The following is a 144179-nucleotide window of genomic DNA, read 5'->3' on the forward strand; positions in this document are numbered from 1 at the left end:
TTCCTCTATAATTAGAAGCATTGTGTAGCTCCTCAAATTGCATTTTAGTTGATATTCATGATTTAGAGCAGTGAGAACGCGTCAGAAACATACTGCAGCTCCTCACATTGCACCTATTTTATTAGATAGAGGCTCCTCTATAACCAGAAATATTGTGCAGCTCCTTAACGTGCGCCTATTGTATTTATCTAATACAATAGGCGCACGTTAAGGTTAAGATGTTCCTCTATAATTAGAAGCATTGTGTAGCTCCTCAAATTGCATTTCAGTTGATATTCATGATTTAGAGCAGTGAGAACGCGTCAGAAACATTCTGCAGCTCCTCACATTGCACCTATTGTATTAGATAGAGGCTCCTCTATAAGCAGAAATATTGTGCAGCTCCTTAACGTGCGCCTATTGTATTCGATAGACGTTCCTCTATAATTAAAAGCATTGTGTAGCTCCTCAAATTGCATTTCAATTGATATTCATGATTTAGAGCCGTGAGAACGCGTCAGAAACATTCTGCAACTCCTCACATTGCACCTATTGTATTAGATAGAAGCTCCACTATAACCAGAAATATTGTGCAGCTCCTTAACGTGCGCCTATTGTATTAGATAGACGTTCCTCTATAATTAGAAGCATTGTGTAGCTCCTCAAATTACATTTCAGTTGATATTCATGATTTAGAGCAGTGAGAACGCGTCAGAAACATACTGCAGCTCCTCACATTGCACCTATTGTATTAGATAGAAGCTCCACTATAACCAGAAATATTGTGCAGCTCCTTAACGTGCGCCTATTGTATTAGATAGACGTTCCTCTATAATTAGAAGCATTGTGTAGCTCCTCAAATTGCATTTCAGTTGATATTCATGATTTAGAGCCGTGAGAACGCGTCAGAAACATTCTGCAGCTCCTCACATTGCAACTATTGTATTAGATAGAGGCTCCTCTATAACCAGAAATATTGTGCAGCTCCTTAACGTGCGCCTATTGTATTAGATAGACGTTCCTCTATAATTAGAAGCATTGTGTAGCTCCTCAAATTGCATTTCAGTTGATATTCATGATTTAGAGCCGTGAGAACGCGTCAGAAACGTTCTGCAACTCCTCACATTGCACCTATTGTATTAGATAGAAGCTCCACTATAACCAGAAATATTGTGCAGCTCCTTAACGTGCGCCTATTGTATTAGATAGACGTTCCTCTATAATTAGAAGCATTGTGTAGCACCTCAAATTGCATTTCAGTTGATATTCATGATTTAGAGTAGTGAGAACGCGTCAGAAACATTCTGCAACTCCTCACATTGCACCTATTGTATTAGATAGAGGCTCCTCTATAACCAGAAATATTGTGCAGCGCCTTAACGTGCGCCTATTGTATTAGATAGACGTTCCTCTATAATTAGAAGCATTGTGTAGCTCCTCAAATTGCATTTCAGTTGATATTCATGATTTAGAGCAGTGAGAACGCGTCAGAAATATTCTGCAGCTCCTCACATTGCACCTATTGTATTAGATAGAGGCTCCTCTATAACCAGAAATATTGTGCATGTCCTTAACGTGCGCCTATTGTATTAGATAGACTTTCCTCTATAATTAGAAGCATTATGTAGCTCCTCAAATTGCATTTCAGTTGACATTCATGATTTAGAGCAGGGAGAACGCGTCAGAAATATTCTGCAGCTCCTCACATTGCACTTATTGTATTAGATAGAGGCTCCTCTATAACCAGAAATAATTTGCAGCTCCTTTACGTGCGCCTATTGTATTAGATAGACGTTCCACTATAATTAGAAGCATTGTGTAGCTCCTCAAATTGCATTTCAGTTGATATTCATGATTTAGAGCAGTGAGAACGCGTCAGAAATATTCTGCAGCTCCTCACATTGCACCTATTGTATTAGATAGAGGCTCCTCTATAACCAGAAATATTGTGCAGCTCCTTTACGTGCGCCTATTGTATTAGATAGATGTTCCTCTATAATTAGAAGCATTGTGTAGCTCCTCAAATTGCATTTCAGTTGATATTCATGATTTAGAGCAGTGAGAACGCGTCAGAAACATACTGCAGCTCCTCACATTGCACCTATTTTATTAGATAGAGGCTCCTCTATAACCAGAAATATTGTGCAGCTCCTTAACGTGCGCCTATTGTATTTATCTAATACAATAGGCGCACGTTAAGGTTAAGATGTTCCTCTATAATTAGAAGCATTGTGTAGCTCCTCAAATTGCATTTCAGTTGATATTCATGATTTAGAGCAGTGAGAACGCGTCAGAAACATTCTGCAGCTCCTCACATTGCACCTATTGTATTAGATAGAGGCTCCTCTATAAGCAGAAATATTGTGCAGCTCCTTAACGTGCGCCTATTGTATTCGATAGACGTTCCTCTATAATTAAAAGCATTGTGTAGCTCCTCAAATTGCATTTCAATTGATATTCATGATTTAGAGCCGCGAGAACGCGTCAGAAACATTCTGCAACTCCTCACATTGCACCTATTGTATTAGATAGAAGCTCCACTATAACCAGAAATATTGTGCAGCTCCTTAACGTGCGCCTATTGTATTAGATAGACGTTCCTCTATAATTAGAAGCATTGTGTAGCTCCTCAAATTGCATTTCAGTTGATATTCATGATTTAGAGCAGTGAGAACGCGTCAGAAACATACTGCAGCTCCTCACATTGCACCTATTGTATTAGATAGAAGCTCCACTATAACCAGAAATATTGTGCAGCTCCTTAACGTGCGCCTATTGTATTAGATAGACGTTCCTCTATAATTAGAAGCATTGTGTAGCTCCTCAAATTGCATTTCAGTTGATATTCATGATTTAGAGCCGTGAGAACGCGTCAGAAACATTCTGCAGCTCCTCACATTGCACCTATTGTATTAGATAGAGGCTCCTCTATAACCAGAAATATTGTGCAGCTCCTTAACGTGCGCCTATTGTATTAGATAGACGTTCCTCTATAATTAGAAGCATTGTGTAGCTCCTCAAATTGCATTTCAGTTGATATTCATGATTTAGAGCAGTGAGAACGCGTCAGAAATATTCTGCAGCTCCTCACATTGCACCTATTGTATTAGATAGAGGCTCCTCTATAACCAGAAATATTGTGCAGCTCCTTAACGTGCGCCTATTGTATTAGATAGACGTTCCTCTATAATTAGAAGCATTGTGTAGCTCCTCAAATTGCATTTCAGTTGATATTCATGATTTAGAGCAGTGAGAACGCGTCAGAAATATTCTGCAGCTCCTCACATTGCACCTATTGTATGAGATAGAGGCTCCTGTATAACCAGAAATAATTTGCAGCTCCTTTACGTGCGCCTATTGTATTAGATAGACGTTCCACTATAATTAGAAGCATTGTGTAGCTTCTCAAATTGCATTTCAGTTGATATTCATGATTTAGAGCAGTGAGAACGCGTCAGAAATATTCTGCAGCTCCTCACATTGCACCTATTGTATTAGATAGAGGCTCCTCTATAACCAGAAATAATTTGCAGCTCCTTAACGTGCGCCTATTGTATTAGATAGACGTTCCTCTATAATTAGAAGCATTGTGTAGCTCCTCAAATTGCATTTCAGTTGATATTCATGATTTAGAGCAGTGAGAACGCGTCAGAAACATTCTGCAGCTCCTCACATTGCACCTATTGTATTAGATAGAGGCTCCTCTATAAGCAGAAATATTGTGCAGCTCCTTAACGTGCGCCTATTGTATTCGATAGACGTTCCTCTATAATTAAAAGCATTGTGTAGCTCCTCAAATTGCATTTCAATTGATATTCATGATTTAGAGCCGTGAGAACGCGTCAGAAACATTCTGCAACTCCTCACATTGCACCTATTGTATTAGATAGAAGCTCCACTATAACCAGAAATATTGTGCAGCTCCTTAACGTGCGCCTATTGTATTAGATAGACGTTCCTCTATAATTAGAAGCATTGTGTAGCTCCTCAAATTGCATTTCAGTTGATATTCATGATTTAGAGCAGTGAGAACGCGTCAGAAACATACTGCAGCTCCTCACATTGCACCTATTGTATTAGATAGAAGCTCCACTATAACCAGAAATATTGTGCAGCTCCTTAACGTGCGCCTATTGTATTAGATAGACGTTCCTCTATAATTAGAAGCATTGTGTAGCTCCTCAAATTGCATTTCAGTTGATATTCATGATTTAGAGCCGTGAGAACGCGTCAGAAACATTCTGCAGCTCCTCACATTGCACCTATTGTATTAGTTAGAGGCTCCTCTATAACCAGAAATATTGTGCAGCTCCTTAACGTGCGCCTATTGTATTAGATAGACGTTCCTCTATAATTAGAAGCATTGTGTAGCTCCTCAAATTTCTTTTCAGTTGATATTCATGATTTAGAGCCGTGAGAACGCGTCAGAAACATTCTGCAACTCCTCACATTGCACCTATTGTATTAGATAGAGGCTCCTCTATAACCAGAAATAATTTGCAGCTCCTTAACGTGCGCCTATTGTATTAGATAGACGTTCCTCTATAATTAGAAGCATTGTGTAGCTCCTCAAATTTCATTTCAGTTGATATTCATGATTTAGAGCCGTGAGAACGCGTCAGAAACATTCTGCAACTCCTCACATTGCACCTATTGTATTAGATAGAGGCTCCTCTATAACCAGAAATATTGTGCAGCTCCTTAACGTGCGTCTATTGTATTAGATAGACGTTCCTCTATAATTAGAAGCATTGTGTAGCTCCTCAAATTGCATTTCAGTTGATATTCATGATTTAGAGTAGTGAGAACGCGTCAGAAACATTCTGCAGCTCCTCACATTGCACTTATTGTATTAGAGAGAGGCTCCTCTATAACCAGAAATAATTTGCAGCTCCTTTACGTGCGCCTATTGTATTAGATAGACGTTCCACTATAATTAGAAGCATTGTGTAGCTCCTCAAATTGCATTTCAGTTGATATTCATGATTTAGATCAGTGAGAACGCGTCAGAAATATTCTGCAGCTCCTCACATTGCACCTATTGTATTAGATAGAGGCTCCTCTATAACCAGAAATAATTTGCAGCTCCTTAACGTGCGCCTATTGTATTAGATAGACGTTCCTCTATAATTAGAAGCATTGTGTAGCTCCTCAAATTGCATTTCAGTTGATATTCATGATTAGAGCCGTGAGAACGCGTCAGAAACATTCTGCAACTCCTCACATTGCACCTATTGTATTAGATAGAGGCTCCTCTATAACCAGAAATATTGTGCAGCTCCTTAACGTGCGTCTATTGTATTAGATAGACGTTCCACTATAATTAGAAGCATTGTGTAGCTCCTCAAATTGCATTTCAGTTGATATTCATGATTTAGAGCCGTGAGAACGCGTCAGAAACATTCTGCAACTCCTCACATTGCACCTATTGTATTAGATAGAGGCTCCTCTATAACCAGAAATATTGTGCAGCTCCTTAACGTGCGTCTATTGTACTAGATAGAAGTTCCTCTAAAATTAGAAGCATTGTGTAGCTCCTCAAATTGCATTTCAATTGATATTCATGATTTAGAGCCGTGAGAACGCGTCAGAAACATTCTGCAGCTCCTCACATTGCACCTATTGTATTAGATAGAGGCCCCTCTATAACCAGAAATATTGTGCAGCTCCTTAACGTGCGCCTATTGTATTAGATAGACGTTCCTCTATAATTAGAAGCATTGTGTAGCTCCTCAAATTGCATTTCAGTTGATATTCATGATTTAGAGCAGGGAGAACGCGTCAGAAATATTCTGCAGCTCCTCACATTGCACTTATTGTATTAGATAGAGGCTCCTCTATAACCAGAAATAATTTGCAGCTCCTTTACGTGCGCCTATTGTATTAGATAGATGTTCCTCTATAATTAGAAGCATTGTGTAGCTCCTCAAATTGCATTTCAGTTGATATTCATGATTTAGAGCAGTGAGAACGCGTCAGAAACATACTGCAGCTCCTCACATTGCACCTATTGTATTAGATAGAGGCTCCTCTATAACCAGAAATATTGTGCAGCTCCTTAACGTGCGCCTACTGTATTAGATAGACGTTCCTCTATAATTAGAAGCATTGTGTAGCTCCTCAAATTGCATTTCAGTTGATATTCATGATTTAGAGCAGTGAGAACGCGTCAGAAATATTCTGCAGCTCCTCACATTGCACCTATTGTATTAGATAGAGGCTCCTCTATAACCAGAAATATTGTGCAGCTCCTTAACGTGCGTCTATTGTACTAGATAGAAGTTCCTCTAAAATTAGAAGCATTGTGTAGCTCCTCAAATTGCATTTCAATTGATATTCATGATTTAGAGCCGTGAGAACGCGTCAGAAACATTCTGCAGCTCCTCACATTGCACCTATTGTATTAGATAGAGGCCCCTCTATAACCAGAAATATTGTGCAGCTCCTTAACGTGCGCCTATTGTATTAGATAGACGTTCCTCTATAATTAGAAGCATTGTGTAGCTCCTCAAATTGCATTTCAGTTGATATTCATGATTTAGAGCAGGGAGAACGCGTCAGAAATATTCTGCAGCTCCTCACATTGCACTTATTGTATTAGATAGAGGCTCCTCTATAACCAGAAATAATTTGCAGCTCCTTTACGTGCGCCTATTGTATTAGATAGATGTTCCTCTATAATTAGAAGCATTGTGTAGCTCCTCAAATTGCATTTCAGTTGATATTCATGATTTAGAGCAGTGAGAACGCGTCAGAAACATACTGCAGCTCCTCACATTGCACCTATTGTATTAGATAGAGGCTCCTCTATAACCAGAAATATTGTGCAGCTCCTTAACGTGCGCCTACTGTATTAGATAGACGTTCCTCTATAATTAGAAGCATTGTGTAGCTCCTCAAATTGCATTTCAGTTGATATTCATGATTTAGAGCAGTGAGAACGCGTCAGAAATATTCTGCAGCTCCTCACATTGCACCTATTGTATTAGATAGAGGCTCCTCTATAACCAGAAATATTGTGCAGCTCCTTAACGTGCGCCTATTGTATTAGATAGACGTTCCTCTATAATTAGAAGCATTGTGTAGTTCCTCAAATTGCATTTCAGTTGATATTCATGATTTAGAGCAGTGAGAACGCGTCAGAAACATTCTGCAGCTCCTCACATTGCACTTATTGTATTAGAGAGAGGCTCCTCTATAACCAGAAATAATTTGCAGCTCCTTTACGTGCGCCTATTGTATTAGATAGACGTTCCACTATAATTAGAAGCATTGTGTAGCTCCTCAAATTGCATTTCAGTTGATATTCATGATTTAGATCAGTGAGAACGCGTCAGAAATATTCTGCAGCTCCTCACATTGCACCTATTGTATTAGATAGAGGCTCCTCTATAACCAGAAATAATTTGCAGCTCCTTAACGTGCGCCTATTGTATTAGATAGACGTTCCTCTATAATTAGAAGCATTGTGTAGCTCCTCAAATTGCATTTCAGTTGATATTCATGATTAGAGCCGTGAGAACGCGTCAGAAACATTCTGCAACTCCTCACATTGCACCTATTGTATTAGATAGAGGCTCCTCTATAACCAGAAATATTGTGCAGCTCCTTAACGTGCGTCTATTGTATTAGATAGACGTTCCACTATAATTAGAAGCATTGTGTAGCTCCTCAAATTGCATTTCAGTTGATATTCATGATTTAGAGCCGTGAGAACGCGTCAGAAACATTCTGCAACTCCTCACATTGCACCTATTGTATTAGATAGAGGCTCCTCTATAACCAGAAATATTGTGCAGCTCCTTAACGTGCGTCTATTGTACTAGATAGAAGTTCCTCTAAAATTAGAAGCATTGTGTAGCTCCTCAAATTGCATTTCAATTGATATTCATGATTTAGAGCCGTGAGAACGCGTCAGAAACATTCTGCAGCTCCTCACATTGCACCTATTGTATTAGATAGAGGCCCCTCTATAACCAGAAATATTGTGCAGCTCCTTAACGTGCGCCTATTGTATTAGATAGACGTTCCTCTATAATTAGAAGCATTGTGTAGCTCCTCAAATTGCATTTCAGTTGATATTCATGATTTAGAGCAGGGAGAACGCGTCAGAAATATTCTGCAGCTCCTCACATTGCACTTATTGTATTAGATAGAGGCTCCTCTATAACCAGAAATAATTTGCAGCTCCTTTACGTGCGCCTATTGTATTAGATAGATGTTCCTCTATAATTAGAAGCATTGTGTAGCTCCTCAAATTGCATTTCAGTTGATATTCATGATTTAGAGCAGTGAGAACGCGTCAGAAACATACTGCAGCTCCTCACATTGCACCTATTGTATTAGATAGAGGCTCCTCTATAACCAGAAATATTGTGCAGCTCCTTAACGTGCGCCTACTGTATTAGATAGACGTTCCTCTATAATTAGAAGCATTGTGTAGCTCCTCAAATTGCATTTCAGTTGATATTCATGATTTAGAGCAGTGAGAACGCGTCAGAAATATTCTGCAGCTCCTCACATTGCACCTATTGTATTAGATAGAGGCTCTTCTATAACCAGAAATAATTTGCAGCTCCTTAACGTGCGCCTATTGTATTAGATAGACGTTCCTCTATAATTAGAAGCATTGTGTAGTTCCTCAAATTGCATTTCAGTTGATATTCATGATTTAGAGCAGTGAGAACGCGTCAGAAACATTCTGCAGCTCCTCACATTGCACCTATTGTATTAGATAGAGGCTCCTCTATAACCAGAAATATTGTGCAGCTCCTTTACGTGCGCCTATTGTATTAGATAGACGTTCCTCTATAATTAAAAGCATTGTGTAGATCCTCAAATTGCATTTCAATTGATATTCATGATTTAGAGCCGTGAGAACGCGTCAGAAACATTCTGCAACTCCTCACATTGCACCTATTGTATTACATAGAAGCTCCACTATAACCAGAAATATTGTGCAGCTCCTTAACGTGCGCCTATTGTATTAGATAGACGTTCCTCTATAATTAGAAGCATTGTGTAGCTCCTCAAATTGCATTTCAGTTGATATTCATGATTTAGAGTAGTGAGAACGCGTCAGAAACATTCTGCAACTCCTCACATTGCACCTATTGTATTAGATAGAGGCTCCTCTATAACCAGAAATATTGTGCAGCTCCTTAACCTGCGCCTATTGTATTAGATAGACGTTCCTCTATAATTAGAAGCATTGTGTAGCTCCTCAACTTGCATTTCAGTTGATATTCATGATTTAGAGCAGTGAGAACGCGTCAGAAATATTCTGCAGCTCCTCACATTGCACCTATTGTATTAGATAGAGGCTCCTCTATAACCAGAAATATTGTGCATGTCCTTAACGTGCGCCTATTGTATTAGATAGACGTTCCTCTATAATTAGAAGCATTATGTAGCTCCTCAAATTGCATTTCAGTTGACATTCATGATTTAGAGCAGGGAGAACGCGTCAGAAATATTCTGCAGCTCCTCACATTGCACTTATTGTATTAGATAGAGGCTCCTCTATAACCAGAAATAATTTGCAGCTCCTTTACGTGCGCCTATTGTATTAGATAGACGTTCCACTATAATTAGAAGCATTGTGTAGCTCCTCAAATTGCATTTCAGTTGATATTCATGATTTAGAGCAGTGAGAACGCGTCAGAAATATTCTGCAGCTCCTCACATTGCACCTATTGTATTAGATAGAGGCTCCTCTATAACCAGAAATAATTTGCAGCTCCTTAACGTGCGCCTATTGTATTAGATAGACGTTCCTCTATAATTAGAAGCATTGTGTAGCTCCTCAAATTGCATTTCAGTTGATATTCATGATTTAGAGCAGTGAGAACGCGTCAGAAATATTCTGCAGCTCCTCACATTGCACCTATTGTATTAGATAGAGGCTCCTCTATAACCAGAAATAATTTGCAGCTCCTTAACGTGCGCCTATTGTATTAGATAGACGTTCCTCTATAATTAGAAGCATTGTGTAGCTCCTCAAATTGCATTTCAGTTGATATTCATGATTTAGAGCAGTGAGAACGCGTCAGAAACATTCTGCAGCTCCTCACATTGCACCTATTGTATTAGATAGAGGCTCCTCTATAACCAGAAATATTGTGCAGCTCCTTTACGTGCGCCTATTGTATTAGATAGACGTTCCTCTATAATTAAAAGCATTGTGTAGCTCCTCAAATTGCATTTCAATTGATATTCATGATTTAGAGCCGTGAGAACGCGTCAGAAACATTCTGCAACTCCTCACATTGCACCTATTGTATTAGATAGAAGCTCCACTATAACCAGAAATATTGTGCAGCTCCTTAACGTGCGCCTATTGTATTAGATAGACGTTCCTCTATAATTAGAAGCATTGTGTAGCTCCTCAAATTGCATTTCAGTTGATATTCATGATTTAGAGTAGTGAGAACGCGTCAGAAACATTCTGCAACTCCTCACATTGCACCTATTGTATTAGATAGAGGCTCCTCTATAACCAGAAATATTGTGCAGCGCCTTAACGTGCGCCTATTGTATTAGATAGACGTTCCTCTATAATTAGAAGCATTGTGTAGCTCCTCAAATTGCATTTCAGTTGATATTCATGATTTAGAGCAGTGAGAACGCGTCAGAAATATTCTGCAGCTCCTCACATTGCACCTATTGTATTAGATAGAGGCTCCTCTATAACCAGAAATATTGTGCATGTCCTTAACGTGCGCCTATTGTATTAGATAGACGTTCCTCTATAATTAGAAGCATTATGTAGCTCCTCAAATTGCATTTCAGTTGACATTCATGATTTAGAGCAGGGAGAACGCGTCAGAAATATTCTGCAGCTCCTCACATTGCACTTATTGTATTAGATAGAGGCTCCTCTATAACCAGAAATAATTTGCAGCTCCTTTACGTGCGCCTATTGTATTAGATAGACGTTCCACTATAATTAGAAGCATTGTGTAGCTCCTCAAATTGCATTTCAGTTGATATTCATGATTTAGAGCAGTGAGAACGCGTCAGAAACATTCTGCAGCTCCTCACATTGCACCTATCGTATTAGATAGAGGCTCCTCTATAAGCAGAAATATTGTGCAGCTCCTTAAAGTTCGCCTATTGTATTAGATAGACGTTCCTCTATAATTAGAAGCATTGTGTAGCTCCTCAAATTGCATTTCAGTTGATATTCATGATTTAGAGTAGTGAGAACGCGTCAGAAACATTCTGCAGCTCCTCACATTGCACCTATTGTATTAGATAGAGGCTCCTCTATAACCAGAAATATTGTGCAGCTCCTTAACGTGCGCCTATTGTATTAGATAGACGTTCCTCTATAATTAGAAGCATTGTGTAGCTCCTCAAATTGCATTTCAGTTGATATTCATGATTTAGAGAAGTGAGAACGCGTCAGAAATATTCTGCAGCTCCTCACATTGCACCTATTGTATTAGATAGAGGCTCCTCTATAACCAGAAATATTGTGCAGCTCCTTAACGTGCGCCTATTGTATTAGATAGACGTTCCTCTATAATTAGAAGCATTGTGTAGCTCCTCAAATTGCATTTCAGTTGATATTCATGATTTAGAGCAGTGAGAACGCGTCAGAAATATTCTGCAGCTCCTCACATTGCACCTATTGTATTAGATAGAGGCTCCTCTATAACCAGAAATAATTTGCAGCTCCTTAACGTACGCCTATTGTATTAGATAGACGTTCCTCTATAATTAGAAGCATTGTGTAGCTCCTCAAATTGCATTTCAGTTGATATTCATGATTTAGAGCAGTGAGAACGCGTCAGAAACATTCTGCAGCTCCTCACATTGCACCTATTGTATTAGATAGAGGCTCCTCTATAACCAGAAATAATTTGCAGCTCCTTAACGTGCGCCTATTGTATTAGATAGACGTTCCTCTATAATTAAAAGCATTGTGTAGCTCCTCAAATTGCATTTCAATTGATATTCATGATTTAGAGCCGTGAGAACGCGTCAGAAACATTCTGCAACTCCTCACATTGCACCTATTGTATTAGATAGAGGCTCCTCTATAACCAGAAATATTGTGCAGCTCCTTTACGTGCGCCTATTGTATTAGATAGACGTTCCTCTATAATTAAAAGCATTGTGTAGCTCCTCAAATTGCATTTCAATTGATATTCATGATTTAGAGCCGTGAGAACGCGTCAGAAACATTCTGCAACTCCTCACATTGCACCTATTGTATTAGATAGAAGCTCCACTATAACCAGAAATATTGTGCAGCTCCTTAACGTGCGCCTATTGTATTAGATAGACGTTCCTCTATAATTAGAAGCATTGTGTAGCACCTCAAATTGCATTTCAGTTGATATTCATGATTTAGAGTAGTGAGAACGCGTCAGAAACATTCTGCAACTCCTCACATTGCACCTATTGTATTAGATAGAGGCTCCTCTATAACCAGAAATATTGTGCAGCGCCTTAACGTGCGCCTATTGTATTAGATAGACGTTCCTCTATAATTAGAAGCATTGTGTAGCTCCTCAAATTGCATTTCAGTTGATATTCATGATTTAGAGCAGTGAGAACGCGTCAGAAATATTCTGCAGCTCCTCACATTGCACCTATTGTATTAGATAGAGGCTCCTCTATAACCAGAAATATTGTGCATGTCCTTAACGTGCGCCTATTGTATTAGATAGACTTTCCTCTATAATTAGAAGCATTATGTAGCTCCTCAAATTGCATTTCAGTTGACATTCATGATTTAGAGCAGGGAGAACGCGTCAGAAATATTCTGCAGCTCCTCACATTGCACTTATTGTATTAGATAGAGGCTCCTCTATAACCAGAAATAATTTGCAGCTCCTTTACGTGCGCCTATTGTATTAGATAGACGTTCCACTATAATTAGAAGCATTGTGTAGCTCCTCAAATTGCATTTCAGTTGATATTCATGATTTAGAGCAGTGAGAACGCGTCAGAAATATTCTGCAGCTCCTCACATTGCACCTATTGTATTAGATAGAGGCTCCTCTATAACCAGAAATATTGTGCAGCTCCTTTACGTGCGCCTATTGTATTAGATAGATGTTCCTCTATAATTAGAAGCATTGTGTAGCTCCTCAAATTGCATTTCAGTTGATATTCATGATTTAGAGCAGTGAGAACGCGTCAGAAACATACTGCAGCTCCTCACATTGCACCTATTTTATTAGATAGAGGCTCCTCTATAACCAGAAATATTGTGCAGCTCCTTAACGTGCGCCTATTGTATTTATCTAATACAATAGGCGCACGTTAAGGTTAAGATGTTCCTCTATAATTAGAAGCATTGTGTAGCTCCTCAAATTGCATTTCAGTTGATATTCATGATTTAGAGCAGTGAGAACGCGTCAGAAACATTCTGCAGCTCCTCACATTGCACCTATTGTATTAGATAGAGGCTCCTCTATAAGCAGAAATATTGTGCAGCTCCTTAACGTGCGCCTATTGTATTCGATAGACGTTCCTCTATAATTAAAAGCATTGTGTAGCTCCTCAAATTGCATTTCAATTGATATTCATGATTTAGAGCCGTGAGAACGCGTCAGAAACATTCTGCAACTCCTCACATTGCACCTATTGTATTAGATAGAAGCTCCACTATAACCAGAAATATTGTGCAGCTCCTTAACGTGCGCCTATTGTATTAGATAGACGTTCCTCTATAATTAGAAGCATTGTGTAGCTCCTCAAATTGCATTTCAGTTGATATTCATGATTTAGAGCAGTGAGAACGCGTCAGAAACATACTGCAGCTCCTCACATTGCACCTATTGTATTAGATAGAAGCTCCACTATAACCAGAAATATTGTGCAGCTCCTTAACGTGCGCCTATTGTATTAGATAGACGTTCCTCTATAATTAGAAGCATTGTGTAGCTCCTCAAATTGCATTTCAGTTGATATTCATGATTTAGAGCCGTGAGAACGCGTCAGAAACATTCTGCAGCTCCTCACATTGCACCTATTGTATTAGATAGAGGCTCCTCTATAACCAGAAATATTGTGCAGCTCCTTAACGTGCGCCTATTGTATTAGATAGACGTTCCTCTATAATTAGAAGCATTGTGTAGCTCCTCAAATTGCATTTCAGTTGATATTCATGATTTAGAGCAGTGAGAACGCGTCAGAAATATTCTGCAGCTCCTCACATTGCACCTATTGTATTAGATAGAGGCTCCTCTATAACCAGAAATATTGTGCAGCTCCTTAACGTGCGCCTATTGTATTAGATAGACGTTCCTCTATAATTAGAAGCATTGTGTAGCTCCTCAAATTGCATTTCAGTTGATATTCATGATTTAGAGCAGTGAGAACGCGTCAGAAATATTCTGCAGCTCCTCACATTGCACCTATTGTATGAGATAGAGGCTCCTGTATAACCAGAAATAATTTGCAGCTCCTTTACGTGCGCCTATTGTATTAGATAGACGTTCCACTATAATTAGAAGCATTGTGTAGCTTCTCAAATTGCATTTCAGTTGATATTCATGATTTAGAGCAGTGAGAACGCGTCAGAAATATTCTGCAGCTCCTCACATTGCACCTATTGTATTAGATAGAGGCTCCTCTATAACCAGAAATAATTTGCAGCTCCTTAACGTGCGCCTATTGTATTAGATAGACGTTCCTCTATAATTAGAAGCATTGTGTAGCTCCTCAAATTGCATTTCAGTTGATATTCATGATTTAGAGCAGTGAGAACGCGTCAGAAACATTCTGCAGCTCCTCACATTGCACCTATTGTATTAGATAGAGGCTCCTCTATAAGCAGAAATATTGTGCAGCTCCTTAACGTGCGCCTATTGTATTCGATAGACGTTCCTCTATAATTAAAAGCATTGTGTAGCTCCTCAAATTGCATTTCAATTGATATTCATGATTTAGAGCCGTGAGAACGCGTCAGAAACATTCTGCAACTCCTCACATTGCACCTATTGTATTAGATAGAAGCTCCACTATAACCAGAAATATTGTGCAGCTCCTTAACGTGCGCCTATTGTATTAGATAGACGTTCCTCTATAATTAGAAGCATTGTGTAGCTCCTCAAATTGCATTTCAGTTGATATTCATGATTTAGAGCAGTGAGAACGCGTCAGAAACATACTGCAGCTCCTCACATTGCACCTATTGTATTAGATAGAAGCTCCACTATAACCAGAAATATTGTGCAGCTCCTTAACGTGCGCCTATTGTATTAGATAGACGTTCCTCTATAATTAGAAGCATTGTGTAGCTCCTCAAATTGCATTTCAGTTGATATTCATGATTTAGAGCCGTGAGAACGCGTCAGAAACATTCTGCAGCTCCTCACATTGCACCTATTGTATTAGATAGAGGCTCCTCTATAACCAGAAATATTGTGCAGCTCCTTAACGTGCGCCTATTGTATTAGATAGACGTTCCTCTATAATTAGAAGCATTGTGTAGCTCCTCAAATTTCATTTCAGTTGATATTCATGATTTAGAGCCGTGAGAACGCGTCAGAAACATTCTGCAACTCCTCACATTGCACCTATTGTATTAGATAGAGGCTCCTCTATAACCAGAAATATTGTGCAGCTCCTTAACGTGCGTCTATTGTATTAGATAGACGTTCCTCTATAATTAGAAGCATTGTGTAGCTCCTCAAATTGCATTTCAGTTGATATTCATGATTTAGAGTAGTGAGAACGCGTCAGAAACATTCTGCAGCTCCTCACATTGCACCTATTGTATTAGATAGAGGCTCCTCTATAACCAGAAATATTGTGCAGCTCCTTAACGTGCGCCTATTGTATTAGATAGACGTTCCACTATAATTAGAAGCATTGTGTAGCTCCTCAAATTGCATTTCAGTTGATATTCATGATTTAGAGCCGTGAGAACGCGTCAGAAATATTCTGCAGCTCCTCACATTGCACCTATTGTATTAGATAGAGGCTCCTCTATAACCAGAAATAATTTGCAGCTCCTTAACGTGCGCCTATTGTATTAGATAGACGTTCCTCTATAATTAGAAGCATTGTGTAGCTCCTCAAATTTCATTTCAGTTGATATTCATGATTTAGAGCCGTGAGAACGCGTCAGAAACATTCTGCAACTCCTCACATTGCACCTATTGTATTAGATAGAGGCTCCTCTATAACCAGAAATATTGTGCAGCTCCTTAACGTGCGTCTATTGTATTAGATAGACGTTCCTCTATAATTAGAAGCATTGTGTAGCTCCTCAAATTGCATTTCAGTTGATATTCATGATTTAGAGTAGTGAGAACGCGTCAGAAACATTCTGCAGCTCCTCACATTGCACTTATTGTATTAGAGAGAGGCTCCTCTATAACCAGAAATAATTTGCAGCTCCTTTACGTGCGCCTATTGTATTAGATAGACGTTCCACTATAATTAGAAGCATTGTGTAGCTCCTCAAATTGCATTTCAGTTGATATTCATGATTTAGATCAGTGAGAACGCGTCAGAAATATTCTGCAGCTCCTCACATTGCATCTATTGTATTAGATAGAGGCTCCTCTATAACCAGAAATAATTTGCAGCTCCTTAACGTGCGCCTATTGTATTAGATAGACGTTCCTCTATAATTAGAAGCATTGTGTAGCTCCTCAAATTGCATTTCAGTTGATATTCATGATTAGAGCCGTGAGAACGCGTCAGAAACATTCTGCAACTCCTCACATTGCACCTATTGTATTAGATAGAGGCTCCTCTATAACCAGAAATATTGTGCAGCTCCTTTACGTGCGTCTATTGTATTAGATAGACGTTCCTCTATAATTAGAAGCATTGTGTAGCTCCTCAAATTGCATTTCAATTGATATTCATGATTTAGAGCCGTGAGAACGCGTCAGAAACATTCTGCAGCTCCTCACATTGCACCTATTGTATTAGATAGAGGCCCCTCTATAACCAGAAATATTGTGCAGCTCCTTAACGTGCGCCTATTGTATTAGATAGACGTTCCTCTATAATTAGAAGCATTGTGTAGCTCCTCAAATTGCATTTCAGTTGATATTCATGATTTAGAGCAGGGAGAACGCGTCAGAAATATTCTGCAGCTCCTCACATTGCACTTATTGTATTAGATAGAGGCTCCTCTATAACCAGAAATAATTTGCAGCTCCTTTACGTGCGCCTATTGTATTAGATAGATGTTCCTCTATAATTAGAAGCATTGTGTAGCTCCTCAAATTGCATTTCAGTTGATATTCATGATTTAGAGCAGTGAGAACGCGTCAGAAACATACTGCAGCTCCTCACATTGCACCTATTGTATTAGATAGAGGCTCCTCTATAACCAGAAATATTGTGCAGCTCCTTAACGTGCGCCTATTGTATTAGATAGACGTTCCTCTATAATTAGAAGCATTGTGTAGCTCCTCAAATTGCATTTCAGTTGATATTCATGATTTAGAGCAGTGAGAACGCGTCAGAAATATTCTGCAGCTCCTCACATTGCACCTATTGTATTAGATAGAGGCTCCTCTATAACCAGAAATATTGTGCAGCTCCTTAACGTGCGCCTATTGTATTAGATAGACGTTCCTCTATAATTAGAAGCATTGTGTAGCTCCTCAAATTGCATTTCAGTTGATATTCATGATTTAGAGCAGTGAGAACGCGTCAGAAATATTCTGCAGCTCCTCACATTGCACTTATTGTATTAGATAGAGGCTCCTCTATAACCAGAAATAATTTGCAGCTCCTTTACGTGCGCCTATTGTATTAGATAGACGTTCCACTATAATTAGAAGCATTGTGTAGCTCCTCAAATTGCATTTCAGTTGATATTCATGATTTAGAGCCGTGAGAACGCGTCAGAAATATTCTGCAGCTCCTCACATTGCACCTATTGTATTAGATAGAGGCTCCTCTATAACCAGAAATAATTTGCAGCTCCTTAACGTGCGCCTATTGTATTAGATAGACGTTCCTCTATAATTAGAAGCATTGTGTAGCTCCTCAAATTTCATTTCAGTTGATATTCATGATTTAGAGCCGTGAGAACGCGTCAGAAACATTCTGCAACTCCTCACATTGCACCTATTGTATTAGATAGAGGCTCCTCTATAACCAGAAATATTGTGCAGCTCCTTAACGTGCGTCTATTGTATTAGATAGACGTTCCTCTATAATTAGAAGCATTGTGTAGCTCCTCAAATTGCATTTCAGTTGATATTCATGATTTAGAGTAGTGAGAACGCGTCAGAAACATTCTGCAGCTCCTCACATTGCACTTATTGTATAAGAGAGAGGCTCCTCTATAACCAGAAATAATTTGCAGCTCCTTTACGTGCGCCTATTGTATTAGATAGACGTTCCACTATAATTAGAAGCATTGTGTAGCTCCTCAAATTGCATTTCAGTTGATATTCATGATTTAGAGCAGTGAGAACGCGTCAGAAATATTCTGCAGCTCCTCACATTGCACCTATTGTATTAGATAGAGGCTCCTCTATAACCAGAAATAATTTGCAGCTCCTTAACGTGCGCCTATTGTATTAGATAGACGTTCCTCTATAATTTGAAGCATTGTGTAGCTCCTCAAATTGCATTTCAGTTGATATTCATGATTTAGAGCCGTGAGAACGCGTCAGAAACATTCTGCAACTCCTCACATTGCACCTATTGTATTAGATAGAGGATCCTCTATAACCAGAAATATTGTGCAGCTCCTTAACGTGCGTCTATTGTATTAGATAGACGTTCCTCTAAAATTAGAAGCATTGTGTAGCTCCTCAAATTGCATTTCAATTGATATTCATGATTTAGAGCCGTGAGAACGCGTCAGAAACATTCTGCAGCTCCTCACATTGCACCTATTGTATTAGATAGAGGCCCCTCTATAACCAGAAATATTGTGCAGCTCCTTAACGTGCGCCTATTGTATTAGATAGACGTTCCTCTATAATTAGAAGCATTGTGTAGCTCCTCAAATTGCATTTCAGTTGATATTCATGATTTAGAGCAGGGAGAACGCGTCAGAAATATTCTGCAGCTCCTCACATTGCACTTATTGTATTAGATAGAGGCTCCTCTATAACCAGAAATAATTTGCAGCTCCTTTACGTGCGCCTATTGTATTAGATAGATGTTCCTCTATAATTAGAAGCATTGTGTAGCTCCTCAAATTGCATTTCAGTTGATATTCATGATTTAGAGCAGTGAGAACGCGTCAGAAACATACTGCAGCTCCTCACATTGCACCTATTGTATTAGATAGAGGCTCCTCTATAACCAGAAATATTGTGCAGCTCCTTAACGTGCGCCTACTGTATTAGATAGACGTTCCTCTATAATTAGAAGCATTGTGTAGCTCCTCAAATTGCATTTCAGTTGATATTCATGATTTAGAGCAGTGAGAACGCGTCAGAAATATTCTGCAGCTCCTCACATTGCACCTATTGTATTAGATAGAGGCTCCTCTATAACCAGAAATATTGTGCAGCTCCTTAACGTGCGCCTATTGTATTAGATAAACGTTCCTCTATAATTAGAAGCATTGTGTAGCTCCTCAAATTGCATTTCAGTTGATATTCATGATTTAGAGCAGTGAGAACGCGTCAGAAATATTCTGCAGCTCCTCACATTGCACCTATTGTATTAGATAGAGGCTCTTCTATAACCAGAAATAATTTGCAGCTCCTTAACGTGCGCCTATTGTATTAGATAGACGTTCCTCTATAATTAGAAGCATTGTGTAGTTCCTCAAATTGCATTTCAGTTGATATTCATGATTTAGAGCAGTGAGAACGCGTCAGAAACATTCTGCAGCTCCTCACATTGCACCTACTGTATTAGATAGAGGCTCCTCTATAACCAGAAATATTGTGCAGCTCCTTTACGTGCGCCTATTGTATTAGATAGACGTTCCTCTATAATTAAAAGCATTGTGTAGATCCTCAAATTGCATTTCAATTGATATTCATGATTTAGAGCCGTGAGAACGCGTCAGAAACATTCTGCAACTCCTCACATTGCACCTATTGTATTAGATAGAAGCTCCACTATAACCAGAAATATTGTGCAGCTCCTTAACGTGCGCCTATTGTATTAGATAGACGTTCCTCTATAATTAGAAGCATTGTGTAGCTCCTCAAATTGCATTTCAGTTGATATTCATGATTTAGAGTAGTGAGAACGCGTCAGAAACATTCTGCAACTCCTCACATTGCACCTATTGTATTAGATAGAGGCTCCTCTATAACCAGAAATATTGTGCAGCTCCTTAACCTGCGCCTATTGTATTAGATAGACGTTCCTCTATAATTAGAAGCATTGTGTAGCTCCTCAACTTGCATTTCAGTTGATATTCATGATTTAGAGCAGTGAGAACGCGTCAGAAATATTCTGCAGCTCCTCACATTGCACCTATTGTATTAGATAGAGGCTCCTCTATAACCAGAAATATTGTGCATGTCCTTAACGTGCGCCTATTGTATTAGATAGACGTTCCTCTATAATTAGAAGCATTATGTAGCTCCTCAAATTGCATTTCAGTTGACATTCATGATTTAGAGCAGGGAGAACGCGTCAGAAATATTCTGCAGCTCCTCACATTGCACTTATTGTATTAGATAGAGGCTCCTCTATAACCAGAAATAATTTGCAGCTCCTTTACGTGCGCCTATTGTATTAGATAGACGTTCCACTATAATTAGAAGCATTGTGTAGCTCCTCAAATTGCATTTCAGTTGATATTCATGATTTAGAGCAGTGAGAACGCGTCAGAAATATTCTGCAGCTCCTCACATTGCACCTATTGTATTAGATAGAGGCTCCTCTATAACCAGAAATAATTTGCAGCTCCTTAACGTGCGCCTATTGTATTAGATAGACGTTCCTCTATAATTAGAAGCATTGTGTAGCTCCTCAAATTGCATTTCAGTTGATATTCATGATTTAGAGCAGTGAGAACGCGTCAGAAATATTGTGCAGCTCCTCACATTGCACCTATTGTATTAGATAGAGGCTCCTCTATAACCAGAAATAATTTGCAGCTCCTTAACGTGCGCCTATTGTATTAGATAGACGTTCCTCTATAATTAGAAGCATTGTGTAGCTCCTCAAATTGCATTTCAGTTGATATTCATGATTTAGAGCAGTGAGAACGCGTCAGAAACATTCTGCAGCTCCTCACATTGCACCTATTGTATTAGATAGAGGCTCCTCTATAACCAGAAATATTGTGCAGCTCCTTTACGTGCGCCTATTGTATTAGATAGACGTTCCTCTATAATTAAAAGCATTGTGTAGCTCCTCAAATTGCATTTCAATTGATATTCATGATTTAGAGCCGTGAGAACGCGTCAGAAACATTCTGCAACTCCTCACATTGCACCTATTGTATTAGATAGAAGCTCCACTATAACCAGAAATATTGTGCAGCTCCTTAACGTGCGCCTATTGTATTAGATAGACGTTCCTCTATAATTAGAAGCATTGTGTAGCTCCTCAAATTGCATTTCAGTTGATATTCATGATTTAGAGTAGTGAGAACGCGTCAGAAACATTCTGCAACTCCTCACATTGCACCTATTGTATTAGATAGAGGCTCCTCTATAACCAGAAATATTGTGCAGCGCCTTAACGTGCGCCTATTGTATTAGATAGACGTTCCTCTATAATTAGAAGCATTGTGTAGCTCCTCAAATTGCATTTCAGTTGATATTCATGATTTAGAGCAGTGAGAACGCGTCAGAAATATTCTGCAGCTCCTCACATTGCACCTATTGTATTAGATAGAGGCTCCTCTATAACCAGAAATATTGTGCATGTCCTTAACGTGCGCCTATTGTATTAGATAGACGTTCCTCTATAATTAGAAGCATTATGTAGCTCCTCAAATTGCATTTCAGTTGACATTCATGATTTAGAGCAGGGAGAACGCGTCAGAAATATTCTGCAGCTCCTCACATTGCACTTATTGTATTAGATAGAGGCTCCTCTATAACCAGAAATAATTTCCAGCTCCTTTACGTGCGCCTATTGTATTAGATAGACGTTCCACTATAATTAGAAGCATTGTGTAGCTCCTCAAATTGCATTTCAGTTGATATTCATGATTTAGAGCAGTGAGAACGCGTCAGAAACATTCTGCAGCTCCTCACATTGCACCTATCGTATTAGATAGAGGCTCCTCTATAAGCAGAAATATTGTGCAGCTCCTTAAAGTTCGCCTATTGTATTAGATAGACGTTCCTCTATAATTAGAAGCATTGTGTAGCTCCTCAAATTGCATTTCAGTTGATATTCATGATTTAGAGTAGTGAGAACGCGTCAGAAACATTCTGCAGCTCCTCACATTGCACCTATTGTATTAGATAGAGGCTCCTCTATAACCAGAAATATTGTGCAGCTCCTTAACGTGCGCCTATTGTATTAGATAGACGTTCCTCTATAATTAGAAGCATTGTGTAGCTCCTCAAATTGCATTTCAGTTGATATTCATGATTTAGAGAAGTGAGAACGCGTCAGAAATATTCTGCAGCTCCTCACATTGCACCTATTGTATTAGATAGAGGCTCCTCTATAACCAGAAATATTGTGCAGCTCCTTAACGTGCGCCTATTGTATTAGATAGACGTTCCTCTATAATTAGAAGCATTGTGTAGCTCCTCAAATTGCATTTCAGTTGATATTCATGATTTAGAGCAGTGAGAACGCGTCAGAAATATTCTGCAGCTCCTCACATTGCACCTATTGTATTAGATAGAGGCTCCTCTATAACCAGAAATAATTTGCAGCTCCTTAACGTACGCCTATTTTATTAGATAGACGTTCCTCTATAATTAGAAGCATTGTGTAGCTCCTCAAATTGCATTTCAGTTGATATTCATGATTTAGAGCAGTGAGAACGCGTCAGAAACATTCTGCAGCTCCTCACATTGCACCTATTGTATTAGATAGAGGCTCCTCTATAACCAGAAATAATTTGCAGCTCCTTAACGTGCGCCTATTGTATTAGATAGACGTTCCTCTATAATTAAAAGCATTGTGTAGCTCCTCAAATTGCATTTCAATTGATATTCATGATTTAGAGCCGTGAGAACGCGTCAGAAACATTCTGCAACTCCTCACATTGCACCTATTGTATTAGATAGAGGCTCCTCTATAACCAGAAATATTGTGCAGCTCCTTTACGTGCGCCTATTGTATTAGATAGACGTTCCTCTATAATTAAAAGCATTGTGTAGCTCCTCAAATTGCATTTCAATTGATATTCATGATTTAGAGCCGTGAGAACGCGTCAGAAACATTCTGCAACTCCTCACATTGCACCTATTGTATTAGATAGAAGCTCCACTATAACCAGAAATATTGTGCAGCTCCTTAACGTGCGCCTATTGTATTAGATAGACGTTCCTCTATAATTAGAAGCATTGTGTAGCTCCTCAAATTGCATTTCAGTTGATATTCATGATTTAGAGTAGTGAGAACGCGTCAGAAACATTCTGCAACTCCTCACATTGCACCTATTGTATTAAATAGAGGCTCCTCTATAACCAGAAATATTGTGCAGCGCCTTAACGTGCGCCTATTGTATTAGATAGACGTTCCTCTATAATTAGAAGCATTGTGTAGCTCCTCAAATTGCATTTCAGTTGATATTCATGATTTAGCGCAGTGAGAACGCGTCAGAAATATTCTGCAGCTCCTCACATTGCACCTATTGTATTAGATAGAGGCTCCTCTATAACCAGAAATATTGTGCATGTCCTTAACGTGCGCCTATTGTATTAGATAGACATTCCTCTATAATTAGAAGCATTATGTAGCTCCTCAAATTGCATTTCAGTTGACATTCATGATTTAGAGCAGGGAGAACGCGTCAGAAATATTCTGCAGCTCCTCACATTGCACTTATTGTATTAGATAGAGGCTCCTCTATAACCAGAAATAATTTGCAGCTCCTTTACGTGCGCCTATTGTATTAGATAGACGTTCCACTATAACTAGAAGCATTGTGTAGCTCCTCAAATTGCATTTCAGTTGATATTCATGATTTAGAGCAGAGAGAACGCGTCAGAAATATTCTGCAGCTCCTCACATTGCACCTATTGTATTAGATAGAGGCTCCTCTATAACCAGAAATATTGTGCAGCTCCTTAACGTGCGCCTATTGTATTAGATAGACGTTCCTCTATAATTAGAAGCATTGTGTAGCTCCTCAAATTGCATTTCAGTTGATATTCATGATTTAGAGCAGGGAGAACGCGTCAGAAATATTCTGCAGCTCCTCACATTGCACTTATTGTATTAGATAGAGGCTCCTCTATAACCAGAAATATTGTGCAGCTCCTTAACGTGCGCCTATTGTATTTATCTAATACAATAGGCGCACGTTAAGGTTAAGATGTTCCTCTATAATTAGAAGCATTGTGTAGCTCCTCAAATTGCATTTCAGTTGATATTCATGATTTAGAGCAGTGAGAACGCGTCAGAAACATTCTGCAGCTCCTCACATTGCACCTATCGTATTAGATAGAGGCTCCTCTATAAGCAGAAATATTGTGCAGCTCCTTAACGTGCGCCTATTGTATTAGATAGACGTTCCTCTATAATTAGAAGCATTGTGTAGCTCCTCAAATTGCATTTCAGTTGATATTCATGATTTAGGGTAGTGAGAACGCGTCAGAAACATTCTGCAGCTCCTCACATTGCACCTATTGTATTAGATAGAGGCTCCTCTATAACCAGAAATATTGTGCAGCTCTTTAACGTGCGCCTATTGTATTAGATAGACGTTCCACTATAATTAGAAGCATTGTGTAGCTCCTCAAATTGCATTTCAGTTGATATTCATGATTTAGAGCAGTGAGAACGCGTCAGAAATATTCTGCAGCTCCTCACATTGCACCTATTGTATTAGATAGAGGCTCCTCTATAACCAGAAATCATTTGCAGCTCCTTAACGTGCGCCTATTGTATTAGATAGACGTTCCTCTATAATTAGAAGCATTATGTAGCTCCTCAAATTGCATTTCAGTTGACATTCATGATTTAGAGCAGGGAGAACGCGTCAGAAATATTCTGCAGCTCCTCACATTGCACTTATTGTATTAGATAGAGGCTCCTCTATAACCAGAAATAATTTCCAGCTCCTTTACGTGCGCCTATTGTATTAGATAGACGTTCCACTATAATTAGAAGCATTGTGTAGCTCCTCAAATTGCATTTCAGTTGATATTCATGATTTAGAGCAGTGAGAACGCGTCAGAAACATTCTGCAGCTCCTCACATTGCACCTATCGTATTAGATAGAGGCTCCTCTATAAGCAGAAATATTGTGCAGCTCCTTAAAGTTCGCCTATTGTATTAGATAGACGTTCCTCTATAATTAGAAGCATTGTGTAGCTCCTCAAATTGCATTTCAGTTGATATTCATGATTTAGAGCAGTGAGAACGCGTCAGAAATATTCTGCAGCTCCTCACATTGCACCTATTGTATTAGATAGAGGCTCCTCTATAACCAGAAATATTGTGCATGTCCTTAACGTGCGCCTATTGTATTAGATAGACGTTCCTCTATAATTAGAAGCATTATGTAGCTCCTCAAATTGCATTTCAGTTGACATTCATGATTTAGAGCAGGGAGAACGCGTCAGAAATATTCTGCAGCTCCTCACATTGCACTTATTGTATTAGATAGAGGCTCCTCTATAACCAGAAATAATTTCCAGCTCCTTTACGTGCGCCTATTGTATTAGATAGACGTTCCACTATAATTAGAAGCATTTTGTAGCTCCTCAAATTGCATTTCAGTTGATATTCATGATTTAGAGCAGTGAGAACGCGTCAGAAACATTCTGCAGCTCCTCACATTGCACCTATCGTATTAGATAGAGGCTCCTCTATAAGCAGAAATATTGTGCAGCTCCTTAAAGTTCGCCTATTGTATTAGATAGACGTTCCTCTATAATTAGAAGCATTGTGTAGCTCCTCAAATTGCATTTCAGTTGATATTCATGATTTAGAGTAGTGAGAACGCGTCAGAAACATTCTGCAGCTCCTCACATTGCACCTATTGTATTAGATAGAGGCTCCTCTATAACCAGAAATATTGTGCAGCTCCTTAACGTGCGCCTATTGTATTAGATAGACGTTCCTCTATAATTAGAAGCATTGTGTAGCTCCTCAAATTGCATTTCAGTTGATATTCATGATTTAGAGAAGTCAGAACGCGTCAGAAATATTCTGCAGCTCCTCACATTGCACCTATTGTATTAGATAGAGGCTCCTCTATAACCAGAAATATTGTGCAGCTCCTTAACGTGCGCCTATTGTATTAGATAGACGTTCCTCTATAATTAGAAGCATTGTGTAGCTCCTCAAATTGCATTTCAGTTGATATTCATGATTTAGAGCAGTGAGAACGCGTCAGAAATATTCTGCAGCTCCTCACATTGCACCTATTGTATTAGATAGAGGCTCCTCTATAACCAGAAATAATTTGCAGCTCCTTAACGTACGCCTATTGTATTAGATAGACGTTCCTCTATAATTAGAAGCATTGTGTAGCTCCTCAAATTGCATTTCAGTTGATATTCATGATTTAGAGCAGTGAGAACGCGTCAGAAACATTCTGCAGCTCCTCACATTGCACCTATTGTATTAGATAGAGGCTCCTCTATAACCAGAAATAATTTGCAGCTCTTTAACGTGCGCCTATTGTATTAGATAGACGTTCCTCTATAATTAAAAGCATTGTGTAGCTCCTCAAATTGCATTTCAATTGATATTCATGATTTAGAGCCGTGAGAACGCGTCAGAAACATTCTGCAACTCCTCACATTGCACCTATTGTATTAGATAGAGGCTCCTCTATAACCAGAAATATTGTGCAGCTCCTTTACGTGCGCCTATTGTATTAGATAGACGTTCCTATATAATTAAAAGCATTGTGTAGCTCCTCAAATTGCATTTCAATTGATATTCATGATTTAGAGCCGTGACAACGCGTCAGAAACATTCTGCAACTCCTCACATTGCACCTATTGTATTAGATAGAAGCTCCACTATAACCAGAAATATTGTGCAGCTCCTTAACGTGCGCCTATTGTATTAGATAGACGTTCCTCTATAATTAGAAGCATTGTGTAGCTCCTCAAATTGCATTTCAGTTGATATTCATGATTTAGAGTAGTGAGAACGCGTCAGAAACATTCTGCAACTCCTCACATTGCACCTATTGTATTAGATAGAGGCTCCTCTATAACCAGAAATATTGTGCAGCGCCTTAACGTGCGCCTATTGTATTAGATAGACGTTCCTCTATAATTAGAAGCATTGTGTAGCTCCTCAAATTGCATTTCAGTTGATATTCATGATTTAGCGCAGTGAGAACGCGTCAGAAATATTCTGCAGCTCCTCACATTGCACCTATTGTATTAGATAGAGGCTCCTCTATAACCAGAAATATTGTGCATGTCCTTAACGTGCGCCTATTGTATTAGATAGACATTCCTCTATAATTAGAAGCATTATGTAGCTCCTCAAATTGCATTTCAGTTGACATTCATGATTTAGAGCAGGGAGAACGCGTCAGAAATATTCTGCAGCTCCTCACATTGCACTTATTGTATTAGATAGAGGCTCCTCTATAACCAGAAATAATTTGCAGCTCCTTTACGTGCGCCTATTGTATTAGATAGACGTTCCACTATAATTAGAAGCATTGTGTAGCTCCTCAAATTGCATTTCAGTTGATATTCATGATTTAGAGCAGTGAGAACGCGTCAGAAATATTCTGCAGCTCCTCACATTGCACCTATTGTATTAGATAGAGGCTCCTCTATAACCAGAAATATTGTGCAGCTCCTTAACGTGCGCCTATTGTATTAGATAGACGTTCCTCTATAATTAGAAGCATTGTGTAGCTCCTCAAATTGCATTTCAGTTGATATTCATGATTTAGAGCAGGGAGAACGCGTCAGAAATATTCTGCAGCTCCTCACATTGCACTTATTGTATTAGATAGAGGCTCCTCTATAACCAGAAATATTGTGCAGCTCCTTAACGTGCGCCTATTGTATTTATCTAATACAATAGGCGCACGTTAAGGTTAAGATGTTCCTCTATAATTAGAAGCATTGTGTAGCTCCTCAAATTGCATTTCAGTTGATATTCATGATTTAGAGCAGTGAGAACGCGTCAGAAACATTCTGCAGCTCCTCACATTGCACCTATCGTATTAGATAGAGGCTCCTCTATAAGCAGAAATATTGTGCAGCTCCTTAACGTGCGCCTATTGTATTAGATAGACGTTCCTCTATAATTAGAAGCATTGTGTAGCTCCTCAAATTGCATTTCAGTTGATATTCATGATTTAGGGTAGTGAGAACGCGTCAGAAACATTCTGCAGCTCCTCACATTGCACCTATTGTATTAGATAGAGGCTCCTCTATAACCAGAAATATTGTGCAGCTCTTTAACGTGCGCCTATTGTATTAGATAGACGTTCCACTATAATTAGAAGCATTGTGTAGCTCCTCAAATTGCATTTCAGTTGATATTCATGATTTAGAGCAGTGAGAACGCGTCAGAAATATTCTGCAGCTCCTCACATTGCACCTATTGTATTAGATAGAGGCTCCTCTATAACCAGAAATCATTTGCAGCTCCTTAACGTGCGCCTATTGTATTAGATAGACGTTCCTCTATAATTAGAAGCATTGTGTAGCTCCTCAAATTGCATTTCAGTTGATATTCATGATTTAGAGCAGTGAGAACGCGTCAGAAACATTCTGCAGCTCCTCACATTGCACCTATCGTATTAGATAGAGGCTCCTCTATAAGCAGAAATATTGTGCAGCTCCTTAACGTTCGCCTATTGTATTAGATAGACGTTCCTCTATAATTAGAAGCATTGTGTAGCTCCTCAAATTGCATTTCAGTTGATATTCATGATTTAGAGTAGTGAGAACGCGTCAGAAACATTCTGCAGCTCCTCACATTGCACCTATTGTATTAGATAGAGGCTCCTCTATAACCAGAAATATTGTGCAGCTCCTTAACGTGCGCCTATTGTATTAGATAGACGTTCCTCTATAATTAGAAGCATTGTGTAGCTCCTCAAATTGCATTTCAGTTGATATTCATGATTTAGAGAAGTGAGAACGCGTCAGAAATATTCTGCAGCTCCTCACATTGCACCTATTGTATTAGATAGAGGCTCCTCTATAACCAGAAATATTGTGCAGCTCCTTAACGTGCGCCTATTGTATTAGATAGACGTTCCTCTATAATTAGAAGCATTGTGTAGCTCCTCAAATTGCATTTCAGTTGATATTCATGATTTAGAGCAGTGAGAACGCGTCAGAAATATTCTGCAGCTCCTCACATTGCACCTATTGTATTAGATAGAGGCTCCTCTATAACCAGAAATAATTTGCAGCTCCTTAACGTACGCCTATTGTATTAGATAGACGTTCCTCTATAATTAGAAGCATTGTGTAGCTCCTCAAATTGCATTTCAGTTGATATTCATGATTTAGAGCAGTGAGAACGCGTCAGAAACATTCTGCAGCTCCTCACATTGCACCTATTGTATTAGATAGAGGCTCCTCTATAACCAGAAATAATTTGCAGCTCTTTAACGTGCGCCTATTGTATTAGATAGACGTTCCTCTATAATTAAAAGCATTGTGTAGCTCCTCAAATTGCATTTCAATTGATATTCATGATTTAGAGCCGTGAGAACGCGTCAGAAACATTCTGCAACTCCTCACATTGCACCTATTGTATTAGATAGAGGCTCCTCTATAACCAGAAATATTGTGCAGCTCCTTTACGTGCGCCTATTGTATTAGATAGACGTTCCTATATAATTAAAAGCATTGTGTAGCTCCTCAAATTGCATTTCAATTGATATTCATGATTTAGAGCCGTGACAACGCGTCAGAAACATTCTGCAACTCCTCACATTGCACCTATTGTATTAGATAGAAGCTCCACTATAACCAGAAATATTGTGCAGCTCCTTAACGTGCGCCTATTGTATTAGATAGACGTTCCTCTATAATTAGAAGCATTGTGTAGCTCCTCAAATTGCATTTCAGTTGATATTCATGATTTAGAGTAGTGAGAACGCGTCAGAAACATTCTGCAACTCCTCACATTGCACCTATTGTATTAGATAGAGGCTCCTCTATAACCAGAAATATTGTGCAGCGCCTTAACGTGCGCCTATTGTATTAGATAGACGTTCCTCTATAATTAGAAGCATTGTGTAGCTCCTCAAATTGCATTTCAGTTGATATTCATGATTTAGCGCAGTGAGAACGCGTCAGAAATATTCTGCAGCTCCTCACATTGCACCTATTGTATTAGATAGAGGCTCCTCTATAACCAGAAATATTGTGCATGTCCTTAACGTGCGCCTATTGTATTAGATAGACATTCCTCTATAATTAGAAGCATTATGTAGCTCCTCAAATTGCATTTCAGTTGACATTCATGATTTAGAGCAGGGAGAACGCGTCAGAAATATTCTGCAGCTCCTCACATTGCACTTATTGTATTAGATAGAGGCTCCTCTATAACCAGAAATAATTTGCAGCTCCTTTACGTGCGCCTATTGTATTAGATAGACGTTCCACTATAATTAGAAGCATTGTGTAGCTCCTCAAATTGCATTTCAGTTGATATTCATGATTTAGAGCAGTGAGAACGCGTCAGAAATATTCTGCAGCTCCTCACATTGCACCTATTGTATTAGATAGAGGCTCCTCTATAACCAGAAATATTGTGCAGCTCCTTAACGTGCGCCTATTGTATTAGATAGACGTTCCTCTATAATTAGAAGCATTGTGTAGCTCCTCAAATTGCATTTCAGTTGATATTCATGATTTAGAGCAGGGAGAACGCGTCAGAAATATTCTGCAGCTCCTCACATTGCACTTATTGTATTAGATAGAGGCTCCTCTATAACCAGAAATATTGTGCAGCTCCTTAACGTGCGCCTATTGTATTTATCTAATACAATAGGCGCACGTTAAGGTTAAGATGTTCCTCTATAATTAGAAGCATTGTGTAGCTCCTCAAATTGCATTTCAGTTGATATTCATGATTTAGAGCAGTGAGAACGCGTCAGAAACATTCTGCAGCTCCTCACATTGCACCTATCGTATTAGATAGAGGCTCCTCTATAAGCAGAAATATTGTGCAGCTCCTTAACGTGCGCCTATTGTATTAGATAGACGTTCCTCTATAATTAGAAGCATTGTGTAGCTCCTCAAATTGCATTTCAGTTGATATTCATGATTTAGGGTAGTGAGAACGCGTCAGAAACATTCTGCAGCTCCTCACATTGCACCTATTGTATTAGATAGAGGCTCCTCTATAACCAGAAATATTGTGCAGCTCTTTAACGTGCGCCTATTGTATTAGATAGACGTTCCACTATAATTAGAAGCATTGTGTAGCTCCTCAAATTGCATTTCAGTTGATATTCATGATTTAGAGCAGTGAGAACGCGTCAGAAATATTCTGCAGCTCCTCACATTGCACCTATTGTATTAGATAGAGGCTCCTCTATAACCAGAAATCATTTGCAGCTCCTTAACGTGCGCCTATTGTATTAGATAGACGTTCCTCTATAATTAGAAGCATTGTGTAGCTCCTCAAATTGCATTTCAGTTGATATTCATGATTTAGAGCAGTGAGAACGCGTCAGAAACATTCTGCAGCTCCTCACATTGCACCTATCGTATTAGATAGAGGCTCCTCTATAAGCAGAAATATTGTGCAGCTCCTTAACGTTCGCCTATTGTATTAGATAGACGTTCCTCTATAATTAGAAGCATTGTGTAGCTCCTCAAATTGCATTTCAGTTGATATTCATGATTTAGAGTAGTGAGAACGCGTCAGAAACATTCTGCAGCTCCTCACATTGCACCTATTGTATTAGATAGAGGCTCCTCTATAACCAGAAATATTGTGCAGCTCCTTAACGTGCGCCTATTGTATTAGATAGACGTTCCTCTATAATTAGAAGCATTGTGTAGCTCCTCAAATTGCATTTCAGTTGATATTCATGATTTAGAGAAGTGAGAACGCGTCAGAAATATTCTGCAGCTCCTCACATTGCACCTATTGTATTAGATAGAGGCTCCTCTATAACCAGAAATATTGTGCAGCTCCTTAACGTGCGCCTATTGTATTAGATAGACGTTCCTCTATAATTAGAAGCATTGTGTAGCTCCTCAAATTGCATTTCAGTTGATATTCATGATTTAGAGCAGTGAGAACGCGTCAGAAATATTCTGCAGCTCCTCACATTGCACCTATTGTATTAGATAGAGGCTCCTCTATAACCAGAAATAATTTGCAGCTCCTTAACGTACGCCTATTGTATTAGATAGACGTTCCTCTATAATTAGAAGCATTGTGTAGCTCCTCAAATTGCATTTCAGTTGATATTCATGATTTAGAGCAGTGAGAACGCGTCAGAAACATTCTGCAGCTCCTCACATTGCACCTATTGTATTAGATAGAGGCTCCTCTATAACCAGAAATAATTTGCAGCTCCTTAACGTGCGCCTATTGTATTAGATAGACGTTCCTCTATAATTAAAAGCATTGTGTAGCTCCTCAAATTGCATTTCAATTGATATTCATGATTTAGAGCCGTGAGAACGCGTCAGAAACATTCTGCAACTCCTCACATTGCACCTATTGTATTAGATAGAGGCTCCTCTATAACCAGAAATATTGTGCAGCTCCTTTACGTGCGCCTATTGTATTAGATAGACGTTCCTCTATAATTAAAAGCATTGTGTAGCTCCTCAAATTGCATTTCAATTGATATTCATGATTTAGAGCCGTGAGAACGCGTCAGAAACATTCTGCAACTCCTCACATTGCACCTATTGTATTAGATAGAAGCTCCACTATAACCAGAAATATTGTGCAGCTCCTTAACGTGCGCCTATTGTATTAGATAGACGTTCCTCTATAATTAGAAGCATTGTGTAGCTCCTCAAATTGCATTTCAGTTGATATTCATGATTTAGAGTAGTGAGAACGCGTCAGAAACATTCTGCAACTCCTCACATTGCACCTATTGTATTAGATAGAGGCTCCTCTATAACCAGAAATATTGTGCAGCGCCTTAACGTGCGCCTATTGTATTAGATAGACGTTCCTCTATAATTAGAAGCATTGTGTAGCTCCTCAAATTGCATTTCAGTTGATATTCATGATTTAGAGCAGTGAGAACGCGTCAGAAATATTCTGCAGCTCCTCACATTGCACCTATTGTATTAGATAGAGGCTCCTCTATAACCAGAAATATTGTGCATGTCCTTAACGTGCGCCTATTGTATTAGATAGACATTCCTCTATAATTAGAAGCATTATGTAGCTCCTCAAATTGCATTTCAGTTGACATTCATGATTTAGAGCAGGGAGAACGCGTCAGAAATATTCTGCAGCTCCTCACATTGCACCTATTGTATTAGATAGAGGCTCCTCTATAACCAGAAATCTTGTGCAGCTCCTTAACGTGCGCCTATTGTATTAGATAGACGTTCCTGTATAATTAGAAGCATTGTGTAGCTCCTCAAATTGCATTTCAGTTGATATTCATGATTTAGAGCAGGGAGAACGCGTCAGAAATATTCTGCAGCTCCTCACATTGCACCTATTGTATTAGATAGAGGCTCCTCTATAACCAGAAATATTGTGCAGCTCCGTAACGTGCGCCTGTTGTATTAGATAGACGTTTCTCTATAATTAGAAGCATTGTGTAGCTCCTCAAATTGCATTTCAGTTGATATTCATGATTTAGAGTAGTGAGAACGCGTCAGAAACATTCTGCAGCTCCTCACATTGCACCTATTTTATTAGATAGAGGCTCCTCTATAACCAGAAATATTGTGCAGCTCCTTAACGTGCGCCTATTGTATTTATCTAATACAATAGGCGCACGTTAAAGTTAAGATGTTCCTCTATAATTAGAAGCATTGTGTAGCTTCTCAAATTGCATTTCAGTTGATATTCATGATTTAGAGCAGTGAGAACGCGTCAGAAACATTCTGCAGCTCCTCACATTGCACCTATTGTATTAGATAGAGGCTCCTCTATAACCAGAAATATAGTGCAGCTCCTTAACGTGCGCCTACTGTATTAGATAGACGTTCCTCTATAATTAGAAGCACTGTGTAGCTCCTCAAATTGCATTTCAGTTGATATTCATGATTTAGAGTAGTGAGAACGCGTCAGAAACATTCTGCAGCTCCTCACATTGCACCTATTGTATTAGATAGAGGCTCCTCTATAACCAGAAATATTGTGCAGCTCCTTAACTTGCGCCTATTGTATTAGATAGACGTTCCTCTATAGTTAGAAGCATTCTGTAGCTCCTCAAATTGCATTTCAGTTGATATTCATGATTTAGAGCAGTGAGAACGCGTCAGAAACATTCTGCAGCTCCTCACATTGCACCTATTGTATTAGATAGAGGCTCCTCTATAACCAGAAATATTCTGCAGCTCCTTAACGTGCGCCTACTGTATTAGATAGACGTTCCTCTATAATTAGAATCATTGTGTAGCTCCTCAAATTGCATTTCAATCGATATTCATGATTTAGAGCCGTGAGAACGCGTCAGAAACATTCTGCAACTCCTCACATTGCACCTATTGTATTAGATAGAAGCTCCACTATAACCAGAAATATTGTGCAGCTCCTTAACGTGCGCCTACTGTATTAGATAGACGTTCCTCTTTAATAAGAAGCATTGTGTAGCACCTCAAATTGCATTTCAGTTGATATTCATGATTTAGAGTAGTGAGAACGCGTCAGAAACATTCTGCAGCTCCTCACATTGCACCTATTGTATTAGATAGAGGCTCCTCTATAACCAGAAATATTGTGCAGGTCCTTAACGTGCGCCTATTGTATTAGATAGACGTTCCTCTATAATTAGAAGCATTGTGTAGCTCCTCAAATTGCATCTCAATTAATATTCATGATTTATAGCCGTGAGAACGCGTCAGAAACATTCTGCAGCTCCTCACATTGCACCTATTGTATTAGATAGAAGCTCCACTATAACCAGAAATATTGTGCAGCTCCTTAACGTGCGCCTATTGTATTAGATAGACGTTCCTCTATAATTAGAAGCATTGTGTAGCTCCTCAAATTGCATTTCAGTTGATATTCATGATTTAGAGCAGTGAGAACGCGTCAGAAATATTCTGCAGCTCCTCACATTGCACCTATTGTATTAGGTAGAGGCTCCTCTATAACCAGAAATATTGTGCAGCTTCTTAACGTGCGTCTATTGTATTAGATAGACGTTCCTCTATAATTAGAAGCATTGTGTAGCTCCTCAAATTGCATTTCAATTGATATTCATGATTTAGAGCCGTGAAAACGCGTCAGAAGCATTCTGCAGCTCCTCACATTGCACCTATTGTATTAGATAGAGGCTCCTCTATAACCAGAAATATTGTGCAGCTCCGTAACGTGCGCCTGTTGTATTAGATAGACGTTCCTCTATAATTAGAAGCATTGTGTAGCTCCTCAAATTGCATTTCAGTTGATATTCATGATTTAGAGTAGTGAGAACGCGTCAGAAACATTCTGCAGCTCCTCACATTGCACCTATTTTATTAGATAGAGGCTCCTCTATAACCAGAAATATTGTGCAGCTCCTTAACGTGCGCCTATTGTATTTATCTAATACAATAGGCGCACGTTAAAGTTAAGATGTTCCTCTATAATTAGAAGCATTGTGTAGCTTCTCAAATTGCATTTCAGTTGATATTCATGATTTAGAGTAGTGAGAACGCGTCAGAAACATTCTGCAGCTCCTCACATTGCACCTATTGTATTAGATAGAGGCTCCTCTATAACCAGAAATATTGTGCAGCTCCTTAACTTGCGCCTATTGTATTAGATAGACGTTCCTCTATAGTTAGAAGCATTGTGTAGCTCCTCAAATTGCATTTCAGTTGATATTCATGATTTAGAGCAGTGAGAACGCGTCAGAAACATTCTGCAGCTCCTCACATTGCACCTATTGTATTAGATAGAGGCTCCTCTATAACCAGAAATATTCTGCAGCTCCTTAACGTGCGCCTACTGTATTAGATAGACGTTCCTCTATAATTAGAATCATTGTGTAGCTCCTCAAATTGCATTTCAATTGATATTCATGATTTAGAGCCGTGAGAACGCGTCAGAAACATTCTGCAACTCCTCACATTGCACCTATTGTATTAGATAGAAGCTCCACTATAACCAGAAATATTGTGCAGCTCCTTAACGTGCGCCTACTGTATTAGATAGACGTTCCTCTTTAATAAGAAGCATTGTGTAGCTCCTCAAATTGCATTTCAGTTGATATTCATGATTTAGAGTAGTGAGAACGCGTCAGAAACATTCTGCAGCTCCTCACATTGCACCTATTGTATTAGATAGAGGCTCCTCTATAACCAGAAATATTGTGCAGCTCCTTAACGTGTGCCTATTGTATTTATCTAATACAATAGGCGCACGTTAAGGTTAAGATGTTCCCCTATAATTAGAAGCATTGTGTAGCTCCTCAAATTGCATTTCAGTTCATATTCATGATTTAGAGCAGTGAGAACGCGTCAGAAACATTCTGCAGCTCCTCACATTGCACCTATTGTATTAGATAGAAGCTCCACTATAACCAGAAATATTGTGAAGCTCCTTAACGTGCGCCTATTGTATTAGATAGACGTTCCTCTATAATTAGAAGCATTGTGTAGCTCCTCAAATTGCATTTCAGTTGATATTCATGATTTAGAGTAGTGAGAACGCGTCAGAAACATTCTGCAGCTCCTCACATTGCACCTATTGTATTAGATAGAGGCTCCTCTATAACCAGAAATATTGTGCAGCTCCTTAACGTGCGCCTATTGTATTAGATAGACGTTCCTCTATAATTAGAAGCATTGTGTAGCTCCTCAAATTGCATCTCAATTAATATTCATGATTTAGAGCCGTGAGAACGCGTCAGAAACATTCTGCAGCTCCTCACATTGCACCTATTGTATTAGATAGAAGCTCCACTATAACCAGAAATATTGTGCAGCTCCTTAACGTGCGCCTATTGTATTAGATAGACGTTCCTCTATAATTAGAAGCATTGTGTAGCTCCTCAAATTGCATTTCAGTTGATATTCATGATTTAGAGCAGTGAGAACGCGTCAGAAATATTCTGCAGCTCCTCACATTGCACCTATTGTATTAGGTAGAGGCTCCTCTATAACCAGAAATATTGTGCAGCTTCTTAACGTGCGTCTATTGTATTAGATAGACGTTCCTCTATAATTAGAAGCATTGTGTAGCTCCTCAAATTGCATTTCAATTGATATTCATGATTTAGAGCCGTGAGAACGCGTCAGAAGCATTCTGCAGCTCCTCACATTGCACCTATTGTATTAGATAGAGGCTCCTCTATAACCAGAAATATTGTGCAGCTCCGTAACGTGCGCCTGTTGTATTAGATAGACGTTCCTCTATAATTAGAAGCATTGTGTAGCTCCTCAAATTGCATTTCAGTTGATATTCATGATTTAGAGCAGTGAGAACGCGTCAGAAACATTCTGCAGCTCCTCACATTGCACCTATTTTATTAGATAGAGGCTCCTCTATAACCAGAAATATTGTGCAGCTCCTTAACGTGCGCCTATTGTATTTATCTAATACAATAGGCGCACGTTAAGGTTAAGATGTTCCTCTATAATTAGAAGCATTGTGTAGCTTCTCAAATTGCATTTCAGTTGATATTCATGATTTAGAGGAGTGAGAACGCGTCAGAAACATTCTGCAGCTCCTCACATTGCACCTATTGTATTAGATAGAGGCTCCTCTATAAACAGAAATATTGTGCAGCTCCTTAACGTGCGCCTACTGTATTAGATAGACGTTCCTCTATAATTAGAATCATTGTGTAGCTCCTCAAATTGCATTTCAGTTGATATTCATGATTTAGAGCAGTGAGAACGCGTCAGAAACATTCTGCAGCTCCTCACATTGCACCTATTTTATTAGATAGAGGCTCCTCTATAACCAGAAATATTGTGCAGCTCCTTAACGTTCGCCTATTGTATTTATCTAATACAATAGGCGCACGTTAAGGTTAAGATGTTCCTCTATAATTAGAAGCATTGTGTAGCTTCTCAAATTGCATTTCAGTTGATATTCATGATTTAGATTAGTGAGAACGCGTCAGAAACATTCTGCAGCTCCTCACATTGCACCTATTGTATTAGATAGAGGCTCCTCTATAAACAGAAATATTGTGCAAATCCTTAACGTGCGCCTACTGTATTAGATAGACGTTCCTCTATAATTAGAATCATTGTGTAGCTCCTCAAATTGCATTTCAATTGATATTCATGATTTAGAGCAGTGAGAAAGCGTTAGAAACATTCTGCAGCTCCTCACATTGCACCTATTGTATTAGATACAGGCTCCTCTATAACCAGAAATATTGTGCAGCTCCTTAACGTGCGCCTACTGTATTAGATAGACGTTCCTCTATAATTAGAATCATTGTGTAGCTCCTCAAATTGCATTTCAATTGATATTCATGATTTAGAGCCGTGAGAACGCGTCAGAAACATTCTGCAACTCCTCACATTGCACCTATTTTATTAGATAGAGGCTCCTCTATAACCAGAAATATTGTGCAGCTCCTTAACGTGCGCCTATTGTATTTATCTAATACAATAGGCGCACGTTAAGGTTAAGATGTTCCTCTATAATTAGAAGCATTGTGTAGCTTCTCAAATTGCATTTCAGTTGATATTCATGATTTAGAGGAGTGAGAACGCGTCAGAAACATTCTGCAGCTCCTCACATTGCACCTATTGTATTAGATAGAGGCTCCTCTATAAACAGAAATATTGTGCAACTCCTTAACGTGCGCCTACTGTATTAGATAGACGTTCCTCTATAATTAGAATCATTGTGTAGCTCCTCAAATTGCATTTCAATTGATATACATGATTTAGAGTAGTGAGAACGCGTCAGAAACATTCTGCAGCTCCTCACATTGCACCTATTGTATTAGATAGAGGCTCCTCTATAACCAGAAATATTGTGCAGCTCCTTAACTTGCGCCTATTGTATTAGATAGACGTTCCTCTATAGTTAGAAGCATTGTGTAGCTCCTCAAATTGCATTTCAGTTGATATTCATGATTTAGAGCAGTGAGAACGCGTTAGAAACATTCTGCAGCTCCTCACATTGCACCTATTGTATTAGATACAGGCTCCTCTATAACCAGAAATATTGTGCAGCTCCTTAACGTGCGCCTACTGTATTAGATAGACGTTCCTCTATAATTAGAATCATTGTGTAGCTCCTCAAATTGCATTTCAATTGATATTCATGATTTAGAGCCGTGAGAACGCGTCAGAAACATTCTGCAACTCCTCACATTGCACCTATTGTATTAGATAGAAGCTCCACTATAACCAGAAATATTGTGCAGCTCCTTAACGTGCGCCTATTGTATTAGATAGACGTTCCTCTATAATTAGAAGCATTGTGTAGCTCCTCAAATTGCATTTCAGTTGATATTCATGATTTAGAGTAGTGAGAACGCGTCAGAAACATTCTGCAGCTCCTCACATTGCACCTATTGTATTAGATAGAGGCTCCTCTATAACCAGAAATATTGTGCAGCTCCTTAACTTGCGCCTATTGTATTAGATAGACGTTCCCCTATAGTTAGAAGCATTGTGTAGCTCCTCAAATTGCATTTCAGTTGATATTCATGATTTAGAGCAGTGAGAACGCGTCAGAAATATTCTGCAGCTCCTCACATTGCACCTATTGTATTAGATAGAGGCTCCTCGATAACCAGAAATATTGTGCAGCTCCTTAACGTGCGCCTATTGTATTAGATAGACGTTCATCTATAATTAGAAGCATTGTGTAGCTCCTCAAATTGCATTTCAGTTGATATTCATGATTTAGAGCCGTGAGAACGCGTCAGAAACATTCTGCAACTCCTCACATTGCCTCTATTGTATTAGATAGAGGCTCCTCTATAACCAGAAATATTGTGCAGCTCCTTAACGTGCGCCTATTGTATTAGATAGACGTTCCTCTATAGTTAGAAGCATTGTGTAGTTCCTCAAATTGCATTTCAGTTGATATTCATGATTTAGAGCAGTGAGAACGCGTCAGAAACATTCTGCAGCTCCTCACATTCCACCTATTGTATTAGATAGAGGCTCCTCTATAACCAGAAATATTGTGCAGCTCCTTAACGTGCGCCTATTGTATTAGATAGATGTTCCTCTATAATTAGAAGCATTGTGTAGCTCCTCAAATTGCATTTCAGTTGATATTCATGATTTAGAGCAGTGAGAACGCGTCAGAAACATTCTGCAGCTCCTCACATTGCACCTATTGTATTAGATAGAGGTTCCTCTATAACCAGAAATAATTTGCAGCTCCTTAACGTGCGCCTATTGTATTGGATAGACTTTCCTCTATAATTAGAAGCATTGTGTAACTCCTCAAATTGCATTTCAGTTGATATTCATGATTTAGAGCAGTGAGAACGCGTCAGAAATATTCTGCAGCTCCTCACATTGCACCTATTGTATTAGATAGAGGCTCCTCTATAACCAGAAATATTGTGCAGCTCCTTAACGTGCGCCTATTGTATTAGATAGACGTTCCTCTATAATTAGAAGCATTGTGTAGATCCTCAAATTGCATTTCAGTTGATATTCATGATTTAGAGCAGTGAGAAAGCGTCAGAAATATTCTGCAGCTCCTCACATTGCACTTATTGTATTAGATAGAGGTTCCTCTATAACCAGAAATAATTTGCAGCTCCTTAACGTGCGCCTATTGTATTAGATAGACGTTCCTCTATAATTAGAAGCATTGTGTAGCTCCTCAAATTGCATTTCAGTTGATATTCATGATTTAGAGCAGTGAGAACGCGTCAGAAATATTCTGCAGCTCCTCACATTGCACCTATTGTATTAGATAGAGGCTCCTCTATAACCAGAAATATTGTGCTGCTCCTTAACGTGCGTCTATTGTATTAGATAGACGTTCCTCTATAATTAGAAGCATTGTGTAGCTCCTCAAATTGCATTTCAGTTGATATTCATGATTTAGAGCAGTGAGAACGCGTCAGAAACATTGCACCTATTTTATTAGATAGAGGCTCCTCTATAACCAGAAATATTGTGCAGCTCCTTAACGTGTGCCTATTGTATTTATCTAATACAATAGGCGCACGTTAAGGTTAAGATGTTCCCCTATAAGTAGAAGCATTGTGTAGCTCCTCAAATTGCATTTCAGTTCATATTCATGATTTAGAGCACTGAGAACGCGTCAGAAACATTCTGCAGCTCCTCACATTGCACCTATTGTATTAGATAGAAGCTCCACTATAACCAGAAATATTGTGCAGCTCCTTAACGTGCGCCTATTGTATTAGATAGACGTTCCTCTATAATTAGAAGCATTGTGTAGCTCCTCAAATTGCATTTCAGTTGATATTCATGATTTAGAGTAGTGAGAACGCGTCAGAAACATTCTGCAGCTCCTCACATTGCACCTATTGTATTAGATAGAGGCTCCTCTATAACCAGAAATATTGTGCAGCTCCTTAACGTGCGCCTATTGTATTATATAGACGTTCCTCTATAATTAGAAGCATTGTGTAGCTCCTCAAATTGCATCTCAATTAATATTCATGAATTAGAGCCGTGATAACGCGTCAGAAACATTCTGCAGCTCCTCACATTGCACCTATTGTATTAGATAGAAGCTCCACTATAACCAGAAATATTGTGCAGCTCCTTAACGTGCGCCTATTGTATTAGATAGACGTTCCTCTATAATTAGAAGCATTGTGTAGCTCCTCAAATTGCATTTCAGTTGATATTCATGATTTAGAGCAGTGAGAACGCGTCAGAAATATTCTGCAGCTCCTCACATTGCACCTATTGTATTAGATAGAGGCTCCTCTATAACCAGAAATATTGTGCAGCTTCTTAACGTGCGTCTATTGTATTAGATAGACGTTCCTCTATAATTAGAAGCATTGTGTAGCTCCTCAAATTGCATTTCAATTGATATTCATGATTTAGAGCCGTGAGAACGCGTCAGAAGCATTCTGCAGCTCCTCACATTGCACCTATTGTATTAGATAGAGGCTCCTCTATAACCAGAAATATTGTGCAGCTCCGTAACGTGCGCCTGTTGTATTAGATAGACGTTCCTCTATAATTAGAAGCATTGTGTAGCTCCTCAAATTGCATTTCAGTTGATATTCATGATTTAGAGCAGTGAGAACGCGTCAGAAACATTCTGCAGCTCCTCACATTGCACCTATTTTATTAGATAGAGGCTCCTCTATAACCAGAAATATTGTGCAGCTCCTTAACGTGCGCCTATTGTATTTATCTAATACAATAGGCGCACGTTAAGGTTAAGATGTTCCTCTATAATTAGAAGCATTGTGTAGCTTCTCAAATTGCATTTCAGTTGATATTCATGATTTAGAGGAGTGAGAACGCGTCAGAAACATTCTGCAGCTCCTCACATTGCACCTATTGTATTAGATAGAGGCTCCTCTATAAACAGAAATATTGTGCAGCTCCTTAACGTGCGCCTACTGTATTAGATAGACGTTCCTCTATAATTAGAATCATTGTGTAGCTCCTCAAATTGCATTTCAATTGATATTCATGATTTAGAGTAGTGAGAACGCGTCAGAAACATTCTGCAGCTCCTCACATTGCACCTATTGTATTAGATAGAGGCTCCTCTATAACCAGAAATATTGTGCAGCTCCTTAACTTGCGCCTATTGTATTAGATAGACGTTCCTCTATAGTTAGAAGCATTGTGTAGCTCCTCAAATTGCATTTCAGTTGATATTCATGATTTAGAGCAGTGAGAACGCGTTAGAAACATTCTGCAGCTCCTCACATTGCACCTATTGTATTAGATAGAGGCTCCTCTATAACCAGAAATATTGTGCAGCTCCTTAACGTGCGCCTACTGTATTAGATAGACGTTCCTCTATAATTAGAATCATTGTGTAGCTCCTCAAATTGCATTTCAATTGATATTCATGATTTAGAGCCGTGAGAACGCGTCAGAAACATTCTGCAACTCCTCACATTGCACCTATTGTATTAGATAGAAGCTCCACTATAACCAGAAATATTGTGCAGCTCCTTAACGTGCGCCTATTGTATTAGATAGACGTTCCTCTATAATTAGAAGCATTGTGTAGCTCCTCAAATTGCATTTCAGTTGATATTCATGATTTAGAGTAGTGAGAACGCGTCAGAAATATTCTGCAGCTCCTCACATTGCACCTATTGTATTAGATAGAGGCTCCTCGATAACCAGAAATATTGTGCAGCTCCTTAACGTGCGCCTATTGTATTAGATAGACGTTCCTCTATAATTAGAAGCATTGTGTAGCTCCTCAAATTGCATTTCAGTTGATATTCATGATTTAGAGCCGTGAGAACGCGTCAGAAACATTCTGCAACTCCTCACATTGCACCTATTGTATTAGATAGAAGCTCCACTATAACCAGAAATATTGTGCAGCTCCTTAACGTGCGCCTATTGTATTAGATAGACGTTCCTCTATAATTAGAAGCATTGTGTAGCTCCTCAAATTGCATTTCAGTTGATATTCATGATTTAGAGCAGTGAGAACGCGTCAGAAATATTCTGCAGCTCCTCACATTGCACCTATTGTATTAGATAGAGGCTCCTCGATAACCAGAAATATTGTGCAGCTCCTTAACGTGCGCCTATTGTATTAGATAGACGTTCCTCTATAATTAGAAGCATTGTGTAGCTCCTCAAATTGCATTTCAGTTGATATTCATGATTTAGAGCCGTGAGAACGCGTCAGAAACATTCTGCAACTCCTCACATTGCCTCTATTGTATTAGATAGAAGCTCCACTATAACCAGAAATATTGTGCAGCTCCTTAACGTGCGCCTATTGTATTAGATAGACGTTCCTCTATAATTAGAAGCATTGTGTAGCTCCTCAAATTGCATTTCAGTTGATATTCATGATTTAGAGTAGTGAGAACGCGTCAGAAACATTCTGCAGCTCCTCACATTGCACCTATTGTATTAGATAGAGGCTCCTCTATAACCAGAAATATTGTGCAGCTCCTTAACGTGCGCCTATTGTATTATATAGACGTTCCTCTATAATTAGAAGCATTGTGTAGCTCCTCAAATTGCATCTCAATTAATATTCATGATTTAGAGCCGTGATAACGCGTCAGAAACATTCTGCAGCTCCTCACATTGCACCTATTGTATTAGATAGAAGCTCCACTATAACCAGAAATATTGTGCAGCTCCTTAACGTGCGCCTATTGTATTAGATAGACGTTCCTCTATAATTAGAAGCATTGTGTAGCTCCTCAAATTGCATTTCAGTTGATATTCATGATTTAGAGCAGTGAGAACGCGTCAGAAATATTCTGCAGCTCCTCACATTGCACATATTGTATTAGATAGAGGCTCCTCTATAACCAGAAATATTGTGCAGCTTCTTAACGTGCGTCTATTGTATTAGATAGACGTTCCTCTATAATTAGAAGCATTGTGTAGCTCCTCAAATTGCATTTCAATTGATATTCATGATTTAGAGCCGTGAGAACGCGTCAGAAGCATTCTGCAGCTCCTCACATTGCACCTATTGTATTAGATAGAGGCTCCTCTATAACCAGAAATATTGTGCAGCTCCGTAACGTGCGCCTGTTGTATTAGATAGACGTTCCTCTATAATTAGAAGCATTGTGTAGCTCCTCAAATTGCATTTCAGTTGATATTCATGATTTAGAGCAGTGAGAACGCGTCAGAAACATTCTGCAGCTCCTCACATTGCACCTATTTTATTAGATAGAGGCTCCTCTATAACCAGAAATATTGTGCAGCTCCTTAACGTGCGCCTATTGTATTTATCTAATACAATAGGCGCACGTTAAGGTTAAGATGTTCCTCTATAATTAGAAGCATTGTGTAGCTTCTCAAATTGCATTTCAGTTGATATTCATGATTTAGAGGAGTGAGAACGCGTCAGAAACATTCTGCAGCTCCTCACATTGCACCTATTGTATTAGATAGAGGCTCCTCTATAAACAGAAATATTGTGCAGCTCCTTAACGTGCGCCTACTGTATTAGATAGACGTTCCTCTATAATTAGAATCATTGTGTAGCTCCTCAAATTGCTTTTCAATTGATATTCATGATTTAGAGTAGTGAGAACGCGTCAGAAACATTCTGCAGCTCCTCACATTGCACCTATTGTATTAGATAGAGGCTCCTCTATAACCAGAAATATTGTGCAGCTCCTTAACTTGCGCCTATTGTATTAGATAGACGTTCCTCTATAGTTAGAAGCATTGTGTAGCTCCTCAAATTGCATTTCAGTTGATATTCATGATTTAGAGCAGTGAGAACGCGTTAGAAACATTCTGCAGCTCCTCACATTGCACCTATTGTATTAGATAGAGGCTCCTCTATAACCAGAAATATTGTGCAGCTCCTTAACGTGCGCCTACTGTATTAGATAGACGTTCCTCTATAATTTAAATCATTGTGTACCTCCTCAAATTGCATTTCAATTGATATTCATGATTTAGAGCCGTGAGAACGCGTCAGAAACATTCTGCAACTCCTCACATTGCACCTATTGTATTAGATAGAAGCTCCACTATAACCAGAAATATTGTGCAGCTCCTTAACGTGCGCCTATTGTATTAGATAGACGTTCCTCTATAATTAGAAGCATTGTGTAGCTCCTCAAATTGCATTTCAGTTGATATTCATGATTTAGAGTAGTGAGAACGCGTCAGAAACATTCTGCAGCTCCTCACATTGCACCTATTGTATTAGATAGAGTCTCCTCTATAACCAGAAATATTGTGCAGCTCCTTAACTTGCGCCTATTGTATTAGATAGACGTTCCCCTATAGTTAGAAGCATTGTGTAGCTCCTCAAATTGCATTTCAGTTGATATTCATGATTTAGAGCAGTGAGAACGCGTCAGAAATATTCTGCAGCTCCTCACATTGCACCTATTGTATTAGATAGAGGCTCCTCGATAACCAGAAATATTGTGCAGCTCCTTAACGTGCGCCTATTGTATTAGATAGACGTTCCTCTATAATTAGAAGCATTGTGTAGCTCCTCAAATTGCATTTCAGTTGATATTCATGATTTAGAGCCGTGAGAACGCGTCAGAAACATTCTGCAACTCCTCACATTGCCTCTATTGTATTAGATAGAGGCTCCTCTATAACCAGAAATATTGTGCAGCTCCTTAACGTGCGCCTATTGTATTAGATAGACGTTCCTCTATAATTAGAAGCATTGTGTAGCTCCTCAAATTGCATTTCAATTGATATTCATGATTTAGAGCCGTGAGAACGCGTCAGAAACATTCTGCAACTCCTCACATTGCACCTATTGTATTAGATAGAAGCTCCACTATAACCAGAAATATTGTGCAGCTCCTTAACGTGCACCTATTGTATTAGATAGACGTTCCTCTATAATTAGAAGCATTGTGTAGCTCCTCAAATTGCATTTCAGTTGATATTCATGATTTAGAGCAGTGAGAACGCGTCAGAAATATTCTGCAGCTCCTCACATTGCACCCATTGTATTAGATAGAGGCTCCTCTATAACCAGAAATATTGTGCAGCTCCTTAACATGCGTCTATTGTATTAGATAGACGTTCCTCTATAATTAGAAGCATTGTGTAGCTCCTCAAATTGCATTTCAATTGATATTCATGATTTAGAGCCGTGAGAACGCGTCAGAAACATTCTGCAACTCCTCACATTGCACCTATTGTATTAGATAGAAGCTCCACTATAACCAGAAATATTGTGCAGCTCCTTAACGTGCGCCTATTGTATTAGATAGACGTTCCTCTATAATTAGAAGCATTGTGTAGCTCCTCAAATTGCATTTCAGTTGATATTCATGATTTAGAGTAGTGAGAACGCGTCAGAAACATTCTGCAGCTCCTCACATTGCACCTATTGTATTAGATAGAGTCTCCTCTATAACCAGAAATATTGTGCAGCTCCTTAACTTGCGCCTATTGTATTAGATAGACGTTCCCCTATAGTTAGAAGCATTGTGTAGCTCCTCAAATTGCATTTCAGTTGATATTCATGATTTAGAGCAGTGAGAACGCGTCAGAAATATTCTGCAGCTCCTCACATTGCACCTATTGTATTAGATAGAGGCTCCTCGATAACCAGAAATATTGTGCAGCTCCTTAACGTGCGCCTATTGTATTAGATAGACGTTCCTCTATAATTAGAAGCATTGTGTAGCTCCTCAAATTGCATTTCAGTTGATATTCATGATTTAGAGCCGTGAGAACGCGTCAGAAACATTCTGCAACTCCTCACATTGCACCTATTGTATTAGATAGAAGCTCCACTATAACCAGAAATATTGTGCAGCTCCTTAACGTGCGCCTATTGTATTAGATAGACGTTCCTCTATAATTAGAAGCATTGTGCAGCTCCTCAAATTGCATTTCAGTTGATATTCATGATTTAGAGTAGTGAGAACGCGTCAGAAACATTCTGCAGCTCCTCACATTGCACCTATTCTATTAGATAGAGGCTCCTCTATAACCAGAAATATTGTGCAGCTCCTTAACGTGCGCCTATTGTATTATATAGACGTTCCTCTATAATTAGAAGCATTGTGTAGCTCCTCAAATTGCATCTCAATTAATATTCATGATTTAGAGCCGTGATAACGCGTCAGAAACATTCTGCAGCTCCTCACATTGCACCTATTGTATTAGATAGAAGCTCCACTATAACCAGAAATATTGTGCAGCTCCTTAACGTGCGCCTATTGTATTAGATAGACGTTCCTCTATAATTAGAAGCATTGTGTAGCTCCTCAAATTGCATTTCAGTTGATATTCATGATTTAGAGCAGTGAGAACGCGTCAGAAATATTCTGCAGCTCCTCACATTGCACCTATTGTATTAGATAGAGGCTCCTCTATAACCAGAAATATTGTGCAGCTTCTTAACGTGCGTCTATTGTATTAGATAGACGTTCCTCTATAATTAGAAGCATTGTGTAGCTCCTCAAATTGCATTTCAATTGATATTCATGATTTAGAGCCGTGAGAACGCGTCAGAAGCATTCTGCAGCTCCTCACATTGCAAATATTGTATTAGATAGAGGCTCCTCTATAACCAGAAATATTGTGCAGCTCCGTAACGTGCGCCTGTTGTATTAGATAGACGTTCCTCTATAATTAGAAGCATTGTGTAGCTCCTCAAATTGCATTTCAGTTGATATTCATGATTTAGAGCAGTGAGAACGCGTCAGAAACATTCTGCAGCTCCTCACATTGCACCTATTTTATTAGATAGAGGCTCCTCTATAACCAGAAATATTGTGCAGCTCCTTAACGTGCGCCTATTGTATTTATCTAATACAATAGGCGCACGTTAAGGTTAAGATGTTCCTCTATAATTAGAAGCATTGTGTAGCTTCTCAAATTGCATTTCAGTTGATATTCATGATTTAGAGGAGTGAGAACGCGTCAGAAACATTCTGCAGCTCCTCACATTGCACCTATTGTATTAGATAGAGGCTCCTCTATAAACAGAAATATTGTGCAGCTCCTTAACGTGCGCCTACTGTATTAGATAGACGTTCCTCTATAATTAGAATCATTGTGTAGCTCCTCAAATTGCATTTCAATTGATATTCATGATTTAGAGTAGTGAGAACGCGTCAGAAACATTCTGCAGCTCCTCACATTGCACCTATTGTATTAGATAGAGGCTCCTCTATAACCAGAAATATTGTGCAGCTCCTTAACTTGCGCCTATTGTATTAGATAGACGTTCCTCTATAGTTAGAAGCATTGTGTAACTCCTCAAATTGCATTTCAGTTGATATTCATGATTTAGAGCAGTGAGAACGCGTTAGAAACATTCTGCAGCTCCTCACATTGCACCTATTGTATTAGATAGAGGCTCCTCTATAACCAGAAATATTGTGCAGCTCCTTAACGTGCGCCTACTGTATTAGATAGACGTTCCTCTATAATTAGAATCATTGTGTAGCTCCTCAAATTGCATTTCAATTGATATTCATGATTTAGAGCCGTGAGAACGCGTCAGAAACATTCTGCAACTCCTCACATTGCACCTATTGTATTAGATAGAAGCTCCACTATAACCAGAAATATTGTGCAGCTCCTTAACGTGCGCCTATTGTATTAGATAGACGTTCCTCTATAATTAGAAGCATTGTGTAGCTCCTCAAATTGCATTTCAGTTGATATTCATGATTTAGAGTAGTGAGAACGCGTCAGAAACATTCTGCAGCTCCTCACATTGCACCTATTGTATTAGATAGAGTCTCCTCTATAACCAGAAATATTGTGCAGCTCCTTAACTTGCGCCTATTGTATTAGATAGACGTTCCCCTATAGTTAGAAGCATTGTGTAGCTCCTCAAATTGCATTTCAGTTGATATTCATGATTTAGAGCAGTGAGAACGCGTCAGAAATATTCTGCAGCTCCTCACATTGCACCTATTGTATTAGATAGAGGCTCCTCGATAACCAGAAATATTGTGCAGCTCCTTAACGTGCGCCTATTGTATTAGATAGACGTTCCTCTATAATTAGAAGCATTGTGTAGCTCCTCAAATTGCATTTCAGTTGATATTCATGATTTAGAGCCGTGAGAACGCGTCAGAAACATTCTGCAACTCCTCACATTGCCTCTATTGTATTAGATAGAGGCTCCTCTATAACCAGAAATATTGTGCAGCTCCTTAACGTGCGCCTATTGTATTAGATAGACGTTCCTCTATAATTAGAAGCATTGTGTAGCTCCTCAAATTGCATTTCAATTGATATTCATGATTTAGAGCCGTGAAAACGCGTCAGAAACATTCTGCAACTCCTCACATTGCACCTATTGTATTAGATAGAAGCTCCACTATAACCAGAAATATTGTGCAGCTCCTTAACGTGCACCTATTGTATTAGATAGACGTTCCTCTATAATTAGAAGCATTGTGTAGCTCCTCAAATTGCATTTCAGTTGATATTCATGATTTAGAGCAGTGAGAACGCGTCAGAAATATTCTGCAGCTCCTCACATTGCACCCATTGTATTAGATAGAGGCTCCTCTATAACCAGAAATATTGTGCAGCTCCTTAACATGCGTCTATTGTATTAGATAGACGTTCCTCTATAATTAGAAGCATTGTGTAGCTCCTCAAATTGCATTTCAATTGATATTCATGATTTAGAGCCGTGAGAACGCGTCAGAAACATTCTGCAACTCCTCACATTGCACCTATTGTATTAGATAGAAGCTCCACTATAACCAGAAATATTGTGCAGCTCCTTAACGTGCACCTATTGTATTAGATAGACGTTCCTCTATAATTAGAAGCATTGTGTAGCTCCTCAAATTGCATTTCAGTTGATATTCATGATTTAGAGCAGTGAGAACGCGTTAGAAACATTCTGCAGCTCCTTACATTGCACCTATTGTATTAGATAGAGGCTCCTCTATAACCAGAAATATTGTGCAGCTCCTTAACGTGCGCCTACTGTATTAGATAGACGTTCCTCTATAATTAGAATCATTGTGTAGCTCCTCAAATTGCATTTCAATTGATATTCATGATTTAGAGCCGTGAGAACGCGTCAGAAACATTCTGCAACTCCTCACATTGCACCTATTGTATTAGATAGAAGCTCCACTATAACCAGAAATATTGTGCAGCTCCTTAACGTGCGCCTATTGTATTAGATAGACGTTCCTCTATAATTAGAAGCATTGTGTAGCTCCTCAAATTGCATTTCAGTTGATATTCATGATTTAGAGTAGTGAGAACGCGTCAGAAACATTCTGCAGCTCCTCACATTGCACCTATTGTATTAGATAGAGGCTCCTCTATAACCAGAAATATTGTGCAGCTCCTTAACTTGCGCCTATTGTATTAGATAGACGTTCCCCTATAGTTAGAAGCATTGTGTAGCTCCTCAAATTGCATTTCAGTTGATATACATGATTTAGAGCAGTGAGAACGCGTCAGAAATATTCTGCAGCTCCTCACATTGCACCTATTGTATTAGATAGAGGCTCCTCGATAACCAGAAATATTGTGCAGCTCCTTAACGTGCGCCTATTGTATTAGATAGACGTTCCTCTATAATTAGAAGCATTGTGTAGCTCCTCAAATTGCATTTCAGTTGATATTCATGATTTAGAGCCGTGAGAACGCGTCAGAAACATTCTGCAACTCCTCACATTGCCTCTATTGTATTAGATAGAGGCTCCTCTATAGCCAGATATATTGTGCAGCTCCTTAACATGCGCCTATTGTATTAGATAGACGTTCCTCTATAATTAGAAGCATTGTGTAGCTCCTCAAATTGCATTTCAGTTGATATTCATGATTTAGAGCAGTGAGAACGCGTCAGAAATATTCTGCAGCTCCTCACATTGCACCCATTGTATTAGATAGAGGCTCCTCTATAACCAGAAATATTGTGCAGCTCCTTAACATGCGTCTATTGTATTAGATAGACGTTCCTCTATAATTAGAAGCATTGTGTAGCTCCTCAAATTGCATTTCAATTGATATTCATGATTTAGAGCCGTGAGAACGCGTCAGAAACATTCTGAAGCTCCTCACATTGCACCTATTGTATTAGATAGAGGCTCCTCTATAACCAGAAATATTGTGCAGCTCCGTAACGTGCGCCTGTTGTATTAGATAGACGTTCCTCTATAATTAGAAGCATTGTGTAGTTCCTCAAATTGCATTTCAGTTGATATTCATGATTTAGAGCAGTGAGAACGCGTCAGAAACATTCTGCAGCTCCTCACATTCCACCTATTGTATTAGATAGAGGCTCCTCTATAACCAGAAATATTGTGCAGCTCCTTAACGTGCGCCTATTGTATTAGATAGATGTTCCTCTATAATTAGAAGCATTGTGTAGCTCCTCAAATTGCATTTCAGTTGATATTCATAATTTAGAGCAGTGAGAACGCGTCAGAAACATTCTGCAGCTCCTCACATTGCACCTATTGTATTAGATAGAGGTTCCTCTATAACCAGAAATAATTTGCAGCTCCTTAACGTGCGCCTATTGTATTAGATAGACTTTCCTCTATAATTAGAAGCATTGTGTAGCTCCTCAAATTGCATTTAAGTTGATATTCATGATTTAGAGCAGTGAGAACGCGTCAGAAATATTCTGCAGCTCCTCACATTGCACCTATTGTATTAGATAGAGGCTCTTCTATAACCAGAAATATTGTGCAGCTCCTTAACGTGCGCCTATTGTATTAGATAGACGTTACTCTATAATTAGAAGCATTGTGTAGATCCTCAAATTGCATTTCAGTTCATATTCATGATTTAGAGCAGTGAGAAAGCGTCAGAAATATTCTGCAGCTCCTCACATTGCACTTATTGTATTAGATAGAGGTTCCTCTATAACCAGAAATAATTTGCAGCTCCTTAACGTGCGCCTATTGTATTAGATAGACGTTCCTCTATAATTATAAGCATTGTGTAGCTCCTCAAATTGCATTTCAGTTGATATTCATGATTTAGAGCAGTGAGAACGCGTCAGAAATATTCTGCAGCTCCTCACATTGCTCCTATTGTATTAGATAGAGGCTCCTCTATAACCAGAAATATTGTGCAGCTCCTTAACGTGCGCCTATTGTATTAGATAGACGTTCCTCTATAATTAGAAGCATTGTGTAGCTCCTTAAATTGCATTTCAGTTGATATTCATGATTTAGAGCAGTGAGAACGCGTCAGAAATATTCTGCAGCTCCTCACATTGCACCTATTGTATTAGATAGAGGCTCCTCTATAACCAGAAATATTGTGCTGCTCCTTAACGTGCGTCTATTGTATTAGATAGACGTTCCTCTATAATTAGAAGCATTGTGTAGCTCCTCAAATTGCATTTCAGTTGATATTCATGATTTAGAGCAGTGAGAACGCGTCAGAAACATTCTGCAGCTCCTCACATTGCACCTATTTTATTAGATAGAGGCTCCTCTATAACCAGAAATATTGTGCAGCTCCTTAACGTGTGCCTATTGTATTTATCTAATACAATAGGCGCACGTTAAGGTTAAGATGTTCCCCTATAATTAGAAGCATTGTGTAGCTCCTCAAATTGCATTTCAATTGATATTCATGATTTAGAGCCGTGAGAACGCGTCAGAAACATTCTGCAACTCCTCACATTGCACCTATTGTATTAGATAGAAGCTCCACTATAACCAGAAATATTGTGCAGCTCCTTAACGTGCACCTATTGTATTAGATAGACGTTCCTCTATAATTAGAAGCATTGTGTAGCTCCTCAAATTGCATTTCAGTTGATATTCATGATTTAGAGCAGTGAGAACGCGTCAGAAATATTCTGCAGCTCCTCACATTGCACCCATTGTATTAGATAGAGGCTCCTCTATAACCAGAAATATTGTGCAGCTCCTTAACATGCGTCTATTGTATTAGATAGACGTTCCTCTATAATTAGAAGCATTGTGTAGCTCCTCAAATTGCATTTCAATTGATATTCATGATTTAGAGCCGTGAGAACGCGTCAGAAACATTCTGCAACTCCTCACATTGCACCTATTGTATTAGATAGAAGCTCCACTATAACCAGAAATATTGTGCAGCTCCTTAACGTGCGCCTATTGTATTAGATAGACGTTCCTCTATAATTAGAAGCATTGTGTAGATCCTCAAATTGCATTTCAGTTGATATTCATGATTTAGAGCAGTGAGAAAGCGTCAGAAATATTCTGCAGCTCCTCACATTGCACTTATTGTATTAGATAGAGGTTCCTCTATAACCAGAAATAATTTGCAGCTCCTTAACGTGCGCCTATTGTATTAGATAGACGTTCCTCTATAATTAGAAGCATTGTGTAGCTCCTCAAATTGCATTTCAGTTGATATTCATGATTTAGAGCAGTGAGAACGCGTCAGAAATATTCTGCAGCTCCTTACATTGCACCTATTGTATTAGATAGAGGCTCCTCTATAACCAGAAATATTGTGCAGCTCCTTAACGTGCGCCTACTGTATTAGATAGACGTTCCTCTATAATTAGAATCATTGTGTAGCTCCTCAAATTGCATTTCAATTGATATTCATGATTTAGAGCAGTGAGAACGCGTCAGAAACATTCTGCAACTCCTCACATTGCACCTATTGTATTAGATAGAAGCTCCACTATAACCAGAAATATTGTGCAGCTCCTTAACGTGCGCCTATTGTATTAGATAGACGTTCCTCTATAATTAGAAGCATTGTGTAGCTCCTCAAATTGCATTTCAGTTGATATTCATGATTTAGAGTAGTGAGAACGCGTCAGAAACATTTTGCAGCTCCTCACATTGCACCTATTGTATTAGATAGAGGCTCCTCTATAACCAGAAATATTGTGCAGCTCCTTAACTTGCGCCTATTGTATTAGATAGACGTTCCCCTATAGTTAGAAGCATTGTGTAGCTCCTCAAATTGCATTTCAGTTGATATTCATGATTTAGAGCAGTGAGAACGCGTCAGAAATATTCTGCAGCTCCTCACATTGCACCTATTGTATTAGATAGAGGCTCCTCGATAACCAGAAATATTGTGCAGCTCCTTAACGTGCGCCTATTGTATTAGATAGACGTTCCTCTATAATTAGAAGCATTGTGTAGCTCCTCAAATTGCATTTCAGTTGATATTCATGATTTAGAGCCGTGAGAACGCGTCAGAAACATTCTGCAACTCCTCACATTGCCTCTATTGTATTAGATAGAGGCTCCTCTATAACCAGATATATTGTGCAGCTCCTTAACGTGCGCCTATTGTATTAGATAGACGTTCCTCTATAATTAGAAGCATTGTGTAGCTCCTCAAATTGCATTTCAATTGATATTCATGATTTAGAGCCGTGAGAACGCGTCAGAAACATTCTGCAACTCCTCACATTGCACCTATTGTATTAGATAGAAGCTCCACTATAACCAGAAATATTGTGCAGCTCCTTAACGTGCACCTATTGTATTAGATAGACGTTCCTCTATAATTAGAAGCATTGTGTAGCTCCTCAAATTGCATTTCAGTTGATATTCATGATTTAGAGCAGTGAGAACGCGTCAGAAATATTCTGCAGCTCCTCACGTTGCACCTATTGTATTAGATAGAGGCTCCTCGATAACCAGAAATATTGTGCAGCTCCTTAACGTGCGCCTATTGTATTAGATAGACGTTCCTCTATAATTAGAAGCATTGTGTAGCTCCTCAAATTGCATTTCAGTTGATATTCATGATTTAGAGCCGTGAGAACGCGTCAGAAACATTCTGCAACTCCTCACATTGCCTCTATTGTATTAGATAGAGGCTCCTCTATAACCAGAAATATTGTGCAGCTCCTTAACGTGCGCCTATTGTATTAGATAGACGTTCCTCTATAATTAGAAGCATTGTGTAGCTCCTCAAATTGCATTTCAATTGATATTCATGATTTAGAGCCGTGAGAACGCGTCAGAAACATTCTGCAACTCCTCACATTGCACCTATTGTATTAGATAGAAGCTCCACTATAACCAGAAATATTGTGCAGCTCCTTAACGTGCACCTATTGTATTAGATAGAGGCTCCTCTATAACCAGAAGTATTGTGCAGCTCCTTAACTTGCGCCTATTGTATTAGATAGACGTTCCCCTATAGCTAGAAGCATTGTGTAGCTCCTCAAATTGCATTTCAGTTGATATTCATGATTTAGAGCAGTGAGAACGCGTCAGAAATATTCTGCAGCTCCTCACATTGCACCTATTGTATTAGATAGAGGCTCCTCGATAACCAGAAATATTGTGCAGCTCCTTAACGTGCGCCTATTGTATTAGATAGACGTTCCTCTATAATTAGAAGCATTGTGTAGCTCCTCAAATTGCATTTCAGTTGATATTCATGATTTAGAGCCGTGAGAACGCGTCAGAAACATTCTGCAACTCCTCACATTGCCTCTATTGTATTAGATAGAGGCTCCTCTATAACCAGATATATTGTGCAGCTCCTTAACGTGCGCCTATTGTATTAGATAGACGTTCCTCTATAATTAGAAGCATTGTGTAGCTCCTCAAATTGCATTTCAATTGATATTCATGATTTAGAGCCGTGAGAACGCGTCAGAAACATTCTGCAACTCCTCACATTGCACCTATTGTATTAGATAGAGGCTCCTCTATAACCAGAAATATTGTGCAGCTCCGTAACGTGCGCCTGTTGTATTAGATAGACGTTCCTCTATAATTAGAAGCATTGTGTAGCTCCTCAAATTGCATTTCAATTGATATTCATGATTTAGAGCCGTGAGAACGCGTCAGAAACATTCTGAAGCTCCTCACATTGCACCTATTGTATTAGATAGAGGCTCCTCTATAACCAGAAATATTGTGCAGCTCCGTAACGTGCGCCTGTTGTATTAGATAGACGTTCCTCTATAATTAGAAGCATTGTGTAGTTCCTCAAATTGCATTTCAGTTGATATTCATGATTTAGAGCAGTGAGAACGCGTCAGAAACATTCTGCAGCTCCTCACATTCCACCTACTGTATTAGATAGAGGCTCCTCTATAACCAGAAATATTGTGCAGCTCCTTAACGTGCGCCTATTGTATTAGATAGATGTTCCTCTATAATTAGAAGCATTGTGTAGCTCCTCAAATTGCATTTCAATTGATATTCATGATTTAGAGCCGTGAGAACGCGTCAGAAACATTCTGAAGCTCCTCACATTGCACCTATTGTATTAGATAGAGGCTCCTCTATAACCAGAAATATTGTGCAGCTCCTTAACGTGCGCCTATTGTATTAGATAGACGTTCCTCTATAATTAGAAGCATTGTGTAGATCCTCAAATTGCATTTCAGTTGATATTCATGATTTAGAGCAGTGAGAAAGCGTCAGAAATATTCTGCAGCTCCTCACATTGCACTTATTGTATTAGATAGAGGTTCCTCTATAACCAGAAATAATTTGCAGCTCCTTAACGTGCGCCTATTGTATTAGATAGACGTTCCTCTATAATTAGAAGCATTGTGTAGCTCCTCAAATTGCATTTCAGTTGATATTCATGATTTAGAGCAGTGAGAACGCGTCAGAAATATTCTGCAGCTCCTCACATTGCTCCTATTGTATTAGATAGAGGCTCCTCTATAACCAGAAATATTGTGCAGCTCCTTAACGTGCGCCTATTGTATTAGATAGACGTTCCTCTATAATTAGAAGCATTGTGTAGCTCCTTAAATTGCATTTCAGTTGATATTCATGATTTAGAGCAGTGAGAACGCGTCAGAAATATTCTGCAGCTCCTCACATTGCACCTATTGTATTAGATAGAGGCTCCTCTATAACCAGAAATATTGTGCTGCTCCTTAACGTGCGTCTATTGTATTAGATAGACGTTCCTCTATAATTAGAAGCATTGTGTAGCTCCTCAAATTGCATTTCAGTTGATATTCATGATTTAGAGCAGTGAGAACGCGTCAGAAACATTCTGCAGCTCCTCACATTGCACCTATTTTATTAGATAGAGGCTCCTCTATAACCAGAAATATTGTGCAGCTCCTTAACGTGTGCCTATTGTATTTATCTAATACAATAGGCGCACGTTAAGGTTAAGATGTTCCCCTATAATTAAAAGCATTGTGTAGCTCCTCAAATTGCATTTCAGTTCATATTCATGATTTAGAGCAGTGAGAACGCGTCAGAAACATTCTGCAGCTCCTCACATTGCACCTATTGTATTAGATAGAAGCTCCACTATAACCAGAAATATTGTGCAGCTCCTTAACGTGCGTCTATTGTATTAGATAGACGTTCCTCTATAATTAGAAGCATTGTGTAGCTCCTCAAATTGCATTTCAGTTGATATTCATGATTTAGAGCCGTGAGAACGCGTCAGAAACATTCTGCAGCTCCTCACATTGCACCTATTGTATTAGATAGAAGCTCCACTATAACCAGAAATATTGTGCAGCTCCTTAACGTGCGCCTATTGTATTAGATAGACGTTCCTCTATAATTAGAAGCATTGTGTAGCTCCTCAAATTGCATTTCAGTTGATATTCATGATTTAGAGCAGTGAGAACGCGTCAGAAACATTCTGCAGCTCCTCACATTGCACCTATTGTATTAGATAGAGGCTCCTCTATAACCAGAAATATTGTGCAGCACCTTACCGTGCGCCTATTGTATTAGATAGACGTTCCTCTATAATTAGAAGCATTGTGTAGCTCCTCAAATTGCATTTCAATTGATATTCATGATTTAGAGCCGTGAGAACGCGTCAGAAACATTCTGCAACTCCTCACATTGCACCTATTGTATTAGATAGAAGCTCCACTATAACCAGAAATATTGTGCAGCTCCTTAACGTGCACCTATTGTATTAGATAGACGTTCCTCTATAATTAGAAGCACTGTGTAGCTCCTCAAATTGCATTTCAGTTGATATTCATGATTTAGAGCAGTGAGAACGCGTCAGAAATATTCTGCAGCTCCTCACATTGCACCCATTGTATTAGATAGAGGCTCCTCTATAACCAGAAATACTGTGCAGCTCCTTAACATGCGTCTATTGTATTAGATACACGTTCCTCTATAATTAGAAGCATTGTGTAGCTCCTCAAATTGCATTTCAATTGATATTCATGATTTAGAGCCGTGAGAACGCGTCAGAAACATTCTGAAGCTCCTCACATTGCCTCTATTGTATTAGATAGAGGCTCCTCTATAACCAGAAATATTGTGCAGCTCCTTAACGTGCGCCTATTGTATTAGATAGACGTTCCTCTATAATTAGAAGCATTGTGTAGCTCCTCAAATTGCATTTCAATTGATATTCATGATTTAGAGCCGTGAGAACGCGTCAGAAACATTCTGCAACTCCTCACATTGCACCTATTGTATTAGATAGAAGCTCCACTATAACCAGAAATATTGTGCAGCTCCTTAACGTGCACCTATTGTATTAGATAGACGTTCCTCTATAATTAGAAGCATTGTGTAGCTCCTCAAATTGCATTTCAGTTGATATTCATGATTTAGAGCAGTGAGAACGCGTCAGAAATATTCTGCAGCTCCTCACATTGCACCTATTGTATTAGATAGAGGCTCCTCGATAACCAGAAATATTGTGCAGCTCCTTAACGTGCGCCTATTGTATTAGATAGACGTTCCTCTATAATTAGAAGCATTGTGTAGCTCCTCAAATTGCATTTCAGTTGATATTCATGATTTAGAGCCGTGAGAACGCGTCAGAAACATTCTGCAACTCCTCACATTGCCTCTATTGTATTAGATAGAGGCTCCTCTATAACCAGAAATATTGTGCAGCTCCTTAACGTGCGCCTATTGTATTAGATAGACGTTCCTCTATAATTAGAAGCATTGTGTAGCTCCTCAAATTGCATTTCAATTGATATTCATGATTTAGAGCCGTGAGAACGCGTCAGAAACATTCTGCAACTCCTCACATTGCACCTATTGTATTAGATAGAAGCTCCACTATAACCAGAAATATTGTGCAGCTCCTTAACGTGCACCTATTGTATTAGATAGACGTTCCTCTATAATTAGAAGCATTGTGTAGCTCCTCAAATTGCATTTCAGTTGATATTCATGATTTAGAGCAGTGAGAACGCGTCAGAAATATTCTGCAGCTCCTCACATTGCACCCATTGTATTAGATAGAGGCTCCTCTATAACCAGAAATATTGTGCAGCTCCTTAACATGCGTCTATTGTATTAGATAGACGTTCCTCTATAATTAGAAGCATTGTGTAGCTCCTCAAATTGCATTTCAATTGATATTCATGATTTAGAGCCGTGAGAACGCGTCAGAAACATTCTGCAACTCCTCACATTCCACCTATTGTATTAGATAGAAGCTCCACTATAACCAGAAATATTGTGCAGCTCCTTAACGTGCGCCTATTGTATTAGATAGACGTTCCTCTATAATTAGAAGCATTGTGTAGCTCCTCAAATTGCATTTCAGTTGATATTCATGATTTAGAGTAGTGAGAACGCGTCAGAAACATTCTGCAGCTCCTCACATTGCACCTATTGTATTAGATAGAGGCTCCTCTATAACCAGAAATATTGTGCAGCTCCTTAACTTGCGCCTATTGTATTAGATAGACGTTCCCCTATAGCTAGAAGCATTGTGTAGCTCCTCAAATTGCATTTCAGTTGATATTCATGATTTAGAGCAGTGAGAACGCGTCAGAAATATTCTGCAGCTCCTCACATTGCACCTATTGTATTAGATAGAGGCTCCTCGATAACCAGAAATATTGTGCAGCTCCTTAACGTGCGCCTATTGTATTAGATAGACGTTCCTCTATAATTAGAAGCATTGTGTAGCTCCTCAAATTGCATTTCAGTTGATATTCATGATTTAGAGCCGTGAGAACGCGTCAGAAACATTCTGCAACTCCTCACATTGCCTCTATTGTATTAGATAGAGGCTCCTCTATAACCAGATATATTGTGCAGCTCCTTAACGTGCGCCTATTGTATTAGATAGACGTTCCTCTATAATTAGAAGCATTGTGTAGCTCCTCAAATTGCATTTCAATTGATATTCATGATTTAGAGCCGTGAGAACGCGTCAGAAACATTCTGCAACTCCTCACATTGCACCTATTGTATTAGATAGAGGCTCCTCTATAACCAGAAATATTGTGCAGCTCCGTAACGTGCGCCTGTTGTATTAGATAGACGTTCCTCTATAATTAGAAGCATTGTGTAGCTCCTCAAATTGCATTTCAATTGATATTCATGATTTAGAGCCGTGAGAACGCGTCAGAAACATTCTGAAGCTCCTCACATTGCACCTATTGTATTAGATAGAGGCTCCTCTATAACCAGAAATATTGTGCAGCTCCGTAACGTGCGCCTGTTGTATTAGATAGACGTTCCTCTATAATTAGAAGCATTGTGTAGTTCCTCAAATTGCATTTCAGTTGATATTCATGATTTAGAGCAGTGAGAACGCGTCAGAAACATTCTGCAGCTCCTCACATTCCACCTACTGTATTAGATAGAGGCTCCTCTATAACCAGAAATATTGTGCAGCTCCTTAACGTGCGCCTATTGTATTAGATAGATGTTCCTCTATAATTAGAAGCATTGTGTAGCTCCTCAAATTGCATTTCAATTGATATTCATGATTTAGAGCCGTGAGAACGCGTCAGAAACATTCTGAAGCTCCTCACATTGCACCTATTGTATTAGATAGAGGCTCCTCTATAACCAGAAATATTGTGCAGCTCCTTAACGTGCGCCTATTGTATTAGATAGACGTTCCTCTATAATTAGAAGCATTGTGTAGATCCTCAAATTGCATTTCAGTTGATATTCATGATTTAGAGCAGTGAGAAAGCGTCAGAAATATTCTGCAGCTCCTCACATTGCACTTATTGTATTAGATAGAGGTTCCTCTATAACCAGAAATAATTTGCAGCTCCTTAACGTGCGCCTATTGTATTAGATAGACGTTCCTCTATAATTAGAAGCATTGTGTAGCTCCTCAAATTGCATTTCAGTTGATATTCATGATTTAGAGCAGTGAGAACGCGTCAGAAATATTCTGCAGCTCCTCACATTGCTCCTATTGTATTAGATAGAGGCTCCTCTATAACCAGAAATATTGTGCAGCTCCTTAACGTGCGCCTATTGTATTAGATAGACGTTCCTCTATAATTAGAAGCATTGTGTAGCTCCTTAAATTGCATTTCAGTTGATATTCATGATTTAGAGCAGTGAGAACGCGTCAGAAATATTCTGCAGCTCCTCACATTGCACCTATTGTATTAGATAGAGGCTCCTCTATAACCAGAAATATTGTGCTGCTCCTTAACGTGCGTCTATTGTATTAGATAGACGTTCCTCTATAATTAGAAGCATTGTGTAGCTCCTCAAATTGCATTTCAGTTGATATTCATGATTTAGAGCAGTGAGAACGCGTCAGAAACATTCTGCAGCTCCTCACATTGCACCTATTGTATTAGATAGAAGCTCCACTATAACCAGAAATATTGTGCAGCTCCTTAACGTGCGCCTATTGTATTAGATAGACGTTCCTCTATAATTAGAAGCATTGTGTAGCTCCTCAAATTGCATTTCAGTTGATATTCATGATTTAGAGCAGTGAGAACGCGTCAGAAACATTCTGCAGCTCCTCACATTGCACCTATTTTATTAGATAGAGGCTCCTCTATAACCAGAAATATTGTGCAGCTCCTTAACGTGTGCCTATTGTATTTATCTAATACAATAGGCGCACGTTAAGGTTAAGATGTTCCCCTATAATTAAAAGCATTGTGTAGCTCCTCAAATTGCATTTCAGTTCATATTCATGATTTAGAGCAGTGAGAACGCGTCAGAAACATTCTGCAGCTCCTCACATTGCACCTATTGTATTAGATAGAAGCTCCACTATAACCAGAAATATTGTGCAGCTCCTTAACGTGCGTCTATTGTATTAGATAGACGTTCCTCTATAATTAGAAGCATTGTGTAGCTCCTCAAATTGCATTTCAGTTGATATTCATGATTTAGAGCCGTGAGAACGCGTCAGAAACATTCTGCAGCTCCTCACATTGCACCTATTGTATTAGATAGAAGCTCCACTATAACCAGAAATATTGTGCAGCTCCTTAACGTGCGCCTATTGTATTAGATAGACGTTCCTCTATAATTAGAAGCATTGTGTAGCTCCTCAAATTGCATTTCAGTTGATATTCATGATTTAGAGCAGTGAGAACGCGTCAGAAACATTCTGCAGCTCCTCACATTGCACCTATTGTATTAGATAGAGGCTCCTCTATAACCAGAAATATTGTGCAGCACCTTACCGTGCGCCTATTGTATTAGATAGACGTTCCTCTATAATTAGAAGCATTGTGTAGCTCCTCAAATTGCATTTCAATTGATATTCATGATTTAGAGCCGTGAGAACGCGTCAGAAACATTCTGCAACTCCTCACATTGCACCTATTGTATTAGATAGAAGCTCCACTATAACCAGAAATATTGTGCAGCTCCTTAACGTGCACCTATTGTATTAGATAGACGTTCCTCTATAATTAGAAGCACTGTGTAGCTCCTCAAATTGCATTTCAGTTGATATTCATGATTTAGAGCAGTGAGAACGCGTCAGAAATATTCTGCAGCTCCTCACATTGCACCCATTGTATTAGATAGAGGCTCCTCTATAACCAGAAATACTGTGCAGCTCCTTAACATGCGTCTATTGTATTAGATACACGTTCCTCTATAATTAGAAGCATTGTGTAGCTCCTCAAATTGCATTTCAATTGATATTCATGATTTAGAGCCGTGAGAACGCGTCAGAAACATTCTGAAGCTCCTCACATTGCCTCTATTGTATTAGATAGAGGCTCCTCTATAACCAGAAATATTGTGCAGCTCCTTAACGTGCGCCTATTGTATTAGATAGACGTTCCTCTATAATTAGAAGCATTGTGTAGCTCCTCAAATTGCATTTCAATTGATATTCATGATTTAGAGCCGTGAGAACGCGTCAGAAACATTCTGCAACTCCTCACATTGCACCTATTGTATTAGATAGAAGCTCCACTATAACCAGAAATATTGTGCAGCTCCTTAACGTGCACCTATTGTATTAGATAGACGTTCCTCTATAATTAGAAGCATTGTGTAGCTCCTCAAATTGCATTTCAGTTGATATTCATGATTTAGAGCAGTGAGAACGCGTCAGAAATATTCTGCAGCTCCTCACATTGCACCTATTGTATTAGATAGAGGCTCCTCGATAACCAGAAATATTGTGCAGCTCCTTAACGTGCGCCTATTGTATTAGATAGACGTTCCTCTATAATTAGAAGCATTGTGTAGCTCCTCAAATTGCATTTCAGTTGATATTCATGATTTAGAGCCGTGAGAACGCGTCAGAAACATTCTGCAACTCCTCACATTGCCTCTATTGTATTAGATAGAGGCTCCTCTATAACCAGAAATATTGTGCAGCTCCTTAACGTGCGCCTATTGTATTAGATAGACGTTCCTCTATAATTAGAAGCATTGTGTAGCTCCTCAAATTGCATTTCAATTGATATTCATGATTTAGAGCCGTGAGAACGCGTCAGAAACATTCTGCAACTCCTCACATTGCACCTATTGTATTAGATAGAAGCTCCACTATAACCAGAAATATTGTGCAGCTCCTTAACGTGCACCTATTGTATTAGATAGACGTTCCTCTATAATTAGAAGCATTGTGTAGCTCCTCAAATTGCATTTCAGTTGATATTCATGATTTAGAGCAGTGAGAACGCGTCAGAAATATTCGGCAGCTCCTCACATTGCACCCATTGTATTAGATAGAGGCTCCTCTATAACCAGAAATATTGTGCAGCTCCTTAACATGCGTCTATTGTATTAGATAGACGTTCCTCTATAATTAGAAGCATTGTGTAGCTCCTCAAATTGCATTTCAATTGATATTCATGATTTAGAGCCGTGAGAACGCGTCAGAAACATTCTGCAACTCCTCACATTCCACCTATTGTATTAGATAGAAGCTCCACTATAACCAGAAATATTGTGCAGCTCCTTAACGTGCACCTATTGTATTAGATAGACGTTCCTCTATAATTAGAATCATTGTGTAGCTCCTCAAATTGCATTTCAATTGATATTCATGATTTAGAGCCGTGAGAACGCGTCAGAAACATTCTGCAACTCCTCACATTGCACCTATTGTATTAGATAGAAGCTCCACTATAACCAGAAATATTGTGCAGCTCCTTAACGTGCGCCTATTGTATTAGATAGACGTTCCTCTATAATTAGAAGCATTGTGTAGCTCCTCAAATTGCATTTCAGTTGATATTCATGATTTAGAGTAGTGAGAACGCGTCAGAAACATTCTGCAGCTCCTCACATTGCACCTATTGTATTAGATAGAGGCTCCTCTATAACCAGAAATATTGTGCAGCTCCTTAACTTGCGCCTATTGTATTAGATAGACGTTCCCCTATAGCTAGAAGCATTGTGTAGCTCCTCAAATTGCATTTCAGTTGATATTCATGATTTAGAGCAGTGAGAACGCGTCAGAAATATTCTGCAGCTCCTCACATTGCACCTATTGTATTAGATAGAGGCTCCTCGATAACCAGAAATATTGTGCAGCTCCTTAACGTGCGCCTATTGTATTAGATAGACGTTCCTCTATAATTAGAAGCATTGTGTAGCTCCTCAAATTGCATTTCAGTTGATATTCATGATTTAGAGCCGTGAGAACGCGTCAGAAACATTCTGCAACTCCTCACATTGCCTCTATTGTATTAGATAGAGGCTCCTCTATAACCAGATATATTGTGCAGCTCCTTAACGTGCGCCTATTGTATTAGATAGACGTTCCTCTATAATTAGAAGCATTGTGTAGCTCCTCAAATTGCATTTCAATTGATATTCATGATTTAGAGCCGTGAGAACGCGTCAGAAACATTCTGCAACTCCTCACATTGCACCTATTGTATTAGATAGAAGCTCCACTATAACCAGAAATATTGTGCAGCTCCTTAACGTGCACCTATTGTATTAGATAGACGTTCCTCTATAATTAGAAGCATTGTGTAGCTCCTCAAATTGCATTTCAGTTGATATTCATGATTTAGAGCAGTGAGAACGCCTCAGAAATATTCTGCAGCTCCTCACATTGCACCCATTGTATTAGATAGGGGCTCCTCTATAACCAGAAATATTGTGCAGCTCCTTAACATGCGTCTATTGTATTAGATAGACGTTCCTCTATAATTAAAAGCATTGTGTAGCTCCTCAAATTGCATTTCAATTGATATTCATGATTTAGAGCCGTGAGAACGCGTCAGAAACATTCTGAAGCTCCTCACATTGCACCTATTGTATTAGATAGAGGCTCCTCTATAACCAGAAATATTGTGCAGCTCCGTAACGTGCGCCTGTTGTATTAGATAGACGTTCCTCTATAATTAGAAGCATTGTGTAGTTCCTCAAATTGCATTTCAGTTGATATTCATGATTTAGAGCAGTGAGAACGCGTCAGAAACATTCTGCAGCTCCTCACATTCCACCTACTGTATTAGATAGAGGCTCCTCTATAACCAAAAATATTGTGCAGCTCCTTAACGTGCGCCTATTGTATTAGATAGATGTTCCTCTATAATTAGAAGCATTGTGTAGCTCCTCAAATTGCATTTCAGTTGATATTCATAATTTAGAGCAGTGAGAACGCGTCAGAAACATTCTGCAGCTCCTCACATTGCACCTATTGTATTAGATAGAGGCTCCTCTATAACCAGAAATATTGTGCAGCTCCTTAACGTGCGCCTATTGTATTAGATAGACGTTCCTCTATAATTAGAAGCATTGTGTAGATCCTCAAATTGCATTTCAGTTGATATTCATGATTTAGAGCAGTGAGAAAGCGTCAGAAATATTCTGCAGCTCCTCACATTGCACTTATTGTATTAGATAGAGGTTCCTCTATAACCAGAAATAATTTGCAGCTCCTTAACGTGCGCCTATTGTATTAGATAGACGTTCCTCTATAATTAGAAGCATTGTGTAGCTCCTCAAATTGCATTTCAGTTGATATTCATGATTTAGAGCAGTGAGAACGCGTCAGAAATATTCTGCAGCTCCTCACATTGCTCCTATTGTATTAGATAGAGGCTCCTCTATAACCAGAAATATTGTGCAGCTCCTTAACGTGCGCCTATTGTATTAGATAGACGTTCCTCTATAATTAGAAGCATTGTGTAGCTCGTTAAATTGCATTTCAGTTGATATTCATGATTTAGAGCAGTGAGAACGCGTCAGAAATATTCTGCAGCTCCTCACATTGCACCTATTGTATTAGATAGAGGCTCCTCTATAACCAGAAATATTGTGCTGCTCCTTAACGTGCGTCTATTGTATTAGATAGACGTTCCTCTATAATTAGAAGCATTGTGTAGCTCCTCAAATTGCATTTCAGTTGATATTCATGATTTAGAGCAGTGAGAACGCGTCAGAAACATTCTGCAGCTCCTCACATTGCACCTATTTTATTAGATAGAGGCTCCTCTATAACCAGAAATATTGTGCAGCTCCTTAACGTGTGCCTATTGTATTTATCTAATACAATAGGCGCACGTTAAGGTTAAGATGTTCCCCTATAATTAAAAGCATTGTGTAGCTCCTCAAATTGCATTTCAGTTCATATTCATGATTTAGAGCAGTGAGAACGCGTCAGAAACATTCTGCAGCTCCTCACATTGCACCTATTGTATTAGATAGAAGCTCCACTATAACCAGAAATATTGTGCAGCTCCTTAACGTGCGCCTATTGTATTAGATAGACGTTCCTCTATAATTAGAAGCATTGTGTAGCTCCTCAAATTGCATTTCAGTTGATATTCATGATTTAGAGCAGTGAGAACGCGTCAGAAACATTCTGCAGCTCCTCACATTGCACCTATTGTATTAGATAGAGGCTCCTCTATAACCAGAAATATTGTGCAGCTCCTTACCGTGCGCCTATTGTATTAGATAGACGTTCCTCTATAATTAGAAGCATTGTGTAGCTCCTCAAATTGCATTTCAATTGATATTCATGATTTAGAGCCGTGAGAACGCGTCAGAAACATTCTGCAACTCCTCACATTGCACCTATTGTATTAGATAGAAGCTCCACTATAACCAGAAATATTGTGCAGCTCCTTAACGTGCACCTATTGTATTAGATAGACGTTCCTCTATAATTAGAAGCACTGTGTAGCTCCTCAAATTGCATTTCAGTTGATATTCATGATTTAGAGCAGTGAGAACGCGTCAGAAATATTCTGCAGCTCCTCACATTGCACCCATTGTATTAGATAGAGGCTCCTCTATAACCAGAAATATTGTGCAGCTCCTTAACATGCGTCTATTGTATTAGATACACGTTCCTCTATAATTAGAAGCATTGTGTAGCTCCTCAAATTGCATTTCAATTGATATTCATGATTTAGAGCCGTGAGAACGCGTCAGAAACATTCTGAAGCTCCTCACATTGCCTCTATTGTATTAGATAGAGGCTCCTCTATAACCAGAAATATTGTGCAGCTCCTTAACTTGCGCCTATTGTATTAGATAGACGTTCCCCTATAGCTAGAAGCATTGTGTAGCTCCTCAAATTGCATTTCAGTTGATATTCATGATTTAGAGCAGTGAGAACGCGTCAGAAATATTCTGCAGCTCCTCACATTGCACCTATTGTATTAGATAGAGGCTCCTCGATAACCAGAAATATTGTGCAGCTCCTTAACGTGCGCCTATTGTATTAGATAGACGTTCCTCTATAATTAGAAGCATTGTGTAGCTCCTCAAATTGCATTTCAGTTGATATTCATGATTTAGAGCCGTGAGAACGCGTCAGAAACATTCTGCAACTCCTCACATTGCCTCTATTGTATTAGATAGAGGCTCCTCTATAACCAGATATATTGTGCAGCTCCTTAACGTGCGCCTATTGTATTAGATAGACGTTCCTCTATAATTAGAAGCATTGTGTAGCTCCTCAAATTGCATTTCAATTGATATTCATGATTTAGAGCCGTGAGAACGCGTCAGAAACATTCTGCAACTCCTCACATTGCACCTATTGTATTAGATAGAGGCTCCTCTATAACCAGAAATATTGTGCAGCTCCGTAACGTGCGCCTGTTGTATTAGATAGACGTTCCTCTATAATTAGAAGCATTGTGTAGCTCCTCAAATTGCATTTCAATTGATATTCATGATTTAGAGCCGTGAGAACGCGTCAGAAACATTCTGAAGCTCCTCACATTGCACCTATTGTATTAGATAGAGGCTCCTCTATAACCAGAAATATTGTGCAGCTCCGTAACGTGCGCCTGTTGTATTAGATAGACGTTCCTCTATAATTAGAAGCATTGTGTAGTTCCTCAAATTGCATTTCAGTTGATATTCATGATTTAGAGCAGTGAGAACGCGTCAGAAACATTCTGCAGCTCCTCACATTCCACCTACTGTATTAGATAGAGGCTCCTCTATAACCAGAAATATTGTGCAGCTCCTTAACGTGCGCCTATTGTATTAGATAGATGTTCCTCTATAATTAGAAGCATTGTGTAGCTCCTCAAATTGCATTTCAATTGATATTCATGATTTAGAGCCGTGAGAACGCGTCAGAAACATTCTGAAGCTCCTCACATTGCACCTATTGTATTAGATAGAGGCTCCTCTATAACCAGAAATATTGTGCAGCTCCTTAACGTGCGCCTATTGTATTAGATAGACGTTCCTCTATAATTAGAAGCATTGTGTAGATCCTCAAATTGCATTTCAGTTGATATTCATGATTTAGAGCAGTGAGAAAGCGTCAGAAATATTCTGCAGCTCCTCACATTGCACTTATTGTATTAGATAGAGGTTCCTCTATAACCAGAAATAATTTGCAGCTCCTTAACGTGCGCCTATTGTATTAGATAGACGTTCCTCTATAATTAGAAGCATTGTGTAGCTCCTCAAATTGCATTTCAGTTGATATTCATGATTTAGAGCAGTGAGAACGCGTCAGAAATATTCTGCAGCTCCTCACATTGCTCCTATTGTATTAGATAGAGGCTCCTCTATAACCAGAAATATTGTGCAGCTCCTTAACGTGCGCCTATTGTATTAGATAGACGTTCCTCTATAATTAGAAGCATTGTGTAGCTCCTTAAATTGCATTTCAGTTGATATTCATGATTTAGAGCAGTGAGAACGCGTCAGAAATATTCTGCAGCTCCTCACATTGCACCTATTGTATTAGATAGAGGCTCCTCTATAACCAGAAATATTGTGCTGCTCCTTAACGTGCGTCTATTGTATTAGATAGACGTTCCTCTATAATTAGAAGCATTGTGTAGCTCCTCAAATTGCATTTCAGTTGATATTCATGATTTAGAGCAGTGAGAACGCGTCAGAAACATTCTGCAGCTCCTCACATTGCACCTATTGTATTAGATAGAAGCTCCACTATAACCAGAAATATTGTGCAGCTCCTTAACGTGCGCCTATTGTATTAGATAGACGTTCCTCTATAATTAGAAGCATTGTGTAGCTCCTCAAATTGCATTTCAGTTGATATTCATGATTTAGAGCAGTGAGAACGCGTCAGAAACATTCTGCAGCTCCTCACATTGCACCTATTTTATTAGATAGAGGCTCCTCTATAACCAGAAATATTGTGCAGCTCCTTAACGTGTGCCTATTGTATTTATCTAATACAATAGGCGCACGTTAAGGTTAAGATGTTCCCCTATAATTAAAAGCATTGTGTAGCTCCTCAAATTGCATTTCAGTTCATATTCATGATTTAGAGCAGTGAGAACGCGTCAGAAACATTCTGCAGCTCCTCACATTGCACCTATTGTATTAGATAGAAGCTCCACTATAACCAGAAATATTGTGCAGCTCCTTAACGTGCGTCTATTGTATTAGATAGACGTTCCTCTATAATTAGAAGCATTGTGTAGCTCCTCAAATTGCATTTCAGTTGATATTCATGATTTAGAGCCGTGAGAACGCGTCAGAAACATTCTGCAGCTCCTCACATTGCACCTATTGTATTAGATAGAAGCTCCACTATAACCAGAAATATTGTGCAGCTCCTTAACGTGCGCCTATTGTATTAGATAGACGTTCCTCTATAATTAGAAGCATTGTGTAGCTCCTCAAATTGCATTTCAGTTGATATTCATGATTTAGAGCAGTGAGAACGCGTCAGAAACATTCTGCAGCTCCTCACATTGCACCTATTGTATTAGATAGAGGCTCCTCTATAACCAGAAATATTGTGCAGCACCTTACCGTGCGCCTATTGTATTAGATAGACGTTCCTCTATAATTAGAAGCATTGTGTAGCTCCTCAAATTGCATTTCAATTGATATTCATGATTTAGAGCCGTGAGAACGCGTCAGAAACATTCTGCAACTCCTCACATTGCACCTATTGTATTAGATAGAAGCTCCACTATAACCAGAAATATTGTGCAGCTCCTTAACGTGCACCTATTGTATTAGATAGACGTTCCTCTATAATTAGAAGCACTGTGTAGCTCCTCAAATTGCATTTCAGTTGATATTCATGATTTAGAGTAGTGAGAACGCGTCAGAAATATTCTGCAGCTCCTCACATTGCACCCATTGTATTAGATAGAGGCTCCTCTATAACCAGAAATACTGTGCAGCTCCTTAACATGCGTCTATTGTATTAGATACACGTTCCTCTATAATTAGAAGCATTGTGTAGCTCCTCAAATTGCATTTCAATTGATATTCATGATTTAGAGCCGTGAGAACGCGTCAGAAACATTCTGAAGCTCCTCACATTGCCTCTATTGTATTAGATAGAGGCTCCTCTATAACCAGAAATATTGTGCAGCTCCTTAACGTGCGCCTATTGTATTAGATAGACGTTCCTCTATAATTAGAAGCATTGTGTAGCTCCTCAAATTGCATTTCAATTGATATTCATGATTTAGAGCCGTGAGAACGCGTCAGAAACATTCTGCAACTCCTCACATTGCACCTATTGTATTAGATAGAAGCTCCACTATAACCAGAAATATTGTGCAGCTCCTTAACGTGCACCTATTGTATTAGATAGACGTTCCTCTATAATTAGAAGCATTGTGTAGCTCCTCAAATTGCATTTCAGTTGATATTCATGATTTAGAGCAGTGAGAACGCGTCAGAAATATTCTGCAGCTCCTCACATTGCACCTATTGTATTAGATAGAGGCTCCTCGATAACCAGAAATATTGTGCAGCTCCTTAACGTGCGCCTATTGTATTAGATAGACGTTCCTCTATAATTAGAAGCATTGTGTAGCTCCTCAAATTGCATTTCAGTTGATATTCATGATTTAGAGCCGTGAGAACGCGTCAGAAACATTCTGCAACTCCTCACATTGCCTCTATTGTATTAGATAGAGGCTCCTCTATAACCAGAAATATTGTGCAGCTCCTTAACGTGCGCCTATTGTATTAGATAGACGTTCCTCTATAATTAGAAGCATTGTGTAGCTCCTCAAATTGCATTTCAATTGATATTCATGATTTAGAGCCGTGAGAACGCGTCAGAAACATTCTGCAACTCCTCACATTGCACCTATTGTATTAGATAGAAGCTCCACTATAACCAGAAATATTGTGCAGCTCCTTAACGTGCACCTATTGTATTAGATAGACGTTCCTCTATAATTAGAAGCATTGTGTAGCTCCTCAAATTGCATTTCAGTTGATATTCATGATTTAGAGCAGTGAGAACGCGTCAGAAATATTCGGCAGCTCCTCACATTGCACCCATTGTATTAGATAGAGGCTCCTCTATAACCAGAAATATTGTGCAGCTCCTTAACATGCGTCTATTGTATTAGATAGACGTTCCTCTATAATTAGAAGCATTGTGTAGCTCCTCAAATTGCATTTCAATTGATATTCATGATTTAGAGCCGTGAGAACGCGTCAGAAACATTCTGCAACTCCTCACATTCCACCTATTGTATTAGATAGAAGCTCCACTATAACCAGAAATATTGTGCAGCTCCTTAACGTGCACCTATTGTATTAGATAGACGTTCCTCTATAATTAGAATCATTGTGTAGCTCCTCAAATTGCATTTCAATTGATATTCATGATTTAGAGCCGTGAGAACGCGTCAGAAACATTCTGCAACTCCTCACATTGCACCTATTGTATTAGATAGAAGCTCCACTATAACCAGAAATATTGTGCAGCTCCTTAACGTGCGCCTATTGTATTAGATAGACGTTCCTCTATAATTAGAAGCATTGTGTAGCTCCTCAAATTGCATTTCAGTTGATATTCATGATTTAGAGTAGTGAGAACGCGTCAGAAACATTCTGCAGCTCCTCACATTGCACCTATTGTATTAGATAGAGGCTCCTCTATAACCAGAAATATTGTGCAGCTCCTTAACTTGCGCCTATTGTATTAGATAGACGTTCCCCTATAGCTAGAAGCATTGTGTAGCTCCTCAAATTGCATTTCAGTTGATATTCATGATTTAGAGCAGTGAGAACGCGTCAGAAATATTCTGCAGCTCCTCACATTGCACCTATTGTATTAGATAGAGGCTCCTCGATAACCAGAAATATTGTGCAGCTCCTTAACGTGCGCCTATTGTATTAGATAGACGTTCCTCTATAATTAGAAGCATTGTGTAGCTCCTCAAATTGCATTTCAGTTGATATTCATGATTTAGAGCCGTGAGAACGCGTCAGAAACATTCTGCAACTCCTCACATTGCCTCTATTGTATTAGATAGAGGCTCCTCTATAACCAGATATATTGTGCAGCTCCTTAACGTGCGCCTATTGTATTAGATAGACGTTCCTCTATAATTAGAAGCATTGTGTAGCTCCTCAAATTGCATTTCAATTGATATTCATGATTTAGAGCCGTGAGAACGCGTCAGAAACATTCTGCAACTCCTCACATTGCACCTATTGTATTAGATAGAAGCTCCACTATAACCAGAAATATTGTGCAGCTCCTTAACGTGCACCTATTGTATTAGATAGACGTTCCTCTATAATTAGAAGCATTGTGTAGCTCCTCAAATTGCATTTCAGTTGATATTCATGATTTAGAGCAGTGAGAACGCGTCAGAAATATTCTGCAGCTCCTCACATTGCACCCATTGTATTAGATAGGGGCTCCTCTATAACCAGAAATATTGTGCAGCTCCTTAACATGCGTCTATTGTATTAGATAGACGTTCCTCTATAATTAAAAGCATTGTGTAGCTCCTCAAATTGCATTTCAATTGATATTCATGATTTAGAGCCGTGAGAACGCGTCAGAAACATTCTGAAGCTCCTCACATTGCACCTATTGTATTAGATAGAGGCTCCTCTATAACCAGAAATATTGTGCAGCTCCGTAACGTGCGCCTGTTGTATTAGATAGACGTTCCTCTATAATTAGAAGCATTGTGTAGTTCCTCAAATTGCATTTCAGTTGATATTCATGATTTAGAGCAGTGAGAACGCGTCAGAAACATTCTGCAGCTCCTCACATTCCACCTACTGTATTAGATAGAGGCTCCTCTATAACCAAAAATATTGTGCAGCTCCTTAACGTGCGCCTATTGTATTAGATAGATGTTCCTCTATAATTAGAAGCATTGTGTAGCTCCTCAAATTGCATTTCAGTTGATATTCATAATTTAGAGCAGTGAGAACGCGTCAGAAACATTCTGCAGCTCCTCACATTGCACCTATTGTATTAGATAGAGGCTCCTCTATAACCAGAAATATTGTGCAGCTCCTTAACGTGCGCCTATTGTATTAGATAGACGTTCCTCTATAATTAGAAGCATTGTGTAGATCCTCAAATTGCATTTCAGTTGATATTCATGATTTAGAGCAGTGAGAAAGCGTCAGAAATATTCTGCAGCTCCTCACATTGCACTTATTGTATTAGATAGAGGTTCCTCTATAACCAGAAATAATTTGCAGCTCCTTAACGTGCGCCTATTGTATTAGATAGACGTTCCTCTATAATTAGAAGCATTGTGTAGCTCCTCAAATTGCATTTCAGTTGATATTCATGATTTAGAGCAGTGAGAACGCGTCAGAAATATTCTGCAGCTCCTCACATTGCTCCTATTGTATTAGATAGAGGCTCCTCTATAACCAGAAATATTGTGCAGCTCCTTAACGTGCGCCTATTGTATTAGATAGACGTTCCTCTATAATTAGAAGCATTGTGTAGCTCGTTAAATTGCATTTCAGTTGATATTCATGATTTAGAGCAGTGAGAACGCGTCAGAAATATTCTGCAGCTCCTCACATTGCACCTATTGTATTAGATAGAGGCTCCTCTATAACCAGAAATATTGTGCTGCTCCTTAACGTGCGTCTATTGTATTAGATAGACGTTCCTCTATAATTAGAAGCATTGTGTAGCTCCTCAAATTGCATTTCAGTTGATATTCATGATTTAGAGCAGTGAGAACGCGTCAGAAACATTCTGCAGCTCCTCACATTGCACCTATTTTATTAGATAGAGGCTCCTCTATAACCAGAAATATTGTGCAGCTCCTTAACGTGTGCCTATTGTATTTATCTAATACAATAGGCGCACGTTAAGGTTAAGATGTTCCCCTATAATTAAAAGCATTGTGTAGCTCCTCAAATTGCATTTCAGTTCATATTCATGATTTAGAGCAGTGAGAACGCGTCAGAAACATTCTGCAGCTCCTCACATTGCACCTATTGTATTAGATAGAAGCTCCACTATAACCAGAAATATTGTGCAGCTCCTTAACGTGCGCCTATTGTATTAGATAGACGTTCCTCTATAATTAGAAGCATTGTGTAGCTCCTCAAATTGCATTTCAGTTGATATTCATGATTTAGAGCAGTGAGAACGCGTCAGAAACATTCTGCAGCTCCTCACATTGCACCTATTGTATTAGATAGAGGCTCCTCTATAACCAGAAATATTGTGCAGCTCCTTACCGTGCGCCTATTGTATTAGATAGACGTTCCTCTATAATTAGAAGCATTGTGTAGCTCCTCAAATTGCATTTCAATTGATATTCATGATTTAGAGCCGTGAGAACGCGTCAGAAACATTCTGCAACTCCTCACATTGCACCTATTGTATTAGATAGAAGCTCCACTATAACCAGAAATATTGTGCAGCTCCTTAACGTGCACCTATTGTATTAGATAGACGTTCCTCTATAATTAGAAGCACTGTGTAGCTCCTCAAATTGCATTTCAGTTGATATTCATGATTTAGAGCAGTGAGAACGCGTCAGAAATATTCTGCAGCTCCTCACATTGCACCCATTGTATTAGATAGAGGCTCCTCTATAACCAGAAATATTGTGCAGCTCCTTAACATGCGTCTATTGTATTAGATACACGTTCCTCTATAATTAGAAGCATTGTGTAGCTCCTCAAATTGCATTTCAATTGATATTCATGATTTAGAGCCGTGAGAACGCGTCAGAAACATTCTGAAGCTCCTCACATTGCCTCTATTGTATTAGATAGAGGCTCCTCTATAACCAGAAATATTGTGCAGCTCCTTAACGTGCGCCTATTGTATTAGATAGACGTTCCTCTATAATTAGAAGCATTGTGTAGCTCCTCAAATTGCATTTCAATTGATATTCATGATTTAGAGCCGTGAGAACGCGTCAGAAACATTCTGCAACTCCTCACATTGCACCTATTGTATTAGATAGAAGCTCCACTATAACCAGAAATATTGTGCAGCTCCTTAACGTGCACCTATTGTATTAGATAGACGTTCCTCTATAATTAGAAGCATTGTGTAGCTCCTCAAATTGCATTTCAGTTGATATTCATGATTTAGAGCAGTGAGAACGCGTCAGAAATATTCTGCAGCTCCTCACATTGCACCCATTGTATTAGATAGAGGCTCCTCTATAACCAGAAATATTGTGCAGCTCCTTAACATGCGTCTATTGTATTAGATAGACGTTCCTCTATAATTAGAAGCATTGTGTAGCTCCTCAAATTGCATTTCAATTGATATTCATGATTTAGAGCCGTGAGAACGCGTCAGAAACATTCTGCAACTCCTCACATTGCACCTATTGTATTAGATAGAAGCTCCACTATAACCAGAAATATTGTGCAGCTCCTTAACGTGCACCTATTGTATTAGATGGACGTTCCTCTATAATTAGAAGCATTGTGTAGCTCCTCAAATTGCATTTCAATTGATATTCATGATTTAGAGCCGTGAGAAAGCGTCAGAAATATTCTGCAGCTCCTCACATTGCACTTATTGTATTAGATAGAGGTTCCTCTATAACCAGAAATAATTTGCAGCTCCTTAACGTGCGCCTATTGTATTAGATAGACGTTCCTCTATAATTAGAAGCATTGTGTAGCTCCTCAAATTGCATTTCAGTTGATATTCATGATTTAGAGCAGTGAGAACGCGTCAGAAATATTCTGCAGCTCCTCACATTGCTCCTATTGTATTAGATAGAGGCTCCTCTATAACCAGAAATATTGTGCAGCTCCTTAACGTGCGCCTATTGTATTAGATAGACGTTCCTCTATAATTAGAAGCATTGTGTAGCTCCTTAAATTGCATTTCAGTTGATATTCATGATTTAGAGCAGTGAGAACGCGTCAGAAATATTCTGCAGCTCCTCACATTGCACCTATTGTATTAGATAGAGGCTCCTCTATAACCAGAAATATTGTGCTGCTCCTTAACGTGCGTCTATTGTATTAGATAGACGTTCCTCTATAATTAGAAGCATTGTGTAGCTCCTCAAATTGCATTTCAGTTGATATTCATGATTTAGAGCAGTGAGAACGCGTCAGAAACATTCTGCAGCTCCTCACATTGCACCTATTTTATTAGATAGAGGCTCCTCTATAACCAGAAATATTGTGCAGCTCCTTAACGTGTGCCTATTGTATTTATCTAATACAATAGGCGCACGTTAAGGTTAAGATGTTCCCCTATAATTAAAAGCATTGTGTAGCTCCTCAAATTGCATTTCAGTTCATATTCATGATTTAGAGCCGTGAGAACGCGTCAGAAACATTCTGCAGCTCCTCACATTGCACCTATTGTATTAGATAGAAGCTCCACTATAACCAGAAATATTGTGCAGCTCCTTAACGTGCGCCTATTGTATTAGATAGACGTTCCTCTATAATTAGAAGCATTGTGTAGCTCCTCAAATTGCATTTCAGTTGATATTCATGATTTAGAGCAGTGAGAACGCGTCAGAAACATTCTGCAGCTCCTCACATTGCACCTATTGTATTAGATAGAGGCTCCTCTATAACCAGAAATATTGTGCAGCTCCTTACCGTGCGCCTATTGTATTAGATAGACGTTCCTCTATAATTAGAAGCATTGTGTAGCTCCTCAAATTGCATTTCAATTGATATTCATGATTTAGAGCCGTGAGAACGCGTCAGAAACATTCTGCAACTCCTCACATTGCACCTATTGTATTAGATAGAAGCTCCACTATAACCAGAAATATTGTGCAGCTCCTTAACGTGCACCTATTGTATTAGATAGACGTTCCTCTATAATTAGAAGCACTGTGTAGCTCCTCAAATTGCATTTCAGTTGATATTCATGATTTAGAGCAGTGAGAACGCGTCAGAAATATTCTGCAGCTCCTCACATTGCACCCATTGTATTAGATAGAGGCTCCTCTATAACCAGAAATATTGTGCAGCTCCTTAACATGCGTCTATTGTATTAGATAGACGTTCCTCTATAATTAGAAGCATTGTGTAGCTCCTCAAATTGCATTTCAATTGATATTCATGATTTAGAGCCGTGAGAACGCGTCAGAAACATTCTGCAACTCCTCACATTGCACCTATTGTATTAGATAGAAGCTCCACTATAACCAGAAATATTGTGCAGCTCCTTAACGTGCACCTATTGTATTAGATAGACGTTCCTCTATAATTAGAAGCATTGTGTAGCTCCTCAAATTGCATTTCAGTTGATATTCATGATTTAGAGCAGTGAGAACGCGTCAGAAATATTCTGCAGCTCCTCACATTGCACCCATTGTATTAGATAGAGGCTCCTCTATAACCAGAAATATTGTGCAGCTCCTTAACATGCGTCTATTGTATTAGATAGACGTTCCTCTATAATTAGAAGCATTGTGTAGCTCCTCAAATTGCATTTCAATTGATATTCATGATTTAGAGCCGTGAGAACGCGTCAGAAACATTCTGCAACTCCTCACATTGCACCTATTGTATTAGATAGAAGCTCCACTATAACCAGAAATATTGTGCAGCTCCTTAACGTGCACCTATTGTATTAGATGGACGTTCCTCTATAATTAGAAGCATTGTGTAGCTCCTCAAATTGCATTTCAATTGATATTCATGATTTAGAGCCGTGAGAAAGCGTCAGAAATATTCTGCAGCTCCTCACATTGCACTTATTGTATTAGATAGAGGTTCCTCTATAACCAGAAATAATTTGCAGCTCCTTAACGTGCGCCTATTGTATTAGATAGACGTTCCTCTATAATTAGAAGCATTGTGTAGCTCCTCAAATTGCATTTCAGTTGATATTCATGATTTAGAGCAGTGAGAACGCGTCAGAAATATTCTGCAGCTCCTCACATTGCTAGTATTGTATTAGATAGAGGCTCCTCTATAACCAGAAATATTGTGCAGCTCCTTAACGTGCGCCTATTGTATTAGATAGACGTTCCTCTATAATTAGAAGCATTGTGTAGCTCCTTAAATTGCATTTCAGTTGATATTCATGATTTAGAGCAGTGAGAACGCGTCAGAAATATTCTGCAGCTCCTCACATTGCACCTATTGTATTAGATAGAGGCTCCTCTATAACCAGAAATATTGTGCTGCTCCTTAACGTGCGTCTATTGTATTAGATAGACGTTCCTCTATAATTAGAAGCATTGTGTAGCTCCTCAAATTGCATTTCAGTTGATATTCATGATTTAGAGCAGTGAGAACGCGTCAGAAACATTCTGCAGCTCCTCACATTGCACCTATTTTATTAGATAGAGGCTCCTCTATAACCAGAAATATTGTGCAGCTCCTTAACGTGTGCCTATTGTATTTATCTAATACAATAGGCGCACGTTAAGGTTAAGATGTTCCCCTATAATTAAAAGCATTGTGTAGCTCCTCAAATTGCATTTCAGTTCATATTCATGATTTAGAGCAGTGAGAACGCGTCAGAAACATTCTGCAGCTCCTCACATTGCACCTATTGTATTAGATAGAAGCTCCACTATAACCAGAAATATTGTGCAGCTCCTTAACGTGCGTCTATTGTATTAGATAGACGTTCCTCTATAATTAGAAGCATTGTGTAGCTCCTCAAATTGCATTTCAGTTGATATTCATGATTTAGAGCCGTGAGAACGCGTCAGAAACATTCTGCAGCTCCTCACATTGCACCTATTGTATTAGATAGAAGCTCCACTATAACCAGAAATATTGTGCAGCTCCTTAACGTGCGCCTATTGTATTAGATAGACGTTCCTCTATAATTAGAAGCATTGTGTAGCTCCTCAAATTGCATTTCAGTTGATATTCATGATTTAGAGCAGTGAGAACGCGTCAGAAACATTCTGCAGCTCCTCACATTGCACCTATTGTATTAGATAGAGGCTCCTCTATAACCAGAAATATTGTGCAGCTCCTTAACGTGCACCTATTGTATTAGATAGACGTTCCTCTATAATTAGAAGCATTGTGTAGCTCCTCAAATTGCATTTCAGTTGATATTCATGATTTAGAGCAGTGAGAACGCGTCAGAAATATTCTGCAGCTCCTCACATTGCACCCATTGTATTAGATAGGGGCTCCTCTATAACCAGAAATATTGTGCAGCTCCTTAACATGCGTCTATTGTATTAGATAGACGTTCCTCTATAATTAGAAGCATTGTGTAGCTCCTCAAATTGCATTTCAATTGATATTCATGATTTAGAGCCGTGAGAACGCGTCAGAAACATTCTGAAGCTCCTCACATTGCACCTATTGTATTAGATAGAGGCTCCTCTATAACCAGAAATATTGTGCAGCTCCGTAACGTGCGCCTGTTGTATTAGATAGACGTTCCTCTATAATTAGAAGCATTGTGTAGTTCCTCAAATTGCATTTCAGTTGATATTCATGATTTAGAGCAGTGAGAACGCGTCAGAAACATTCTGCAGCTCCTCACATTCCACCTACTGTATTAGATAGAGGCTCCTCTATAACCAGAAATATTGTGCAGCTCCTTAACGTGCGCCTATTGTATTAGATAGATGTTCCTCTATAATTAGAAGCATTGTGTAGCTCCTCAAATTGCATTTCAGTTGATATTCATAATTTAGAGCAGTGAGAACGCGTCAGAAACATTCTGCAGCTCCTCACATTGCACCTATTGTATTAGATAGAGGCTCCTCTATAACCAGAAATATTGTGCAGCTCCTTAACGTGCGCCTATTGTATTAGATAGACGTTCCTCTATAATTAGAAGCATTGTGTAGATCCTCAAATTGCATTTCAGTTGATATTCATGATTTAGAGCAGTGAGAAAGCGTCAGAAATATTCTGCAGCTCCTCACATTGCACTTATTGTATTAGATAGAGGTTCCTCTATAACCAGAAATAATTTGCAGCTCCTTAACGTGCGCCTATTGTATTAGATAGACGTTCCTCTATAATTAGAAGCATTGTGTAGCTCCTCAAATTGCATTTCAGTTGATATTCATGATTTAGAGCAGTGAGAACGCGTCAGAAATATTCTGCAGCTCCTCACATTGCTCCTATTGTATTAGATAGAGGCTCCTCTATAACCAGAAATATTGTGCAGCTCCTTAACGTGCGCCTATTGTATTAGATAGACGTTCCTCTATAATTAGAAGCATTGTGTAGCTCCTTAAATTGCATTTCAGTTGATATTCATGATTTAGAGCAGTGAGAACGCGTCAGAAATATTCTGCAGCTCCTCACATTGCACCTATTGTATTAGATAGAGGCTCCTCTATAACCAGAAATATTGTGCTGCTCCTTAACGTGCGTCTATTGTATTAGATAGACGTTCCTCTATAATTAGAAGCATGGTGTAGCTCCTCAAATTGCATTTCAGTTGATATTCATGATTTAGAGCAGTGAGAACGCGTCAGAAACATTCTGCAGCTCCTCACATTGCACCTATTTTATTAGATAGAGGCTCCTCTATAACCAGAAATATTGTGCAGCTCCTTAACGTGTGCCTATTGTATTTATCTAATACAATAGGCGCACGTTAAGGTTAAGATGTTCCCCTATAATTAAAAGCATTGTGTAGCTCCTCAAATTGCATTTCAGTTCATATTCATGATTTAGAGCAGTGAGAACGCGTCAGAAACATTCTGCAGCTCCTCACATTGCACCTATTGTATTAGATAGAAGCTCCACTATAACCAGAAATATTGTGCAGCTCCTTAACGTGCGCCTATTGTATTAGATAGACGTTCCTCTATAATTAGAAGCATTGTGTAGCTCCTCAAATTGCATTTCAGTTGATATTCATGATTTAGAGCAGTGAGAACGCGTCAGAAACATTCTGCAGCTCCTCACATTGCACCTATTGTATTAGATAGAGGCTCCTCTATAACCAGAAATATTGTGCAGCTCCTTACCGTGCGCCTATTGTATTAGATAGACGTTCCTCTATAATTAGAAGCATTGTGTAGCTCCTCAAATTGCATTTCAATTGATATTCATGATTTAGAGCCGTGAGAACGCGTCAGAAACATTCTGCAACTCCTCACATTGCACCTATTGTATTAGATAGAAGCTCCACTATAACCAGAAATATTGTGCAGCTCCTTAACGTGCACCTATTGTATTAGATAGACGTTCCTCTATAATTAGAAGCACTGTGTAGCTCCTCAAATTGCATTTCAGTTGATATTCATGATTTAGAGCAGTGAGAACGCGTCAGAAATATTCTGCAGCTCCTCACATTGCACCCATTGTATTAGATAGAGGCTCCTCTATAACCAGAAATATTGTGCAGCTCCTTAACATGCGTCTATTGTATTAGATACACGTTCCTCTATAATTAGAAGCATTGTGTAGCTCCTCAAATTGCATTTCAATTGATATTCATGATTTAGAGCCGTGAGAACGCGTCAGAAACATTCTGAAGCTCCTCACATTGCCTCTATTGTATTAGATAGAGGCTCCTCTATAACCAGAAATATTGTGCAGCTCCTTAACGTGCGCCTATTGTATTAGATAGACGTTCCTCTATAATTAGAAGCATTGTGTAGCTCCTCAAATTGCATTTCAATTGATATTCATGATTTAGAGCCGTGAGAACGCGTCAGAAACATTCTGCAACTCCTCACATTGCACCTATTGTATTAGATAGAAGCTCCACTATAACCAGAAATATTGTGCAGCTCCTTAACGTGCACCTATTGTATTAGATAGACGTTCCTCTATAATTAGAAGCATTGTGTAGCTCCTCAAATTGCATTTCAGTTGATATTCATGATTTAGAGCAGTGAGAACGCGTCAGAAATATTCTGCAGCTCCTCACATTGCACCCATTGTATTAGATAGAGGCTCCTCTATAACCAGAAATATTGTGCAGCTCCTTAACATGCGTCTATTGTATTAGATAGACGTTCCTCTATAATTAGAAGCATTGTGTAGCTCCTCAAATTGCATTTCAATTGATATTCATGATTTAGAGCCGTGAGAACGCGTCAGAAACATTCTGCAACTCCTCACATTGCACCTATTGTATTAGATAGAAGCTCCACTATAACCAGAACTATTGTGCAGCTCCTTAACGTGCACCTATTGTATTAGATGGACGTTCCTCTATAATTAGAAGCATTGTGTAGCTCCTCAAATTGCATTTCAATTGATATTCATGATTTAGAGCCGTGAGAAAGCGTCAGAAATATTCTGCAGCTCCTCACATTGCACTTATTGTATTAGATAGAGGTTCCTCTATAACCAGAAATAATTTGCAGCTCCTTAACGTGCGCCTATTGTATTAGATAGACGTTCCTCTATAATTAGAAGCATTGTGTAGCTCCTCAAATTGCATTTCAGTTGATATTCATGATTTAGAGCAGTGAGAACGCGTCAGAAATATTCTGCAGCTCCTCACATTGCTCCTATTGTATTAGATAGAGGCTCCTCTATAACCAGAAATATTGTGCAGCTCCTTAACGTGCGCCTATTGTATTAGATAGACGTTCCTCTATAATTAGAAGCATTGTGTAGCTCCTTAAATTGCATTTCAGTTGATATTCATGATTTAGAGCAGTGAGAACGCGTCAGAAATATTCTGCAGCTCCTCACATTGCACCTATTGTATTAGATAGAGGCTCCTCTATAACCAGAAATATTGTGCTGCTCCTTAACGTGCGTCTATTGTATTAGATAGACGTTCCTCTATAATTAGAAGCATTGTGTAGCTCCTCAAATTGCATTTCAGTTGATATTCATGATTTAGAGCAGTGAGAACGCGTCAGAAACATTCTGCAGCTCCTCACATTGCACCTATTTTATTAGATAGAGGCTCCTCTATAACCAGAAATATTGTGCAGCTCCTTAACGTGTGCCTATTGTATTTATCTAATACAATAGGCGCACGTTAAGGTTAAGATGTTCCCCTATAATTAAAAGCATTGTGTAGCTCCTCAAATTGCATTTCAGTTCATATTCATGATTTAGAGCAGTGAGAACGCGTCAGAAACATTCTGCAGCTCCTCACATTGCACCTATTGTATTAGATAGAAGCTCCACTATAACCAGAAATATTGTGCAGCTCCTTAACGTGCGTCTATTGTATTAGATAGACGTTCCTCTATAATTAGAAGCATTGTGTAGCTCCTCAAATTGCATTTCAGTTGATATTCATGATTTAGAGCCGTGAGAACGCGTCAGAAACATTCTGCAGCTCCTCACATTGCACCTATTGTATTAGATAGAAGCTCCACTATAACCAGAAATATTGTGCAGCTCCTTAACGTGCGCCTATTGTATTAGATAGACGTTCCTCTATAATTAGAAGCATTGTGTAGCTCCTCAAATTGCATTTCAGTTGATATTCATGATTTAGAGCAGTGAGAACGCGTCAGAAACATTCTGCAGCTCCTCACATTGCACCTATTGTATTAGATAGAGGCTCCTCTATAACCAGAAATATTGTGCAGCTCCTTACCGTGCGTCTATTGTATTAGATAGACGTTCCTCTATAATTAGAAGCATTGTGTAGCTCCTCAAATTGCATTTCAGTTGATATTCATGATTTAGAGCCGTGAGAACGCGTCAGAAATATTCTGCAGCTCCTCACATTGCACCCATTGTATTAGATAGAGGCTCCTCTATAACCAGAAATATTGTGCAGCTCCTTAACATGCGTCTATTGTATTAGATAGACGTTCCTCTATAATTAGAAGCATTGTGTAGCTCCTCAAATTGCATTTCAATTGATATTCATGATTTAGAGCCGTGAGAACGCGTCAGAAACATTCTGCAACTCCTCACATTGCACCTATTGTATTAGATAGAAGCTCCACTATAACCAGAAATATTGTGCAGCTCCTTAACGTGCACCTATTGTATTAGATAGACGTTCCTCTATAATTAGAAGCACTGTGTAGCTCCTCAAATTGCATTTCAGTTGATATTCATGATTTAGAGCAGTGAGAACGCGTCAGAAATATTCTGCAGCTCCTCACATTGCACCCATTGTATTAGATAGAGGCTCCTCTATAACCAGAAATATTGTGCAGCTCCTTAACATGCGTCTATTGTATTAGATACACGTTCCTCTATAATTAGAAGCATTGTGTAGCTCCTCAAATTGCATTTCAATTGATATTCATGATTTAGAGCCGTGAGAACGCGTCAGAAACATTCTGAAGCTCCTCACATTGCCTCTATTGTATTAGATAGAGGCTCCTCTATAACCAGAAATATTGTGCAGCTCCTTAACGTGCGCCTATTGTATTAGATAGACGTTCCTCTATAATTAGAAGCATTGTGTAGCTCCTCAAATTGCATTTCAATTGATATTCATGATTTAGAGCCGTGAGAACGCGTCAGAAACATTCTGCAACTCCTCACATTGCACCTATTGTATTAGATAGAAGCTCCACTATAACCAGAAATATTGTGCAGCTCCTTAACGTGCACCTATTGTATTAGATAGACGTTCCTCTATAATTAGAAGCATTGTGTAGCTCCTCAAATTGCATTTCAGTTGATATTCATGATTTAGAGCAGTGAGAACGCGTCAGAAATATTCTGCAGCTCCTCACATTGCACCCATTGTATTAGATAGAGGCTCCTCTATAACCAGAAATATTGTGCAGCTCCTTAACATGCGTCTATTGTATTAGATAGACGTTCCTCTATAATTAGAAGCATTGTGTAGCTCCTCAAATTGCATTTCAATTGATATTCATGATTTAGAGCCGTGAGAACGCGTCAGAAACATTCTGCAACTCCTCACATTGCACCTATTGTATTAGATAGAAGCTCCACTATAACCAGAAATATTGTGCAGCTCCTTAACGTGCACCTATTGTATTAGATGGACGTTCCTCTATAATTAGAAGCATTGTGTAGCTCCTCAAATTGCATTTCAATTGATATTCATGATTTAGAGCCGTGAGAAAGCGTCAGAAATATTCTGCAGCTCCTCACATTGCACTTATTGTATTAGATAGAGGTTCCTCTATAACCAGAAATAATTTGCAGCTCCTTAACGTGCGCCTATTGTATTAGATAGACGTTCCTCTATAATTAGAAGCATTGTGTAGCTCCTCAAATTGCATTTCAGTTGATATTCATGATTTAGAGCAGTGAGAACGCGTCAGAAATATTCTGCAGCTCCTCACATTGCTCCTATTGTATTAGATAGAGGCTCCTCTATAACCAGAAATATTGTGCAGCTCCTTAACGTGCGCCTATTGTATTAGATAGACGTTCCTCTATAATTAGAAGCATTGTGTAGCTCCTTAAATTGCATTTCAGTTGATATTCATGATTTAGAGCAGTGAGAACGCGTCAGAAATATTCTGCAGCTCCTCACATTGCACCTATTGTATTAGATAGAGGCTCCTCTATAACCAGAAATATTGTGCTGCTCCTTAACGTGCGTCTATTGTATTAGATAGACGTTCCTCTATAATTAGAAGCATTGTGTAGCTCCTCAAATTGCATTTCAGTTGATATTCATGATTTAGAGCAGTGAGAACGCGTCAGAAACATTCTGCAGCTCCTCACATTGCACCTATTTTATTAGATAGAGGCTCCTCTATAACCAGAAATATTGTGCAGCTCCTTAACGTGTGCCTATTGTATTTATCTAATACAATAGGCGCACGTTAAGGTTAAGATGTTCCCCTATAATTAAAAGCATTGTGTAGCTCCTCAAATTGCATTTCAGTTCATATTCATGATTTAGAGCAGTGAGAACGCGTCAGAAACATTCTGCAGCTCCTCACATTGCACCTATTGTATTAGATAGAAGCTCCACTATAACCAGAAATATTGTGCAGCTCCTTAACGTGCGTCTATTGTATTAGATAGACGTTCCTCTATAATTAGAAGCATTGTGTAGCTCCTCAAATTGCATTTCAGTTGATATTCATGATTTAGAGCCGTGAGAACGCGTCAGAAACATTCTGCAGCTCCTCACATTGCACCTATTGTATTAGATAGAAGCTCCACTATAACCAGAAATATTGTGCAGCTCCTTAACGTGCGCCTATTGTATTAGATAGACGTTCCTCTATAATTAGAAGCATTGTGTAGCTCCTCAAATTGCATTTCAGTTGATATTCATGATTTAGAGCAGTGAGAACGCGTCAGAAACATTCTGCAGCTCCTCACATTGCACCTATTGTATTAGATAGAGGCTCCTCTATAACCAGAAATATTGTGCAGCTCCTTAACATGCGTCTATTGTATTAGATAGACGTTCCTCTATAATTAGAAGCATTGTGTAGCTCCTTAAATTGCATTTCAGTTGATATTCATGATTTAGAGCAGTGAGAACGCTCGGAAGATTCAAAAGACGTCAATAAATTCGCTTTCTTAAAATGTGCGGTTCGAAAGATTTGAGTAACCTTTAGAACTATGATTTAAGAAAATTCAGAATTCCTCCACCTTCTAATTTAATGCTTTTTTTAGAAACTAAACAAATAAAATTTATTTTAACTTAAAGTTCAGAAATGTCTGAGAATTCTTGTAGTATAGTTTTTACCAGACGGTATTTTTCATGTAAGGCCGTAACTGTTTCTAAAACAAAAACGAATATTAAAACCAGCACAATATTCATTTATGTTGTTATTCTTGTAACTTTATTTTTCATTGAAAGTTTTCCCCTTTCTTTTGCAAAAGCAATAGTGTACACTGCTATACTTCAAGAGCTTGATTTGTTGTTACTCCTTATCCTCAAAAGATCTGACATATGTCAGATCAACTCCAGAAGGTTGTTGACCTCCAAAAAATCTATGATAATAAAGGGATCGGATCTTAAGTCCCCCTTAGAAAGTCCGATGTAGCTCAGAATGTGATCCAGTGAAGCTGGATACTCACAGCAATTTTTACGAGACGAGTTTTCTACCACTATCAAAGGAAAGAGATTTAAAGTGGCCACTTGTTAGTCTACCCAGAGCAGTCTGAGGGCCACCGTCACATTTGATTCTCAGCAGAGTGCCAAGGGATGTTCTTGTGTACCATTCGTGCGTGGGTGGAATACGCCATATTAAATTGAGTTTAGGTCATTCATTTGAGTATAGTTTTTGATAATTAAGCGAAGAACCAGTGGCCGTTTCATTCTAACTACCCGCTTTGGTCAGTTTATAGTTATCTCATTACCACCAATGTTAACATGTGATGGGATCCACCGGAGGTGGACGTTGTGGGTCTGAGAGATCTTCCTCAATTTGGGCAGAATAGAATCGCGGGATTCATCGTTTGCGAAAGACCAGCCACTAAGATATTGTAGTGCACTGGGGCTATGCGATAAAATCCATAGTTTCCCAGAATCACAATCATAAGACATGGTACCATCAAGACCTACATTAATCGGAACCTGAAGACAAAGCAAGTGTCCTGGTTGCGTTGCTTTATTGTATTCTCAAGGTGGGCGGTCATAATAAAAATACCGCTGCCAGTACGATCTTCTGTATGACTATCGTCAGTAGAGCCTTGCTCTGCGAATGCAAATGCAACTAATAACTTCAAGATAATTTAGGAATGCAATTTTCAGCCAGAGCCAGCTGTTTAAGATGGTCTCCATGGTGAGTTTGTTTGTTTGCAGTGGATCAACCTGGAAGAAAACTCTCAGCAGTCCCACTGAGGGATCAATACAAGATCTTGGAGGTGCAGCCTCCTGAGAGATCAGGTTCTCAGTCTAATAGGGCTGTATTTCTTGAGTCTTTGTTTCCCAAGTTTGCAGATACAAGGAAATATGATGTTGGGGGCCGCAGCTGTATGGGCGTAATTTGGTTATGGTTAGCAGTACCTTTCCCTGTTCAAAATTTTAAAATTCTTAAAGAAAAATAAGACGATCTGTATAAAAGAACTGTAGGCTTACACTTTATCTAGAAGCTTGTTCTAATTTCCAGCTGATCCTGCTAGACTGAAAGAAAGCTACCGTTTATCTCTGAAACAAAGAGAGCTCTGAGGCAAATCACAAAGTTTAAAGAACGTTAAAATAATATTTTTATTGAAGTCTTAAATGAACGGAAAGGCACAGTTTGTGCGACAGATGAATCTTCGCTACTTGCAGGTATTTAAATTTACATAAGATATAGTTAAAATTTAAATGTAAGTCACATAGTATGAGACTACACATAAAATAGACTATTCAATATGGCTAAAGAGATTTAACGGCGCGCATTTTAACGTCGACTAAGACGATGCTAAAACCGGAAATAAACTTAGCAGAGCTGGCGATAATGAATAACAGCAAGAAGAGGCTGCCAAAATCTCTAATTTTAAACAAACTCTCGGCTTAAATACACAGCCTATTCGCACACTTTTTAGGCGATTTTCCTGGTACTTACAGAAATATCTAACCGAAATTTTTGTGTTTTGAATGTTTGGTTCGATATCCCTTAATCTTCATTATCTTTATATATTGTAATACCCAAGACAATAAAGCCTTTGCAGTAACGGAAAAGGTATTTTATCTCATTCCTCTTTAACAGCTTTTCAAAGTCCAAGGAGGGTTGTAAGTCGACGTTTGGACAATCCGCTTTTTAAAAAACCAAATGCGTAAAAATACATGGGGGGTGCATCAGAATATTTAGTAGTGATATGAGTGAAGGATTGAGGATTAATACCCGTTTATTGTTCCATTCTTTCCATGAAATTAGAACTGGAGTTTGACGTGTGACCACTTGCTTTGTTTTGATGCGGTTCTATTTATTGATGGCACTGTGGCTAAAGAGAAGGTATGTCATATTTGAAAACTAGGTATCAGATACGTTTCTGATAACATGTGGAATAGATCTTAACATTTTCTTCATTCTCTTTGTTTTTAATTTGGCGTTCTATGAAAAAGCAGCAGCAATCATAAATCCCTTTGGAAATAAGACATGGTACTTTCTTTGGAAAACTTTCTTTAGATTCTTTGAACCACGTTTTAAGATTTTTCTCCCCTTTGATGATAATAATAGATCTCGTTTTACTGAAATCGTTTAAATACTCCCAAGATTAATTTCTTATGACAACATTTTTCCGTTTTTGTCCGGATAAACGTCTCTCATAAAGAATTCCACAGCGTGTTCTGCGTTCGGCGATATGTCCTAGAGAAAGACGACGCACATTATGTTTCTTTAGCCTTTTTAATTGTCAAATTAATAGTGATCACTTTGTTTACAGTTGCCAGCAAAGCATTTTAATGATTTTGCTACTGTCCTTGGTTGAATTTCTTTTAACATTAAATATCTTGTAAGGATCCTAAGTTTTACTAACGTTTATTTTATTTTAAAACTGTGCTATCACTTCTTATTTTCTACTTCCGGCCAGAATTAAATGCTTTAACTTGTTTATGCAAATTGTCTTGCTAAAGCCCAAGTACTTAAGTTGTGGCTTTTTGCCATGCGAGAGAGAGAGAAGGAGTTTTAGGAAGCAAGCCGCTTGCCACTGCAGCTTTACGAGTTTTCACTCGGTTGCTGGTTGCCTTTAAGGCCAGAGGTTTAGCTCTCTTGATATTTGCAAACGTATTGTAGTTTCAGCAGATCGGCGTGCTACATACGTACCCCCTTTTAAATAAAGGTCAGTCTTAGTGTTAGGCATCTGTATACTAATTCAGAGTTAGCTTTTAATTAGAGTTTTAGTTAGTAGTTTTATTTTCTTACATTCAGACCACAAGTGGTCGGTCTCTGTATTCCGAAACTCGGAAGTGTCTGTAGAGTATTGAAAATAAAGGGTTTTGTATACCCTTCCTGCCTGTGTTGTCCACTTCACACCTTCTTGAACATAGCTTCAGTAAGCTCCCTGTTCCTATTCATGATCATTCATGTTTCCAAAGCAAATCAAGAGAAACACAAGTCCTGACAATCTTACCTTTGGAAAATTCGAAACATTCCGTTTTTTTTTCCTTGGATATGTAATTGGAACAATTTTTCCATTTGAAGCCACACTTTTCGCGGTGTTTTGTAATAACTAAAACTAAATGGCGTAACAACCCTAATGGGCCAAGGCCAGCAGTGCCCGAAATCTGTTTTCTTGACCATGGGCCCCAGGGTGCGTAAGCATATGCCCTGAACAAGTGGTCAGCTTGGGTCGCAGGACCACCAGTGTTTAGTCCCCAAGCGAACTTGGTACTCATTTTATTGACTCAAGTGATAGAAATCAAGGAATGAAAGGCTGAGTCAACCTTGCTCAGCCCCAGAACCAAACCCCGGACCTGTGGTGCTGCTGTTCGATGCGCTAGCCACTGATTGTAATAACTAGATAGGAATAATTTTCTTCGGAAAGAACACAGACATAGCCTTCCATCCATTGTTTCTTTAAAGCTGCCATTTTGCATGTAAGCAAAACTGTCAAACAGCAAATGATAATTAATACTTTCAAAAGTTTATCTGCAGTAAGAAAACAAATTGCCAAGCAGACAAATGTTTATATAGCGAAGCAAAATCGTCTAAAAAATGTGCGAAAAGTCTCTGTAACCGGCAAGTAATTTGCATTCTAAGCAGGATTACGGAATAGAAGAAGTTATGGTAAACGTTTAAATCATAATAATTGGTTTAATTAACATAAAATACCTTACTAAATTTATTAAGGTATTTGCTTTGAATGTATTTATTTATTTAAAATGAAAATCAGTAACAAATTTTAAATACATTATTGAAAACGAAAAGGAATAAACTGATTACAAGAATAATAAACTATAAAATAAACGAAACATTCTTAATGCAATCTTTTAACTCTTTCTCAAAAGCATTTTAAATTTTTATTGACGTTTCCTGGAAGCTTTTTAATGCCTTTTATCTTTTACTACTCAAAGGATTCTTTCCTTAAATCAAAGAGCATTTGCTGTATCAAAGATAAAAACAAAACATATCTAGCAGATTCCACGACGTTTAAATTAAAATTATACATTCCAGAAAAGTATTACGTCTCAGAAGTTAGTCACATTTCTTTTTTACTTTCTGACAGACGGTCTCCGAATAAAATGAAATCTAAATATATTTCCCGTTCCATGTGTCTTTCGGGGGGGGGGAAGGGGGAGCGAGAGAATAAAAAACATTCGAAGAGCATGTTTTCACACAACTCACTTCAAAACAATGCTTTCCCTTCGCATTTCATTCATTCTAAAGCAGGATATTGAAAGAATGATGAATAAATTCATTTCACCAAGTTCTTTTTTTCTCTTCTTTCATTACAGGCAGCAGCAGCGTGGCATCTGTAACGTCACAGCTACTCACAAGTTCCACAATCCCTTGTATAACATCAGCTCTTCTGGAGGGCGGTCTGAAATGTTATATCCAAGACAGGCCTCAGACGCTATTTTATACGCTTCGGTAAGAAATCATGAAAACTCTAGTGACAAGCAAATATTTTAAAATTGATGAATTTAATAACATTTTACATTATTTAAATATTTTGTCAATGCTTCCTGATTATTTAATGAGTGATTAAAGGTAACCACTCATTATAATTTTTGGATAAATACTTTTCATGATATATAAATTCTTTTTATGCAGCAGACCTTTATTATACTAACAGAAGAATTTTCACATTTCCTTCAGTTTCCGTTTTCTTTAGCAGAAACTTTAATAGGTTATTCTTGTTTACAAAATAACTTGTCTAATGGTTTCAACTTTAGTTGTTGAAACCATTAGACAAGTTATTTTGTTTAGGAGATCTGAAAAAATCGCTTTGTCCTCGCCAAGAATAGAACTTCACACTTCCCGATTATTACCTGGATATTCATCCAATTACATCGCGTAGTCACGCGGGAAGCAGGAGATGATACCTAGCATTCTCTCCCAATTAAAGGGCGACTGGTCACGAACGGACGGAGTCTCCAGAACCTGGTGGTCACAAATTATCGTCCACTCCTTTAGTCCGAGAATTATTTGTAAAGTTGAAGCAGGAAAGTATTTCGAAGCAGGAAACAGAAAAAATCAGCTAAAATTCGAATTTCTGGAACACGTCTGCTTACATCACAAAGCATGCGATAAAGAGAAAGAAAATACTTTGTATGTAATAATGTAATAACTCATAACATTTCAATAGATTTTTCTAAGGTTATGGAAAATATAGCTTAGAACTATTTATTATCATGAACATTTGATCGTATGTATTTAAATTTTATTGTAGCATGGTAAAAAAAAATGTAACTATTCATCGATTAGAAAAAAATGCAATAAAATCTAAAGCAGAGTTACGCGCATGCACTGGTGACGTTTATTACGTTGTAGAGACATAAGGAGTCTTTTGGAGGCCAGAGAGATGCAAAATTAGCAATCGCCTTCGCCGGGAACCGAACCACGGACCTCTGAAATACCGGCTCAATGTGCTGACCACTACACCACGAAAGCACCCTAGGAAAGGCGGGAGAAGTACCTTACAACGTCTTTAGAAAGGATTTCCCTCTATGTTGTTTGAATCGGTTTTGAGAACCTATATCTTGTTAGCTACTGTGCTTCGAAATTTTGCCTCTACCTTGAAAGTAGTCTGTAGAATATCCAAATACATTTTGGACATAACATGACCTTTTTAAATGACAAAAAGACAGTAATGTAAGCTATAAAGATGAACCCGAGAATACCTCTGTGTTTCTCATTTAACTCAAGCAGTGGTGATGTGTTTCTGTTGGACGCTTCCACATCATAACTCATTCTCTATTAAGGAAAAGGCACATGACGAGCCATGGAATTAAGCTACGTACTTCCAATCATTGAAGCTCTGCTTTGGATGCTCTGCGTGTTTTTTTATGTATGCTTTATAAGGTATTTCTCTCCCTTTCTTGGCATGCCTTCGTGGTGTGTTGGTCTGCACGCTGGGTGCGTACTCTAGAGATCCGTGGTTCGATTCCCGGCGAAGGTATTGCTCATTTTTCATCTCTCCTGCTTACAAAGAGATATTTTCTATGACCGATCAAACATTACAGGACGAGTTGGGGCAGCGTTCACGGTCTTCTCGAACAATGAAGAAATTTATCAAGCACAATTCCGTCTAAGCAACCATGCTTCAGTCTTCCAAGCAGAGTCCCTCGCACTCAAAGAAGCAGTACTATGGTTAGGTACGCAACCAGCAGTTCACATTTCATTCTTCACAGATAGCATGAGCGTTCTGAATGCGCTGAATTCCTTTCCTCCAAAACATCCGCACACGGCAGCACTTAGAGAGATCCTCTTGACGTTAGGCTCCTCCATCCCTTTAAAGATCAAGTGGATGAAAGGACGCACCGGGCAGAAGGGCAACGAACGAGCGGATGAACTAGCTAAGACCGCAGCTCTCAAACCAGAAATTGACAAGGAAGTTCCGCTTTCAGTAGAAGTTACAAAAAGTCTCCTCAAGGCAACATTCCAAGAGACATGGTCCTCACGATGGCAGGAAGAAGAGACAGGAAGATTTACTTACAACATCTTCCCAATACCTACTTTAAGAGACTCAAATGCAACCGACTCTTCCTCCAGGCCTGTACCAACCACGGAAAATGCGTATTACAGACGATTCCTCAGACGGGACGTCAACTGTTCATGCGGGTTTCGCGGAGAAGACGCGGACGCACTTCATTACCTGGTGTCCTGCCCTCTGACAGAGCACCTTCGACAGCAGCTCTTTCCTTCCGACTACTCTCATATCTTGTGAATAGACTGTTCACGGACTATTACTGCAACAAAGGCATCTTAGAGATAATGAAGCAAGTGAATGAAAATAATTATATCCAAGAAACTAAAGATTAATTTAAAATGTAGAAAGGCTGCCTAACCGTCAGATTGCTAGCAACGGCTAGGATGACCCTAACCCTGTAGTGTCATTAACTTTGTTTGATGGAACAGGTTAAGTAAAGTGACTATGTCTCTCCTGCTTCCAAAAATACCTAATGTCTCTACAGCTTTATCAATGTAATCAGTCGTTTTTACATTCCAGCAAAACCATGAAGATTGCTTATATAGAAATCCATTTGGGTATTTAGAATGAAATCTAATATTCATTGCTGGCTGGCTTCTATACTGTTAAAATCTGTGCGTTTATGTCTATTGCTTTGTTCATGACATCATCTTCTCTGGTTGAGTTTCATGAGAGATATCTCGGGTTTCAAGAATTTGTCGGAAGCTATTTAGACCATTCTCATCTTCGTACGACGACTTTAATCAGGCGAGATATTAAATAAAAACTCTGAAAATGTTAATTTCGAACTCATTTTTCAGAGCGGCAAACATCTCGCACGTTGGAGATAAAAATGCTTAATTTCAAAAAGTGTGAAAGCTGCTCGCTTTCAGATCGTAGACTTTGTTAATTCAAAATTTGTAAGTTTTACAAAATATGAAATGAAAACAAACAATTGCCAAACATTAACCATATTATTATTATACAAGGTCATATTCTGACGTTCAAGAAAGCACGCGATTGCATTATGATATCATTGTATGTCGAAAATGTTTCGTTAATGTCAGCATTAATAAACAGATCCTGTTGGCAACTTTATTTTTTCAGGTTAGGATAACTGACACGTTATGTTATTGCCACGTTATTCTTTCGTAGATATTAAGAAAAAGTTGTTACATTGCATTAAATTAAAATCATGCCGTCATACATATGCATATTAACCTGAAGTGTCAGAGGTTTTTGTTCCCTTGTTTGGCTACAAAAAAAAATTATTTACGAATTAGTTGTTGCTTGGAAAGAAGAAACTAATATCATTCGTATTGAAATGCTTTTATGTATTGCAATATAGAGGCGCACATAGAATTTATTAATTTTGAGTTGCACATAGAACTTATCAATTTTGTTTTGGCCGCAGTCCACTCATCTATCGCACTTACCCGCTAGTGGGTTATAATTTTTGTTTTTACCATATAATCCGAATTATTGTTTGCAATTATGGTGCTCCTACTATCCTTCGGTCAGTTGCAAAGCGAGTGTAAATGGTGCATTACTGCATATTTACCTTATTAAAATGTTTAAAATAGTAAATAAGCCCTCAAGACCTACAGAATGCCTCATCGTGGCGAGGGAGTGCCACTGGGTGGAGTGGGCGAAGTACGTCGGGAATGTAATCTCCTGGTAGGGCCAGCTACCCAAAGATAATGAGCCTTCAAGACCTACAGACTGCCTCATCCTAGCGAGGGGGTGCCACTGGGCGGAGTGGGCGAAGGACGTCGAGAATGTATTCTCCTGGTAGGGCCACCCAAAGATAATGAGCCCGCAAGACCTACAGACTGCCTCATCGTGGCAAGGGAGTGCCACTGGGCGGAGTGGACGAAGTACGTTGGGAAAGTATTCTCCTGGTAGGGCCACCCAAAGATAATGAGCCCTCAAGACCTACAGACTGCCTCATCGTGGCGATGGAGTGCCACTGGGCGGAGTGGGCGAAATACATCGGGAATGTATTCTCCTGGTAGGGCCACTCAAGGCGTGAAGGCCACTCCATTATGTCCAGCTAAAGTCTGTAGGCGCTGGAGCTGAGTCAGTCTCCTGCCGCCGGTGTTCCAGGTCTCTGACCATCCATGGAATTTTATCTTGTCTGAGGCTTACCAGACAGGATCTGGTTCAGGATCCCCTTTTTGTACTGGACATTTTCAGGGTGAATGAGCTCGTGGACCTGATCTAGCTCTGCTGGTCACGGGGATGAGAAACAACAACAGTAAAAAATAGAAAAAGAACTCACAATAGTTTTTGCAAGTTGTCGAACTGAATCTGTTAAGTAACTTTATATTCGAAAAGCGTTGCCATCTTCGTTTTATACATTATTTTAATTATCGTTTGCTAAATTATATCCATTATCATTTGCTAAATTATATCTCACTGCATAAAATAAATATTCTAATTTAGTGGATAAATATCTAAAAAAAAAGAAATCAATTCAATCATCATTTAAATTCGTCAAACTAGATATTGCCTGGAGACTATTATATATAATTAATAACCTTCTGAAATCCGAATAAAACTGAGAAATTTATTCTTAAAAACTTTTATACCCTTTTTTATCTACATTGTATATTAAACCCGTCTGATTTAAAAGCACTATAAAGTAAACTAGAGACTATATTGCCTAGAGACTATTGTATATAATAAATAACCTTCTGAAATCTCAACTTTATTCTTAAAATTGTATATGCTTTTTTTTATCTCTTTTATATATTAACATCGTCTGATTTAAAAGCACTATATGCGAAAATATGGAACGATATTCCAATTTATAATCCCTCCCACCTGCAAAAAACGTTTCAATTCTAAAGCACTCGGAACTTTTGAAAACTTTTCGAACCAATTTCCACAATTTTTGGAATGAAGTTTGGTTTATTTGATTATGGCAAAGCGTTAGAGGGCCATCTTCGTGATGGAAGGCATACCTTCGTGGAGTACATTCTAAGGGAAACTGGCTTGTATACACGGCTGATTTGGTTTCGAAACCTAGACAAGTGTCCAGCGACTTTACTTCTCGGCAGCTGCTGGGAGTGATCACCGACTTTACCGCTTTACATCTTTTAGGAATGAAAATTCCTATCATTTGACAATATAATTTTCCACTTATTTCATTATTCTATAACTTCCCCCCTCACACATTTTGTAGTATATTCTTGTTGCTGTGACTTATGCTCGCTTGTCTGATAGCAAAATCGGACCAAGCCCACAAAATTCCTTGTGGCAAAGAGCGCAAGATACGCCTGTCGTTGGCAACAGTTTTGAGCACCTTATAGTTGACAGTTCAATTTAGCTCACTTCGCCCCCCCAATTTTTGTGGTACAGCACCCCGGGAGGGGACGGGTCCGAGAATCTCCCACTCCTCTTCCCTTCCACCAAACCACACGAGCGGATTTTCGGTTCGCCGCATATTTAGAGTGCTTCCATACCACACCGACGCTATACGTTTACAAACATCCATGCCTTCTCCGGCATTCGAACCCGAGAACTTAAGCAAAGCAGTCAGCAACGCTAACCACTGTATCGATTGGGCGGCAGTATAATCTTTAAATATATAGTTCAATTTCTGCTCCTAAATTATGGCATCTTATTTATGTTCCATTGCTTCTCAATTACAAACATCTTTCTGCCACATAAATGCATGGAATAAACTAGAATTTCACGTGAGTAAATCAATTCTCCTCAGCATTTGTAAAAAGGCATTTTGTGGTGTTTCATTACTAAACGATTTACTGTTCAACGATATTATATGTGAGACACATCGAATTCAGTCCCTTACAGTGGAACCTTTCTCCTGTTCATTAAAATTCAAGTGGGATGTGAGGCTCAATGAACATACTGTATTTCATTGTCATTGAAAGCTCCTGCGAATGTACTAAAGATTCAGAAGCGCACGGACCATTAGGGAAGCCAGCTTTTACCTCATTGCTTTCACCGCCTTCGGCAAATCAATCACGAATTTTAGGCGGCTATTGCTCTACTTCGCGCCACTTCAGCACATTCGGTAATTTCCACGACGAATAATGAGGGAATAAATATTCGATGAGGTTAGGGAAAGAATAACAGCTAGCGAGAAGGTGGAAACGAATGTGATTGGCCATGCAACTTCTTCAGAAACTCGACAACTTAATAGGAACGTTTCTCTCGGTATTTCCTTTTGTTGTTATACAGGAATTTCGAGAGCGTTCGATATTTGCTTTATTTCCTACAGTACTAATCCCAGACATGCACTTATAATTTATAAAATCTCTTGAAGGTGTTTCATAAATACCGTGAAAAAAGAAAGGTTTTATAAAAAGTAAAATTCTGATGCCTTTTTTTTTTCCCGCTCGTGGACAATTCAAATTACGATAAAGGAAAGGAAAAGCGTTTGCTACAAATTAAGAAATTCGCTAAGTGAATTATTCTTGGAGCAAACTGAAAAAAAATTCCCGAAGAGAAATGTTAAAATTTTCACCATAAATTTCTCACCAAAAATGAGAAAATTTAATACTACACATAATTTGAGTAGTAGCATAAGAAATATGGAAGAGTGTGTATGTGTGCGATTATGGCAAAGCCTCGAGGGCTATCTGCCTAAGGGGAGGGGTGCCTTCGTGGAGGACTTTCTAAGGGAAACTGGCTCGTATACACGTTACACTTGGGGAAAACCACGAAAACGCCCATGCAGCCAGCCCGTTCGCGGGATTCGAACCTCAGACCGAACTACCAGTGTTCAGCGACTTTACCGCTTGGCCGCTGGTGGGCAGAAATATGGAAGAAAACTGGTATGTTTTTTCAGAAAATGTCCAATTTTGTGTCAAAATACCTATCGTAGAACGAAGCTATATATAAATCTAATATATATCCTCAGTCGCGCTTTCGAGACATGGAAAACGCAATTTGAATTTCGTCAATCGGCCCAGTAGAATGGAAGATATAGAACTTTCCCCTCCCCCCCCCGCAGTGTACGTATGTATGTGTTGAATTTGATATCTATATTTGATACATAACTCCAAAACTATTAGCGGTAAAAAGATAAAATTTTGTATATGGGACTGCTATAACATCTAGTTGTGTATCTCTCTTTTCTATCGCAATTGGTTGTATAAAAGCATATATATATTGTTACGTTATATCCTTCCTTCATGTTCGTACGGGGTTCGTAGATTTGGAATGAATAACGACGACACTTGATGAAATATCGAAACACACTTTATTGGCCAGTATTGTCAAGACAGCTCCAAAACACGTTTTTCAGTCGTCGAGGAACACGCTGGAACAATCAGCGACACAGCCTTCACACTCTCAGGAAATAACGGTGAAGACAGCTTATTGCAAAGCACCAGAGTACAGCTCCTGACTCTGCTTGGTCGTTCTCGGAACTCCACGTACTCTCGAGACTCTCCACGCTACAACTCGCGATGCACTCGACGACACACGAGCACAGCTCCCGACTCTTCGGTTCAGTCGTTCCCGGAGCTGATCACGCTCTCTCGACGATGCACTAGCCGCGATACACTAAGAGACTCCTTCGGTGCACTCAACGAACCACTCGGCACTCGTTGCTCGGCTGTCAACTCGATCGACTCCACACGGCTCGCTAGACGAGGCACAGTAACTGACTGCGGACCAGCAGGGTTTATATAAATTTCGGCTTGTGTTCGAGAACATTCTGGCCTAAACCGGCAAGAACTCGTTTCAGAAGGTTCTCCATCCGTCCATGGTATATCGCCAATTTTATCGCCAAATGGGCGATTCTCGCCAAATATGGCAACCCTTCCTTCCCATGCCATTTTATGACAACCCTAAAACAGCTTTGCGGGGAAGCCATCTTACCACGCCTGTACATTTCGTAGCAATGTATATATATATATAAACCTACCCTCGTTACTGGGCTGAAAAAAACCTTACTTGGTCATTATTTTTACAATCATTGGTCGTAATCATATACACGTGTTTTAAATGGCGAAAGAAAGAAATGTTTTTGAGTGACCTCTCACCAAACTCAAAATCTATGTATTCGATTATTTGCTATGTACTTTACTAACATAGGGACTTAAAAATCACCGTAAAATACATATTCTACTATTTATCTAACGCATTAAGTAAGAGCTGAATCCGAAATGGCCACATTTATCGCTTCACTAGAGTTGGAAAAAGAACTTTGATTTACTAGCCGTCATTTGCCATCTAATAAAAGACAAAACAACGAAACAAAGGCGCTAAGACTAAAGAAACACAGCACTTTGTTTCCCTTAACAGTTCCGCTTAACCCTTCTACCCTCAGGTCAAAAGTTAAGCTCAAACGTAAATCAATCTAGGCAGAGTATTTTATTATTCGAAGACGTTCGAAGCGGACGGTTACCGCTAATGCAATTTTGAGCTAGTTAAATCCGTTGAAAGTAGGGCCGCTTTATTTTCCTTTATGTTCCTCTTTAACTGGGATAAACTTTATAGAAGACTCGCTACTTAAATTGCTTCTTCAGAAAGAGGAAGTCAGACCTCACATATGCAGGACAACTTAAATGGGACTTTTACATCACCTCCCGGAAAGAGAGTTTAAAGTTTTTGGTTCCAATCGTTTTGGTAGATTTCAGGATACTTTATTGCAGAAGTGAGCTTAAATCTTGAAATACGCAAAGGAGTTTTCTTTGGTGTACGTTCCTACAAATGATTCACTAATGTTGCAAATAACTGACAAAATATTCGTATTAATTAGTCACTCAATTCTCAGCCGCCTAACCGGTATAATTAGTGGTTAACGTCGCTGACTGCCGTGTCGAAGGGCCAGGGTTCGAATCCTGGAGAATGCTTGGGTGTTTGTAATCGTATAGTGCCCGTGCCGCATGGGGGCACTCTAAATATGCGGCGAAGCGAAAGTCCTCTCGAGAGGTTAGTGGTCGGGGGGAAGAGGAGTGGGAGACCCTTGAACCCGTCTCCTCCGGGATGCTGTCCATCAAAACTGGGAGGGCGGAACTGAACTATATGTCACCTGTAAGATGATCCATGCTGTTGCCAACTACTGGCGTAAACTTACGCTCCTTACCATGAGGAGTGTCGTGCGCTTCGGCTCACTATTAATTTAAGGTTATTAAGGTAATTTAACATTATATAAGATTAATTTATATATTTACCTGGGCCTGGACATGTCTAATTTATTTCTTATTTTTATTCATTAGTAGAGTCATTTTTGAAGGAGGGGTGAAAAATATACAAAGCCCTCGGCGGGACTCGAACCTTGACCTCTCGAATACTCGCCGAGTGTGCTACCGTTACACCACGAAGACATGCAGAAAGGAAGGAGCAAATACCTCATATATTAACTGCAGTGTTCGCCTTTCCTTTTACTATCGCCACTGTATTGTGTCATGTAGTCCGTATTCTTCTTATGTCATACAGGTCATACGAATTGCCCAATATATCTGTACCTCTAGCATAACATCACTACTGCGAATGCAGTCCGGTCGCATAAACAATAAAAAAATTTTTATGTAGTATCTAAGCATTTTCTAAATATGAAATTATATTTTTAAATATATATATTTTTTTAAAAATTGTGAATTAGTTCTTTTTATTTCTTATTGGTTTATATGGATTATGTATAGTTCTTTTATAGTTTCTTTTTATTGATATGCATATTCGTGTAGGGGAAGTTTCTGTAGACAAGGATTTCTAAAATACATTGGTTTCTAGATTTTTTATTATTTTATAAAAAATTTAATTTTTTAAGAAAAAGTTTAATTCTTGACTTTACTTGCTTGTTTCTCAAAAGGCTTAATTAGTATTTTCCTTTTTGAACTTTAATTCTTAAACGTTAATACTTAAATGTTAATTTCTAAGGGTACCACTTTATTGGAATTACTTTTGGTTTTGACTTTTACCCTTGCCTGCATGAATGACGAAACACGAATTCAATGATTGGAGAGTTAGGTTTGGAGGCAACTTCCCCTTGATAAGTCTGTCTCCTGCCTACTCTACGATCATTCACATATGCATTTTTTTAAAAAAATGTTTAATTTAATTTTAATTTATTAAATTAGTAGATTTATTTTCATGGATAGATTTTGCACTTGATTTGCTTACGCTTCTGAATTTAAATGATATTGTAGATTAATTCGAGAATTAAATCTTTTACATGTTTGCATATTTTTAAATTATTTTAAATTATTTTGGCTTTTTTCCATTTTTTAGAATTTAAATTTGCTTTTTTACTTTTTTACTTTTATACGTATTTGTTAAGAATTTAAATTTGTTTAAATTTAAATTTCATTCCTTGCAGCAATGGCGCAAAGAATATATAATTAAATATGTATTTAAATTTAATTTTCTTAATTAAACTCAATTTATTCTTATGAAACAATATATTAGAACAATGCTGTATATAAATCTAATACATATCCTAAGTTGCGCTTTCGAGACATGAAAAATGCGAGCTGAATTTTGTCTATCGACCCAGTAGAACGGGAGATATAGAACCTTACAGAAAGGAATATAGAATTGACTTTTTTTTTTCCGCTGTGTACATTGTACTATGCTTTGTTTGTAATATTAGTTACATATGTTAATGCTGTTCTCTAAATAATGGTGGCCGTAGTGCTGTATTGAATAACCGCTATGGTAAAGGGACAGTTGAAATATTATTTATCTGTACTGTCAAAATATTAAGAAATGAAACAACAAAATTCATTATCATTCTTTACAGTTCTTCCAGCTTCTCTGCATGCATCAGCATTCCTTACAGTATAAGATAATATTTAATATTGTTACGGATTTGGCAATTAAATAGCTAATATTAGTAGAATTATAAATTGAATTGTTTTATTCCCCGTGAAATGCAGCGCGTGATGAATATTAAAAGAAAGCAAAGGTCGGAAAATTCAAAATACAAGAGCGCGTGCATTTAACATTTAATAAATAAATACCTCTTTTAATTTACATTTAACTCGAATAAATGTTAATTGACTAGCTGTAACCGTAATTCTACTCTTTTTTCGTTCGAGAAATTGCTAGAATTATCTCGCGCGGCCGATTAAAAATGCTATAAAAGTCAGAGAGGGAGCATCTCAGCTCAGTTGTTTTAGTAGTTATTTAGAAAGCTGCTGTTATTTACTGTAGCGAATTCGCGGCAAGATCCGATTAGCTTTCACTACGTTCCTCTGTTTTGAATTAAGTTCTGTGGAAAGGTTTTAGTAGTTTAACCCTTCCCGGCTCGCTACCTTTTAAAGTTGGAGTTCTGATAAAAAAAAAAAAAAAGCAAGGCAGTCTAATTAGGCCTAGAGGAGTACACAAGTGAAATTTTGTGAAGATAGCACTTATCGTTTTAATTCTGTGGGTGTGCCCAAAGTGAACACACTGATTGAATAGAGCTTCGAAAAGAATGCTGAAACGAGCAGTGTTGTCGATGAACTGACCGATGAGATGCGGAGAAACAAAGAATACAGACACTCGGTTGTCCTAGATAATCGGCGAGCCCGGTCTGGGCACACCTAGGGTTCGCCGTTTGATTTTAGGCAAGATTTCAAGGTAAAAATTTAGAACTAATATAGAATAAGGAGATTAGCATACAGCCAAAAAAATAACATAGAATTTCTTTTCAAACAATTCCTTTTATACCCTAAAAAAATCTGGAAGGTTTCGTTCAAAAATGGAGCATCTTAAAAAATTAAACATGGTTAAAATATATGGACCGGTTTGTGTTGAGCTGCCATCTACTCTAAATAAAGAAGGTTCAGAGTAACCTATAGTAACCTATGAACCCTTTTTTATTCAATTTTTCTGTGCGTACAGAAGGAAATTTTTAGGTGTTTCCAGACCGGACACAGTGGGCCGCAAAGGTTTAAAAGATAACTACTGTGAGATATTGGAATAGTATACGAATATCTCTAAGTAAATTTAAGCATTTTGTTTTTATTTGTTGTGATAAGAATAAATTTTATTCACTTATCATCGAACTTGTGAATTCAATTTATTACGAACCCGTGCGCACGCAACAATATCAACTCTGTTGTATGTCATAGATTTAGAGCAAACTTTTCAGTCTAATTTTTTCAAGTAATTTATCACCGATTACTTCCCTTCGATAACTTAATATTAAAGCAAAATTTTAAGAAAATGTTGTGAACTGGCTTATAAACATAATTTTGTAAGGGAAAATTAACACAATTTTTTTCTCTTTCAGCTGGTGGCCATTTTCTACGCCGCTATCATCTTGATCGTGGTCGGTAGTAACTGTCACCGCTTTCGCAAAAGTTATTCTTCAAGCGAACGAGGCACTGGACGAAGAATCAAACATCTTCTGGCAGTTGCTGACCCGAAACTCAACATATTCCATGTCATTCTAAAACGCCACAAGCCTCCAAGTAGCAGAAACCCCTATATAGCAGTTGTCTGACAGCGGAAATAAAAATGTTTTTCCTTCTCCTGGTGTACGTGGTAACTCATGAATATGAGCTCAAATTCAGTTTATGCCACCAGCGTCGAGACGGTAATGCTTCGGCCGCGACCTGCTCTCATATATTATACATCATTGAGAAGATAAGATATATATTTTATGGTGAACATGTGATCTCAAAGTTTAGAATCACGTACTGGAATAAGATAGTGGGGTAACCTGGATAAAAGAACATCAACTGGCTGGCATCAATGTTATTCATCCTATGGTAATGAAAGTTCAGTAAAGGGTAGTTCCCGAGCATGTTCAGATGAATGTTTCTCATACATTTTTATGAATCCAGCGACTCGTACGTGATTAGAATATTTATTGTCATGTATATCGTATTTTGAATTTCTATAACGCTTTTGGAAAATTTTCTTTTAATGGTCTCATTTTTTTAGCTAGTTAATAGGACATATCACAAATCACTCTTAAATAAATTTTTGAAACTCTAACAGAGAGTTCTACAATAGACAGTTTTACGAAAATTGACCAATATACTAAATTTTTATTTATGTAATGTTAAATGACTCTTGTCCGTTTGCTGCATAAAATGTATTTCTTACTGAAGAAGGATTCTGAGAGATCTTATGTTTACTTGAATTGCATAAAAAGTATATTACTTCAATGTTAAAATTAGTTTTTCCTATTTTCTAATGAATCGGTTAAATTCAACAATTCTCTTTCAGTTCATTAATATAATAATTAAATACAAATTGATGGTAAAAGTTTATAATTGGGTACCCCTTGTTTTTGGCGATTCTTTTTTGACGCCAAGTTTGGCGCCAGGAAGGCACAATTTCAAAATAGCCGCTACACAAAACCAAAATAAAAAATCAAAGAAATGCAAAAACTCTGTGTGCATGTACACATCGATCTGTTTTCACTTAAAAAAAAAAACATCTCAGAATTGCACAAATAGGCATTGCGCACAGCCTTAAATTTGTACATGCACACATCAATCTATTTTCATTAAAAAAAAATCAAGAAGCTAAAACAATGTTAAAACTATCATAGTAACCAGAAATGAAGTTTCATCGCCAAAATTTTTTTTTAATTTATCGCTAATCGAAGGGGCACCCAATTCTACACTAAAGCCAAATTGAGTTTTTCAATAATTTAATTGAAAAAGTATTAATTTAATTGATAAAGTTAATTTGCTAATTTTTTTAATTGATAACATTGCTACATGGTAATGTCATAGACACTCCTTTCAAAAGTTTTGAAATTCAATGAACACTGAGTTTTTATGTAAAGGTTGTTTAAAAATCAACTCCTTAATTAATTAAAGATTGCTTAATAATTAAACAACATTTTTCACCAGCGTTATATTTTCTTTCAAAGGGCAAATAATTATGTTGCTTACAGAGTATTTACGACGACACTCAGAATAAATATTATATGGATAAAAATACGGAATTTATAGATAAAAAATAAATCAATAAATCTGAAAGTTTTCAGATTTTTATATTACGCCCAAAGGGGAGTTTTTTTTTTTTTTTTTTTTTTAAAGATTCGTGTGATAGCTTTATTTATTAAATATCATGTTATTCGAACTTAAACCATAAAATTCAATTCAACAGTAATATCACACAATAATATTAAAAAGGCATATCTTTAGAATATCCGATACACAGTCTCGCGCGCTGGAGATAATTTTTTTTTTTTTTTTCCGTACATTGTTCCCACTGCTCGCTTTAACATCGCCGAGTTTCTTAATCAAAAATTCGTTAAAGTTTTACAAAATATATAATAGATAATAAAACAAATTCCAAATTTGGGTTTGCAGATGCCCATATTCGAGTGGAGGACTACGTTATTCAAAATTGGACGGCTCTAGGTACCGCCGTTCTTTTACAGTGCGAAAATCATACATGCATTCATGCCGTTTCTTCATTATTTAATTTCTTTAAATATAATAAATAATTTAAATATAATGCAGAGCTATAATATCTGGTGGCAACAATCTGAAGCGTAAACCGTCGTTTATAGTGAACCAAAGCAAAATGCCAAAACGAAATTGATAGCCATTCTAGGCAAATTGCCGCCTTGGCCTAAAAAGCAGTCTCATTACCTGCAATACAAGTTTTACTTTTCAAAAAAAAGGATCGCAATGCGAGACTAATAAGTAAAAAGCAAAATCGGTCCGTTTCCAGTGTTCCTTGAAAAATTGTTTTTCAAAAAATGCTCACTAAAGAGGCTGTTCACACATTTTTAAACGATGTATATTGTATTCACAAAATTAAATTACATAAAATTCTTGTGTTTTAAATGTTCTTTTTGACATCCCTTATTCTGAACTACCTTTGGACACCGGAATTTCCAGGATAATAATGCCTTTTGAAGTGGCAGAAGAGGTATTCTATCCCATTCCTCCCGAACAGCTTTCCAGAGTCCAGAGCCTTGATACCAGATTTTGTTCCATTTCATTTAGGAAATTTACAGTGGATTTTGATGTGTGACTGCTAGCTTTGTCCTGATGGAGTCTCACAGATGAATGGCACTGTGGGTAAATCGATGGTATTTTATTCAGAAAAATTGGCGATAAAATATGTTCCTGATAGTATTTGGAGTTCATCTTGACATTTTTTTCCCCCACTCTATTTTTAACTTGCCATTATAAGAAAAACCAGCAACAATCATGAATCCCTTAGAAAAACGATTCTTTCGATTCTTTGAGCCATGTACTTAAATTTTTTCACCCCTTTTATGATAATAAATGGCTCTTTAGTTCGTTACAATCATTTAAATACACCCATGCTTCATCTATTGTGACAATTGTTTTCCATTTTTCTTTGGAACCACTGCTTTGTTAAATTCGCCATTTTGAATAGAAACAAAACTTTCAAGCCACAGACGATAATTTTGACTTTTAGAAACATAGTACAATTGCAATCACTTCTTTTGCAGCAAACGAATTTTTATTACCGCTTACCAAAATCGTCTAAAAATGTGCGAACAGCCTCTGTAATATCGAAAATACTAAATTTGAAATTCAATCTGGTATAAATTTTAGGGATAATAATAGTTTTTGTAACCTTATGCTCATATTTATTCGCTGTTAGTATTTTATGCGAATTTTAATAAGCAGTTTTTTAAAAACAATTTTCTTTCATGTTGTCTAATATGTAGTTTTTGTGGAACTGTTGTGCAAATGTGAAATATTCGAATATGGTGCTTTGTCTGTTAACACATATATGAATGAAATGGCAATTAAATGTTGCTGAACATTTAGAGATACAACGCTAATATCACCGCTTTTTTTCCCTCTGCTACTTGCTCCGAATCTTATACGTTTTGTTACCACAGTCAGTCTCATACGATTGAAATTCACTACTTTTAGATGCCCTTTCTATCTTCGTGGAAACCATATTCTTGTAATTTTATTGAGGTGCAATAAATATTTTGAAAAATTCATTACTTGTTATGAAGTAAAATTTTTTTCCCTTAAGATTCACATGAACCTAATTTCAGTTTTACTCCAGTAATCTGCATATTCCATATTTGAGTGTAAAATTAATTAAGTTATATTACAAGCAATGATTGATTTGCAATAAATATTTTGAAAAATTCATTACTTGTAATGGAGCAAAGATTATTTTCTTAAGATTCACATAAAGCCTAATTTCAGCCTTACATTAGTAATTTGCATATTCCTTTTTTAAGAGCAAAATTAATTAACAAGTTATATTAGAAGAAATGATTGAATTGAAATAAATATTTTAAAAAATTCACTACTTGTTATAAAGTAAAGATTTTATTTTCTTAAGATTCAGATAAAAATCTAATTTTAGCTTTATACCAGAAATCTGCATATTCCATTTTTAAGTGTAAAATTAATTAACAAATTGTATTACAAGCAATGATTGAATTGCAATAAATATTTTGAAAAATTCACTACTTGTTATAAAATAAAGATTTTTTTCTTAAGATTCAGATAAAAACCTAACTTCAGCTTTACACCTAATTTTAATTTAAAACCTAATTTTAGCTTAATCTGCATATTCCAGTTTAAGCTTAAAATTAATTAACAAGTTATATTACAAGCAATGATTATATTAACAAGTTATATTACAAGTTCAATAAATATTTTGAAAAATTCACTACTTGTTATAGAGTAAAGGTTTTCTTAAGATTCACATAAAACCTAATTTCAGCTTTACACCAGTAATCTGCATTTTTCATTTTTAACTTTCAAGTTTTTTTATTAAATCAGAACCTTGAACATAAAATGCAAGTTTCATGCTTAATAAAGTCAGCCAAACACTTCTGACAAGATAACTTAAAAGTAACAGTCAAATTCAAATTAAAACAAATCTAGTGGTGGAAAACTGCCCAGTTTATCTGACGCAAAGCTGGCTCAAGCTTTTCACTGGCGTAACAACTTAAAGGTGTAATTACATACGAGAATCTGCATGTAATTACAAGTCGGCTTTGACTTGTAATTACATACACATTCTTACAAGTCGGCTTTGACTTGTAATTACATACAAGTAATTACATAAGATCGTAGTAATCTTCTCTGAGCTAGCAAAACCTAAAAACCTCGTAACGTGGCCTCGAGAGGCAGAAACACGCTTTGCCTTGCAATATAAAAACTTTAGCTTAAATTCTCTGAAACTAAATTTACGTTTTGAGAGAAGACTCAAAAGAAGAAAGTGATATTTAAATCATAATAACTGTTACAATCACAAAATGAAGAACACACAACGTGGAAAAAAGAAGCAAACATTAAGCCTGTTTGGGACTCCTTATAATTTAAGTTAAAAAAACACGCCGAATAACGATTATTATTAGAAGTCAAACAACAGAAATCAACGCTATATCTGCAAATTTTCCAGGACTAGTTTCGGTGTTTTAACTACCGAACAATCTTCTTCAGCTGCCAAAGTGAAAAAAAAAAATAAATAAATAAAATAACAGGCTTCCTTTTTGCTTCATAATAACTTGTGCGATTAATATAGTGTAAATTTGCAAATTAATATCCTGTTACTGTTCGGAAACTGTACCGGTAACATAAACTTTAAACTGGTTCATATTTTATTAATAAATGGCTAACGATTCACGAAACGTTCTGCGAAATAGTTTTAGTATGGCATAAAATTAACATGAAAAATAAAATAATTGCCTTTATATTCATTAAAAGTGCTTTTAAAATTTACTTTATAGCAATAATTTCAGAAATGTGCTAACAAATTCCAGGAAGAAAATTAGTACATATAAGTTTAGCAATTCATATGGGAGAGTTATACCTATTTGCTTAATGGAGAGTTATATCGTTTAGTAGATTAACACAGGGGCGCTAATATGCCATCTTTCACTATCGCTTGCAGCAGGAACAGCACTAAGCTATGCATGCCAGCTGGGTTCAGAATGGGGGGGTTGATACAGTAAGCAGGGCGTCAGACATTTCAAAATGACTGCACACAAAGCGGTGATTCCAGTTCTTATCATTCTGTCAACGCGCTCTCCTGTCAACTCTGTTTTGGAACACTCTCCTAGATCTCTGTTCCCCAATGTAGGAGAACACATGAAGTAATCAATGAAACGAAAGGTAATAAAAGGGAAAAGATGCATCAACAACCCCAGTTTAATTCAATTCACATCTGAACATGGTCACTTCTCCACTTATTACTGCAAGAAAAATATCTCTTTCTCAGATAACTGTGTAAGACAAACAAATGAATGAGTAAAATAAATGTATTGCCACTGCCTAAATTAAAACATTTTTGTCTTCCACAGGGAAAATGTGATTATGAGTCAGTTGACCAAACTTCAATGTCTGTCACATTGTCCTTCCTGTTAGTTAATCCAGGATGGACCACTCTTCATTCACCGTTTCACCTTTCATTCAGTGCACAATGACATTAATAAGCCATTGCTGATATAAACCTTGTTTACGAATAATGCACTTTTAATCTTCGACACAGGTCTGAAGAAGGCTGATTATAATCGTTTTATAAGCTCTGACGTTTCGAAAATTCCCGATCTAGTCGTCTATCCTTCACAATTAGATCTTTTCAAACTAATCATCAAATCTTTTACATAGCCCATTAAATATAAAAAATAAATGTTGATTTCCAAAGTTTCATAGCAGATTTTATTTAGATAATTAGGGCATGATATAAGGTGGCATTTATATTTTCTACATATGCTCATATTTACTTTTTTACACTTTAGAAAGTTATTTTTCATGTCATTCTGCAAATTATTAAAAAAAACTGAAATTTCGCTCAAGTAAATTTCTCAAGTCGTTTCTAATCTCACAAGAAACGCATTCATTAAATTGTTTTAAGCGTCGGTTTTGATGACAAGTCAGTGCTTAATGGTACGAAAGAATTCTTTTTATTAACATATCGGCCCATCATCACAAGTGTCTTCGGCAAATATAAATAGCTGATTCAACTCATCTATCAGAGTGAAGTATCAATAGCTGATGTACTTATCTATCTTCACTGCTTTTGTCTAAGATGAACGTCGAGTAACCTAGTGAACTATGTGACCTATTGAACTAGTGACTAGTGAACTAGTATTCGAGAGAAGCTGCATTATCCTTTTATTCACTCACATAAGAATAACAGTCGGTTCCTTCTCGGGCTTACAGAAAGCCTCTACTCGAGCTTTAACTCAGAAACAGTAAGAAACTAAATTATAATTGACTAAAGTAGACTTAGCCGAAGCTAAAAACAATTATCTAACGTAGTTGGCGCTTAAATTAAACTAACCGACGAATATCAAAAGATCAAAAGATAATACAGCCGAGCGTAGCAGCTTCAATAATGACTTAGCCCGAAGTCAAACACGCGCTACTCAGGATTCCTGGCACTCTCTATCGAAGTAAGTTGAACCTTCCTTAGTTTATAAGGCATTTCTCCCACCTTCGTGGTGTGGTAGTCTGCACGCTGGGCGCGTATTCCAGAGGTCCGTGGTTAGATTCTCGACGTTGCTAGTTTTTCCTCTTGCCTGCTTCCAAAATACCTAATGTCTCTACAAGTTTTTAACAATGATGGTTTCAAATGTCAATTTTTAAGAACGAGTTTTTCAAACAACAATGATAGTTTTTTAAAACAATTATGGTTTAACAATGATGTTTTCTTTAACAAAGATTTTTGTAAACAATGATGGTTTCAAAAGTCAATTTCTAACAATAATGGTTTAACAATGGTATTTTTTTTAACAATGATGGTTTCAAATGTCAGTTTTTAACAATAATGGTTCATTGTTGACGATAGGTTAACAAACAGATAATGAAAGTATTTATCCTGTAATACGACATGTAATTTCAGTGTAACAGAGTGCCAAGTTGTTCCGACTAAAAGGATTATCCTATCACGTGAGTTGTTGCGTTATTTTATGACATCAGTTGTTACGTTATTTTATGACACCAGTTGTTACGTTATTTTATGACACCAGTTGTTGCGTTATTTTCTTCCTTCACGTTCGTACGGGGTTTGTAGATTTGGAGTGAATAACGACGACACTTGATGAAGTATCGAAACACAATTTATTTAGCCAATATTAATCAGAACAGCTCCAAAGTCCGTTCTATAGTCGTCGAAGATCCACTATACACTCGCTGGAACAATCAGTGACACATCCTTCAGGTTATCAGGCTATAACGGTGGAGACAGCTTTACTGTAAAGCACCAGAGTACAGCTCCCGACTCTGCTCGGAACTCTACGTACTGCTCGTTCTCGGAACTCTACGTACTCTCCAGACTCTCCACGCTACAACTCGCGATGCACTCGACGACACACAGAGCACAGCTCCCGACTCTTCGGTTCACTCGTTACCGGAGCTTAACACACTCTCTCAACGATGCACTAACCGAGATACACTGAGAGACTCTTCGATGCACTCGACGACCCACTCGGCACTCGCTGCCGAGAATCGATTCCGAAAATTTGATCGATTCCGCACGGCCTGACTAACTGGACACTAACTATCTCGCACTGCACTCTGTGCGGAGCATTTCCTGACTGCTGATCAGCAGGGTTTATATAGCTTTCGGCTTGTGTTCGAGAACATTCTGGGCTAAACCGGTAAGAATTCGTTCCAGAAGGTTCTCCATCCGTCTATGGCATATCGTCAATTTTTTCGCCAAATGGGTGATATCTCGCCGAATGTGGCAACCTTGCCTTACCTTGCCATTTTATGGCAACTCTAAACCTGCTTTGCGGGGAAGCCATCTTGCCGCGCCTGTACATTTCGTAACAATATATTTCTTATAATCTGTGTTTTAATAATGATTATAATTCTCATCATTGATAGCTATTAACGGAGATAAAAGAATCTGATATGTTTACCCCATGACTTCTTTGTACGGAATATTAAATTGTGCGCATTTTTTCATGCATTTCATTTAAAACTTATTTCCTTGAATATCATTAAAGATATATTTCTCATTCAATTAATTCAGGTCTCACTTCGCGGCAAGGCAAAATTACATAAAAGCTCAAAATATCATCATTAAAATTTAAAGATATAGAAACACATAAAATACCAGATGCACTTTAAGCAATTAAAAAAACAATTTTTACAATTAAACTACAGTTTCTAAGCAGAAACAAACAATTCGCATAGCAGGCAAGAAGGCAGATTTTTCGTTACACAAAAGATTTCCTTTTGGTCCCACTCGGCAAAAAGACACTCAAGGTGCAGAAAGACTTAATTTACTATTCTGCTAAGTTTCAAATGTAAAAACATATGGCTGCTATGGTAAAAAAAATTAGGCTTAGCCGCACATAAAGAACTTTTAAATTGTTGATAATTCTACAACTATTGTATACAGATTAAGTAAAGACATAGAAATATTAACGAGAAGATAAAAACAAATTAATTTAATCATTTTTAAAGCAAAAAATGCACAATTTACCAACAGATAAGAATAGAAAACTGAGCTCAACGAACGGACAGTAACAGTATATATATATATATAGATACATACATATATATATATATATATATATATACTATTACTCCGCTCGGTGAGGTCAGTATTTTTATTCTTATATGATGTAAATTGTGCATTTATATTTATATATATATATACACTTATATATAAGTACTTTTGGTGTGGCTGATTGTAACCAAAGCGGGAGGTGCTCAGCTACATATCATAGCAGTCCTTATACAAAATTTTAACGTTCTGAGGCTACTCATTTTTGACTTATGCGAGATACATACATACGTACGTATGTACCTACAGACGCCACGAAAAAAAATCTCTTCTGAACCTATTTTAAATCAGTTTTATAACTCTTTTGGGGGAAAAAGAGTTCTGTCCTTACGTACAGATATCACGCCAAAACATCGTTAACCCTTTCCGGCGCGCTACATTTTAAATTTGGGATTTGAGAAAAAAAAAGGGGGGGTGAGCAGTCTGGTCAGGCCTAGAGGAGTACACAGGTAAAATTTTGTGAAGATAGCATCTATCATTTTAATTCTGTGGGTGTGCCGAAGCGAGCACACTGAATGAATAGAGCTTCTAAAAGAGTGTTGAAACGAGCATTGCTGGGAAGCGCGTAAAAGAACAAGGAATTTTGCCTACGATTCAAAACAATAAATTCTGAATACCGTAGCAGATTTAGAATTCCCCAGGGTGTGCCATGGAGAGGTCTGCTACTCTACTGTCTGTCTACGGGAAGGAGAGCTTACGCCACAGTGTCTGACGGGTGGCGGTCGCTATAGCAACAGGGTTAGATCATTTCAAGTAGGGCCGAACCATGGGTTGCTTTATTATTATTTTGTTTTTGGCGATTGTTGGCTGAGGGGAAAAGAGTTATCATTCGTCTTCAAGACACCCCTACGGAAAATGGGTCAAGGCTCTTTTCTACGGCAACAGGAAGCTGCAGTCTAAGTGGCGAAAGCTTTTCTTATGATAGACAGACTGTACACCCCCTAAAAAAGCTCTTCTTGGTAATATTATGATTACATGCGTATGAATGGAAAAAAAAGTAACTAGGGTATATGATATTTACATTATTTATATTCAAATTTACACTTTCATTAATTTTTTCATGGTGGTACTTTTCGAAGAAAGCGACACCACATTTGAAAAAGCAAAATCCGATATTGCATGTTTCGCCCATGTACCGGGATCCGTATCAGATTCACTATCTGAAAGCAATTCGTGTAGCACTTTCAGTGCTTCGGAAATGGTCAGCGCTCTCCGATCCATTTGAAAAATAATTAAAATACCAAAAAAAATAAGCTAATATTATATCTAAAATTTGAAATTATAAACTATAAAATAAAATCAAATAAACGTCTATAAGTCAACACTATTAAATGTAGCGCTAACAAAACTTCTTCGGACGAAAGCGAAGGAGAAAAAGAGATACCAAACAGCTAATAAAATTACCCCTGACCCTCAGAAAAATCACCCCAACAATTACTTAGTTGATAACCAAACCTCTCCCCCCCCCGAAAAAAAAGGGGGGAAAAGAAGAAAGAGAAAAACAGGAAACGAAACAGAGATGTGGACTCACCTTTCTGTTGTGAATGAGCTGACCGATCAGCTGCAGAGAAACAAAGATACAGGTTTTGGTCTTGTCCTAGTCTCTCAGTGAGCCCATTCTGAGCACACCTGACGGTCGTTGTTCGGTTTTAGGCAAGATTTTAGGGTAAAAATTTAAAACTAATATAGAATAAGGAGATTAACATACAACCAAGAAAATGGCATAGAAATTTCTCCTGAAACAATTCTTTTGTATACAAAACAAAAAAACAGGGGGGGTGGAAGAAAAGAAAAAATCCGGAAGGTTTCTTTGAAAAATGAGGGTCTTTAAAAAACTAAACATGGTTAAAATACATGGACTGGTTTGTCTTGGGCTGCCATCTACTATAAATAAAGAAAGTTCAGAGTAACCTATAAATCTTTTTTCATTCAGTTTTTCTGTGCGTTACAGAAGGAAATTTTAAGGTGTGCGCGAACCAGGCACATCGTGTCCCAAAGGGTTAAATTGCATTCTATAGCTGTAAAAAGAAAATGGATATTTTAAATTAAAATATGAAACCCGGAACTTTTCGTGATTGCAATAATTTCTTTACGTCGTACAAGAAAGTAAAAACAGAAAATAAAATTAATTAAAAAACTGTTTTTATAAAATAAGCTTTCTTTGGAAAAATAGATAAGATAATTAACACATTTAAAGAAGAAAAATAATGTATCATTTAATTTAATGGGAATAATAGGTTACATAATTCTATTTACAAAATTTATGTACAGTTTTACATCGCGAATAAAAAAAGAGTGATTCGCCTAAATAACGAAATGTATTAATTTAGTTGCATTGTATTGTCAACTATATCAGTGGTAACAGTTTTTCATCTATTATTCGTGATGTAAAATTTTAGATGAATTTTGTAAATAGAATTATTTAATCTATTATTCCCATTAGGCTATACGATAAATTATTTCCCCCCTTTTAGTTATTAATTATTGTATCCACTTTAAATAAAAGCTTATTGTATAAAAACAACTTTTTTAATCGCACGTTTTCTACACTATAAATAAATGTTCCAGTTATTAATAATTAATTATCTATAAGGGAATATATTATGCTAAATTTCTCAACATACCCTTTCAGATCGCAACAAAAGGCAAAAAATCTTCCACGCCAAAAAAAAAAAGCACATATCAATCACAACATTTTTACCCTCCTGCGAAAAACACTAAAATGTAAGATTACAGATTCTGAAACTTCCACATCTTTTATTTACGCTTTAGTGGTTCTAAAAGAACCCCCTGGAAAAAAAATATTTGAGGAGGATTTGTTTAAATTCTTTTCGAGTTCTTGCTTTATTAATTGAAAAGGTTCAACTATTTTCTTGAAAAATTTAAGAACTACTGAATCATTAGCGAGTAAGCTGGGCAGTATTCCAGACCTTCGCACTTGAAGCAGCATTAAAGCCTGAATTGCTTCAAGGTCTTTTATTCGATTGTTGTTCTCCACTTTCAGATATGTCTTTACTTTCTAAAACTCAGTGGTTTGAGCTTTCAACAAATTATTTTTCAATTAACAAAGCCATATGCAGTTCAGGAGTTTTTATACTCCTGCTCCTTACAGGAGCTTTCAGCTATGAAAGAGGAGTACTACGTTATCTTTTCCTTTTGGTGTTTCTTAATATGCATTCCATGTTAATTAGTTAGAAAAAAATGAGTGTCTTCTTATCTCATGCAACAGAAGGTACTTTAGAAATACTTTTGTTTATGGCTTTTATTATCCGAAGGAGGAGAAAAAAAGCAATTGTTTGCTTAAAATGTCATTAGCACAAAGCAGGTAGAATAGAATTCAATAATCAGACATTATTAGCAGAGGGATAAAAATGAAGAGATGATACCTGCAACACATTTTGTCTGAATAATTATGTTGAAGTTAAGTTTTTAATATTTTGACTCTCCCAGAGTATGATAAAAATCCTTCCCTTGGTTTTTCCTATGCGTAACGTGAATGTCAATCAGTTTCGTTAAGAATGTCCGCGCATTGCTTAAAAAGTTAACTCCTAGAATCGTAAAAACAGATAGACAACTTATTGCCCCGTCTTACTTCTTAAGTGCAATAAATAGAAACTTAGATAAAGGTTTAAAATAAACCATTTCGTTTTACTCGTCAGTACAGAGTATACAAAATGATATACGGTGTAAGATCTGTCTCTAGTTTTTCACATACACTAACTTAGATCCTATAATGAACCTGGCGAATTCTCGCACAGGCGTGAATTAGATACCAGCACAGAAGAAGGGTGCAAAATCCCCCTTTATAAAATCAAACTAATTTAACATAAAAGCACGGACTTCGTGCGTTACAAAACACCATTCACTTAACTAAACGTAGACTATACTACAAATCAAATCTGACAAATAAAAAGACGAGTGCAGGAACGCACTTCAAAATTACGCCTAAGGGGTGGACTCACAGAAATCTAACCGGTGTGTGATACTAAACTGATAAGGCCAAGAGGCTTACTAGCGTGACCGCGAGATAACAACGAAACGTGCGCTTGGCTAGCGAAACTTACGCTCTGAATAATAAATAAACCGAGATAATCACGCGTTTAAACAGCACTTCATTTAACTTTAAATTTACATCCTGGCGAGAGAATGTGAGGGGAAGTTGAGTAGTTGAGAACAGGAAAACATAAAATAAATGTGTTATGCAAAATAAGGAAAACCCTACAACGGTACTTTATTAAATCATAACAAGTTTAAAGGAAAGGACAGCGCAAATATTCTTACTTTATGATAATTATAATTGACCGTCCGGTTGCGAAGTGACTGGCTCGTCGCGCAGCTGCACCACTGGTCAGGGGTTCGATCCCCGTGCTGAGCAAGGTTGACTCCGCCTTTCATACCTTGAACGGGTCAATAAAATGAGTACCAAGTTCGCTTGGGGACTAAACGGCGGGGATCCTGCGACAAGCTGACTACTTGCCCACGCCATACGCTGATGCATTCCGGGGCCCAAGGTCAAGAAAACAGATTTCGGGGCATTGCAGGTTCCCACTAGCGCTGTTCCTCTACTGAGTTTACTTTTCTTATGACAATATAATTGCTCGATATGTAACTGTATCCGATTCTATGTTACTGTAAAGGGCTGTTCCCACTAGGGTTTGTTTCAGCTAACGGAGTCAGTTCCGTGTATCGACTAGGTCCGCTATGCTGCAGTTCAGAGTTTTCAACTTGCTGCCCTATGGGAAAGAAATTGATTTTCGAGATGGGTCCCCTATGGCAGTTGTCTCCGTTAGCTCAGATAAACCCCAATGGGAACGGCCCTTAACTGTCGACGCCTTCCACTAAGTTAGACAAATCAAAGGTACTGGAAATTTCTCATCGGGGAGGGGAAATTTATGTTGTAAGGCCGAAAAGAGTATCGGTTTAGTTAGTTAAGAGTTTATCTCAGAGTACTGAGAGCTTACGCATGAGAGCTTACACGTAAGTGCTTACGTACGTAAGCTTACGCATAAGAGCTTACGTATAGCAGCTTACGCATGTAAGATTACGCGTAAGAATTTGTGCATGAGAGCTTACGCGTAAGAGCTTACATATGAGAGCTTACGCATTTGAGGCCTTTTACATTGCCTTGCGTTTATTGTTCTTATAAATCTGAAATGGTAACTACTGATTTGTGCTCTGTCATACTGAGAAGAGCAAAGAGCAATACGAGTACTTTTGTGTGGAAAGTTACAGAACTTATAAGGTGTTTCTTCCGCCTTCTTAGCATGCCTTCGTAGTGTAGTGGTCAGCACGCTCGACGCGTATTCGAGAGGTCCGTGGCTCGATTACCGGTGGGGACATTGCTCATTTTTCATCTCTCCTGCTTTCAAATAACCTAATGTCTCTATAAACTGTAAAATGTTTTTGAAAAATAAACTCCATCAAGCTCTCATCTGTTCTGTGTGCATTCAGGCCAATACAATCCCGGAACATGTAACAGTATCATTTAATTGTTAACATTTTTTCTAATTTATTGCCATGTTCCACATTAGGGATCTTTTGTTTTTTGCCTGCCAGTAACGTAGTTTATCACTGATTAACTGCTTTAATAGACACTTGTGACCTTCTGTGTAATTTTGTTTTTTAAATTTATCTAAATTTACTCCACTGCACCACAGTGATAACATATGTGCTGACTTCCGGTGACCGCACCAGTAGCCTTGGTGTCACCAGTAACGGACGACGAACAGTCTTGATTAATATTGGTGTATTTCCTTTCCCTTTCATTTTAAAGTCTAGATTTTCCCACTATTCCCATTACCGATTACCCTTTCGTTACTGATATGGAGTGCTTGCCTTCAATCTGCGTGACCGTCGACTTGTTGGTCACCGGGGACCAACGAATTTCATATGCATGATATATTTCTGTTTAACTTTAAGTACAGGTGACTTGTTAGTTTACTACCATTAACCATCCATCTATAGGTCTCTTGGAGAGGGGGTCTAGGGCATTTCGCCGTCGCCATTTCACCGTGCTGTTTCGCCGTTGGGATATTTCGCTGTCGGGACGTTTCGCCGTCAAGACATATTTTCTTTACATGACTGTATTATACCTTGCCGTATTATGCACGTATTGAATTTATTTAGTTTAATAATTCAAGACATATTTTCTTTACGTGACTGTATTATACCTTGCAGTATTATGCCCGTATAAAATTTATTTAGTTTAATAATTCAAGACATATTTCTTTACATGACCGTATTATACCTTGCAGTATTATGCCCGTATTAAATTTATTTATTTTAATAATTCAAGACATATTGTCTTTATATACTGTATTATACCTTGCCGTATTATGCACGTATTAAATTTATTTAGTTTCATAATTCAAGACACGTTTTCTTACATGACTGTATTATACCTTGCCGCCCATTCCCCATGGGGGGGGGCTCTATATGCTGGTGGTGACTGATAATGAAATATGATGAAACACTATGATTCTTGATTTTCAAGACAAAATTTTATATAATAGGATTTTAATAACTGCAACATGCAATCATAAAGTTACAGCACTATCTGTGATCATAAATACTTTGTTGATGTACAGCGTTCATTGTCACAAAATACTTACGAAGCACATATTGAACTATACAAAAACGAAAAATTGTACTTATATGTTCATGAGACACGTTTCACTTTTCTTCCGTTGCAGAATTTAACTCTTAGCATTTGGCGACTTTATGGAATGTTCTGTAAATTACATCTACTTTATGCGGCACAATTTTGTTCATGTGCGAATAAAAGTAAAATCATGGGGGGGAGCTGCTAAAAATGACGGAATTTTAATCCAAAATTGTCTCAGAAGATTTAAATTAAGTTAATATAATATTTTTTATACAACAATTTCTACGTTATGAGTTAAGTCTTCCGTCGTAAATCTTCTGTGAATGATCCACTATTTTCCTTTTTGTCGCAATAAATAAGTACTGTGATAACTGAAAATTTTAACTTTTCTACTAAAGCCGTGTACAACACTGCAAAGTATTTTTATATGCCTGTTTTACTTCTTAATTAAGAAACGAGAGATAGTAAATCAAAACAATTGCTTCTCTCAATATAAAACAATTTTCTGAAATCTGTAGAATTCAAGTCAGTTTATACAATCGTAATTAAAAATTCCATCTATATTACCCGTCTTATGGTCACGACTGTGACAGGCCTATCATTCTGTTTCAGGAAAGTTGCCAAAACTCGTTCAGTTATCCCATAGATTCCGAATAATTCACTTGCAAGGCTACTTTCAAACTATTGGATAGTACGAAGATCGAATTTCGCAGTAATTAGTTTGACCGATAATCAAGGATATTTGCTAAAAATTAGTAAAAAGTCACTTCAGTATCAGATAAAAAAATCTGATGTGTACACAATATGACTTCCTTGTACGGAAATAATACGCAGTTTTCTTGCATTTCACTTACACATATTGAATTAACACTTGACGAATTTTGAATTAAAATTACTTCGTCGATGGCGCATAAACCACAATAGAACAAATGCACTCTTTAAAGTTCACTATATTTATTTACCATAGCGACACTTCGGCGATAAAGATATAGAAAAACTTAAAACACCAAGTACAGTTAAAACAATTAAAAAACCAATTTTTATAAATAAAATTACAGTTTCTACTCAACAAGCTAATAACTTAAATGATAATTCCAGAATAAATTAAGCATAATTTAATTAGCAATAATAAAAGAAGACGTTACTTTGCTGTTGCGTAGTTAAGTTTCTCCAGTTTGGCAACAAATCCGCTATTCTGTTAACTTTCAAATTTAAACAAATATGGCTGCCATGCTAAACAAAAATTAGGCTTAGCCGCACTGAAAAGCTTTCAAACTGTTGATAATTCCTCAATTATTGCATGCAGGTTAACTAAAGGCACAAAAACCTTAATCGGAAGATCAGAACATAACTCAATCATTTTTAAAGCAAAAAATGCACCATTTACAAACGTTTTCCTTTTTTTAGGATTTAAATTTGCTTTTTTACTTTTATACGTATTTTTTAAAAATTAAATTTAAAATTGTTTAAATTTTAAATTTGCCTTTTTACTTTTATACGTATTTTTTAAAAATTAAATTTAAATTTGTTTAAATATATATATACATTATATAATTTTAAATTTGCCTTTTTACTTTTATACGTATTTTTTAAAAATTAAATTTAAATTTGTTTAAATATATATATACATTATATAATTTTGGTGCTGCCGATTGTAACCAAAATGGAAGGTTAGTAGTGGCCAAGCCTAAGTCGGCTGTGGGCATGCCATTAGGGAGGACGACTAAAAATCTGGAATGAATTCAGTGTAACTTAACTGAAGGGTCACGTGAAAATTTATGCAGCATATAATAATACAAACGCAGTATTAACTTTGTGATGCACTCTTAAAGACTGAAAATGACTCTATCACATCTTATGATTAATAACCAATGAGTATGTCCCCACTACCTAATAAATATAGATTGGGTCGATTTATGCCACTCCATAAACAGGATCCATAAAAGCCCTCTTTCCTGAGGAATGTGGGTTCATCAGCAATGTTCTGTTTTCGATCCGGAAAATTCATCACTTACTGTCACCATTTGCGAGAGGCATATTGTCGTGAACCCGCGCTCGAAGGATGGTCACGTCTTTAGTGTCAAAAGATTTCGCAGATTAACGCACGGGGCTAAGTTATTGCCGAAGAACGTGCATTAAGCGAATTGGGGCATTTTCGAAGCTATCGACGGGTTGTCGAGTCAGCAGTTCGTGACTAAGTGGTGTCGTTTCCTCATTGCGTTCGATTTTTCTATCTTTCAAGACGGTTTTAAACTGCCCAATAAAACATTTCTGGCAGATATTTGCTTTGAAGGTATTATACGATACCAAACTCTTGTATTTAAATACTATGATTGTGACTTGCTAAAAATTTATCAGAAATACATTCATTCTTTGTTCCAGAAACTCAAAAATAGAAATTAAAAAATGTTTTATCACTTGTGTCCGTAGCAAAAAACGGTTTTATATTTGTATAATAAAAATAACTTTTTTTATTAACTAGCTCTAGAAAGAAAACTAAGTTATTGCAAATAAACGGTAAACTATTTTGTTTTTTCTCCTAGGAAATTGCTTATGAATGAAAAAAAGACATATACTGTAGAGTCATTAGGTTGATTGGAAGCAGAAAAGATGTAAAATATGCAACCGCCTTCACCGGGAATCGAACCGCGGACCTCTGGAATACCGGCCCAGCGTGCTACCGTTACACCACGAAGGCACGCTAGGGAAGTGGGAGAAATACCTTATAATACAAGTAACAACCGTGTTAACATTTTAATAATATTTTGATTCTTTCCAAGTTCTTATTTTTCACACAACTAAGTAAACAAAAATAATCACTTCAGCCTTTAGAGTTTAAAGATTTTTGCACTAATTTCCGTGCTTTACAATTACTTTAGAAGCGTTTCTGAAAATGCTGTAAAAGAATTTGTATATTACTGTTGCAGTTGAATTTCGCTAAACTTCTAAATGTGATTTTTTCATTTGTAAAGCAATTTTTAAAGCTATATTAAAATTAAGTTTCAATAAAAAAAAGGGTCGTAATTTAATGACTGACAATAGACTCTTAAAATGAAATTTTGAAAGGCTTCAAATTTGAAAGGTCGCCCAAAAAGGTTTGTTAAAGTTTTTAACTTTTAACCTACTTTTTTTTTGTCATTTGAACTGTATTATTAAGCATAATTTTCTTCGCACTTACGCCATATGCAATCCAACAGCAAAATTAGAAAAATTTCAAAAGTAGCATAGCAGCAAACGTTTAGAGTTCCAGATGCGGCATTAAGTATTGCTATACATTTTTCTGTTTTTTTTTTTTTTTTTTTTTTTTTTTTTTTTTTTCCTCTCTCAGTTCATTATATCAATGTTCAGAGTACTAAGATGGCTTTGAAAAACTGTTTTTTGTCTTTTTATTATTAAGCTTTGTGTGTTTAATTTATTTATTAAATATCACGCTCTTGGCGTTTATGCCACTTAAAATTCGATTCAACAGCAAAAGCAGGAAGTATTTAAAAACAGCATATCTTTAGAATTTCAGATAGACGATCACGAGCACTGGAGATAATTTTTTCCTTCCATACAGTGTTGCCACTGCTCGCTTTGAAAGAGTCCAGTTTATTAATCAATAATTCGTTAAAGTTTTATAAAATAAAAAAAACAGATAATAAAACAAATTCGAAATTTAAAATTCGGACTTCCAGGTAGCCATGTTCGGATGGAGGACTACGTTATTCAAAATTTGATGGCTCTTGGTACCTTTCACAGTGTGAGAAACATACATAAACTCATGCAGATTTTTGATTGTTTAATTTCTTTAAATATAATACAGGGCGATACTATTTGGTGGCAACAATTTAAAACATGATTCGCCGTTTATAGTGAAACGCCACAAAATGCCATTTTGAGACTAATAGCCCTTCTGGGCTACTTCACCTTTGGATTACAAAACACTTAGTCTTTACTCTGGTGAACTGAAACAATTATGCTAATTTTTCCCGCATATGAAGAATTAACAAAAACCACTTTTAAGCGCTAAACTGGTATCTCAAGTATGAAATTATTTTCAGCATTTATTTACATGATTAGGTAGTTTAATATGATCATAATTAGTTTTTTATTATCATATAAATAGCATTTTGATTAAGTAAGCTAACTCAAAAGGCGGTTTATATGGTCTGCTAGTTATAATGCTAAAGCTTGGTTAACTTTAAGCTTCGTTTCCCCTTTTAAAAGATGTTTATAATTTAAATTTTTACGGGCTCTTCCGAAATGATTTTGCTCCTCCTACATTTCTATTCTTCATATGAATTAAACTTACTTTCGTCCCTTTAAATAAATCATGCGTTTATGCGGAGCTTCGCTGAGAATACATGACTCTGTCGTAAAATATTTCATTTTTAATAGAAACACTTTACATTAGAAAATTAAAAATTCGTTTAATTATAATTATTTGAAAATATATCTGGTAATGTTGATTAACTAATAAAAGAAATACCTAATGGGCAAAATGCCTGATTTTCGAAACGATCAAGTAATTAACCGTTTAGAACTTGGACTTTGTACTTTATCTTATGTTGTACTTTATCTTAACAGCAATAAAATGTTTTACTTAAGAGGAACATTTGAATAAATTATTTAAAATTCAAGGCAGTAATTTAAATAATAATTCAGTACAGTGACTTATTTCACGACCCAAAATTTCATGACTTGTATAGCCTCACATAGAACTTAACATTAAATTACTGTCGTTTAATTATCTGTTTTAGTAATCCGGATGCGTCATTTACCTATTCATATAAAAAAGGACTGGCTTGAAACAAAATAGTTGAACAACATGCCAGTAGATGGCGCCATGAGTTTTTAAGAAATTGCATGATATTAAAGTGCAGTTATAAACGTGGTAAAACTCATAATATCTGTACAAGTATTTATTGCACATTGAATAAAAGCTGAAAATTATTTTTAATTTGATTTATTAGATTTCCGGCTTAGTATATGACTTTTTTCCGATTCAGTTTTCATTCCTGAGCTTCTCATCTTAATTTATTGTTAACAAGACATTCTTTATGATCGCAATTTAATCTGGCAATGCATATTTATATTAGCCCACCAGAGGTCAAGTGGCTAAGACTACGGAGCACTGGCGGTTCCGAGCTGTACTGAAATCCATGTTTGGGGGCTGTTTGTTTGCTTAAGCGTTTTCGAAGTTTTCTCTGTGCACAAAGCTAAGTTTTCCACAGCGTAGTCCTTCATGAAGGCAACTCTCTCTAAATATATAACCTTCGTACGCTGTGCCTATTTCGAAGAATATGCTTTTACTTTAAAATGAACTGACATTAGTTCCGCAGGCATTTGTCAGGAATAGTTAATGAATGGTGAGTGATGATGACTCATATTAGCTATCCCATTAATGAAAGCATTACCCGGGCAGGAGGTATACGGACATTTTGCCGGCGAGAGGGAGAAGAAGGACACACGAACATGGAACCTCTCTGATATCATGCATCTAGCAATTCTTTCACGAATACAGGAATCGAACTAAATGCTGTTGTAACTACGATACTGTTTCGTTTCGGCAAGAAGTATTAGCCCAGAGGTAAATGATGTACACATAAATGATGAACTGATGTTAACACACACATATGCCACCCAGTGGCGTAGCAAGGATTCCAGCGCCCGGGGACAACTGAAGAATTAGCTCCTCTTTCTGTGTGCCATGAAAGGAAATCATTTCATTAAAAAATTTCGTAGCATCAATTCGGCGCCGCCTGGATGCTGCGCCCGGGAACAGATGTCCCCGCTATGCCCTTGATGCCACCCAACCGGGATTAGTGACGTTGACTGCCGTTTTGAAGGACACGGGTTCAAATCCTAGAGAAGCCATGCATGTTTGTAAATGTATAATGTCTGTCCAGCATGGGGGTACTCTAAATACGCGGTGAGCCGAAAGTCCTCTCGAGAGGTTGTTAATAGGAAAAGAGGGGTGGGAGGCTCTCGGACCCCTCCCCCTCCAGAGGTAATTTCCATCAAAATTGGCGGCGGAACTAGGCAAAGTCTTACTGTCACCTGTATAGTTTTCAAGGCTCTTGCTAACGACAGGCACAATCTTTATATCCTGGTCACGATGTATTTGAGGGGTTGTTCTGATGTTACTCTCAGACAAATGAGATAAACCACAGCAACAACGCACACACATATATAATTTATTTACAGTATTGATAGAATGTTTTATAACAAGAATTATTAGGCCTAATCCTTCTGTACTTCTTGCTTACGCAAGAAAGCAGAAATCTAAAGTATTCTGAAGATAATAGACCTGAAGTGGCACCTTGCGACTGGCGCTATAAATTCATAACATTTAGTCATAACACATCAATTCATAACACTTGAACTAGTCTTAAAAGCAATCGATAATCACTGCAGTTAGTCACCATCATTCAGACTGAACGTTCATTGATGATTATCTATGAAACAAGAAGTCAAAGAGATCAAAGAAGAAGACAGCAAAGAAGTGCAAATAGCAGCAGTATCAACAGCACATGCGTATTATTAAAAAGAAGAAAAAATGGTTTGCATGAAAGGTTCGTAGAAACCTTTCGCTCAGCCCCAAAAATATACTCAGCAGAACGTGGAATACCTCCAGCAGACCTCGAATACTGGAGATTAAGCTGTCTGCAAGAGAATTTTTATGGTATTCAACATATGTAACTCGAATATATGAATCAGCTTTCCTCAGAACGTTCTCTACGAAGGCATCTCTCCTCTTAGGTAGATGGTCCTTGCTTGTTTTGCTATGATCGAATGAACAATCAAATAATGCAACACAATAGCTGTAAACCTTTTGTATTTCCAATGGCGAGCACTAACCGTTATAGGCGCTAGCAATTACTAAGGCCGGAGGTGGTGGTCACTTTGTTATGGAGGCACCTAATAGGTGGGTTTCCTATGAAGAGACAGTGTACTAGAAGGAAGGAGCGCCCAGACTTGGCTAGCTCGAGGCTGCCTTAATTAAAACCCTCAAATCCTGGAGGCGATCCAAGGAGCTGCTAACCTATTGGACGAGCCGACGTGCCAAGACTAAGCTGAGTCAACAGGTATACTCAACAACTCCCATTCCACGTCCCATTCCTGGAAGAAATGAAAAACATCAGCCATCAGCAGGGGCCCCAACCACGGACAGCAGAACGAAGTCACTTACACATTGTCAGATAGACCGGGCCACCAATCTGGTCTCCAAGCACTACGTCATGGTATACTCACGTGGGTTCCAAGCGCCCCCAGGGTGGGAACCAAGAAAGGATATGAATATGCAGTTCTGAGGCTCCAGGCACCCACTGGAAACCTCAAACAGTCTAAAAGGCTCGCCGAACGTGCCGACTCTACCGACGGGGATGTTTCCCCTGGGCAACTATGAATATCTGACCATGTAGCTCCACCACAACCAACAGAATGGGCAAAACAGTACCATATGGTCCTTGCCGAGCCCGAAATAGCTATCTTAAGCGTTAAATTAGTCCTGTGAAGATTGACTTTATAACCCTGTGGCCGAGACTGCCTAGGTACAGATCCTAACTACTAGTTTCCCAGGGTTTACCGGAAGCCTATGAAGGGATAGACAATTTACATCCATGCCTTCTCCAGGATTCGAACCCGAACCCTTCGGTATGGCAGTCAGTGTCACTAAATATTTTCATGTCTGGAATGCATATTATTAAAATCCGAATATGTCTAGGTAGACAAAGATAAAAACTGCAAAAAAAATTTAAAAAGAATCTGAAAGGTTTCAGGTTTTAAATTACGTCCAAAGGGGCGTTCTTTTAACGTTTTGTGTGTTACCTTTATTTATTAAGTATGATGGTCTTCGCCCTAAACGATAAAATTCAGTTCGAGAACAATAGCGCAAAATAATTTTAAATTCAGCATATCTTTAGAATTTCTGATACAAAGACTCGCGCGCTGGAGAAAAAAATGATTTTTCTGTACCATGTTGCCATGGCTCGCTCTGAAATCCTGGAGTTTGTTAATCAAAAATTCGTTAAAAGTTTTACAAAATATGAAATCGATAATAAAACAAATTCCAAATTCCAATCTTGTGCTTATTTCAAAAATAGGTAATGTAATTCTGTAAAAATATGTCATCTTTTTAATTAGATACATTATGAATTTAATGCATTTTTATTTAAATCAATAAGATTAAAAGTTTAAAAAAAAGAAAAAAAAAGAAAAAAATCTGAAATCCTTTTTTTTTTAATTTTACATTACGCCCAAAAGGACATTTTTTAACCTTTTGTGCGTAACCTTTATTTATTAAATGTTCTTTGCATTTAAACCATAAAATTCAATTTAACAGCAGTATCGCAAAACAATTTTAAAATGAGCATATCTTTAGAATTTCCGGATATACAGTTCCTCGCCCTGGAAATAAAAAGGCGCCCCCCTCGTAGAGAGTATTGCCATTGCTCTCTTTCAAATCGTTGAGTTTGCTACCCAAAAATTCGTTTAAGTTTTACAAAATATGAAATTGATCATAAAACAAATTCCAAATTTCAACTGTGTGCTTCCACATGCTCATATTCGCAGTAGGATTACCTCATTGAAAATCCGATGGCTGTAGGTATCGTTCTTTTATCACAGTGCGAGAAATATACATACATTTATGCAGATTTTTCATTATTTAATTTCTTCAAATATAATGCAGGACTCTAAAATAGGGTGGCAACAGTTTGAAAAGAAAAACGGACATTTATAGTGATTCAACGTAAAATCGCAAAACAAAAACAATAGTCCATCAAGGATAAAGCATTTCCACATTATTAGTCCTTTAACAATTCTATATATAAATCAGTTACTTATCAGTAACAGTTCTACAGTCCACATTATTAGTCATTTGGGCTAATAATGTGGAATGTAGAACTGCTAGAACAAATAATAAATACGTCAGTTAGCTTATTTTACGCATATCTTTCAATCGGCCTTGATGGCTGCAATACACATTTGTAACATTTTGTGATAAGGGAATATAGTGATTAGCAGGGTATGATTTCCCGATGATAAGTATATTTTTTCTTGCTGACGACCAACTTTCCTCATTCATCTCATAGAATTCGCAAATTAAAAAAACTCCTTGGAACGAAACCTATTCATTCACATTTAAAATGTCTTACTACCAGTTCTAAATACCATTAACAAATGCTAAAATAAATTCTTTATAGTTTGTAGTAGTTAAAATAAGCTTTTAGTAATTTATTCAAGCGACAAACCTATGAGATTTTATCATTTGATTTCTCCTAAAGTTGGAAAATGAAAACATAAAAACCGAGTTGAGTTTACTTTAAACATATTAGGATCCTAAGAGAAAATTTAATTATCATCCCAAAATAATTTGTTAGTTAGAGAAGTAACACTTAATGGCAATTTATCTCATGCCATTACCGCTTCCCACAACGCGAAGCAATTTAGGAGGAAATAATTAAAAGCGTTCTGACATCTGAAACAAGTTACGAATATTAATTCGCCATTTCATTCTTTCTCGTAGAGTGCAGTGATAATAAATCGTAATAAATTTAAATGCAGGCTTACAGTTAAACAATAATACCGGATATTCGGAGAGAGAGTGCAAGTTTTGCGCTTTGTTATTCTATGGGTATATTTTAAGCTTAATTTGAATTGGCAATGTTTTGGTAAGGTATGTGGGTGTGTGTCTGTAAATTACTGTATTCAGTCTCATTCATTAAGATGTACATAAAATAAATAATCTTGAGTAATTTAACACGTTTCTTAAGACATTATCTAAAACGCCAAAAAGCACATACACGTCGTGGCACATGAACCTTCTTTCCTGCTTAATTTAGTAATTAAATAAAATATTTCTTAATTTCGAGAATATATTGAACCTGTTTGTCTACAGAGAGTTTTAAACTGCTGTCGAGTTTCCTTGCGCTTATGCTGCTTTAGAAACTATTAAAGATTTTAAAATCTACACTGTATAAGAAAAAAAAAAAAAAAAATCTGAAATGTTTCAGATTTTAAATTACGTCCAAAGTGGTGTTTTTTTAACATTTTGTGTGTTACCTTTCTTTATTAAATATCATGTTCCTCGCACTTAAACCATAAGATCCAGTGCAACAGCAATATCGCAAAATAGTTTTAAAACGAGCATATCTTTAGAATTTCCGATACAGAGACTCACGCGCTGGAGATAAAAATGTTTTTTCTGCACAACGTTGCCATTGCTCGCTTTGAAATCCTTGAGTTTGTTAATCAAAAATTCGTCAAAGTTTTAAAAAATAGGAAATCGATCATAAAACAAATTTCAAATTTCAAATTTGGTCTTCCACATGCTCATATTCGTTGGAGGATTACGTTATTCAAAATTCGATGACTCTATGTACCGTTGTTTTATCACAATACGAGAAATATACATACATTTATGCAGATTTTTCATTATTTAATTTCTTCAAATATAATGCAGGATTCTAACATTTTGTGGCAACAGTTTGAAAAGTGAACCGACATTTATGAGTCCGACGCAAAATGCCAAAACGAAACTAATAGTCCTTCGCGATTCAAATCCCTTTGGACTAAGAAAAAAAGAAGAATAATTCTATATCACCCATTCTACTGGGCCGATTGACAAAATTCAACTTGCATTTTTATGTCCCGAAAGCACGACTTAGGATATGTATCAGATTTATATATAGCATTTTTCTTATACAGATATTTTGACACAAAATCGGACTTTTTCTTAAATAACATACGAATTTTTTTCCATATTTTAGATTCTACGACTCAAATTACGCCAAAATACCAAGTTTTTTAAAAGTCGCACGATTAGTTTTTAAAAAATTAGCTCTCAAAAGTTTAGCTCCTCAACGTTAATTGCATTTGATATATATTTATTAATATCTCTTTTTTTTATTAAACTTACTTCATGCCTTCTTCCAGAATTCAAAATTTAGGCTTAATCCAAATATAACTGCCACATTTTTTATGATTTGTTTTTAAAATTTGTATTTTTTAATATGTTTTATAAATTTTTCGAACAAGTTTTTTGTATTATAACCTATCAATTTTTTAAACATCATCTTAAAATAGATTTATTTCTAAGCACACCTGCAAAAATTAGAGTTTTTTATTCACAATTTGATAAGATATACGTGAATTTTACGTTTTGGCGGGTTTTGAATTTTGGCATATTTCTTATACGCGCTAATAACGAAAATGTGGTTCACGCACATTGTTAAAATTATTTGAAAGTATAAAAGATGACCTTTTTCTTCTCGTGCACAATGAAAAAAAAAAGAAGAAGAAAGGAAAATAGGTTGCTATAAATAAGGAAGTTCGCCAAGTAAATTATTCTTGGAGCAAACTGAAAAAAAATGCGCCAAGATAAATTTTTGAATTTCTCCGTAAATTTCATACCAAATTTTACAAAATTTAATATTTAGACATAATTTGAGTTGTAGAATCGAAATACGGAAAAACATTGGCATGTCAATTCAGAGAAAGCCTGAATTTGTGCCAAAATACCTATATTAGAACAATGCTACATATAAACTCAATATATACTAAGTCGCTCCTTTGAGACAAGAAAAACGCAATTTAAATTTCATCAATCAGTCCAGTAGAAAGGCAGGGTGCATCAGAAAAATGTATACACTCTTTGAACTCTCATAGAAAATTTATTTTCGAACCTACAAGGTTAAATTTCTTGGAATATTAAGGTTATACTCCAATTCGAAAAATAAATGTACTGTCTGATCAAAATGAATGTTCTAAATGGTGTTTAAAGTAAATGCTCAAACGGTGATCTTCAGCCTCGATACATTTCTGAGTACGAATCAGGACTGATTCCGTACTTGAATCTCATTCCAAAGTGTGTCAAGGTTACGAGGTTTATGACACATTGCGATGGCGTCCGTGTCCTATTTTGTGAATAGGTTCAGGATATCGTTACACGTGAACCGGAATTTATAAGTAACATTGTTTCGCCGGATGAAATGCAATTTAAACTTAATGGAATTGTCTATAGGCATAATTGTGTGTACTGGGATGAAGATAAATTTCACATTACTGTTAAGAAAGCTGTGAATTTGCCCGGTGCAAAAAGTGTCGTGTGGTTGTCTCCTAGGGTAGTCACTGGACCTTTCCGTTTTGAAGGTTATGTAACTGGAGCAAAGTATCTAACAGTGCTTGCTAATTCCATTTTCCTGATATTCTATAATGTACGGTAACGCCATGTTTTATTACCAACAAGATTGCGCCTCTTCGCTATATCACAAGGATGTGCAAGAACAAGCGATAAGCGGCGGAGGACGTGGGAACTGTCACACGTCTTCTGTCGCTTACCATTTGGGTTAATCAGTACTGCACCCCGTCCACCTTACTCTAACATTTCGTATTTCATTATATGTTGCGATACATGATTTACACATTGCATTATATACTACATATCAAATTAATACCTTACCTTAACATTACATTAACTTCACATCAACTTATTATATTAAAATTCTTTCCTAATAAACCCTATACTGGTAGATTATCAAAGGGTTATTTTGCACAGGATTCGCATTGACACAGGATACACATTATTTAATCATCATGCACTGGGTACGCATTACATTATACACGGGGAAATTAATGATACATAGGAACATTATACGCAATAGGGGTTATAAGCATGATACGGGTTAAATTATTCGCAAGAAAATTAGTTATACACAGGTATTACATTATACAGGATAAATTATACACTTGATAAGCTTTATACACTGGATGCATATTGAATTGTCATCAGCACCATGCCAATTGAACCCGTTAATCGATGCACTGCCTACATCGTTATACATAATACTATTATATAATTTGCATTCACATTGTTTCAGTTGGGCTTTGCATAGTGTGTCATTGTGCTTATTAATCAGTACATACTACATTACATATTACAATATATATTATGATACATATGACACTATTACAAATACATTACATATCCCGCGAACGGGTTGGCTGCATGGGTGTTTTCGTGGTTTTCCCCATGTGTAAGGTGTATACGAGCCAGTTTCCCTTAGAAAGTCCTCCACGAAGGCATCCCTCCCCTTAGGCAGATAGCCCTCGAGGCTTTGCCATAATCCCACACACACACACACAAATACATTACATATTACATTATATATTATGATACATATGGCTCTATTACAATTACATTACATATTACATTATATATTATGATACATATGGCACTATTACAATTACATTACATATTACATTATATATTACGATACATGGGTTACGCATTAGATTATGTACTACACATCAAATTAGCAAGATAGTGCATACTTCGTTTATCAGTACATACTACACTACATATTACATTATATATTGCGATACATGGTTTACTCATTACATTATATTCTACACATCAGATTGGCAAGACGAAATAACGCCTTACCTTAACATTACATTAACTTCGCACCCACTTATTGCATTAGTTTTCTTTCTTAATATGCCGTATACTGGTAACAGATACATTATCATCAGAGGACGAAAACGTACTAGACCAGTGGATCGGGCGCAGGAGACAAATCGAGTTTTCTGTGCGCTCTTCCATATTATTTTATATGGCACAGTCAAAATGAAGTGTTTCGTCGTAGACCACGTACCGTCGACACACTTTGCGATGAGATTCAAGCGGTGTGTGCAGAAATCCTATTGGACACTTGGGTGCGAAGTACGGAATCGGTCGTGTCTCCTACTCAGAAATGTATCGATGCTGAAGACCATCATTTTGAATACTTACTTAAACCCCATTTGGAACATTCAGTTTGACCAGAAAATATACTTATTTTTCATACTGGAATGTAGCCCTACTTTCCCCAGAAATTTAACCCTGTCGGTTGGAAACTAAATTTTGTATGACATTTGAAACTGTGTATACATTTTCTGACGCATCCTGTAGAAGTGCCCTCTTTCTTGTGCGTAGTGTACCTCAATTTTCTAATGATCACAACGTAGTTCGTTTATGGTAAACTCTCCGTAGTTTTCACAGTGTAATTTAAGGTTTGTAAACGGGCATTTCCCCAGTGCTTTGGGAAAATACTTTCCAGTATAAATTCAAAAGAAGAAGTAATATTTGCAATGCAAATTTGTACGCACTTTGCAAATTCTACATATCTTACATCAAGCCTAAAATATTTTGATTGTTTCGAGCTTTAGTGCAGCTACCTTGTCTTTATCAGTAAAATATTCCCGCTTATTTCTGGATATAAATCGACCGATGTATGAACCGAGAGATAAGATTTCGCTTTAAAAATTCAGCCAAAACTGAAAACCCGTATTGCCGCGAATTTAAAAAATGCTCTATTAATCCAACGGTATGGTATTGTATTGTGACGTATCTCACTTGCCTGTCGGTAACTTGTATAAGTGTGTGCAAACTAATATCTAATTTCTATTATTCTATAATGTGCTTACATGTTTTATATGTGTTATATATGTGCTTTGATATGTGTTTTACAAGTGTTTTGTATGTGTCTTTATATGTGCAAGTGTAAGTGTATGTGTTTGTACATGGTGTAATTTGTGTCTAACAACCAAGATGTCACAAATCATTCGCCTGTCGATCAAAACTAATGTATTCTTAAGACGCCCTTGTATGGCCATGCACAATTACGTAAAATTCTTCAATAAACACCCTAGGTGGCCTCATGAGGCTCCAGGGAGTTGCTGCCACTAGATAGGGGAGGGGCGCGGGACATATGCCTGTTTACCTCTGTTAAACATCAGACGTCCCCGTCCTCCGTCACCTGTCACCTGCCTGACGGTAACACCAGAATAAGCCCACGAAATTAATTGTGGCAAGGAGAACAAGATTGCGGCTGTCGTTGGCAAGAGCTTTGACCATCATACTGGTGACACTACCACGTCGTCCCCTCCTCTTCCCATAGCACAACCTCTCAAAAGGACTTTCGGCTCACCATATATTTAGAGTGTCTCCCATGGCGCAAACACAGTGTCCATTTACAAACATCCATGCCTTCTCCGGGATTCCAACCCTTGCCCTTCAGTACCGCAACAGGCTCTCCTAACCACTACACCGTCTGGGTTACAATCCAACGATATATATGATATAATCCGATAGTGTGAATGACTTGTTGATTTCCGAACTCCGCTCATAGAATAACATAGCCGTGTAGAAGGAAATGATGTACTTGCAGACAGACGTGTCAGAATTCAACATAGTTTTATTATTGGATAAATCATTTTTGGAGACAGAGTATTTGCTTCACACAAAATTACGTGTGCACTGCACAATTTTAAAAACTTAGCCCAACTTCCAAAAAAAAAAAAAAAAAGAACGATGCAGCGATCTGACAGGCGTGAACAAGCTAGAGCAGGGAAGAAGGGGAAAAAAGATAATGCATAGTTGAATTGCATCGTATTTATAGTTAAAATTTTCATTAATGTAATTGGCTGATACTTATACGCAATGCAAAATGTTAAGCTGACATAATGCCGGAATTAATTTTCAGATATGACGTAGTTTCGAAAAAATTATTACTATTTCTAGAATAGAAAGGGGAAGTGCCCAAATTAAAAAGAGGTATTAAGGCTGTAAGGTTTATCCTAAGTTTTTAACAGTTATTTTAAGTTAAAGTTATTTTCGTATCTCTCCTAATTTCAGCTTAAAGTTTCCTACTAGAATGTGTTTTTAGAATCGCGTTTAATGCAATTGTTACATATTTTCAGTGTTACATATTTTTTTTATCTTACATGTTCCCTCACCTTCGCGGAGAAAAAAGCTTGGCCACAGAAAAGCCTTTTGAGAAAAAAAGCATTAGAGTGTTAGCAAGGGAACGAAAATTTTGTATAACATTCACAATTTTCAAGCAGAAAATATCTAATTTAGAAACAGTAACAAAATATCATTTTTTAAATAAAATTTAGAGTTCAATTTTGAAACCTCTTAAGTATAAAATTTTTTAAGTTCTTGTGGTGGCTGGGAGATTACTCAGAAATTCCTGCAAATCTTTCAAAACAAGTAGGTACTTTTATGAGTATTAAGCGAAAATGCTTCTTCTACATAGTTATGAAATTCTGTAAACTAATTGTTTACCTGTTACAAAATAAAATCATGTTTTCTTATTGTAGAGCAATGTAATAACAAATACACAAAAACTAAAATACGATACAAATTCTGATGAAGAAAATTGCAGGTCCTTTACTAAAGAATCAGAATAATTAATTGCTGATGGCTGCAAATGAGGGAATAATTGCTTCTCTAAACGTACGAGATAGGTATCAAACTTACTGAACTGAACGTACTAAACTTAGCTAAACTTACCAGACGAGGTGAAGCTGAGTTCAAATTCATGGCCAGCTTCCATTCAGAGATGAGAACGCTGCAGACTAAAAGGACAATTTTGGTATCAACAAGTCTCTTTTTTTCACTTTTTGCAACTTTTAGGTAGAGGCATAGTGCCCACGTTCCCCGTTCCTTATCCTTATCCTTTATGTATGCGCATCATTTGACACTGTAGAAATATGATTAACCATAGTTTGGTTCTCAGCTGTGATAATTATTTTCTAGCAATTACAAGAATTTTTGTCCTCAGTTGCATTCATGCTTTGATGAGCATAATAAAATTCTTTATTTTCACAGTTTAGCCAAAGATGGCCGTATAAGAAGAGCTGTGTTTCCTTCTAATCTCAAACTAAAGTTATTATTTTTGCAGATCATTGGCATAGCCGGAGTTGAAAATGATATTGTTACAAAATGAACAGGCGCGGTGAAATAGCTTCCCCGCAAAGCAATTTTAGGGTTGCCATAAAATGACAAGGGTAGGCAGGGTTGCCACATTTGGCGAGAAATCGGCCATTTGGCGACAAAATTGGCGAAAAAAATCCATGGGCGGATGGGGAACCTTCTGGAACGAATTCTTACCGGTTTAGCACAGAATGTTCCCGAATACAAGCCGAAAGCTATATAAACCCTGCTGGTCCGCAGTCAACGAGCTGATAGTCATTGAGCGAGTGTCTCGAAGTCTAGCGCCGAGTTGGTCGTCGAGTGCATCGAGAGAGTCTTTTAGTGCATCGCGAATTAGTGCATCATCGAGTTTTGTCTTAGACTGTGCTGAGTCGAGAGCTATACTCTTGTGTATCGTCGAGTGCATCGCGTGGAGAGTCTCGAGAGTACGTGGAGTTCCGAGAACGACTGAACAGAAGAGCTGGAAGCTGTACTCGGGTACTTTGCAGTGAAGTTGTCTCCACCGTTATTGCCTGACAGTGTGAAGGCTGTGTCGCTGAACGTGTCAGCGTGTTTATAACAGTTCGACGACTGTAAAAGTGATTTTGGAGCTATCTGACTAATATCGGTAAATAAAAGTGTGTTTCGATACTTCATCAGTGTCGTCGTTATTCACTCGAAATCTATGAACCCCGTACGAACGTGTAGGAAGAAAATAACGACAACTGGTGTCAGAAGAAGAGAAAAACGCAACAATATTATTTACGAGGGAAATATGAAAGAAGTTAATGTTGAATGAGAAAATCAAGATATTCACTTGAAAGTGAATGCAATAGAGACAGTCTAGATTTACATGAAATTTTCGATTCGAAGGTTGATGTTAAGAGATTCGATAAGAATAAATGTCATAAAATTTTTGTCAGTTATTTAGCAAACGATTTTAGTTTCTTTGATCGAATTATTCGTAGACATTTTGAGCTGGTATTTTGAGCCTATGCCTAAACGTCAGTAGTAAAACACTTACCGAAACTTCTCGGTTTATACATGGAGCTAGCTATATGGTACACGTAAATTTCATCAATGTATTTTCGGCTTATATACCAAAATATATGTTTCACGTACATTTCACTAATATATTCCCAACTTATACTCCAAAAGTACTCAGCTTGTACATGGAAATATTTGGTACACATGAATTTCATCAGCGTGCTCTTATACACCAAAATTTTCGATTATACACAGATATATATAGTGAATGTAAATTTCATCAGTGTAATGGTTTTTTTTCTCTGTTATCAAAAACCTTTGTGACACTTTTTTTTATTTGAATATATTAGGATATATTCAAATAAAATAATATATAAGGAATATATTAGGATTCAAACGGTTTGCCATTATTTTGTATAAAATATTTTGGATGAGTTGCTATATTGTATCACATCTCACACCATGTTCTTGGGTAGAAAAACACCTAATTTGTATTTACGCCAATTCACTTGAGCATTGTTATGTTTAATTTTAAGATTTTGGTAAAAGTTTGGCTCTTAAACTTATTTTTCAGTTTAAGTGGTATTAAGTCTCTTCTTGCCGCCCAACCGAGATACAGGTTAGAGATGGTGACCGCCGTACGGAAGGGCTCGGGTTAAAATACGCGAAAAGGCATGGAAGTTTGTAAATGTATAGTGTCTGTGAGGCATGGGGGCACTCTAAATGAGAGGCGAGTCGAAACTCCACTCGAGAGGTTGCTGATAGGGGAAGACGAGTTGGGTACCCCTCGGATCCATCCCCACAGGGTACTCTTCTATTTGCTTGGTGTTCAAGGCTCTTGCCAACGACAGGCGCAATTTTGCGATCCTTCCGTTGCCATGAATTTCGTCGGCTTGTTCTAATGTTACTGTAAGACAAGTGAGATAGTTCACAACACATCAAGTCTCTTCTTTCTTCAAACAACGTCTCTTAATATTATATAAGAACCAAACTATGTTTTTCAAACGTGGATAATTTCTGAATAACAGCAAGATAATTCTGCAAAACTGTATTAATTGAACAGAAACGCAGCTTCGAATAATTTCGTCCTTTCTCAATATAACTTGCCCGGTATCATAAAATCTCATCTATTCCATTTTCTTTTTACTGCAACAAAAATTGGATAGAACGTATATTTACTATAATCTTCGAAATATTACGATTAAATCCCATTAAGCAGTATCAGTAGTTTAATACTTATATACTGGCTTAGCACATCAATAATATAACAGCTCTATTTCATGAATGTAAATGATATCTGCTCTGTCGCTTTCGAAACTATTATAATTGTTACTCACTCCATCTACGGATCACTGCTTAAGTAGACTCATTATAACTGACTTATGGCTTGTCTTACAGAATTATAAATTTGGTATATTACGTGACCAGCTAATTAACTGTAACTTCACTTAAAATCCAGAAGAGGATTACCCTTCATTCCGAACGAAATTATGTAATGTACCGAAATTCCAGTAAGCTTACACTTATTATGAACTTAAATTAAATAAAGTACGATTTATAATTTCAGAAGACAACTGATTGTCAGGCACAGGAAATTTAATTATGAGTATGAACTTCCTTCGGATAGATTTAAAATGAATATATTTTTAAAATATTCATAATTATTCCCTTGAAGGTAGATATGATATTAGTACGGGAAATGTTTTTGAAAAAAATTAAGAAAACAGATTTTGGAACGATTTCTTTCTTTTATTTTCTGACCCTTTAAATAAATTTTCTTGGTTATATATTAAATTGTCAATGATTTTAATAACATGTGTACACTGAAAATAAAACATTATATGGAATTTTATTCATATATAGGGTGTATGATCAAATTGGTTACAAACTTTCAGGAGAGATAGAGTACACGCAGACGATAGAAAATCACATAGCAATGCATAATTGAAAAGGCTTTCCGATAGCGGTAATAAGGACACAAATCATAAGAAATGTAGCACAGGAGTTGGGGGAAGAAGCATGCTTATTATGTTCAGTACAACTGAAACCGAACAATAAAAACAAAAGTAGACAACTATTGTCTTCAAACTCTGTTATACTAGCGGCTCTTATGAAAATTACTGCCATCCTTTACATAGGTCAATTAATGGAAGTCGCCATATTATTTTCAAGTTCCTATCTTTTTTTTTTTTTTTTTTTTTTTTTTTTTTTTTTTTCCAAGTTTCTGAAAATAAAGCTGCTTTACGAAGTAGAGACTGTACAGACTTTAGGTTAATTGGAAAAGCGGGAGAGATGAAAAATAGCAACCACCTTCGCCGGGAATCGAACCACGGACTTCTGGAATACCGACCCAGCGAGCAGAACCACTACACCACGAAGGCACGCTGGAAAAGTGGGAGACATACCTTATATATTCCCCTTTTTAAAGGGCGACCGGGGTTTTTAGGGGACCCAATCGCCAAATCCTGGGTGTGGAGAATCATCATCCAACACCCTCTTAGTTCGGGCGCCACTTGTAAAGACATTAAGATTTTTTTTTTTTTTTTGAAGGCAAGAGAGATGAAAAATTAGCAACACTTTTGCCGGGAATCGAACCACGTACCTCTGGAATACCGGCCCAGCGTGCAGAACCGCTACACCACGAAGGCACGCTAGGAAAGTGGGAGACATACCTTAATATATCTTTAAAAATTCTTCAAACATTTATAGAGTAATGAATTTAGGAATAAAATCTAAAATTGTAGTAGAATATAATTTTTTTGGAAATTTCTTACAAAACCTTTCCAAACATTTCACGGAGAAATATGAAACGAAGCAAGAAGATTTTTAGCAATGGAAAAGAAACTATTTTATTCGTCATTCTTAGAAAAACTTTTGAGCCAGCAGCATCTAAAATGCAGTTAAAAAATGCAATTTATTTTATACCAAACAACTTCGGAAAAGGTTTAAAAAACATTCTTCCATCGCGTGAATAATATCTATTAAATAATTTTAGATCTTCAAAAGAATTTAGAGAAATGTTGTGCTTGAAAAGCGCTGGGAATTTAATTTGGTTCACAAATGCAAAGGAAAAATATAATGCTATCACGAGCAGACAAAATTCAATATCTTTAACTGAAAAAGATACAAAACGTGATTAATGTCAACCTATATTTAGATGAATACAACCATCCATTACTTTATCTGTCTACTCGCAAAAATCGCAAAAATCCAGAGAGAAATGGAAATAAAACATTAAGAAATTTAAATTTAAAATAATTTTCCCAATATTAAGAGAAATGGGCAAAATTTATGAATAAAAGAGAAATAACATCAGGGGAGAGCTATGGAAATTTAAATAAAGCGGTCACACTTTTCCTTATAAAAACTAAGCCTCAAGATTCTAATTATAAGTGTTTTACCTTTTTCAAAAACAAAAACCAATGTTAAACATTGTGCATGAACGAAAGGTATTTAATAAATATAACTAGCAGTTTCGCTGCCAGCATTCGTTTGGCTGTATGTGTACCGGAAAAATGGCTGAAAGGAACACCAGACGTTAAATTTAAAAACTGCTTAGAATTTTACTCTGCAGAACAACTTCATAAAAAAAAGCTATTATGTATAACAAAATTACAATGAAATAAGCAATATACCTTAATACAAATATTAATTATCCTAATAAATAAATTAACCAACTTCCCCTTGCAAAATCTTAAGAACTCAAATGCTATAAAGGAGGTTAAGAACTTTGTTTCCTACAAAAATCACTCAAAACTTTTCAGTATCTTAAGGACAGTGAAATCAGAAATAAATAACATAAAAGAATACAAAAAAACAAAATAATTCTGAAAAGCAAAGTATAATTAATGATATTTTATCTTATATTTTCAAGAAAAAAAATTACAATGAAATAAGCTATACCTCTTAATACAAATATTAATGATCCTAATTAAAAAATTAACCAACTTTCCGATGAAGAAAAAATATCATGCAAAACTTTTCAATATCTTATAAATATTAATAATAATAGTAATAATATAATTTTACAAGTAGTGAAATAAGCAAAAAATAACACGAAAGAAACCCAAAAAAAAAATTTCGCGCAGAATTTTGCTCTGCAGAACAACTTTATAAAAAAAATCAATAAAAATGTATTATATACACAAAAACCTGACAATGAAATATGCCAATCTATTAAAAACAGTGACAAGTAATACGATGAAAAATTGTTGCCAAACCTATATTTTTAAAGGAATGAAACTATTTAAAATGATGCGATTTCATCAAAAATCTATCAACAACAATAAGAAAGGAAAATTGTTGCCAAAATCACATTTTTAAAGATGTGAGATGTGAGAAGTGTACTCGGAAGCTTCATTTAAAAAAAATTTTTTAAATACAAAATAATATCATTTTTCCAAAATTCTTTTTGTAAAAGCGGTCGCAAGGATGAAAGTTTAACGTGTCCAAAAATCAAAGAAAAATAAACTGTACATTTTTAAACATAAACTTTTTTAGAAAAAATCGCGTTGAAAAGGTGTTAAGCTCCCTCTGTTAAATAAATTCGTATTGAATCGATTTATTGAAACACGAAATTTATTTTAAGTTCGTAAAATAGCTAAGCGCCTACGTTTCATGACGATGTGAAAATGGAGTGTGTAGAGTAAAATCTCGCTTTCCTGTAGCCCATTATGTCTCAAAATGACGCGATTTCGTCACAAAACATAAAATTAAAAAATTTCTGATTCAAATTTCGAAAATATCGCTTCGAGGTGCACTGGCTCTTGTCTAGAATCGCCTATGTACCGAATTTCGTAGCCGTGGGTCTATTAGCTTAAGCGCAGCGCGAACGAAAGACACACACACTGACACACAGACAGACTCTTTCTTTTATTATATGTAGAGACATTCTTTAAAATTTAAGAAAAATTTAAAAATATCACAGCAATTACATAGAATTGTGGGGTTCAAACTTTTATCTAGCAGCTAAGTGTGTAGGAACTTCGTAATAACGTGAGCAAATATTCGCTTTGTGTTCGTAGGAAACTAGCTTTAGCTAAAGATAATTGTTAAACACTTAGGATAAACCTTACAAAATGATAACTAAAGCATTATTTTCTTCCTCTTCGAAGATCAGTTATTCTTCTAGAAGATTCTCAAACGGAGGCATGATTTTTCAAAAAGGTTTTAACATTAAGATTTAAGATTAAATTCGTAAAAGTTCGCATTTAAGAGGACGGTGGATTTTAAATTAACTAAAAATCAACCAAAATATTGAATTTGTTTTTTTTTACTCTCGTAATATTCCATATACATAACTACATCGCATGCAAAAAACCGAATTCAAATATTCTAATTTTTAAAGAAGTTACAAGCGTTTAAAATGTGTAAATAACGTAAACCTTGCTCTTTAAATTTTGGATAAAATGTAAAAAATGTATTTCAACAGTTATTTGCTGATGTTATAATTTATATATTTCCTAAAAAAAGTGTTTATTTCTAAAAAATAAAAGGCTCGAAATGTCAAATATTAACTACTATTAATGGATTTAACTTTGTTTATGTAAACGCTATAGACGTAGTACAGGAGAAAACAAACTCGTTTCCCTACTCGTTTGCAAAAAAAGTGTGATTAGCATCACTTGAACCAAAGCAAAAAGAGAAGTTTACCTGCTTGGAAAAAA

Source organism: Stegodyphus dumicola, chromosome 7 (genome assembly GCF_044657685.1).
Source record: "Stegodyphus dumicola isolate Sdum_Otavi_A_Nest chromosome 7, ASM4465768v1".
Lineage (NCBI taxonomy): Eukaryota > Metazoa > Arthropoda > Arachnida > Araneae > Eresidae > Stegodyphus > Stegodyphus dumicola.